The sequence below is a fragment of the Musa acuminata genome, chromosome BXJ1-8 (genome assembly GCF_036884655.1).
Source record: "Musa acuminata AAA Group cultivar baxijiao chromosome BXJ1-8, Cavendish_Baxijiao_AAA, whole genome shotgun sequence".
In the NCBI taxonomy this organism is placed as follows: Eukaryota; Viridiplantae; Streptophyta; class Magnoliopsida; order Zingiberales; family Musaceae; genus Musa; species Musa acuminata.
Window position 1 is genome coordinate 43,711,375 of NC_088334.1, and position 124,355 is coordinate 43,835,729.

General features: G+C 37.1%; 10 protein-coding genes and 2 long non-coding RNA genes across 22 annotated transcripts in view; 5 read left to right on the forward strand and 7 right to left on the reverse strand.

The window, feature by feature from the left end:
* Positions 1-459, forward strand: part of LOC135588025 (acyl carrier protein 2, mitochondrial-like) — a 4,915-nt gene extending 4,456 nt beyond the window's left edge. For 3 of the 5 annotated variants that reach the window (XM_065079948.1, XM_065079947.1, XM_065079946.1), the window contains 2 exons: positions 75-108; positions 188-459. Coding sequence is in view for 1 of the 5 variants with exons in the window: in XM_065079946.1 (XP_064936018.1) it covers positions 75-108; positions 188-369 (216 nt within the window). In the remaining 4 variants the exon portion in view is untranslated. Of the gene's footprint in view, positions 1-57; positions 109-187 lie in introns of all 5 variants that reach the window. The other 2 variants (XM_065079950.1, XM_065079949.1) reach the window with 1 other exon arrangement.
* A 3,990-nt stretch (positions 460-4,449) lies between these two features.
* LOC135588028 (BTB/POZ domain and ankyrin repeat-containing protein NPR5-like) lies at positions 4,450-6,962 on the forward strand. 2 transcript variants are annotated; one of them, XM_065079958.1, is made up of 3 exons: positions 4,450-4,579; positions 4,715-5,197; positions 5,744-6,962. In XM_065079958.1, exons 2-3 carry the CDS (start codon positions 4,775-4,777, stop codon positions 6,713-6,715), a joined length of 1,395 nt encoding a protein of 464 aa, XP_064936030.1. In that variant the 5' UTR covers positions 4,450-4,579; positions 4,715-4,774; the 3' UTR covers positions 6,716-6,962. The 2 variants fall into 2 exon arrangements, with proteins under 2 accessions (XP_064936030.1, XP_064936029.1); XM_065079957.1 differs by lacking the exon at positions 4,450-4,579 and having other exon boundaries at positions 4,590-5,197.
* Positions 6,963-14,376: 7,414 nt separating this feature from the next.
* On the forward strand, positions 14,377-15,456 carry LOC103995334 (uncharacterized protein At5g39865). The gene has a single exon (XM_009415900.3). The coding sequence runs from the start codon at positions 14,488-14,490 to the stop codon at positions 15,079-15,081; it is 594 nt and encodes a 197-aa protein (XP_009414175.1). The 5' UTR covers positions 14,377-14,487; the 3' UTR covers positions 15,082-15,456.
* A 6,724-nt stretch (positions 15,457-22,180) lies between these two features.
* LOC135588030 (protein LNK2-like) lies at positions 22,181-31,021 on the reverse strand. 3 transcript variants are annotated; one of them, XM_065079961.1, is made up of 8 exons: positions 30,828-31,021; positions 29,001-29,590; positions 28,740-28,854; positions 28,510-28,611; positions 25,329-26,138; positions 25,077-25,231; positions 22,675-22,688; positions 22,181-22,532 (listed from the first exon to the last, which is right to left on the reverse strand). In XM_065079961.1, exons 1-7 carry the CDS (start codon positions 30,855-30,857, stop codon positions 22,685-22,687), a joined length of 1,806 nt encoding a protein of 601 aa, XP_064936033.1. In that variant the 5' UTR covers positions 30,858-31,021; the 3' UTR covers positions 22,181-22,532; positions 22,675-22,684. The 3 variants fall into 3 exon arrangements, with proteins under 3 accessions (XP_064936033.1, XP_064936031.1, XP_064936032.1); XM_065079959.1 differs by lacking the exon at positions 22,675-22,688; XM_065079960.1 differs by lacking the exon at positions 22,675-22,688 and having other exon boundaries at positions 28,740-28,851; positions 30,828-31,020.
* A 342-nt stretch (positions 31,022-31,363) lies between these two features.
* On the forward strand, positions 31,364-34,162 carry LOC135589149 (uncharacterized). Of its 2 annotated transcripts, XR_010476616.1 has the most exons (4): positions 31,364-31,591; positions 31,708-32,585; positions 32,660-32,786; positions 33,741-34,162. It is a non-coding gene; the product is annotated as an uncharacterized LOC135589149 (long non-coding RNA). The 2 variants fall into 2 exon arrangements; XR_010476615.1 differs by having other exon boundaries at positions 31,708-32,786.
* Positions 34,163-37,053: 2,891 nt separating this feature from the next.
* On the reverse strand, positions 37,054-38,115 carry LOC135589151 (protein IRON-RELATED TRANSCRIPTION FACTOR 2-like). Its single transcript, XM_065081449.1, has 3 exons — positions 37,809-38,115; positions 37,362-37,718; positions 37,054-37,245 (listed from the first exon to the last, which is right to left on the reverse strand). The coding sequence occupies exons 1-3, from the start codon at positions 38,097-38,099 to the stop codon at positions 37,135-37,137; spliced, it is 759 nt and encodes a 252-aa protein (XP_064937521.1). The 5' UTR covers positions 38,100-38,115; the 3' UTR covers positions 37,054-37,134.
* A 4,341-nt stretch (positions 38,116-42,456) lies between these two features.
* On the reverse strand, positions 42,457-44,091 carry LOC135588031 (protein LATERAL ROOT PRIMORDIUM 1-like). Its single transcript, XM_065079962.1, has 2 exons — positions 43,073-44,091; positions 42,457-42,989 (listed from the first exon to the last, which is right to left on the reverse strand). Exons 1-2 carry the CDS (start codon positions 43,716-43,718, stop codon positions 42,643-42,645), a joined length of 993 nt encoding a protein of 330 aa, XP_064936034.1. The 5' UTR covers positions 43,719-44,091; the 3' UTR covers positions 42,457-42,642.
* Positions 44,092-50,334: 6,243 nt separating this feature from the next.
* LOC103995329 (hydroxyproline O-arabinosyltransferase NOD3) lies at positions 50,335-55,883 on the reverse strand. Its single transcript, XM_009415895.3, has 9 exons — positions 55,668-55,883; positions 55,126-55,586; positions 53,739-53,806; positions 53,444-53,645; positions 53,148-53,245; positions 52,982-53,051; positions 52,828-52,899; positions 52,552-52,665; positions 50,335-50,738 (listed from the first exon to the last, which is right to left on the reverse strand). The coding sequence occupies exons 2-9, from the start codon at positions 55,528-55,530 to the stop codon at positions 50,673-50,675; spliced, it is 1,095 nt and encodes a 364-aa protein (XP_009414170.1). The 5' UTR covers positions 55,531-55,586; positions 55,668-55,883; the 3' UTR covers positions 50,335-50,672.
* A 4,361-nt stretch (positions 55,884-60,244) lies between these two features.
* LOC135588032 (protein transport protein SEC31 homolog B-like) lies at positions 60,245-78,358 on the reverse strand. Its single transcript, XM_065079963.1, has 22 exons — positions 77,888-78,358; positions 77,671-77,725; positions 77,450-77,572; positions 75,638-75,734; positions 75,502-75,538; positions 75,288-75,393; positions 74,919-74,976; positions 71,205-71,302; positions 70,976-71,095; positions 68,607-68,652; positions 66,778-66,899; positions 66,583-66,710; positions 65,974-66,499; positions 65,719-65,811; positions 64,994-65,179; positions 64,711-64,921; positions 63,895-64,010; positions 63,566-63,781; positions 62,555-62,680; positions 62,197-62,482; positions 61,233-61,471; positions 60,245-60,578 (listed from the first exon to the last, which is right to left on the reverse strand). Exons 1-22 carry the CDS (start codon positions 78,205-78,207, stop codon positions 60,486-60,488), a joined length of 3,402 nt encoding a protein of 1,133 aa, XP_064936035.1. The 5' UTR covers positions 78,208-78,358; the 3' UTR covers positions 60,245-60,485.
* Positions 78,359-90,321: 11,963 nt separating this feature from the next.
* LOC135584891 (villin-2-like) lies at positions 90,322-108,927 on the reverse strand. 3 transcript variants are annotated; one of them, XM_065079966.1, is made up of 23 exons: positions 108,791-108,927; positions 105,404-105,556; positions 105,173-105,272; positions 103,962-104,030; positions 103,623-103,859; positions 103,355-103,532; positions 103,141-103,273; positions 101,185-101,344; positions 100,950-101,106; positions 100,766-100,866; positions 100,516-100,674; positions 98,687-98,755; positions 98,548-98,616; positions 98,266-98,403; positions 96,382-96,510; positions 95,504-95,651; positions 95,369-95,379; positions 95,136-95,276; positions 94,917-95,042; positions 93,963-94,028; positions 91,487-91,754; positions 90,897-91,129; positions 90,322-90,787 (listed from the first exon to the last, which is right to left on the reverse strand). In XM_065079966.1, the coding sequence occupies exons 2-23, from the start codon at positions 105,457-105,459 to the stop codon at positions 90,674-90,676; spliced, it is 2,862 nt and encodes a 953-aa protein (XP_064936038.1). In that variant the 5' UTR covers positions 105,460-105,556; positions 108,791-108,927; the 3' UTR covers positions 90,322-90,673. The 3 variants fall into 3 exon arrangements, with proteins under 3 accessions (XP_064936038.1, XP_064936036.1, XP_064936037.1); XM_065079964.1 differs by having other exon boundaries at positions 108,680-108,881; XM_065079965.1 differs by having other exon boundaries at positions 108,628-108,881.
* Positions 108,928-111,201: 2,274 nt separating this feature from the next.
* On the forward strand, positions 111,202-111,860 carry LOC135588035 (uncharacterized). Its single transcript, XR_010476052.1, has 2 exons — positions 111,202-111,392; positions 111,531-111,860. It is a non-coding gene; the product is annotated as an uncharacterized LOC135588035 (long non-coding RNA).
* A 5,307-nt stretch (positions 111,861-117,167) lies between these two features.
* LOC135588034 (probable transcription factor At5g28040) lies at positions 117,168-118,738 on the reverse strand. The gene has a single exon (XM_065079967.1). The coding sequence runs from the start codon at positions 118,618-118,620 to the stop codon at positions 117,328-117,330; it is 1,293 nt and encodes a 430-aa protein (XP_064936039.1). The 5' UTR covers positions 118,621-118,738; the 3' UTR covers positions 117,168-117,327.
* Between the last annotated feature and the right edge of the window lie 5,617 nt (positions 118,739-124,355).

The following is a 124,355-nucleotide window of genomic DNA, read 5'->3' on the forward strand; positions in this document are numbered from 1 at the left end:
TCCAATCACTGCCATTGCTGTTGTTCCAGTGAATGGGTGCATACTAAACTTGGACAGCCTTGAACTGATTGCAGTATGGAGCCACACCAGGGAGCCTCCAACCTCAAGGTACGGAAGAGTCTCCCCTTCTTGATTCCAGCTTCAGCCTACTTGCAATGCCAAGTCATTTCTGTCACTAATGCCGCAGAATGCTCGGGCCGCTGCGCCGGTCGGTGCTCCGCCACCGCCTACAAGAAGCCCTGCATGTTCTTCTGCCAGAAGTGCTGCGCCAAGTGCCTCTGCGTGCCGCCCGGGACGTATGGCAACAAGCAAGTCTGCCCCTGCTACAACAACTGGAAGACGAAGAGAGGCGGTCCCAAGTGCCCCTGAGATGACATATGCCCGAATGCTGTGCACCCACTGCTTCTGAGTCTGTATGTGCTTTGCATGCCTCCGTGGGTAATAAAGGTGGCTTTGAGACTGACGAGTGTTCATGCAACAGTACTTCAATGAGGAGACCTCCACCATGAACTTCTCATCCAGTTAATCTTGCTTATGAACTGATATTTGATCCTACTAGGAAACAAGTTTCGGAGATGTGACATGGAGGACTTGTGGTAGGTTGGATTGCATCTTTTTTAATGCCAACTAGAAAGATGGGAAGAGAATAATAACAACTAAAAATATAATATACAAATAAATGAAGTTATAGCTCAAGGAGCAAACTCGGGCATGACATTTTCGAATCATGTCATTAAAAAATAAATATGATCTTACATCACTCACAAACAATATGGAAAAAGAACTATCATTCTTATTTTATAGGCTCAAGTGTGAGAATAAAAAATATAGATCTTGTTTTATAAACTCAAGTATAAGAATAAGATGAAAAATATAAAAATAAATAAAATAAATTATAATTATATCAATCAAATACATAATTTTTTTTTAAAGGTAATATTCATCTATCTTGTTTTATAGCTCAAGTACAAGAATAAGAAGAAAATTATAGAAATAAAATAAAATTATAATTATATCAAATCAAATATATGATAATTTTTTATATTTTTAAAAAGGTAATATCTCTTATTTTCATTTTGATATCAAATCATCTTTACTCCTTTTTCTCCTTGGTAGATATTGATATATGATAATTTATTATATATTAAAAATATATTAATATTATTTAATTTTACTTAATAAATGATAGATTAATTGGCTCCACTTATCCGGAGTTCATATAATTAAGATATTGATCGACTTTGATGATAAAATATTTTGAGTAAACCAAAAACTTTGATACCAAATTAATGTAGGGGGAGAAGAAATGAATTTTTTATTTTTATTTTATGACAAAGACTAGAAAATATAAAGAAAATAATAATTAATAATAATAATAATCAAAATATAATAAAAAAAATAGAGGAATAATTATCAAATTCACTCCGACTCGAAAGTCTTATACCTTCACATATCTCCAACGATAAAATCATACTATCGAAAAATAAATATAATCTCGAATCACTCATATACAAAATGAAAAAAGAAAAAAAAAATCTAAGTTCATTGATCTATTTTTTTTATTGATGTATTGTAGTTGGAGTAACGCTACAATATGTGTGGACAGAATTAGGTAAGAATTATAATTATTAGTGCAACCATTGCCATTATTAGAGTTTTGAGTGACACCATTTGATGCCATCAGTTATCACCACAAGTATAATCACTCTGGTGAAGAAAAATCAATCTTTGATACCACCATTCCTTTAAAGTTATGTTGGAGTAAAAAACCCATAAATTCTGCATTATATTTTTGCTTGATATGGTGTCTCAAAAAGAAAAGCTGTAGGTACTATGGTGTCTCATCCATTTATTAGATGTGCAAGGTAGGTTGTGGACAACATTAATTTTAGCTATGACACCTCCTTGAATATTTTTTCTTGGACAAGACTTGTAACCCAATGGCTCATTTCTAATCATAATATTCCCTCCTCAGATTCAGCTGATGACCATTCGAAAACAACATCATTAAGACCTACTGAGATAGAAGGAGATTTGAGTGTTCTAAAGCAACAAATCATCCAAGTAAAGGTTAGGGTTTGGTGTAGTCATTTCTAATCATAATATTCCCTCTTCAGAATCAGCTGATGACCATTCCAAAACAACATCATTAAGAGCTACTGAGATAGAAGGAGATTTGAGTGTTCTAAGGCAACAAATCATTCCAGTAAAGGTTAGGGTTTGGTGTAGTGTCTACATATCCCTGAGAGAGCATGCAGTTATTGAGTTTACTCCATTTTGTCCCACTTTCTATGTATCACATTTAACTGTTACAGTGTTTGGAATAATGGAAGAAGGGACTGACTGCTTGTTTGTGCATCTTTCTCCTTTTGCTATCTACTGTATTAACTATGCAGTTTTAGTGTGCTTGCTGGATGGATGCCCACAACATATGCAATACTCTCTTCTTATGTTATGTTTCATCTGCCATCCATTAACTTGAATGATGATTGGCTGCATAGGGGACAGTTTCTTGTGCTTCAATAGTGAGAGCATGTGCTGAGATGGTTACATGAGTCTGTGCTTCTACTATACCCTTGCATAGTACATTTAATTCACAGATGATGCATGATTTCTTACCTGTCAAGTATAAATGATTGGCATTTTTCTTAGCACACAGCTTTTCTTGTCCACAGATTCAATATCAACTCCCATTTTGGCAGTCTATTTCTTTAGGTGCAGCATTAGCCCACTATACTGTGAGTAAATTATATGTCATGAATTGTTCTGAACCAAATAGAGCTTTGCATGTGTAATGATGCATAAGCAAATGGATGCATTTAAGTAGGTTTGGATCAACTTCTGGAATGTGTCAGATCAAGCAAAGCTATATTTGGATTCAGAAATAGGCCCAATATTTCTCAAAAGTAATAATAATTTGACTTGGAAAGTTTAGACACATCTTTGGGTTTCTTTTTTTTAATCTCAAACTTCCAACTTGTGAAATTTTTTGCTAATTAACTAAACTAAACTCTAAACTACTGTCACTCTGAATAATCATGTAAAAAAAATTAGAATAACTTAAAATTTATGCAATTACAAAGAATAAGCTCATGATTGGCAAGCTTTTCCTGCATGATCTACCTTTGGAACAACAGTATGCAAAGTTGATTTGGCTCTCCCAAAAAGATGTAATCATCATCAAAGTGGTCCACTCAGGGACCATCAACTACCATTAGGGAAGTCAATCAATCCCAAGTGAAGGTAAAGAGTAATGAGGATGAGAAGAAGAAAAGAGGACAGAGGAGCCCTAAAGGAAAGGAGATTGGAACAGAGATCTGTAAGGTGAGGTAAAAGCTGAGGTTTACACGTGCAGCTCTTCCCGGTCGTGGGACTCTCTCTCTCTCTCTCTCTCTCTCTCTCTCTCTCTCGATGCTAGACGAGGAGCCTTCGTACGTACGTGGTGGGCGACAGAGGAAAGAAGGTGAACGTAGCAGGAGCAGAAGCAGTGGCACGGGGGATGGAAGAGCAGCGAGATGGTGATGAGTCGAGAATGACCGGTCAAATGTCGCTTCCTCCACTCCTCCTCAAATCATAAGACTGTCAGCGATGCGTCAATCACACCCATCCTCCTCCTCTCTCTCTCTCTCTCTCTCTGTGTTTTCTGCTCGCTACCTGGCGCACGAGCTTGCTCCATGCATCATAAAGTAGTCTTCCTGCAGTCGGCACGCGCGACGCTCTTGCTTGCCTCCGGCAAGGCTTCGTTCAAGGCGTGCATGGCGTGGTTATGGCCGCTGCTGCCGCTGTCCCCGCCCTTCACGTCTCCCCATAACTCCAGTTGAAATTAAAGACCGGCCGGCCCTGACGCCAAGCACGATGCCCAGTCTTTTCATTTCCTCCTCCTCCACCTCCTCTTTCTCTCTCTACTAACCTGCCTCAGCGGCTGCTGCTGACGGAGTTCAGTGTTGAGATAAGATCAAAAGGATATAGACTGGTCTTCGGAAAGGTGTAATTTACAGACACCCAACATAGACCTTCACATGGGAGAGAGAGCGAGAGAGGAAATTTCAACGAAGGAAGGGGGCATTCCAGAGTTAGAGGTGGGGAGTCTTTGGAGCTCCCCTGAACCGTAGGTTTCATGGTCCACATGCTCGATGTGGACCTGTCAATATAAAGCTTCCCCGTCGAGCATCTGAGGATGAATCACTAACTCACTGTGGGACGCAGTTTTAGGAGATGACTGCCCCTAATCGATTTGATACATCATCCAAGTAGAGGATATGTTTGTGAGGTATGTGAGTAACATGATGCGTGGGGAGAAGATGGAATATAGTAAAATGAGATACTTTGGCAGCCATCTCATGGCGAGGAGGTGCATTTCCCTTCTGAGAACATATCTACATCCGGTTTCCTCTTCTTACCACCTCAATTATTTATATCCCCCAGCCGCCAAGCACAACCATCCAAATTGCTCTATCTTTCTGTCACACATAGACACACCACAAGTAATTCCTTCCTCTCTCTCTCACTCTCTCTCTCTCTCTCTCTCTCTCTCTCTCTCTCCAAGACAAGAACAACTCAAGCCATCACAAGCACACAGGTATGCAGATAGGAAGAACAGCTTGAGCCAGAAGTTGAAGGCGCCCTGCTTCTTTCACACCTCTTCTCTCTTCTTCCCTGACAGTATTTTCTCTGCCAGAACCATCATGGAATGTTTCTGAACCTTAATCTACAGAAAGGAGAGATCGGTAGACACCGAAGAGGAAGAGTACAGGAGGGAAGGGAGGTGGTGATCATGGAGGAGACCCTCAAGTCCCTCTCCTTAGACTACCTCAACCTCCTCATCAATGGCCAGGCCTTCAGCGACGTCACCTTCAGCGTCGAGGGCCGCCTCGTCCACGCCCACCGCTGCGTCCTCGCGGCCCGCAGCCTCTTCTTCCGCAGGTTCTTCTGTGGCTCTGACCCCTCTTCGCAGAGGAGGCCTGGCGGGGCCGCCGTCATCCCGGTGAATTCGGTCACCTACGAGGTGTTCCTGCTGATCCTGCAGTTCCTGTACAGCGGGCAGACGGCCGTGGTGCCGCAGAAGCACGAGCTCCGCCCCGGCTGCGGCGAGCGAGGCTGCTGGCACACCCACTGCACCGCCGCGGTCGACCTCGCCCTCGACACCCTGGCCGCCGCTCGCTCCTTCGGCGTGAAGCAGCTGGAGCAGATCACCGAGGTCTCCTCTCAAACACACACCTATATAGCTCGGCCAATCCTTCCTTCTCCCAATTCTTGGGGATCAGATAGATAGCTACTACTAGTGTCGTTCACAGTGAAGCAAGCGGCAATCCTTTTTGTTTGGACGTCTCTGTCTACTATTACTTCTGTTGCTCTTCTTCTTCTTCTTCTTCTTCTTCTCCTCCTCCAAAATTTCTCCTGCTTCTTTTCACTGTACGTAAGGTACCTCTACAGCAACTTCTATGAGCGGGTCTCTTTCACTAATCTGACCATCTTTCTATCACCATAGGCATCTCTAAGTTAGGCTTTTCCCTCCCTCGATAGATCCTCCTCCTCTTCATCATTCCCTATTCCTTGAACTGGGTGCGCTTTTGCTGACTCCCAACGCAATCACCAGCTGCATCGCTCCCCAAGAAGAACTCTCTGTCTTCCTCTTCCTATATTTTATGCAAGGATTCAACCGGGAAAAGTCCTTCTAGTTTGTTATCTGTAGCAAAGTCATGTCCTACTGTGTGTTGTTCATCCTTGCTGCCAATGGGTGCAGAAGCAATTAGGTAGCATGGTGGAGAAGGCGTCGATCGAGGACGTGATGAGGGTCCTGATGGCGGCGTGGGAGCAGGACATGCAGCAGCTGTGGACCACCTGCTCGCTCCTCGTCGCCAAGTCGGGCCTCCCGGCGGAGTTGCTCGCGAAGCACCTCCCGTTCGACGTGGTCGCCAGGATCGAAGAGCTTCGTCTCAGGTCCTCCCTCGCTCGCCGGCCCTCCTTCCTCGCGTGCCACCACTACACCCACCCGATCGACGTCGCCATCTCATCTGCTGACATCGAGGACCACCACCAGAAGATCCGCCGCATGCGTCGCGCGCTCGACTCCTCCGACGTCGAACTGGTCAAGCTGATGGTCATGGGGGAGGGGCTGAACCTTGACGACGCGCTCGCGCTCCACTACGCCGTCGAGAACTGCAGCCGCGAGGTCGTCAAGGCTCTACTCGAGCTCGGTGCGGCCGACGTCAATTGCCTGGCGGGTGCCGCCGGGAAGACGCCGCTCCACATCGCTGCCGAGATGGTGTGCCCCGACATGGTGGCCGTCCTTCTCGACCACCATGCCGACCCCAACATTCGCACCACGGACGGCGTCGCCCCGCTCGACATACTTCGCACCATGACCTCCAACTTCCTCTTCAAGGGTACGCTGCCGGGGCTGTCGCACGTCGAACCCAACAAACTCCGGCTGTGTCTCGAGCTAGTCCAGTCTGCTGCATTGGTCATGTCTCGCGACGACGCTAACTATGGTGCCGGAACCAACCCAAGCACGGCCATCTACCCACGGACGAACCCGGAAACAGGTGCTTGCAACGCAACTCCCTCGAGCTCGAGCATGATCAACCTCAGCCTGGATTCAAGAATGGTGTATCTGAATCTTGGCATGGCAGAGCAATTCGGATGCAAGATGGATGATAATGGTGGGGACGAAAGAAGCCCATCATCCTTGTATCCCTCCCATGGCTTCCCATGACTACAGCTATGTAAGATCTGAAAGACCACCTACTTCTCTCTGGTTACTATCGACAACACATCGGTCACATCATTCTCCAAGAGAGAGAGAGTGTGTGTGTGTGTGTCTGTGTGAGTCAGAATGCACAGAAGCAATGGAGTTCAGTAAGCGATGATACTGTTGTATCCATTTGCAAAGGCTCTTGTTGTTTTTGGAGGAATAGGAAGAAGGGACATGTGCAGCTGCATCCTCTTCACCATTGTTTCTAGTACTTTTTTGGTCTATTAGCTGATGGGGGTGCACCAGCATGTGGGGGAATGGAAGAGGGAGACAACAAGAATCTAAGTAAGCTGTGAATGGTGGAGGAGATGCAGGTCAATCTCTTTGTCTTCCTTGTTCACATATCTCATCACACCAAGAACTTGATGGAGGCCAATTCTCTTCTACACACAGTGAAGCAGTATTGCAGGATTTCTTGAAACTTTTAGCAACTGTAGCCTTCTATTATTCTAGCAGGATCAACAACACATCCCTTGTCTTGCATGAATGTGGCATTGAGCATGACAACACTACAACATTATTGATGACTGTTCTCCCATCAATTTTAGTGTAGCTAATTCCTTTTTTTTCTCTCTCTCTCTCTCTCTCTCTCTTTCTAGGTTTCTTTTTGAGTCTCAAAGCTGTCTTCTGTTGGACATGGCTTTATAAGCACTATGAGATCTTAGCCACAATAGTATACCTCTGTAGTGGTCTTTCTTTTAGCTCCATGATGCCTCCTTGTAGTTTGTCTCTTCCTATTCCTCTTCATGCTCTTCTTCTCTCTGACATACTATTCCAATGAGTATGGAGCACTATAGAGAAATCAGATATGTGAATAAAATATTAGCAATTATATTCATGATGCATGACTTGCATTGTAAGTGAGGTCTCAAACCAGAAATGATTTCCACGATGCACGACTCTCAAAATAACATATGTTGCTACAACATTTGATGACATTGAAGAAAATGCATGATCATATAAGAAACAACGCAAATTAAATGATGCATAGCATGAAATTTACACTGGCTAGAGAGGTACCAGTTTTAGACATTTTGACTATATAACAAAGCCTTTTACCACAATGCAATTATACATATTATGTTGCATCTCCTAAAGCATCAAGTCCTGACCTAGTTATCATATATGATCTTTACAAGATGTTTTATGATCTTGCTACAATGCATTTAACATGCTAGGATGAACTAATAAGATAATCCTGATAGAACTTTTGATCAAGTTAATTATAAATAGGATCATAGAAGTATGGAGAGAGAGAGAGAGAGAGAGAGAGAGAGAGAGGCTTAAGTTTAGATTTTTGCCCAATTTCTGGTTATAGAAATTATGGTGATTCACTAATGTTAGGTTTAACAGCTTAGCTAAATCGATTAAAATTGTGCACTAATTCAAATCGAAGGCATTCATACATATGAGAAATTCTTAAAATAAACTAGAAATATGAAGAAATTCTAATTAAGCATAAAGTATCAGTTCTATCTCTAGGCAAAATTGCACATATATTCCCTCCAAAGTTAGTGAAATTGGTAATCTCTATACAACTGAATTTAGATGTATATCGTTGCAAAAAAAAAAAAAAAAATGTAGTTGATACAAATCAAAGCTAAAAGTAAAAAAAATTGAGCTTTCTTGTATGGATGGATGTTTAATGAAGAGCATTAATGTTTAGAGGATGTATATGTTATATGAAAATTTATAAGATCAAATACATAAACACTCTTTGTATGTAAAAGAAAAATAAGTCCGATAGAAATTTGGAATCCGAACCTAAACATGAAACTTGCGAAAAAAAACCTCTTTATTTCCAGAATCATAATTTCCAAAGAAAGCCATTATTTCAGTCACAAAATGTTCTTTGTTAAGCTCCATCAATCTTTGGATGGTCTACCGAATTGGTTTGAAATAGTTTGTGAAAACCTGAAAATGCCTTGGCATCTATTTTGAACCTCTAATTAACCTACAATTTTATGTGGCATTGCAAACAATGAAATGATTTTAAATTCATTGAATTATTTCGATCCTTGTGAAAGAACAATGAAGTTGATGTATTTTCTTTCAAGTGTTTGTATCTATATTTTAGAAAGCTAGTACTTATATTTTATGTACAAAAGCAAGAATATTTGTCAGAAAATAACATATCAAACATGAAAGTTGCTAACCACATCAAGATTTCCATATCAACCATGTTACCAAGCAAAATTCTAGCATTTTGACCTAAGGATCGGACTCGAGTCAAAATTCGATAGCATTAGAGCTATAAAATTTGTTGCAAATATGTGATTATCTGCTTTCCTCAATAGGTATAATGGTAAGTCCAAATAAGTTGGATAAGACAAGAAAGAGATGAAAGTTTGTTTTTATTCCTATCAAATGCTTTTCCATCCTTTCCTTCCTCTTTCCTCTATCAAACTTTTTTTTGTTGGATGATACCTCATACTTCTAGAAAAGTAGGCTCTTGATAAGAGTACCTATTATCTTATGCCAAATCCATCAAGTATTTTACTTTCAATCATGAAATTAAGGGTGACCACTTCAAGTGTAGGATGAGTTACCTACATAGCATTCTCAAGATTGTATTATTCCTTAGCTATGTAGAGCCTAACAAAGAGAATATGACTTATTATGGGAGTGGCAGGCCAAGTAGGGCCCCCATCAACCCCTTAATACTTCCTATGTTAGATTCTTTATGGGACAAGATATAGTGGCTTTATGTTTGGAATCTATCTTTATTGGGTCGTTTTGTTATGACAACAAGCATCATCCAATTTGACATGGGAGAAAGGCAGCAGGAAACCTCAGACAAGGTGTGAGAAGGGGTCTTCTCTGAAATGGAGTTGAGGGACTCAGATGTCCCTCCTTTTGGTACTTCAATGCAGTCATGATTTGGATCTCATGAGGCATCTTGACAAGTCCACTTCCCTATCCCCAAATCCAAGATTCCAATTCAATGAGGTCAACTCATTTCACATCATGTTTCCTTTCATCAAAGAGCAATGACATGCATTCCATTCTCTTGTGAAGCCAAGGCAAGTGAATGCAATGTATTTGTACCCAAAATTCATCATCTAGTGTTGTATGTGCATGTCTTCTAGCAACATAAGCCCAAGAATTAGATGGTGTGATGCAAGTGATAAAAGACAGGTTGAACAAATGTGCTAAGCCTAAATATTCTTCACTACTTTTCCTTCCTTTTATGTCAAAACAAGCAAACCACATGGATTTCTCTACTAGTCCTTGCATGCAAACAAGTTCATGAATAACTTCTAGAGAGTAACTTCTATGTCATGCTTCTTTGTTCTGTGCCAACTAAGGCCTATGTGTTGTAATGATCATGAGATCTTTCATTCTAAAGAATACACTGACATTTTATCTAAAAGTTTAGGTCTATTAATAGATTCTGAAAATCCTTCGATATTTTTAGTAATTCTATTTCAAATATACCGATTGTGATGATATGGATGTTGATCTAAGTGGGATGTGAGTTTTCAATCTTTCTAAGTGTCGAAATCAATATTTCAAATGTTAATAAATTATAGTCTAATTAGGGTGCCCATTGATAAGTCAAAAGATCGACCACCGTAAAGATAATAATTACAAGTTGCTAAATTTCTTATAACAAAAAAAAGGTTAAAGCGAGATTATCGATAGACGAGGCATTTGATGGGATATGAAGTGGCACCAAATCATTTTATTTCTCAGTATTTGGATCAAACTTGATATTAAATGTGTTTGGAAAAGTCAATCTATTATGAGGATCAACTTTTATTACAAGAAAGCCTGATTAAGCATTAGTACAGATGGTTTATTATGAGCTTTGCAACTCTCATCTTACTAGAGAAAAAGAACAATCGGCATAAGCACTACAAGATTGTTTAATTCTTATAAAAGAATAAATGAAGAACCCAATATATAGAAGCTAATTAGGTAATTTATGGATTAGCTTCTTAAGCTTGTGGTGTTGGACTGTGAAGTTGATAATATATTCTTAAGATTATGGTTCGACTTTTGTGATATGCTTCACGAAACACTTCTTTGTAGTTGATTTGCAAAGATGTTTGATCCAAATCTATTGTCTCTCGAATTCGAAAGCCTTATGTTGGTGGCATAATGATTCATTGTATAAAATTGAATCACCAATAATATTATTTCATGTTATAGTTTGTGCTGACCAACATTTTTTTTTTCCACTCATTTTTGAATACCATCACATGATCCAATGCTTTTGTTAAGATTTTTCTCAAGTGTGTAGATAAAAGAAGTAGTGATTAGGATTCACAAGAACTTCTCTCCAAAACAAGTGACAACATCATCTTATTTGCATGATCAACATAAGCACAATCTTGATAGCTTCATCATATCGTTGCCACAAGGAGGAACATAGAATTGATTCCTAATTCTAGTAGGAGTAAGAGTTATTAATTGGATGTTGGGATCCACTAATGGGCTCATTCAAAATTGTTGTGCATGTTCCTATAAACATGGAGGTCCATTTGATTAGACTCTTAGATTTGGACTCTTGGATTTGAAAAATGTTTTCTAGTCTATTCCAATCTATTTATTTTCTATAAAAACTGCTGGCATATCTGGTGAAACATCTAATCGAATTAATATCTTTTTCCATAAGAGCTAAAAGAAATAGTAAAGAATTCAATTATTTAGTTTTATTTTGATGAGTGATGGCCACACATCAATTCAATAATCGTATTTAGATTAAATAAGATTAAGTACTTTAATAAGAAAATAATCCTTGATATCTTATATCAAGATCATATCAAGATTGATTGGACATTACATTTAGAGGTATATATGTGTTTGGTTTTGCTAACTCACTCCCCACTCCTATTTTGAATAATAAAGTTTTGGGGAAAAGAATAATTAGGAAATGAGAAAAAAAAAAAGGTTTTAGAATGCATTCATATGCCTTTTTTTTTTTATCAATTTAAGCTTCGACAATATTATGATAATGATTTATCTCAAATGATATATATCTTTAACTTCTCGATTTTTTGCAGGAATATACATATTGAATTTAAATTTGAAGAGTAAATAAAATAATCTCTCTCTCACACACACACATATGTGTAAATTGATAATTCATTAGGATGATAAAAAAAATTACAAATATGTTTTAGTTTTATATATCTTTAACTCGAAAAATAATTATCAGCTAGAGGTAAAATTGGTTATAGACTGAATTTTTTTTTAATGGGTATTAACAATATTAGCATATGTGTAAACCATAATATTTGAAGGGATATATATAATATAATGTAATACAATAATATCAATTAGAAAAAATAAGCACCATCAAAATCTCTCGTAATAATGGGACATAAATTAAAACATTTACCCTCTCTTTGATGAGAAGAAAAAAAAAAGAGTTAGTAGAGGCCCTTAACTTCGTGTCTCATGTCGTACCATAACTTAACTCGTCTAGTAATAGACATCATAATCGAATCAGAATTGATTAAAAAATTAAAAATTAAATCATATCTAAGAAATTAAAATAAATCGATTGACTTTGATCGATTTTTAGATAATTCACATGAATCGATTAGATTAGATATGTATAGACACTTTTGATCAACATTTTTTCCTCCGATAATCTAGCTTCTACACCTCTTCTTATCTCCTCCCAATCATCTTTTTTTTTCTATCCCTCCTCTATCTTCTTCTTCCTTAAAATGAATACAAGGATAATGAATCAAGCATTGCAACAACAAAGAAATATGTTTCCAACTTAAATATGACACCAAAAGGGGTTATGATAGAACGAATGACACTTTAATGATTAAAAATAATCGTTCTATTGGGTGAGATATACTAATTTAATAACTCTACCAAACTATGTGTAGTGGACCAACTGTCCCAATTGCTTGAAGTCTCGAAATTTCTACCTCATTAGTTGGATTAATATAATTAATTCCTTATATATTATCGAATATGATTTTATATTTATAATGTCGGTTGATATTATCATTTTTATTATATTCTATACTACTAATATATTGCTTTTATTTATCTATTATTATTTATTATATATAATTTTTAAATATTTTATATATTATAAGATATTTTTATGTAAACACACAGTCAAGTGATTTTGAATGTACAAATAAAAAAAAATCTAAATCTTGATTTAGGACGTAAGAAATTTGAGATTTACTTCAGTATCGAACGATCGAAGTTGCCCGACATCTCCTTGCACGAATCTCAACAATTACTTTTAGAGTAAGAAGACAAGTTGACTAGGCAACGTTAAATTATAATAACCTCACTTAAAAATTATATACTTCCTCTTGTTTTAGAAGTATAATTATTTATATTACTTCTTAGAATATTTTCTTTAATTTTGGAAGGATAAAATAGCATGGGGAGCTTTGTTTCTCTCTCTAAAATCACAATCTTAATTTGCTACTTGCCCCCTACTCTGACTTGTTTTCAAGATTGACTTGATATTTTTGTTTTTGGCCTCTTGGTCAAAACTCACAAAGTCACCCATCAAGGGATAAAATTTAATTACCTTTCAAATCAAGAAAGAAAATTAGATAATTCAATAATTAAATATGTCAAGATCATACATTCCTAAAACATTAATTTATTCTTAAAAAAATTATTTATATTTTTGTTTTGTAGGTTTTTAAAGGAACCATCCCAAGTGGCATATCTTCTAAGCTAAAATGTTATCACAAAATAATATTTTTTATACAAAACAATTATAAAATTAATAATAATTTCATCAAAACATAATTGATTATTTTTTACAAAACATGGGTTATGATCCGAAAATCTTACAATCACTTCTTTACCAATCAAATTAGATAATACATTATTCCCGAAATAATTAATTGATTGATGAATAATTAATGATTTTTTTTTTTTTGCTTTTACTAAACTTAGATTATCTTATCCAAGCATATAGTCTACTAAAACTCTTAAAACTCATTTTCTTCTCCATCGACATCTTTAATCAACATTTCTAGTTATTAATACATAAGTTGATATATATATATATATATATATATATATATATATATATATATATGAGTAAATTAAGGGGGAAAATATTCTTATTCTAATAGCGACCCTTTGCTTAGGTTGGGCAACAAAGAAGAAGAAGAAGCTTGCTTGTCCAAGTTTTGTTTGACCCCACAAAACCCAAGAAAGGAATAGAATGGGAAAGAAAGAATAACACGTTTGGTGACAAATAAATATCCAAACCAACCGCGTGGTCTCTCTCTATCCTTCCTCCTTCCTTCCTCAAACCCACCCTCCTCCTCAATTATTAATGTGACATAAAATTACACCCACACACACATATTTATATTTATATATATATATCCAAAATAATATATATACCTTTTTTATTTAACTTAAATTGGACATCAAATTTATCATTTGGCTTAAATTTTGTTTAGCATCAACAAATTATATATATATTTTTCCAAGAGTAAATACTGAAGATGAGATTTGATATCAGAAGCATAATTAGGAGTGAATAATTTGAGTTATTTTGGTAATCTAATCATTCGAAGGGGCATACATGTTATATTAATATTGATAAGGGCAAATGTAATAATCGTAGACTTGTGTAAGGACTGATACGTAAAACCGTGTGCTATAAACTTAGTGCGGTCATCACCACACCACGAACACCCCACGACAAGAAAGCGAGAAAAGGTAGTCACCGGAAAGCAGCTGCGACCACAACCACCACCACCGCCCGCGCCGCCCTCATGGCCGATCCCTCCGACGAAGCTCCCCCCGCCGCCAAGAAACCCTTCTCCCTCCCCCGATCCTTCACCTACCATCACCACCCGGGCCGTCCCTCGATCGCGAAGCCCCCCTCGAGCCGCTTCGCCGCCGACGGCCCGGACAAGCGCCCCAAGGTCGTCCTCTACAGTACCTCGCTCCGTGGCGTCCGTCGCACCTTCGACGATTGCCGCTCCGTCCGCGCTATCCTCCGCGGCCTTCGCGTCGCCGTCGACGAGCGCGACGTGTCCCTGGACGCCGCCTTCCGCCGCGATCTGCAGGCCGCGCTCAAGGGCCGGCCCTTTGCCCTCCCCCAGGTCTTCGTCGGCGCTCGGTGGATCGGCGGCGCCGAGGAGATCCGGCAGATGCACGAGGCCGGCGAGCTCGCGAAGATGCTCGAGGGGGTCGCCCGCCAGGACCCCGCCTTCGTCTGCCACGGATGCGGCGGGGTCCGATTCGCGCCCTGCCCGACATGTAGCGGCAGTCGGAAGGTGTTCATCGAGGAGGAGAGGAGGCTGCGGCGATGCCTGGAGTGCAACGAGAACGGATTGGTACGCTGCCCTGACTGCTGCTATTGAACTGCCCCCACAATCTTTATCTACATAAAAGACAATAACGTATCAAGAACTGATTACAAGGAAGACAGGAGAAAACAAATAGGGTTTTCTTCTGTTTTGGATTGCTCCTATATTGTTTTTCTTGATTCTGTGAAGTTGATTGCGTTGTGCTTGAGGAGGGATGCCATTTGATTGAGATGCATGTGGGATTTGTGGATTTCTCCTGTTGCTCGGTGATGGGTTTTCTTAAATGCTTTCTGTAGAAGAAAGGAAAAGAACATATGGTTCTTCTCGGAGAGTGATTATCGATCATAAAGCTTGTATGTGCATATACTAAAATAAGTTGGGTTGTTAATGTAAATATAGTGTTGATCTATCAATGTTATATTGAACGGATGTTGTGTGTTCTCACGTTTATTGAGGCATCTGGATGGATGCAACACTTTTGGTTTAGCTGTTCATTCTTTTGTCCTGTTTGGATTATTGTCTTTCAGTGCATTTGCTGTGATCCCTCTCAGCAAGATGGGTTTCTATTGATTGCAAAGTATAGATTACCTGTTGCTTGTTTTTAATCAGAAAATTGCTGACAAAAGTTTGTCTTGACTGCAGCTATGATCATGGGCCTCTGTTTTAGTGGTTTTGTTGTCTATTTGTTTCTTGTGTTGAATTTCTGAAGATATTAGAATGTTTTTGTGGTTCTGAATTTTGGAGCATCTCATTCTTTTTAATGTTAAATATAGTTGGGTTATGGATCTTGATGGAGACGATGGTAATGGTTTATGGTTTGCTGATTCTGGTATCGAGTAGGCAGATTCATACGGTAGAGAAAATATGTTCAGAGAGATGTTGAAGATAACTCTTTTGCTACGTTTGGGGTGATTCATGAAACCGATGATAAGAATGGAAGTTAAGAATATTAAGGTTGTAGAACTAAGGTAGGAACCAAAACATACTTTCCTTCCAAGAAATTGTTGGAGCTCTAGAACAAAATTAAATAATGAAGTGTCACAAAGTTTGTTTTGATGTGGTAGCTAGCGGAATAGTCTTAGCAAAACAGGTTTTATGGACAGAAAGGTTACTAAGGCGCACTAGACCATAAGAAGAAATTGGATTAGGAATTTGAGGGAGAGGTATTGTAATATTTGGTGTTCTAAAGAAGAAATTTTTGTACTGCTTTTTTAGAAGTTTTGATGGCTGATAAAGTTGTTGCTTAAAATTTATTATTTCATCTACGGGAGCATACATTATTATTGCCGATCCTTTTACTAGACATCAACAACAACAACAAAGTTGGAAGTCCCAACTATTTGGGGTCAGCTAGATGGATCTTTTGTCGTCAGTACGATATGTAAAAAGTCATATGTTTATAGATTTCACAGCGACAAAAGATTCATGTTGCCGACCTCAAATAGTTGGAACTTACGACTTTGTTCTTGTTGTTGATGCTTGGTAAGAAATCAATAATAATAATATATGCTTCCATAGATAAAACATTAAATTTTAAGTAACATTTTTACTAGACATCCTAGAGAGTTAATTTAAGTTTGTCATCATGGATGTGTAAGATCATTCTAAGATTTTCCAATGGTCAATATAAAATTTGACTCAAAATTTTTTTTTCAATGGTTATTATAAAGTGACTCATTTTTTTAATTATTAAATGAAGATTTAGTTACTTGTTACACATAATTGTTAAAATTTGATTATAAAAGAATTTGTTGCACATAGTCACAGTCATTCATTGCACATGAGCGAAACATTGAGCTTGGAAATTATTTTGGGAACTTTCTCACGTGTAATGGTTATGATTGAAAATTTTTATTTCTTTTCTTTCATTGTTCACTCTTGAAGGTTTCTTGTAGTCTTACCACAACACAACATCCGTTTCTTCCCCCTTTTTATCCAGGGTAAATAAAGGCCTATGTCTCATCACCTTCAGGCTATTTGCGTATCTTGTAAAAAGTTGTTCTGCTTTTGGTTTGTGTCCTTTTAATCTGTTGACATGTGAAAGTCTGCTTCTTTTTCTTTCACCTTTTACTTTTCAGCTTTTGGATATCAGGCTTTGAGGAACACATGATTACATTGTACTAGTCATCATCATTTTCTGCTACCCTTGGATCAATTATTACAGCAATGCTTTCAGTTCTAATCACTCTCCTCTCTGATTTATGTGACTGCCAGAAGCCTTTTCTTTTATTCTAATGCTGAATTATCTAATTAAAGCTTTATTGTTACCGAGTTTAATCGATGGTTTATTAGATATTTTGTGCATCCATCCATGCTGCAAATTCGTTTCTGAAAGAAATTTAGCCGACAAAAATATTCCTATATGTCCTCTTACTTGCGTTCTCAACACTGTTTAGTCATTTGTTATGTGTGCTTTCTTATAGCTTTGATTTATCTGATTTACTTGATCACTCACGCATCAAATACCTTTCTTGGTTCTAAAGTTAATAGATTTAAGGATTTGTTAGGGATCTATTTCTTTGTCTCAGCTTCCCAATATCTTCTTTGTATAATCAGGTGTACTTTGGAATTCTGAATAGTTAATGTAGCGACATCATTATGACACTCAATGCTCCCACCTCCACAAATCATCACTGCTGAAGTGGGTTGTCACATGATGAGTAGACTATATATCCTGCTTTACCTTTTACCTTCTTTGAGATATCTATTGCCCCATGTGATCACTGGTTAAGAAAAATTCTCTCACTAGCGTGCAGCCAAGGTGAGCTTATACTCCTATATGAATGTATAATGTGATTATTAGGTTTTTCCACACCAAAAAAGGGGGTTCAGGTTTTAGAACAAGGCAATCATTCATGAAAGATTAGGGATCAGCCTTGGATGCAACCTAGGCTTCTGCTCTAATGATCTCTTCATGCTATTTCTCTCAAAGAGCGTTGGATCAGACATTTACTTGATGAATACAACTAGCAACTAGGACTTTTGGAATGAATATTTCTTTTCCTGTAAACTTATTCAGCACCTGGGAGAAGCATATCAGTTTCTGAAGAACTATCTGCAAGAAAAAAAGAAGAAAAAGCTACAAGCAGTTGTTTATGAGCTATGATTTCAACATAGAGGTTAAACCATGTTTTGTGATACTGTCTGTGCTATGCATGCTCTTAAAAATTATATATTTGTTTGGCGTAAGTTTGTTTATATATTCTACATTTTTACTGGTTTTCATTCTCATTCTGGATCTATTTGATGAGTCTGTAAGATCTAAAAAGTCTTCCCATTGGCATGCGTGCCCCTCTTATTTTTCAATGTCATTAGAATATGAGTTAATAGTGTCATATTTGCTCATCAATGCCATTTGACAAAGAGCAAAGGGCGTTGGGCTCGTATTCAAAGTATTATCATATTAGAAAGGAAGGAAGAGAAAGAATTGTTAAGTATTTTTCGGAAGGTCAGAAACATTTGCATCATTAATCTCATCTCAACTGAGGGCTTGCATTTCATATTCAATTTCTTGGGAAGGATCACGTAAGAGGTTTTGTCAACTTCTTGCAAAGGATCATTTCACGGGATTTGTTGACGAAATATCTTTGTGATGGTAAGTCAATATGTGTTTATTGGCTTAGACGTCAAAAGTCTATAAATATTTTTTTAATAAATTCATAATTAAAATAAATCTAGATAGAGTTTGTTTTATATAATCATTCCTAATACATTTTACTTTCGTAATTATAAAGATATTAATATATATTTTTTTTATAATATATCAAAGGTGGCTAACTACAAGCGTTAATTTGTAATTAGTCATTGTACATAATATATGCACCAAAAAACATAAAATTCTACGTCGAAATAGTTCGAAATGCTGATATGCATATGTAAGAAGCATAGTAAATTCATGGGCTTCTACACCTCGTATCATAACATATATATATATTCTCACATCGCACGTCATCGTAATATATACGTGTATTCTCACATCACATGTCGTCATAATATATACGTGTACGCCCACACCACATGTCATAATATATACACGTGTACTCCCACATCGTATGTCACAATATATACGTGCACCCTCATACCATATGTCATGATGCATATATTCGCTCTTACACCGCACATTATAATATATACGTGTATTTTCACACCACATATTATAATATATACGTGTACTTTCACACTGCACGTTGTAATACATATGTGCACTCCTATATTGCATGTCATAACATATATATGTATTCTCACATCGCACATCATAATATGCACCGCATATCATAATATATGTGTATTATATGTCATAATATTTTTATGCACTATCACATGATCATATATGCATGTATATAAGATATTTTTATCGTAATTCATATATTTTTTATGTTTACAAAATATATACATTCATATTTAACTCAGAACAATCATATCACTCGTACGTCATCATATGCACGTATACAATATAGTTTTATCATAATTCATATATTTTTTTATTTATAAAATATATATATTCATATTTAACTTATGACAATCATATTATCCGTACATCATCCATCATATATGCATATAAGATATTTTTATCATAATTTATGTATTTTTATACTTAAAAAATACATATATTTAACTCATGACGATAAACCTTCTCCACTTCTTTCCCTGAGATCTCTCTCTTTCCTCCCTTTGCTCCTTTCTCTCTTCTTTTTCCTCCTCTCTATTTTTATATATCTCCTTCCTCTTTTCTTTCCCTTTCTTTCCTTTTCTCGCTTCCTTTCTTTCTTCTTCTATATTCTTCCCTTCTACCCTACAGCCTCATCCTTCTCTTTTCTTCTCTTATCCTCCTCCCCTTTTTCTCCTTTTTTTTTCTTCTTCCTCTCTTTCCTCTCCTCCTTCACTTTCTTCATTCTCTTCCTCTCTTCTTCTTTATTCTTTCCTTCTTCCCTATAGCCGCAACCCCCTTCTCTTCTCGCTCCTCTTCTCCTCCTCCCCTTACCATCGTCTCAGCCTCCCCCTTTCCACCGTTGTAGCCTCTCTCTCTTCTCTTCCTCTCCTTTGAGGTGATGGTGGGAAGAAAAGCCTTTTTTTTTTTTTTTTTTACCTTTTGTAGTTTAATACTTTAATCTATGTAATATCTATATTTATAAATAAATCTTTAAAAAGATAAAAAAATATTACCTTCTTTCTTTTAAACGAAGAGTTTAATTTTATGTATCTAATCCGGAAACTAATCACGATTGATATATCATCAATTATATATTTTAAAGCATATAAAAACTTAAAACATTATTCATCTTATCCTCGAACATAAATATTTTTACTTTACACTAAATATTAATATATCTTAATCTCATATTCAAGTTCATTAGTACACTTTAGCTTATTATGTTATACTTAATGTAGACATTAATGCTTATATATGATGAGTCAATATTTTGTAAAATATTAAAAATAATATATTTTTTAAAAAATATATATATTTTAATCTTAAGAGTGGAAGATATGAATATATTATGTATCATATTTATGGAACGTAAACATCATAAATCATATCATGAAATGAGAGTAACACACACACACACACACACATATATATATATATATATATATATATATATATATATATATATATATATATATATATATAATTTATGCTTCTATTGATATACTATTTATAATTCAATTTATATGAGACTCATGCACTATAATTCATTTCTTTCATATTTTTTAGTATTATATTTTTTTTCTATGACATAAGGGCTTTGTTATTATATGTTGGTTCATATTTGATATAGGTCGAGAAATATTATTGGTGATTTCTTGACCATCAACTAAAGGAATCATGATGACCTTAGGCCAACTATGAATGTATGGATCAATTAGTGTCAATTGCCTGCTTATTGAGTGTTGGTATTCAACTTCATGGCATAACCTATTAGGGATTAACCTTGTTTGGTCAAACAGGCAACAAGATTGATGTAGACTTGTTTGGATATTGATTGTTTAGTAGTACTGGAAAACGACACATAGGGTTATTCGGGGAGCCCCTTGATTGATTGGGTTTTTCCTTTGTTAGATCTGGTGTTTCATGTTGTTGTGAAGATGTTTTGTTTGTCCATTTCTTTTAATTGATTGTGCAAGGTTGGACTCGTATCATCGATGGAGTGCATCTCGGGTTCATGTAGTGGCAGTTGAGGCTGCGGCACCTGAGGAAACGGTTGGGTCAGTTGGTGGGATGATTGATCCATTGTCCCTTACAATACTTGAAATTGATTCTAGCTGACGAATAATGGGGATCTTTGTGTTGCTGATGAGTGGTCGGGTTGTATGCGACCCACCCACCACAAGATGCATCATTGTGGGAGAAGAAGAGGAATGATAATCCACATCGTCATCATCAAAGGCTTAAAAACCTGTCAGGCGAGACCCAGAAAGCATGTATTATAATAAGTCGAGCAGGACACTGGTCATCTGGGAATGGATGCTCCTACGAATGCCGAGGTAGTGGTCGCCCTTTGGGTCCGATGCCAATGATTGCCACCTTTGATATGGGGACAAACATGAGTTAATTTTTAGATTAATTTGATGAAATGTGATGTTATGGTCTTCCGTTGTCGACGACGCCATGAAGACTTTTTATGTACACATCACCACGAAAATATTAACACCAGAGAAACCATCAGCTATCCGCAAAATGGGATCCCGAACCGAACTAAAACATGTTCCCATGTTTGATTCCAATTGGACTGCCAGAGCTTAGCCTTTTTAGTAAACCCTGAGATGAGATTCATTTTTATTTCATGCATTATGTATTTATTTATTTCATGCATATTATATTATATTATATTATATATATTTATATATAAGAACAATAAATATGCACATTTAGCGTCTGGCTTGTATCAGACACTGTGATCTGCCATCTTATTCTTTTTAGGATCAGCAGGAAAGAGTAGCAGCAGAACCATGATAAAACTTCATATGCCGATCGGCTTTGCAGAGCCCCCAAGTAGCTAAAACTGCAAAAATATATGAAGTTTGCATAAATCTATATGGATGACTGACGTCCAATCTGCATGCTCAAGAATGAAAACTCCAAGTAGCTAAAAGTAAAACGATCTCGCTCTGCGGAGAAGAAGGATCTCAAGGTGGAAATCTTAGGAACCAGTAAAGCTAATATACATCTTACTTGACATTGGAGATTGACCGTTTCATCGAGCATGTTCCATCGATATGTTTCCACGGTACAGTAGAATGACATTTGGTAGTCTACTCAGTGGAGTTTTGTCTTAGCTTTTTTTGGGACAGCTTCTCCTTCTCTTACATGCCCTTCGAGTTAACTGTGTGTGTTAAATATTGATACAGGTGCGACAACTTACCTGGGTTAACTACAATGGATGATTAAGCAAATACATCTGATATATCAGGAAGATAACTTGGAAGGCCTGTGAAAGAGCAACTGAGCGACAATCCGGTCTACGGGGTTCGTACCGGTTTCAGAGGCAGATAAGTTTCTAGATCTGCAAAGAAAAAGTTCAAAGTTCATAAATAAGAGTTTTTTTTTTTTCTTTCAAATTCTTTGAAAAGTTATATGTAAGGATGATAACCGGAAGGTTAACAGATGAGCATGGTAGGCCATAAAATCGAGAAATTGGTACTTACATAGTACCATTCACCTGTGATCATGATTTTTCTAATTGCATCACTTGCAGAAACCCCATGCGCAAATTTTTATGAATGAGATGTTGTACATGAAATCATGCATTATAAACGGATATTAATTTCAAGAAGATATGAGTAACAAAATTGAAGTTAATTTAGCAATGCCATAAAGAAGAAGATCCACAAACTTAACATACTAGTTTGACCAACAAAAGTTGTTCCTATTAGCTTTTATATCACCTAGCATGCCATACATGTGCTTAATGACGAAAATTGCATGTGCTTTGAACTTAACAAATAATGTTAAGCAAGCAGCAGATGAGGAAGTAAAAGTCATGAAAAGTTGTTCATACAAAAATTGCACAAGGTAAAAAAAAGCAGCATCTAGCAAGCCACCAACAGCATCTTCCCAACTCTCAGGACTTACAGTCAAAATTTTAAGTATTCTTTCAGTGACCGTAATGTACTGTATTACAAGACTATCTACAACAATAAACCTTTACTTGTGTGACATCCATAAACATGCACAATTTATTAATGTGTCATCCATCACATGTGCCACTTATTTGTTCAAGTATACCACAAGTTTGTCTCGGTAAAATTGTTCCCTTATGATCTAGGTGATGAGGACTCCAGTTGCAAATACCCTTTTACTTGTATGGACAGAACTGCATAAATGCTATCTAAGATTTTCAAATGAAGGTGCGAGAACATACACCCTATTTTTGTTGCAAATACCCTTTTACTTGTATGTCCAAGTTCATACACCCTATTTTTGTCAGTGACCGAATTGTTGATAAGAGCTTTTATGGTGATTCTTACAGTAAGACCCAAGGTGCGAGAACCCCGGAACAACCCTATGGGGATTCTACGTTGGCCAACCTAGAAAAGGACATCTTCATTCGATGTTCTATTTTTCCTATTATCTTTTAATGTGCTTTCTTCTTTTTATTTTATTGCCATTTAGATCAATTTTAGAGTCTTATTATGAGTTATATTCTCCCAAGCTCTAATTTGGTAATTGAGAGGTTCAGGATCAAGGTTCTCAATATCATTATGATATTGATACTAATCATGCTTTAAACAAATGTTGTACCAATAACAACCCATATAAACACTTCATTTAGGACAAGATAGATGGTCTAACGCTATCATACAAGTTCATTAAAAAAAATTTATTGCCAATTTTATGTTTTTTAATATTTTTTAGTTTCTATAAACTATTGTCGGTAATACAATCGAATAAGTATACAAAGATGCAATTATTATCACACAAGTTCAATAATGAGGACAAGTTTAATCATACATAAATTCAATGATTGAACCTATCAAATTAATAAAAAACATGAATGGATGCATGAGACTTTTGCTGCACAATTTAGGGAGAGTCAATGCATAAAGTTTCAGTAATCACACATCACACATCATCCAATTGAATAGTATGTCCTAGTGTCCTACTGTCCTAGTACCAAAAAGAATCTCATGCTAGCTTAGGAGTTAGATGTGGCTGAAGCTCAATATGACATGCTAAGAACATATGCATGACAATGTTATTATCAATAAATTCGAAAAACTCGATTTATGCCTTTAGATGTGCCACCATCCAACATAGTGGGAAGGGAAAGGTCTACTTGTAGAGACTATCCAAATGTAGTTTCTGGATAAGCATGTGGATTAGTGTAACCAAATGAGCCAAATGACATGGACTTTACATGCATGCTGTATCACGGTGTTGGCTCATTATAACTACAATGCTCCTGTGGGTACTTCAAATCCTATAAGCAGAGTAGGATTGCAAGTGGATGTCATACTGCAGTCTGGAAAATCCATGTCAACAAGTAGATAATGACCGTGTTGAACTCTAATCGATGTTATCTGACTTAATTTTTGTGAGACTTCATCTCATTTGCTAAAAGTCATCAACGGTCTTCCACTTGCTCAAAAAAGAGTAAGACAAGGCTCTTAAATAAAATATACCATAAAATAAAAGGATAAATGTTCAATAATAAACACTGATGTGATTACTAATATGCATCCAGAACAATATCTTGTATGAAAACAAATTGAGGATAAACAAGTGTACTCTCAAATGTATTCTCAGCAAATGTATTCTCAATCATCTTATGTGATAACGAATTGAGGATAATCAGCAAATGTATTCTCAATCATGATCTAGCAAATGATAAGTCTGAAATTGATGCAACATCACATGTATCCATACACCTAGTTTTTCTGTCTCATAAATATATTATTTCTATTTTCATCCAGGAATAAAATGGTCATTTTGAGCTGTTAATATTTTGCACAAATTGATACAAATAGAAATCAATTTGATATCGTTTAACAAGTCTATAAAACAAGCAATGATGAGTACACTGTTTTTAAATTTTAGAAAAACTTACCTGCATTTATTGTCTGATTCTCCATTTGCTGCAGCATTTCTTTCCACATTATCTTTGTTTGTACCATTTCTGTCAGTAATGTTGTGCCTTTCTGTCGCACTTTTTGCTAAACGGAATATACTATCTCTGATGCAAAACTTTAACCTATTATCCAACTACAAACAGAAAAATAAAGGTTAAGCAAAAAGTTATTTCTTTGGACCAGCAAAATGCATTGAAGTTCAAATGATAAAATTCTATTAGTGGTCCTACCATTGACAGTGCGGCCTGAAGCTGACAATATATTGTTTCTGCTATAGAATTATCATCATTCACAATAGAGATCCTCGGGGCATCCACAAGCATGTTCTTCTCCATAACTGTAAGGTCATTACAAATTTCTTTAGATCCAACAATGCTTGTCATAATCTGACTGTGGCTGTTCCCTGGAGATGTTTGACAGATTGAGCTATCAGAACCAGATTTCAGATCATCATATTGTTTCCTCTTGTGTTGAACTTCAAACCTAGATTGTGTTATCTGCATCTGCTTTGGTTTCCCATTTCTCTCTTGAGGTGTTATAGAAATTGCTGGTATTTTTTGTACAGGATTTGGGTGTACTGATGGATCAGCTTTACCTCTATCACAACTAGAAATAGGTTTCTTTTGGTTTCTCTGAGCATGACGATATCCAAAAGCAGAACTTGAATGCCTCCAAGGATCTAAATGACAGAATTGACAGCTAGAAAAATATTCTTTTTTACTGTGTTCAGCACAAACATCTGAGCCTCCTTCAATGGCAGGAAAGGGATATGAAGGATATCCAGAATCACTGGATATAATGTCATTGCAGGTACCAACACAAACAACAGATTCCTCATCACTAGCTTTCCTTTGCAGGCTGCTATCTGATGACTGATAGGATTGTGGAGTAACACAAGAGGAATCATGGAATTGATGGCTTGGACTTTGTTGGTTTTTAATGTCATAAGACCAGGGACCTGTCAACTCTTGGGACATTATTTTCTTGCTCTTTTCCTCTTCCTTTTCCCAATATGTCAACAAACTTTCATGCTCATCTACCTACAAAGATAGTTAACAATAGCACTAAGTGGAATTCATTGATAAATCACCTAACAAATATCTTCCAAAGAAAGCAAGCCTCAAAAAAGGTATAAAATATCATACAGGAGTAAATCATTGTAGTGATAAATTATGCAGAGAAAAAGAATCAGGTTTACAAATGACATATGCAAGAAACTTACAGAATGTATACCATACAAAATAAGTATGATTTTATGCTGCATGCTACCCAAATATCACTGAAATATCTTCTCATTGAGCACATGTATTAAAATATTTTACCTACAATTTAAAGAGGTGCTCAAGAATACATGAAACATAGAAAGAACTGATCAAAATTGAGCAATAATCAGCACTATTCTGCTTCATCAGCTGGCGAAAAGGATTTCAGCTACTTAAATATTAAGAAGAAGATATAATGGCAACTTGTCGAGTTCTCTGGCAATTTAACTTCAACTTAATTCTATTGAGTTCTTTTTACTTATCTTTAAATAAGAATGCTGAATATTATAAAGCTCAATCAAGATAATGTTTAAGTAGAAAAATAAAATAAATTCTATCGAGTTCTTTTTACTTATCTTTAGATAAGAATGTTGAAGATTATAAAGCTCAATCAACAAAATGTTTAAGTAGAAAAATGAAATAAATTGATCTCTTAAAGTCAAGAGCATCCAGATGAAAATGTATGGAAATCCTATTCTTAAGGATGCTTGGCTGTTTGGCTACTTTACACTAGAACATATGGCTGGTCAGATTTTGGGAAAAAAAAAAACCCATAAGTGAAGATGTGGTAGGTAAAGAAAAGACGGTGAAAAAGGAGTTTTAATTGAAACCAAGAATTTTAATTCCAACCACATCAGTTGGTATGAATTGGTATTTACCAATCCGATGTCCAATTGGTATGTGGACAAGGCAAGATCCGGTTCTATACTGGCATACAGTCTAGTACAGTTACTGCACCAGGCATACCACCCACCTGATAATGTACCAGTACCGATTCGCTCTCATATCTAATCTGGATCTAAACATGGACGTAATTCAGCTTCATGTGATGTTTAAGCCATCTCAGCTAATCTCCATAAATGCATTGGTTCTACTTATGGGTTGAATTAGTGGTCTAAGGCATATGTGGGCAAGTTTCACTTAAACAACGTGTATGTTTAGCATAACCCCTACTCATGTAGATTTGGTATCAGCCTTAGTCATGAATGTACTTTTTAACACAGATTGAATATAACATCCAGTAAGTCTTGATAATAGTAATCCAGAAGATTAATTAAGTACAGATGATGCCAAATGCTAAGATAGGACTACAGAACAAGGAGTTGATATTGACACATATTACCATTGATGTGCTCTAAATTTAGTTTTGTAAAGCACATGGAAATCCAATATGCCAATGGTATACCACCTGAATGAAAATCTGTGATCCATCCATAGTTAAAGCCAATCAATAGAAGTACTTGTTATTAGAAGCAAGGTTCCTAATTTTACCCTGTCCAGTATGTGTCAGGTAGTCCAATCTGTTTCATTCTTTTGTGTTCTTTATTAGGGTTAAACAGAAATGCACCCATTCCTCTCTCGCTTGTGCACCTATCTTTGAGTGGTTCGTATAGCTAGCCATGAGATACAGGTACTCTGAATTGCTTGTCAAATACATGACAGATAATTTTTCAAAGTTTCTGATTCTTTCAATATGATAGAATACTAGGATACTCAAACGACATGTTGTTGATGCTTCTGAAGAGAATTCTATTCTTTTCTACATGTTGTTGGACTTGGTCATATGATTAGATATACTAATCTATCATTTGAATTACAATCAAGAATATTGAAATTAACATAATGATTATCATTTGCTCATGGAAACAAACTTTATACTTGAAGGGGTAAGGCCATGGATGTTGGCCTTACCCAACTCTACATTTGCAGGAGCATCGTGCACTGGACTGCCCTTTTTATCTTTAATTTTTCGAAGTTCTTGTTGTCCTCACATTCTTGTAGTACTATGTCAGAGAAACAATTTGTTTAAATGAAAGTATTTTTTCTGTTGAACATCATGTACAAATGGTGGTGTTAAAAATTTCATTGTCTGACATTTTTGTTAGAGCCTGTTTCTCAGTTCAAAGGTCTCCGGTTCAAGTCCATGTAAGAGCATCTTGTACAGAGTTTATTGTAATGAAATAATATTAATTTCAAAAGATCTTCTTACAGATGTTGTGGCATGTAACATCCACATATGGGACAGATTTAGCATACGGTTAGTCAACTTTCATGTGCTAGCTGCTGTCTGCCAAAGTAATAATGAAGAAATGTTTTCAAAAGGAACCAACAAAATACATAAAATTTCTATTCACAAATATATATCTACCTGACTTCTCTGTGAGACATTTCCTTTAGCATCACATCCTTCATCTAACCGAAGGGAGGAAAATTCTTTATCAGAAAGTTCCTCCTTGCATAATGCTGCGTCCTGTAAGTGTGAACCAAAATGCCAGTATTACTAATTTTATAAATATGTGCTTTGGATTGTATAATTGCTTATAGAAGTCTAAATGCTATGGTGATATTCTATCTCAAACTGAACCAATAAAGACTTACGGGCACTGGAACAAACTCAGTGATGCCACTGATTAGATGATCAGATGGTGAAAATAATCCATCACTAACATCCATCATGTCATCTCCAAAAAAGTGATCGATTGAGTCACTTCTGCTTTTTTCAGGTAGATGAAGTAAATATAGCAAACAATAAAAAACACTTACTATCAGATTTGCTGGTACAGCCACTCATATTCTTTGTAATATCAGAAACCAAAGTTTTTTAACAACAAAGTTCAAAACAAAGGTGCCTTAGATTACCTGAAAACTGCATCAAGATCAAAATCTTCAATACTATCCCAATCACAGTCTAGAAGGCTATCACTTGCTTTATCATCACGCTCATTAGCAGATATTTCTGGTTTAGTATCTAGCTGCACTGTGCTTCTGGTCGAGAAACTATATGATTTATGCACCATGAATGAATCTTCATTAGATATAGCATCAGAAGGAAGAAATTCCATTGTACAATCTCTCACAGCATTTAGGTTTGATGAATCTGTAAAATCATTTATCAACTCCGTCTGCAGAGAATCCTGATCACTGGCATCAATTTGCCCTCTGCTATATGATGCATAAAGTGTAGGGAAATCAGACAATACATCCAGGTCAAGATTTGAAGTGGAAATTGCCTCATCTCTACCAGAAATGGACTTGTTTTCCATATAATGACAAGTAAAATCATTCTCAGATCCAGATATTGGCCTGGAAGTCACATCAGCAGCAAGGCCTTCGTTCTTGCCTTTCATTCTGTCATCTTTAAAGGCAAACAAAGTGTTTTCTTGCACATCCGTGAGGCAAAGTGGATGGTCTTCATTATTACTGACTTCACCTGAGAATTCATGGTCTACCTGAAAAGTCAAAATACTGTTACCAAAGTAGAGGGACAGCACTGTATGCTCTAGACAATATTATTATTTTTCCAGGAAAATGGTGCATATTATGTTCTTCATATCAAATTTGACAGAGTCCAGTTTGTGAATAAAAATACAGAAATTTACTAGCATGTTAAGCATTTTAGTTCATAATTTTTAAATCAGCTACTACAGTGGTGATATTTGGTGATTAAACTTCCAAACATGGGACTGTATATCGAGTCCTTAATTGGGTAAAAAAGCCTCAATTTATATTCCATAACAGACCTCTATGGGCAGACATTCAGGATATGTAGACTGGCTCACTTTAGTCACAAGCTATGACCTTCTTATCAGGGCTGTCTAATTTGAGAAAATGCTCACACTTCAACTAGAGAATTCAGTTATTAAAGCTATTAATCTTAACAAACTTTATTAATGAAAGTGAAGATAACACCTGAGGATGAACCTTTAGGCTCTCTCTCTCTCTCTCTCTAGAAAGGAAAATTTTTCTTTTATCGTAACTAATCATTAAGTTGATATCCTCTCTTCCTATCATCATTAAGAGTCCTTTCTAGCTTAGAAAATTTCACATACAGCTTCAAGAATCATCTTTATGTTATCCTCGTCCAAGTTGTTTGTCCTGCGCTTTATTGGAGTCATACAATTTGACAGAATATGTTCCACCTCAGCCAGAGCAAGAGAAGGTGTTTTAGGCCAAAACAATTCCATGAAGTCTAGGGATGATCTGAGTCGAATTGGAAAGAAGGTAAAACATTATAATTATAAAAAGCTTCACTTCCCATTGTTTTTTTGCTGAATCTTCACAATAGTACCATCTCGAAAACATTTTATTCCATTGTTAGGGTGTGGAAACGAGATTCCACGGTTTTCTTCCAGAAAGTGTCTTGACCAAGATGACTAGAATTTCTGGATTAAAAATCTTTCAATCTCTCACAGATCTTATTTCGAACAATTTCTTTTACTTCGATTCTTTTATCAAAACCTGTATATCATCTACTGTTCTACCACGATAGACTCATCGTGATCTACGAAAATCAACTACAGTCAACCGAAAAAGAGATCAAAGAAATCCGCGTTCAGATGTGATGGCGTTAAATTATCATCACACTTCATTGTGTCAAATAGTTTCCAAAAACAATTCAAAGTGGAGCTGCTGTCAAATATCAGGGAAAGAACGAAAAAGTACGATTAGGGAAAAGAGGAGGAGAACCTGCTCCTGTTTGCCGCTCGAATCAAGCATCTCGAAAGCACAAGAGCAGTAAGTAGACGAAGCTGATTATAGATCTTCCGATCGGTTGCCGACGAATCCGACTGGAATTAGCGGCGGAGAAAACGAGAGGAGACACCGGAAGGCGGCTTGCTCTGTTGGTCGAAGCGTAGTGTTTTGGGGAGATTTGTAGAAGGCGAGCGGGGGATCGAGGAGAAGAGAGAGAGAAAGGGGCTGAGTGGAAGTTTCTGGACCTGCCACGTGGAGGCTCGTATCTGGAGACGCATTCTTGGTGGTGGGTCTATCAAATACCGGCTTCTGATTGGGCGATATTTTTAATATCTTTTCTCCGGCCAAACGACGACCACACCATTCTACACTTCCATTACCAAATCCTCCGGAGTCCACCGTAAACTTAAACGGAGCCTTTGTGGGCCCTAAGCAGCCACGTCATCTTCCCATTAACCTCGCTGGTAGAGAATACGGGTCCAGCAGGTGGGTGATAAACTATTCTATGCTTGGTCATGGTTAAGCCGCAATGTACCGTCAGCAACTGAGCAGTTTGAATGCTATTATGAGCGGATAAATCTTCTCGAAATAATCAACAGGATTACATGACAAATTGTTGCTGAGGGTTCTTCGTTGGGGGTGCGATCTTTAGGGTTTATGGCTGAGGAGCCGAGGAACTTCTGGGAATGAACGTTCCCCAAGGTGAAGAAGGGAAGAAGGCGAAGTTTAGGCTTGCGGTTGGGTCGCAGATGTTTGAGGTGATCGAGATTTTTTGCCCTAGGTCATGAGTTCGTGCTGGCGTTCCTTCGATCGGTTCATTAAGGACGCAAAGTTTGGATCTTGCTTCTCATTCGAGGGTGTATTCTTCTTGTAGGTGAAGTCCCGGTTTGATGTAACGGTGTTTCTCGTTCTCGCGATTGTAGCTATCGGACTTGGTCCTCTGATCCTCTTCCCGCTGGCGGAGAAAGATCGAAGAGCATTGATCCAAACATCCCTTAAATCTTTTCCATCTTGATGGGAAGAACCCGCGGGACTTTCAGGATTTGGGGCTCCCTTTCGAAGCTTTTCTTTTAGAGACTTTCTAAAAGGAAGGACGGCATCTTTCTCCCTGCATGACATGAATTCACTCTACCACTGTGCCTATCTTCCCACGCGTGCCTTGCTATAGCATTTTGGTCGACTGCATTGATATTTTATCAAACTTTTTTCCTTCAAAAAGAAGTGAGTATGAGTTGCTGAAACCATTATGACTGACATTCCTATTATATTCCAATGCTTTTTCAGGATTTAGATGCAGTGCCCTTATCTGTATCACATAAAGACGCCATTGTGGCTGCGTACGTGAGGTTTCTGGCTCCGAAGGAGTTGAACAGATGCAGATCATGAAGATGAATTTTTCTAGAGCACCTTTTCTTATGAGCTTCTTGATTCATTGTCATTCTTTCATGAAACCTTTCCATTAATTATTCTATGGCTGCAAGCAATTTTTCTTTGGAACTTTTTAAATATTTCATTAACTCCTCTTGACAAAAGGCTGAGGAAATCTAATGCAGTTCAGTTAGTCTATAATATATAGCATGCCAGTAATTTATAATTGATCTATTTAAATGGAAACTTTAATTTTTGTTTTTGCTGATTTTTTTCTTATTTTAGAAGGGTGTTACGGTTGTCTGTTTCTTTTTCTTTTTTGTTGGAGCAGTAATTGGTGATGAGGAAAAAGCAAAAGAAACTGTCAAAGCAGTTCATCTATTGGTATGAAATAAGACAAATTTTCTTTTGTAGTTTTCATATATTGACCTCAGTCTATAATTGTTTTGTCTTTGCAGGACAGGATCTGTCTCCAAATGATTTCATTAATATCCAAAAATTTCCTCACAGGATTAACAATGTCTCCAAATATTGGAAGAAAATCTTTATGAGTATCTTGTTACAAAAATGAATTTCTGGTTCAAGGTCTCTTTTCTAATTCCCAACTTCCCTATCTTATATTAGTCTCCAAAACTTGTGTGGTTCAGTTTTAAGTCACTTTACTTGGTCATGTCTATGCAAAATCTTCTGAGCAAGTGAACTTTTCAAAGTTTGGTTGGGAAGATGATTATTTTATCTTTCATTGTTATGTATATTAAATACGTGTACAAGTGGGTCATAATTCTTCAGTTGAAAATGATCAGTGTTCCACACTCATATCAGAGAGCCCTTAATTCTCTTAAGGGAATGATTCAAAGTATTCCATTCTTCTTTTGGTTTAGCATCCACATGAATTAGGTTTGCATAGCTGGTTATCTTGCAAACAAGTGTTCCATTGCATCCCGTATTGACTACCCTGGTAAGTCTTTAAGTAGTAGAATATGTATTGATGACTCTGTTAAGTCTTAAGTGGTAGAATATGTTTTGAAGCTATCGTTAGTCTAACAGCAAGAAAATACTTCCAGAGGTGAATGCCTCTGTTTTTGAACAAACTCTTCATGAATAGGTCGAAGAGAGACTCTTTGATGACAATGGTGTTGCAACTCAGGGAAGTATCAATGTGATAGACTGCCATTTAGAGCTTACTAAACAAGGTTTCCCAGGAGAATGCTGTTGAGTATTTATTATTGCATTAGTGTGCTTCCTGACAAGCAGGTGCTCCATCTTGTAAAAGCAGAATTTCACTGTAAATGTACATTAGTTTCCTTTGTAATGTGAAAATACTTGGTAAAGTTGCTCATGAATCTAATATTTATTATGAGTTGGGGACCACAGTCCCAGTTTTCTGAATTGGGTTGTCTCAGCTCTATGGTTGTGTTTGGGTTTGGGTTTGATTGGTCTTTGATTTGCTGATTAAATGCAGTTGGCCCATTTTAGTAGAGTTGCTGCTTGGTTTGCTTGATGCTATCAGAATTACTTATTTTCTGTGAATGCATGCAGATGGACAGCAGAAAGATGAAACTTCTGTAAAGAAAAATGAGAAGAAGAAATCTAAAGGTGTGAATGTCGATGGTGAACTCATGGCAAAGGATAAACCTCTTGAAGTTGTTGCCGATCGAAATGAGACTACTGACCCAGCAACCGAAAAGAACAAGAAACATTAGTTGGAGGAGCAAAAACAAGAAGAGGTTCTGCTTGAGCTGAATGATGATGATGCTGCAGAACAAAATAGGACGTCCAGAAAGTTAAAAGAGTTATGAAGATATATTTTGATGGGAATTTCCAAATGAGAATCTAAATAAAAAGAAAAAACAAGATGACTAGTATGTGCCATATGAATCCGACGTATTACCATGCTTTGCTGTTATACAAGTGACTTTTAGAGCCTCTCAGTTTGATAAAAGAGTGAATGATGTAGAATTGAGGAATATGTTATGAAATAGATAGAATTTTATTCATTGAGATAATGAGTATTTATACAGATTTTAAGGGAGAGATGTTTCTCAATCAATCACCCAAATTATGCAATCAGATCATCTATTCGAATTTATGATTGATCCTCAAATCATAGATTGATTGAAGATATGAGGAAGCCGGGATGTTGTTCCATATGTGTTTATATCATGATATTTTATCATGCGCTCGTAAAATTGAGCTTCTACTAAGGATGTCAATCTTGAATTAATATAATTGAAATATCTTATGAGAGAGTCCACTAGTTGATCAGAAGTATGGACATGAGATCGGTCGGGACCGCTTAGTAGAAGAGGAAATCAACAGCAAATCTGATCGATAAAAAGCAGAAGGTAGATGGTCGTTGAGGGGAAGCAGGGGAATGATTGTCGGAGTCAATAGATCAGATAAACGTTATCAAAGGACTGATCGAATCTATCGATCTAATTAAAGCAAAGGAACATTGCATTAATGATTGTAAATCTATGAGTAGCATCGATGAATGGTAGAATAGTTATCAGAGAAGAGACCGCGCTAAGGGATCTCTGTGTGTAAGCAATATTGATTGATAAAGAGAAGAGATCGGTAGATCAAGTGGGGAAAGAGATTGTTGTTGCCGCACATCAAGGAAGTCAAGGAAGGAAAAGTCTTACTCAAAAACAAGAGGAGCTTTGACACCATATAGAATTGAAAAATATATTACGAAAGGGATGAATTTTATTCATTGAGATGATGAATATCTATATAGATTTTGAGATTAAAATTTTTTTCAATCAATAATAGATTAATCCTCAAATCATAAATTGATTGAGGATATGAGAAAACAGATGTTGTTCCATGTGTATCTCCATTGAAATCTCCTATCAAATACTTTATGCAGTTGTTATTTCCCTTTCGCTACTCCTCATCTTAACGAAGGCCTTAGTTGCATGAATTTGTGATCCTTGTATCTTTGGTTTGACATGATGTGATAAAATGATCACAGCTTTTGAAGGAATATTGCTTCTGTTGCACCTGATGGGTGCTGCACTTTATCGATCAAATGACAGTGAAGCTCTCTTTTTGTGGTTCTTATATCATTGCTAGTGAAAGATACGTTGCTTTTGCCCTCAACAGTTCAGTGTAACTGTGTTTTTGGAGTTCATGCCATTTCTGGGCTGTTTCTTTGAGCTGGTTTGACAGATCCAATCTACTAATGATACTTATTATCAGTGTTTCCTTTTAGCATTTCCTGTATTCAAAGTGAGAAAAATAAACAAAAAACAAAAACATCATCATCTATCCCATGTATCTCTCCTCCACCATCAAAATTGTGTTCATCTACTTGAGGCTCAGTAGAAGCTCTTCAAGAAGGATTTCTGCTACATAGAGACATCATAGTGGCTTGAGTTCTTTTCTTCATAAAATTAATTATTGATATAATATACTTAAATTTAGTGAGCATGTTATTATAATACTAACATATGAAAGAAAGAAGAAATAAATAAAAACAAGTCATTCGTTCTTATCTTGTCCGTGTCCTTTCTTCTAGAGGGCCCATCGTCACTGCTCCGTCGCATCTCCAAGCCACTTGCTCTACTGTGTACACCAACTTGCGCATACACATCAGCAACATCGCTATCTATACACATTTTCTTACTCCCGCGACATTGTGTCACCATTTTTTCCTCACTTCTTTGACAACTTTGGTACATATATGTGTCTTGTTCCTTCGACGTTATTGGTGTCAGCACTTCAGCCACCCAATCCTTTCATCCATCTCCTGCATGTCTGGGCTCTCACGAAAACATTTCTTTTATTCAAAACAGTTTGTAGTCAACATTAAACTAAAAATAATGTGAGAACATAGATATCTTTATGATTAAATTGTCATGTTTGTTGTTATAAGATCAGATTTGACTTGTACTTTAAGAATCTAGTTTTAAAGCTTAATGTAATATATATATAAATATATATATATAATCAATCTTTGTCATTGATTGACGTGGAAATCAGATGGACGCATCATATGTGAGTGGGATGGGTGAGTTGACATCAGCCCTCCATCGACCGTTGATGCGTTCATCTTACCTCATCACGAGCAAGCCACGTGGCGCACGTGCCCATGCACGGCAAGCACGTGGAACAGCGAGCTGTTCATGCGCTGCAGCGTCGGGCATTCGTGGAAACACACGTCGGCTGCCTTGTATCACACCGAAGCCCTAATCTTAAAGTATACTATTCTTGATCAAACCAATTGAAATCGAAAGATAGACGAACCAATAAAGAACACTGGATTTATATTCATATTAAGGGGGAATATTTGGGTATAATAACTCCATGTTAATTAAAGTTGGGGTTGTTTTTTAACCGTGGATTTTAGATACATTTAGGTGAAACATTAAATTGAGACTAAAGGTTAGGTCAATGTCTGTAAGAAATTTAGCATTGTGCTAATTGATTAATGGAGTGATACTCCTAAAATAATGATAATTTTTTATGTTCCATTAATGATGATTAGATTGTTTTTTATAAGTCTCAAACTTAATTAACAGAGTTAAGTGCTTGAAATCTTGTCCGATAAATCTATGTATTCATCCAGGAAACTTTTTGAAAGATATTTATTAGCTTGACGGGTAAAAGTTGATTGTTCATGACAAGATCTTGAGATCAAAATCGGTGCCAATTGCATAGAATTTGACACCTATAAATCATCATTTTGGTTACCTTCGTTGTTTTTAATGTAAAAAAAATGAATGAGATCGACCTTTGTTTCAAGTTGAAAACAATTTTTTTCTCAAATAAGAGGAAAAGAAATAGATCAATGGTGTTTGTGACTTTGTTCTATGCAATGCTGCAGAAACAAGATTTGCAAGCAACATAGTAGAGAACTGATTTTAGCATGATTAGATGTGGTACACAAACATTTTCATATGATAATATCTTGTACGAAGAAGAACTATTACATCCACAAGCTACGAGGAAGATTGGAGCCATGTCTTGCTTGCTCTTTGACTTCTTCCATGAGATGCTCACAGAAGATTCTGCATTCCGATCTAAAGTCTTCTCTTGCCTGTCCAAGTGATAATATACATCGAGAAAGAGGAAGAAGAAGAAGAAGATACAAGAGATCATTAGCATGTCAAGCCAAAGTGATTGAACCCAATCATTGAGCAAAGTAGAAGAGACCTGAAGGTGGAGGCTGCAGACACATCTGCCGTCACAGGTGGTGTAATTTGATGAATTCATAAGATGAAGTCCCTCTCTCTCTAAAACTTTGAGGATCTTTGAGAAGGAGAAGGTGGCATCTTTGTTTACCACACATAATTGCACCATGACTTCTCTCTTACTCAAACAGGTTGCTGAAACCATGGGATACTGCACCGCACTTCGGACACACTGGCTTTGTTCTTCTGGCCTCGACAACGCGAGCAGGATCTCTTCCTTCCTCCGCGACAGCCTCTCGACTTGCCTTTGCAGCTCCGGTACGTACTTCAAGACCCGGCAAACGATCAATGGGATGCTCAGCTTCTTCTTCTTCTTCCTCTACATGACCCATCAAAGTTAACACACGTAGTTTCCAGCCAAGTACAGAGAGAGAGAGAGAGAGAGAGAGAGAGAGAGAGAGAGGCTTACAGCTTGGTCCGACTCGGGAAGGAGATCACGAAGGGAGGAGTACAAGTCGTTGAGCTTCTTCCGGCGGTCGCGCTCGTAGGCGTTGTGGCACAGCTTCTTGGTGGAGCTCGAGGAGTCGTCCTTGGCGGCGAGGACGGAGCAGTGTCGGAGGAGGTCGTCATGGCCGATCTCCAGCTCCTCCATGTAGGGGTAGCACGCGAAGGGGTCCTCGTAGTGGAGATCATGGGCCGTGATGTCTTCCGGCTGCCACCCCATGGGGAAAATGTGGTGGGGGGAATACAGGGCTACCATGATAGGGGAACTTGGAAGACGACGACCTTTGAGGTGCTTAGATTTAAGATGAGGGAGGGCGTGTGGAGAGCTGAGTCAGTTCGATATAGTCACGTTGCGAGCGTGTGCATCCCGTGGCGGGCGCGAGCAAATGGCGTGGCGGTGTGCGCTGGAGGCGTTCGCTCGTCACGTCCCATGTGAGCCGAATTCTCAACCCCACGCAGGTTGGGTTGAGATACAAACCCGACCCAAATTTCCTAATTGGATCGGGTCGGATCAAATTAATCAAACTAAGAGTGAAATAGTTGATCTATTGCCAAAAAGAGTTTTGGATAACGTCATTCATTCTTTTCCCATCTTCACTGAGGTATTAATTATCATCATCATCATCCCCAACCCCCTTTCTAGAAGTTTGACCAAATTTTGACTACAACGTTTACATTTCTCAATGTAAATACACTAATGAGAAGGCTAACAAAGTTACTTTATCAGCCATCACAAATTAGTTATTAAATCAAAACATTATATATATATATATATATATATATATATATATATATATATATGAACTTTTTTTTTCCTTTCTTTGTGGAGTTTGAGACATGAATTTTTTTGTGTAAGAATAATGATACATATGTTGATCCCTTACAATATAAGATACCAGAATAATTTAGTCGGTTTAGTAGTAAAATAAATTTGATTAGTTTAGAAAACAAATCAGATTCATTCTTAATTGAATATCACAAATATTAACTGAATATATATATATATATATATATGTTAGCAATCAATAATATCTTCTTTAAAGTAAGAATATATATCACATAATTTGATTTGATGAGAATATAATTTTTTTCTTATTTTTTATAATTTTTCTTTTTTATTCTTATAGTTATAAAAAAAAGTAGCTAGTAATGATAATTAAAAAAATAATCGATGAATTAAATGATACAAAATCACAATTATATTTCAGATGATATTATTCTATCAATGAGACATAAAAAGGTACAAATCCTATGAATTCACTCCTTGAACGAAAGTAAGACTAATAATTATCCAATATTTTTATATTAATTTTTAATTATTATCTTTCATTCCTCTCTTCTTTCTTAATTCTCACTTCTGCTCGTCCAACATCACACATCTTCGTTAGACTATGATTATATGAAGTTGGCCACCACAGTTCCTGCAATTTGCCACTTACTAAACACACCTTTTAACATAATCTTAGAACTCAGATTTATAGAGCAAGTACAGAAATAATTCAAGTGACTAGATAAATAATGATCTCACAAATGTGCTAATGTGAAACAAACAGTTGTTAGAACATATATTTTTTTTCTCGAAAATCTCTTGTTGATAGAACTAATTATAATTTTAAAAATAAAATAAATAACTCTATTTATCATTTTTATTTTTAACACATAAAATTCTAAAATAAATTTTTTATCATAAAATTATTAAAAATAATAAAAATAAAAATAATCTTTTTATTCATCTTCGTATATGTATCATATACATATATCATATCATCTTCGTATATATATCATGTATCATATATCGTATCATCTTCATACATGTATCATATATCAATACAATTAACGACGACATTAGATCAAATAAGATTATTTATTTTATTTTTAAATTTTTAAAAATTTTAATATAATTTTTTTAAAAATATAAAAACTATGATACTAATATGATTTGAATAAAATTTATAATAAACTGATGATAGGAACCTAATCTTCAACTGTTGTGAAGCATGAATGGATACCATGCACAAGAAATAGCTCAAAAGAGAGACACTAAAACAAAGACTGCAAGAAGATACAAGCAAGAGTTAGAACACCAAGAAAAGTCTTATATCATGTTATTTGGTAGGAACCCAATTTAAGCTGATGTGAACTTTGTATGGACAGCATGCACAAGAATAGCACAACACAGAAACACAGCTGTAACTTCTCATTCCACTTCCACATCAAAATTCTTGAGCAATCTAGAAAGAAGTAACATCATAAGAGAAGAAGCATCCTCTTTGTCAAAATTTCACATTTACTTGAATGATTACCCTATGACAATAGTTCATATGTTAGATGCATATAATCCACAGGCTGAAACCGCAGCATTAAGATTGATCACACATCCAACATAGTGAAAGGTATGCCATAAGGAATATGTGTTTGCATGCACATGAAATACAAAACACTTTTTGCTTACTTATTGCATCTCATAATCTCAGTGCCATATTTGATATCCTATACAGATTTATGTCAAGGAATTGAACAGTTAAGAGACAACCTTAAAAGCTTTCTGAAAATTATGTGAAGATGCTTAGGGGTATATAATCGAACGCCAAGACACTTTCAGACAGACTCATTCATATTCAAAACTAGTTCGTCGGCAAGCAAAACAATTAGTTGCTTTAGAAAACATAGACAATGAAATAAGGAAAACATGTCTCTAGCAAAGCCCTCCAAACAATTCTTAGAGAAAAAACTAATTAACCTAATAAGTTCTTCAAGGTTGGTGCTCATCTTAAAATCAGTGTAGCTCACCTTATTAGAGCATTCCATTGTATAGATGTGCATAAAAACACAACAATCCGTGGAGAAAATTTATCTTGAACTCGAAGTTCCTAATAGATTCTTCGAGGTCAGTGTTCATCTTCAAATCGAGTCAGTTTACATTGTCAGAACATTCAACTGTAGCGTGCATGATCAATATTTTACGTCTCACTTCATCAACATTTCATCACTGTAATGTCCTAAACACAGAACAATGAATCTCTCTTCTTAATGTATTTACTGTGCTTCATAAGGTTCGAGAAGCATTGATATACCCAACCTTACACCTATAAGCACAATTGCATGGACTTAAAGCATGAATGACAAATTAAGTCTCATTGAAAGCTTTAAATAGAAAGTTCATGTTCTATCAGACTTCAATTCATAAGTTATGAATCCAATCATAAACTAAAAACACCACATGATTTTTTGTTTGCATTTGAATTTTGTGTTGGGTAATCCATGCTATCAAAATCTGATATTAAATATATATCATACATGCCAGGCCCAGTGCCACAAGAAAAGAGGTTCATTTAATGATATCAAACTGATTACATATATGAATGTGCATGGCTCACATGACTGCATCAACCTCAATCATATTAGCCAACATTACAAGCTTCAAAGAGACAACCATGTTTCAAACAAACATAAACTACACTCATCGAAAGTATTCTTTGGCAATTTAACCAATCATGCTTATACTGCTTCATTAACAAATTGTCAAGATAGTAATCCACACATCTGAAAAATAAATTTCAGATAGAATAAATCTTGATTGATGTTAAGTTTAGCCTACATATGAAGAACCATTTTTCTGGTCATTCCAGTCAGTAAAATCATATCAGAGGATAATTGTCTGGAAAGAGATTAATATAGTATCCACCATACCCATTTTACATCATGAGACAAGCTAAACCAAATTTAGCTATGATCATGACCACAAATCAAGCAAAGCTCTCGAACAGGGCCTGGAATTATTAACATCAGCATGATTTCTCCCATGGTTATAAAGAACTAGTTCTTTCTGAAGGACAAGCTATAAAGACTACAGAAGTTGACAAGTATAGGTTGTCTTACTCACTCAATTTTGAGAGGTGTTGATGCACTCACATCCCTTTTACAAACAAAAAACCATTGCCATCAGAAAAAGAAAATTGTCCATCTTATTAATGACTGGTATTTCTCCACGACAGGGTATGGGCTCAAAATTGAGCATTTCAAGGACTGCAGATATCAAGAAAGGCAATAAATTCTAGGTCTATGTTGAACAGAGAAAGAAGAAAGCTTAGCTTTTCCCAGAAGCAGGAAACTGCCAGTTAAAAGAGCCAGTAAGTAGAGAGAAAGACAGAGAGAGAGTCTTACTCAATGGTTCAACCATGCTCAATACTAGCTATCATAGACAACCCTTAAAGCATCAACAACTAAACAATATGAGCACAACAACACATTCTTCATCGATGATGGGGTTGATAGGCAAGTGAACGTGCTGTCGTATCATCACTCCTAGGGAAAGAGAGGAATATTAAGCAGCCATAGGTAGCTTTACGGCCAGTTGACTAGATTCTCTACATCGTTCTCGTGAAGGAAGTGTCATTCCGATGCAAGTTCAAATGCAATGCCCTCGTAAACCACAGTTGATTCGACACACAAGAAGAAAGCATACGAAAAAGGAAGAAGGCCTAGGAGTCAAACTATTAGCCTAGCTAACCAAAAGCTCACATGAACCAAACAATCGAGTATGGGGGACGACATGATTCCCACCGAGTCCACAGTAATGCAGTGAAGAGTTGCAGCACACTGGACTTGGAGAAGAGAGAAGAGGATGCAGCGCTCATCATCTTTAGCAGGTATAGTAATTATTAGAAAGAGAAACAGTCGATTGAGATGACGCATATGACCACGACAATTGAGATCTCACACAACAATAGATAGACGATAAACGATAGAATGTAAAGGTCGGGGAGGGATTGGTTGCGGTGTGAAGACTGAAGGAGAGTTCAGCTTATTTGGTTACCGTAGTTGGCGCCTCCAATCAATCCAGCACTGCCTCCGAAGACGCCGGACTGAAGCAGAGGCGATGACGATGAACCGCCACCGTTTTGGCTCCCGAGGTGCAGCTCCGAGATGTCTGGAATGTGGTCCTTGGCCTCGTCGCCGTGGTCGCCACCGTCGTGGACGCCTTGACCGTAGAGTAAACCCTTGAAGACGCGTCCGCCGATCTTGACCACGGCGTGGTAGGCGTACTGGTCCTTGCCGTCGTGAATGGACGTCACCCGAACGCACCTGAACACTGCCTGCGCTCGAACCTGCCCCGGAAGGCTCTCCCTGATGCTGGCGTCTGAAGCTGCAGAATCGGTGGAGGGTAAAGTTGGATTCTTTTAGGTGTGGTGGGAGAAGGAGAAGCGGTCGAGTTCCTGGGGGCAATACCTTCGTGGCCGGAGGTGGCGTCGCAGCTACCGGGTGGGTTGTCGTTGGAGGTGAAGGTGTGGGACGCGGTCGCCGGCAGAGAAGCCACAAGGCGGGGCTTTTTGGAAGTGGAGGCTGAGGAGCCAGAGGCAAGGGCGGTGCGCAGGCGCTCGCGGCGACGGGCGGCGGGGACCCAGGTGCTCTTGATGTGGGTCGAGCACTCGAACCCGCGGCTCTTGCAGCACGTCCGGCACCGGCGGTGGCTGCAATCCTTCTTTGCCTGGTTGCCGCAGTCCTGGCACGTCGCAGAACTCCCGCCCACCGCCGCGCCCCCACCAGTAAGAATTCCGCCGGCGTCGAGCATGGTGAGCATGGACTTCCCGAGGTAATTCGAGAGGGTGGGATTAGGGTTAAGGTTAGGGTTAGGGTTAGCGCCATGGGTGTGCGGCAGGTAATTGTGGTGGTGGGGCGGATGGGGCAGGGCCGATTGCCAGAGCTGGATTCCCCCGTGCTTAGACCGAGCAACGTTCTCATCGTCGACGAGGCACGGCGCGGTGGCGAGGAGGGGGATGATCGGGTGCTGATCCGCAGCCGACGACGAGAGCAAGGACGCGTGGTGATGCTGCTGGTTGAAGGAGGCGGCGGAGGCCAGCAGAACCATGCCCATGTCGGCAGGTACACCATAACCGCTAGCCTGTCTCCCGCCGCCAGCGGCAGCGGCGGACGATGAGCTGGAGCCAGCCCATACTACACCGGCGGCTCCGCTGGCTCCACCACCTCCTCCTCCGCCGCCGCCGGCACCGAAGCCGAGGCAGAGGTCGTCGCCTCTGCCGGTGGCGGCCGACGACGCCACCCAGTCCGCGAAGGCGCCAGTGTCGGAAAGGAATCGCCTTCCAGAAGCCACCCCGCCTGCTCTTATATCCAGAAGGACTCCTCCCACCACTTATACTCTCTCTCCGCTCCTCTCTCTCCTATTCTCAGACCTCCCTCTGTCTCTCCCTACGCCTACGACTGACGATATCTTTCCATTATTACCTATCTCAATTCTGTCTACTGTTTCTTCAGCACTAAATAATCTGTCATAGTGGCCATTCTTCCCACTTTTATTATGTTTTCTATAGTTGTTTTCTAGTGCTGAGGTCTGTCCGTGTGGGGTTCATGATGGAGGCACAGATTGAAACCTAGAGAGAGAGAGAGAGAGAAAGACACAAACACAAAAGGGTGGGTGTGGGTGATTGAATGCGAAAGGTTCCTTTCCCCCCCCCCTCTCTCTCTCTCTCCATCCTTCTTCCTCCGTCACATGACGTATAATTGTGGACGTCCATGCTTCCATGGCAAGCTGTGCACGGGGGTCCGGGAGGATCATTGCATCCCCGACGGGTTCAACGTACCAGAAAAAGGAAGCGGAGACGTCGACTCGCAACTCCACTCCCATCAAATTCTATGCTTTTCGTAGCTATTCTCCCATTCTCAGCGAAGAATATATGCCATTGCTTTCGTTTGTTAATGTCCATTGCCAAGCACATCTTTGTTAGTATTTTAGTGACAGCGTATGATGGACTCCTCCTTAATCTCTTTCTCCACTCCATCTTTTGTCTGCACGCAAGAGTGAGCTTTAACCTATGCCGTCGTAATCATCACAGATCTCAGGCTCAGAGTTCACGGCACGTAACGCCTGGTCACCATACTCGCAGGAGAGCGACGAGCTCATTGGTGGTGGCGGAGGCGAGGGACCCGAGGAGGACGGGAGGCAAGGCCGTACGACCCGCCGATGCACGCCACAACCCCTCCGTAAATCTAGCATGGGCTGTCTCCGAGCCGCTTCGCCTTCTGGAGCACCGCGCGTGGTCCTCGTCACCGCGTTTAAAGCTCGTTCTGTGCGCTTCTGCGGGGAGACCAGCTGGGCTTCTGTCCTTTCCCTGGCAGTGCCACCCTTTTCCTTCCTCCCGTTCTCGAAAGGCTTCTTCTTCCTCTGATCACATGCGTCCAAAGCGGGAATGGGAGCTTCATATCTTGTTAGAGGGAACAGCGACAGCACCAGCAGCGGCAGGAATGATGGACTTGGATTGCTGCTGCACACAGCAACGTGCAGCATATGGATCAACAAGATTCAGATGCCATTCATGGCCAACGACTCGGAGGAGACGATGCCATGCATGAGAGAGAGAGAGAGAGAGAGAGAGAGAGATCGGTTGGATCAGAAGCTTACGGGAATGCCACTGAGATCTGAAGCCTATGTTTCAGCTGCAAGATACTGTAATCCGGGAAGGAATCATACACAATAATATATATGCATTAGGTCAATCACGTACTTTCTTTAACATATAATTTAAACACATGTACCCAATGTCATAAATGAGTGTTCATCAACTGCATGAAATTTCATGCATTCATCTGTCTGAATCATTTACACGCCTCTTAATTAATTAGCCCTAATTATAAGTTGACTTGGACTTTTTCAACAAACAAACAAAAATCAATGTTAGTGTGCAAATTTTTTTGATACACAATGTAGAATAGTGTAGCAATTAAAGGTCAATTTGTTCTAATTCCTACACCTAATCATGACTCAGATTAGAAATTAATATATTTTTTTGTTATAAGAATATATGACAAAGAAGACTCAAATAATTTGGCCCACAAATTAATAAGTTTAAATTTTTACGATTGAATTTATATCCGATATGCATTGTTGTTCGATTTTGATAATTGATCCAATCGTGTTCGTTGGCAACTCACCTCACCTTTTCCTTTCTCTATCACTTAAAACTTTAGTTTCAATTACAAGATTAATGTTCTTTGTATTATCCATAATAAGAATTAAGATTATCTTATAAGAACATCTCAAGTACATTTGTCGTGTGAGCTTTGATGTTTGCAAATATATACTAATTTAATCGTTAAAAGATTCATTTAGATAAATCTATCGTATAATTTACTACCAAAAAATAGGATATAAGATACCGACATCAATTATCTTTAAATAAAAAATGAGATAAAAATTCATATTTTTTATCTTTCAGAAAATTTATCCCTCATCTAAAGTCTCGTGCTCAATTATCTCTCTCATCTTTCAAATCAAATTAACGATGAAATTTGAGTATACCAGTAAATGAATCATTCATGTTGTTCCAAACACTCGTACTCCATCTTCTCCTTTGCACTCAGGCAATTAAATGTTGGCGAGTTTCCAAATCCAAGTGATACTAATCCTCTTCTTCACTCACATGCTATGCTATGCTATGCTATTCTATGCTATGCTTCGACGAGGGTAAACGTATCGTGTCTGGACTTCCAACTCACGATTCAAGTCACCTCTTATTCGTGAGCCAAATTGCGACGCCAAGCCGTGTTCCGGCCGTCACTTAGCGTGGTACGCCACGCCACTCTTCTCCCCTACCCCCACGTCTTTGTGAACGAGCCAAATCACGAGTTACATTGGCATGCCGAGCTCTGCTTCTCTTCTGTAAGGAGCGTGGTAAGCCTTCGTTCCATGCAAGTCATGGTCAAGATCGTACGAGATTCGTTGGTGGGGTGCTATCACACTGACCTAATTTTGTCGTTCGGCGATGACGAGGCAGAAAAGACAAAGAAGGGACAAACCGTGAAAGCTTTTCCACATCTCGTTTTAGATTCCCGAAAGTTGAATGTGGAGACTCGAATAGATATCTTACCGATAACTACGACTTAGGTTGGATGCATTTGAAATCTACGTTCAGAGCTGTGTATATTTCAAACGTTAATTAATATTTAATAATTTTGTTTAATAATATTTAATATTTAATAATTAACATTACAAATGCTCGATACCATCTTTAGATAACGATTAACATTTTAGTATTTATGATATACTAATAATTTTTTAAAATTTCTAAATGTACCCTATGAAAATTTTTAAGATCATAAAATTATTATTATAATAACATAATTTTGAAAAGAGATAATAGTTGGACACCGGATCACTTCAAGGGGGTTTGGTGAACCAACAAGTCACTCCTCTCGTTGAAGTATCGAGCTCCTTTTTTTTTTTTTCTTAATTTACATCTTCGGAATATCTTAGACGAAAATTTCGCTCTATTCTCTCAATAATCTTCGTTTTACATCACGTCGATTTTATCGTGGAATTAGACTAAGAATAATCTCAATTCTCGATAGGAGCTCGTCTCTCGTATCTTATCTTTCACATCATAAATATTGAGATATTATTGGTTTTTCTCAAAGCCTCCTGTAAAATGTAGGTTTTGCTAGAGTAGATTAGTAAGTTAAGGAAGTTCAAAAGTCAAAGGGGACAAGCAACGCAACGGAATAAATATATTTTTATTGAAGTTTGGTAGTGAAGTTAGGTAGAGCACTTATACAATATATGAGTAAGATTGAACAAGGAAGGAATTATCAAACAAACTATAACTCTTATTTCCTCTCACATTTTCTCTTGATTTTTGTTATTGTCGATTAATACATTTTATATTATAGAATAAACTTTTTTAAGATTAATTTATATGATTATATTTAATTATTTATTACATATCTAGATTTTATATTTTTTGGCATAACTTTACATTTTATTTATTTACTTATTAAATTAAATAAAAATTATATATTTTTAATAAATATTTAAAAATATTATAATGGTAAATTTATCATATAATATTTGATGAAATTTTTGAAATATAATTTTACCTAACAACACTTGCATTAATATATATTTAAAATATAATGTTTATTTATTGTTTATCAAACAGTGAAAGTATTCCATAACTACATATTTATTTAAGATTTTTTTCTTTAAACACATACTAAAAATACAAACGTATTTGAGTTTGCTTCCATGTGTACATACATCAATTAGTATCTAAAGTTTGGAGATTAATATGATTGTAGCTATTAAATTATATGAAGTTGCAATTGTTATTTGTTGCTTTTCGGTTGTTTGTGAATGCCATCAGTTTCTTATATGTTGAGAAAATATAATGAAAATGGTATTACTAGTCTTAAATGATTAAATTTATGCATAAAATAAAACATCATAGTGGATAATATAAATCTCATGATTTTTAGACCTAATAATATTTATTAAATAAATTTTACTTAAAAATACACATTGATCCATCCATCGATAAATGCCTTAAGGATTCTTTGAATTTATAGTGACAAAGGATACATTCCACTAAATAGCAATTCAAAATTAATATCTAATCGCGATGAAGATGAGTCATTCAAATAGTTTTACAATTCAAATGATTCTTTCATAAATAATAAAATTAAATTTACTTATTAAATTATTATTAAATATCATAGGAATAAAAAAATCATATGGATTCAACACTTAATTGTTGAGATTAAAAAAACCTAATAATGGCCTCGGCTCAAGTTTAAGATGACAAATGAATAGGTAGCTTAGAACAAAGACTCGTAGAAGTATTTGTGAGAATATGGTCTTCCAATACAACCAAAATTTATGACCTTCGTAACAAAGACTCGTAGAAATATTTGTGAGAATCTGTTCTTCAATGCAGCCAAAATTTATGAACTTCGTATATCTCGTATGTCTCGAGATATGGTCTTCAGAATCACATCACGTTTCTGCAATTGCATGCAGCCGTAATTGGAGACCTCAACGCAGAAAACCTGCCCTTTATATATATATATATATATATATATATATATATATATATATATATATATATATATATATATATATATATATATATATTAGCAGGAGCAGTTCTACGACATGATGCGTGTGGAGACTGCTCACTGGAAGTAGCAGACTGATCAGAAGGGGACCGGCAGCAGCGATGGAAGATCCGTATGTATGCGCAGAACGCACCGTCCTCCGCCGCTGCACCAAAGGCAGGCATGCAGCTGAGGCGACAGATGGGATATGAGCGAGTGACATAAAGGGGAGAGTGGCGGGGATAGGGATGCTGGGAAGCAGACAAGAGAAGAGGGTGGAATAGTCGATGGAGATGGGACTTGGATTGGCATTCGAGGAAGGAAAGAGTGATGTCATGTCGTGGGTCGGCGGATGGCACGCTCATCAATGCACACCGTCTTCGTGCTCTCCCCCTCTCTCTCTCTCTCTCTCTATCTCTCTCCGTGTCAAAAAGTCTCATCGAGGACGTAGCCAAAGTTTCAATCATTCAAACAGAGTTGGTGCAAGACTAAATGAAGCAAGCAATCTGGTAGATTAATGTTGCCATCAAAGCCGTGTCCCATCAATAATGACTCTCTCTTTCTTTCTCTGTCTCTCTCTCTTGCTTTCTGTGGCTTTTTTTTTTCTTTTGTTGGGAGATTCCGAGGTGATGCCTCGAGCCCTTCAAAGACGGGGAAAGGGGTCGTGGAAGAAAGCAAAAGGGCACATCTATAGCATTTATTAAGCCGAAAGCACCGATCCCAACCCTGTGTTTTTGTTGGTGCTTCCCACACTCCTACAGATTCACCTTCCTTTCTTTCTTCATGTGGCAACCATTCAAATAAGAATAGGCCTTACGTTTATCCAAAACTATATGTAACATACATACTGTTGTGTAGATTCAATACTTATAATTAATTAACTATGTATTATTCTTCTAATCAGAAGGATATCTTATCAAGGAAAGTTACATCCAGTGGTCGAGAGGTGCTGTTTCTTGAGATTACTCATGCAACCAACCATGCATGGCCTTTCTTGACCCAATAAGCAAATACGTGACGTATAAAGGATATAATGGCGACAACATTAATTCACATATTGGTCTACCATCCAGCTGTGAAAACAATGACTGGTGCAGCAAGTAGAGGGGGAGAGAACATTTCTCGAAGCAAAAGCATCCACCTCATTGTTTTCTCCAACGAACAGCCCTACTCATATCCCATGCAATCATGCATGCACGAGTGCACGGAAGGAAGATGTGGGAAGAGCAAAAGCATTCAGATCTCTGTTATGATGAATAAGCTATACGAAGAACTTTTCAGGTGGCACCAAAGACAAAGTTTCTCCAATGGCTTCGACCATCGTAAGTGGCAATCATAATTGCATCTTTAAGCAGCTTGCGCTAACTGTTGATATAGAATCTAAAGTCATAGAGTGGAACGAACATGGGCTCTTGAACCTTTGCAACTTTGATCAGTTTAAGAATGTTTTGTGACACTTCAGATGGCCTGCATGCGTTTCTTTCGTTTTCTTTGATTCAGCAACGACACTCTCTGGAAGGAAATGCATTAACATATTGATGATCTACTGAAAAATTCAGCAGCACCACTTACTTTGGCACAGCATGCATCAGTATTTTCATGGAAAATTATAAGCAACCGGAACACGTTATTAAAAAAAATCATCATAGTTCAACGATGAAAATGACAATCAATAATCGGTAAAAATTCGGAAAAGCGAGAACATGTCAAGTTGCAGCTGATGCTCCAGGCATAGAATTATGGAATATTCCTAAAGAAGAATCAAGATGCACCAGTGATTAGTATTTAGAATGGACATTGACAGAAGAATTCCTCATTTGGCACCCCCTGTCATGTTTTGTCGACAAAACTTCATTACCTGTGACCTGTATGTATTTAGCTTATCTTTCTGTACTTGTTGAAGCTAGAGGTAATTCATTTGGGTGCAATGACTTTCAAAATTTGACTATCTTCCATCATCCCAATTAGGGATGTTAGCGGTAGCCTCGTTCACCATCTTTACCAGTGTGACCTGCACCAATAATATCAAGAACATGATGGAGTCAGCAGGGATACAAGGTCAGTAGCTGTTTGATTGGTCAACCATAAGTTTTCTACTGTAAATTCACAGTCAAAAATTCCAGTAGATCAACAGATTGCTTATATGAACACATCTTATCAGCCATGTGTACGACTTAGATGTAAGGAGTAGTGGTGCCCAGTTTTAAAACCATTAGTAAGCTAATGCACGGGAGCAATGCAAAGGAATGCCACATTCAGGACCAAAAGTTCAAAAACAACAAGAACATATCCAAGATGTAGCATCACGAGAAAAGGTAGCCGGTGCCACATCTCCATGTAATTTAGCTGTGTATAGGATATTAGCTCTTATTTGTCTTATAAGCTAAGTGACAACCCCCGTCCCACCTCCTCCCCCTCTGAAAAACCGGGAGAGGCTAAAATTGGTTTAGCCAGGAGGTAATAGTAATGTATAATATAATAGCTCTTATTTTCTTTTTCTCTGTTTCTCCCATACTCTTTCCTCTGATGCACCCTCAATCAACTCTTCCTCCTCCCCACTACATCTCCATTTACTCCCCACCCCGCTGTGTATCTGCTGCCTCCTGATTTTTGTTACGGCACCGTGTTCTCCTATTGGTGCACCTCCTCCTACTTCCTCTTCAGCCACCTTGTCCATGTCCACCTTCTCCGCCTCGTCCTTCCCCCTCTTCTTCCCTCTTTTCTCTCTGGTCCAATGGTACCAATCCCTGTTGAGCATCGGTACGTTGATCTGTATCGATACCATAATAGTGTATCGCTGGGTCCATTGCTGATGGCTGAGATTTTAAACCTTTCATCTACTTGTTTTATTATATTTTGATCCAAAATAATCAGCATAGGAACAAAGTATATGCAATTATTGAAAATAGTCTGTATATGTATCAAGTTCTCTAGTAATTTTGTTTTCAAAAATCCAAATGTTGAGTCTTGAAAAGCTACTTAATAAATTATTGGTTTTTATAGGCTTACATTTAATTCTTCAAAAGATAAATTTCTAGGTTTTCATATATGTCAAAGTAACCACCTTTTGATCAAAGGTGAAGAAAACAAAATTGAAAATTGAAATATTTGGCACAAAGATCAAGCACACACTTGCATGTAAGCACATAGGCACAATTGTTATAGAAATGTAGAGTTCTTATTGCAGAACAACTGAATATACTCTCTGTTTGGATAAGTACCCAATTATAAAAGATCATTTACACTGGCTAATATCAGGTCAAGAGCACATGGCATGAAAGAAGCATTCAAGATAAATCACACTAGGCAAGAAACTCATACCACTTTGTGTTGTTAATTGACATGCATTTGTTTATCATAACACAAAATAGTTTTATTCATCAAATACAAAATAGAAGAGGATTTTTGCAGGATTTTACTTATGCTAGATTCATAGATTTCTTGACAGGCAACATCCAGAAAAGCATTATTCCTTCTCATAAAACTCTAATTAATATATTGATATTGGATTCAATGCTCAACGATAAAGAAAAGAATGCAAGTTAATTATATCTAGACACTTCTTGACTTTTTAATAATTCCATCATTCTAACTGTAACTTTTCCATGCATTTACTGTTTCCAAAATAACTTGCATGAGAACAAAGCAGATATGATAATTTACTCATTCACTACTGGTACATAAATGTCTGTATTCCAACTTTTTAGGACTTAAAAGCTTAGATAGCATTAGAAAAATATATCGTCATGCAGTATGAGGAATACTCAAAAAAATATCTTAGTAAAGTCTAAAAACTTCTAAGATGGTCTTGAAGAGATACATACCACACTTTCAGGTACTCCTGGAGGAGGTAAGGACAGGTTCCTTGGTGGCGGACCATGGAGAAAAGATCTTTTGTCAAAGCGCCATTCCCCAATTTTCCCATAAGTTAGTTCACCCTAAGATTATATGAAACAATTACCAGAGCTAACACATAAATTAAGTATATGAACAAGGAGTACCAAAAACTGGTCTGGACATTCGAGTCATTGTTAATGACTTGTTGTTGGGGAAATTGCTTCAATATAAACAGGTGAGGATGAATTGGAAGACAATGTTACCTTTAATGTGTAGTCACACCCATAAGTAAAATGAATAATAAATGTGCTGTCCAGCTTTAAGTCCCAAGGGGGCTGCAATCAAACATTTGGAAAGTATCATCACAAAATCTGAAGCCACAATAGCGATATATTTAATACAAATCATTGTGATTACCTGTATCATAAAATCTTTACGGAGAATATGTTGCACACCATGCAATGCACTTGCAATGGCATAAGCATACCTATTATAGCATCAGAGATAACAAGGCATTAGTCACCTTAATCAATTCAAAATTTATTGCTGCACTGAGATACAAATAAAGCATATTAGTTCCCACATTTCCAAAACCCATCCAAAAGCTTTGTCCGTCTCTGGATCCTCTTTCATTTTCAAAGAGATGTTCATCCAAGTAGGAGCAATCTTCTCCAGCTTGGACTGAAGTCAGACAAATACAAATAAAGATCTTGTCAGATTAAACTAGAAGCATTAGGTAAGAAAGTATTCTATAAAGCCTTAGAGATGTCAACGAAATTGAATCGAAAAATATGAACTATAAAAAGAAACATACTTTGCAACTTTGAATGTACACACATGTTGCAGAAGCCAATCAGAAATTAAAAATTCAAAATATACCTTTTTAATTATCACAGGAGAATTGCCAATGGGGTCAATATTAGTCACAGGGCCCTTCTCTTTTGGAAAGAACTTCCTTATTATCTGTGAATGTTCTGCTGGTTTGATATAGAAGAATGGAAAACCTGCAGGATAGTCATCACGAGCCAAGTTCGGTAAAGGTCTCACGAAGACGTGATCCGGTTCAGCCATTAGTATATACCTGCAGTTTTTGCCATTCAGCATAGAAAGCTTTTTCTCATACAGCACTAAAAACAAACTAAAATGATGTAATTTTTTGAAGAAAAAAACATACTCCTCCTCAATGGTTGCTTTTTCTAGCCATTGGACAAAAGCCCAAGGTCTGTTCAGGACAACATAACCCTGTCACCACATTAAGAAAGCATGTAAGACACATGTTGTTATTGACTAATCAAAGAACGGGTGGCACAGAAGATCAAGCAGACATTCAGTGCCATCATGATAACCAGGTATGCAGCATCCAGTGAGCTATAGTGACTACAAGCGTATAGTTCTATACAAAGTTTTAAAAAGTGGTCAAACCGGTTTGTACCGCCTAGGATTTTCTTATTTGACCAAGAAACAGCAACACAATTTGCTCTGGTTCAGTTCAAAATCAACTAATTTTTTATTTTTTATACAGCAACAACTCTTTTTTTACTTTACTTTTCCTCTCTCTCTCTCTCCCCTGATTCTCTCTTGTTATTGTTGCCTGCTACCGCACACTGTCTGTTGTTGCTTCTTCCTCTGTCTCCAGCACCCTGCATTTTCCTACCCCATTTCTCCTTCTCTTCCTCTTCCTCTGACTCCCTTCTCTCCTTCTTCCTTTCTCCTCCTCCTCCTCTCTCTCTCTCTCTCTTTGGTCTGTATCGACAGGTATACCAGCATATCGTGTGTCATTACCTTGATAGTTCACACATCAGTTACATACTGGTTGTTTCCGGAACTTGAATCCTTTGTTTTACAAAGGATATTGGTAGAAAAAGAACACTATGGCATAAAAAATTAACTATTTGCAATGACTACTCGTTGAACAACTTAATTTGACTCTTCAAAAGAATAATAAAGGCAATTAAATATTTTTGATACCATTGCTAGCAACTATTTTTCTGCAAAACCCTAGCAGGATTTCATTCTTTTACGACACCTGTGGAAACCAAATGTGAAGTAAACAGGAAAAAATGAAAAAAAAAAGGGTACAAACAGAACAAGAATTACTCTGCTACATCTTGCATTTGATTAGAAGCTTGTAAGGTTATTATGCATATGTTTATTTTGTTCTGCAATTCTTGCATTGGAAAAAGGATTTGTGAGGCAATAATTATGCTTATCACAGGGTTTGATCTTTGTTCTATTAACAAAATTGTAGCATTACGGCTTTTTTACTTCTCTCTTTGACAGTGACAGTACGGTTTGTTGCCTCTACCAAAGATGCATCAGTAGCATTCCATTCTCACCTTACTGAACCCCATCCACCACGCCCCCTGCCCCAAGTAAACACCGTCATGGATGTTCAACAAACACTATTATGATTCTGCAGTATGCAGGTTCGTAACGACTTATTGTCAAATTTTGCTATATCGTTGGCCACCCAAATATGGATTAAAGTATCAACAATGCTTTGTTTGCATAAAGATGTCATCATGTATGAAGGTCGACGCAAGCAAGAGATGAATTCTCACCCGATCCACGCCAGCCGGGAGGGGGTTCACCACGAAGGTCGGGATTTCGTCCATCAGGCTATCAGGCTTCCCGGAGTGCAGCACCCTAGTGAACCCTCCCATTTCCGATCCCTCCCCATCCTTCATCCGCTTGTACCAGTAGTACATTACCCGGCACTGCCACCTACTGTAGGCCGCGTCGGTGGCCGTGACAACGACGTGGAACGGCCTCCTCGATCCTTCGGCCCTCCTCAGTTCGTCGGGCATCCGGGTGACCGGATCGACGCCGGGCAGCTCCGCCCGCCGCTCCCGCCGCTGGTGGTGGATGACCAACGTGACCAGGTTGTAGGTCGCGAAGAAAACCCCTAATCCCAGCAAGACCAGGAACAGCGGCGACGCCCTGCCCATGCTCCTCCTTACGTTCATCCGGAATCCTCACCACCAACTACACCAAGCTCCCAATTCCCCAAATCAGCAGTCGCCTACAAGAACCAAAATAAAACAAGATCGAAATCGGCGGTACAGCTCAAAAGAGGAGCATAAAGAGAGATCGAGGGAGGCACCTGCGGGTGCGTGGGAGGTGGGGACTGGAAGGAGAGAGGAAAGGTGGGGTGGGGGGGGGGGCGCGAAGACTTGGGGATTACTACTAGTAAAGGGTAAGCGAAGGTGTTCGTGCAAGGAAAGAACTGACACGATCGGTAACTATTGACGAAGGAGACGATACTGCGCGCATTCGGTGGCGGGTCGAAGTGGGAAAGGGATCGATCGGGGATGGGTAAGGGGGAGTCGACGGGGGAGAGAAGGTCGACGGTGATTTGATGTGCTGGGTCGGTCACGGTTGACCCTCGTGGCCGCACCGCGGCGCGTGCAGTCGCAGACGGACACGTGTGATGGAAGGGCGGTAGATATTTGGAGTGGGACCCGTGGCAGTGACAAATAGGCGGGCTGAAGCCACGACGGTGTACAAGAACTAACAGGTGACGACGACTCAGTGCCGGCGCGAATCATAAAGCAAGTTGGGTGGGGGGAGGTGGCAATGCCTGTGATTGATTGATGATTGATTGATTGGGGAATGACTTGGCGATTACTTTATATATGTATATCCACTATGTTTGCATTGAAGTTGAGGAGGATACGTTGGATACAATTGATGAGGGATTTTGGATGAATTAAACAATGGAAAGGCAAGTGTTGCAAGTGCTTCTCAAGCACTATCATTGAAAGCTCTTTTTACTTTGCTACGAAAACCCCAAGTTGTTCATCACACTTAGATGGCTAATAAAGCTATGGCGTTTGTCCTTTGGTTACATGTTGATTGAAGTGTTCATGTGTTGCTATACTTTTATATAGTTTCAATGTGATTGGGATCGCTAGGACCATCTTCCCTTTTCGGGCAAGTGGGCATATGACTAATAGATGCCTATAATTTATATCCACGGAGGGAGGGAAGGTCTGTTTTTTTTTTTTTTTGATGTGTTGGAACCTTTGTTATCCATATTAAAGAATTTCCTACATAATTAAAATATATCATATTTTCACCATAATTTTCTTTTCAAAAGATAAATAATTATATTACTTTAAGCAAACGAGAGTATAAGAAATGCTCTCTACTAAAATTTGTTATTTGTTAACGTCCTCGAGGAATGATGATGATGATGGAGTGACAATTCACGTTTGAGATGTGAGTGGATTAAACGATATGAGATATTAAGAGGATGTCGATGAGGACTCTATCGAGAAGGGTTTGAATGTCAATTTGGATACCGACATGATATATATAGTGTTGTCTCGGTTCCTATAATAAGACCAAGATCGAGGAAGCTTGACTAGATCCCTCTGGCACTCAAGTTATAATATTGTCTGATGTGTAAAAGGATGTGGGATGCGGAAGAAAGAAAAAAGAATAAGAGACTATTTATACTAGGGTTCGTAATTATCGATGGTTAAAGTCATTAGGGCAATTATCGTGAGGGTACAACTGCTTGTTGAGATGACATATGATGTGTTTTAACTGTTATCTCAATATTAATGAGGTGACCTAACTATCACCTCAGTAGTATAATGACTTGTTAAGGTGATGTAACCATCTACTAAGATAACATAATTATCTCTCGAGGATAATTTGACGATGCAATTATTCACTGAGGTGATTTAACTATCTCTTTAGGATAAATAGGTGTCAGAATTGACTATTGAGGTGGTAATTTCAATAGATGAGAGAGGCTCGACAAATGTCGAGGTGGCAATACTGATGATCATCGAGGTATCAATGTCCATATATTGATTTTGAAAAGTCAATTTTATCCTCTATCATTAGTCCATTGATTTTTCTCTCCAAATACATGTATGATTCCTAAATTCACAAAAAAATAAATTAACAAAATATATCAATAATTATATTCTTTATGTACCATCAAGGGATCTGTACGTGTATCTGCCTTGTATTCATGCATACATCACTCCTTGTGTCATAAGAATAACTTCATTTACAAGCATCATGATTATGATGTGATGTAAGGATATACCAAAATTATGACATAATTCAAGGAATGATTTGTGATTTAATATTCAAGTGATTGAGATTTGATTGTAATTATTGGTGTAATTTACTTGAATCCTACTCCACTATACTCACCCTCAAAAGTCCAGGATTCTATATGTAAAAAAGAAAAGCTTGGCCTATGTTCTGTTCCAAAATATCCATCAAGTAATCAACATATTTAATTATGGATGACTAATCTATTTACTTTCTAGACCTGAATTGTCGATAAAAAAAAATGTTATGAGCCAAATTTATCAATAGTAAATCTACTTACCAAGATTGAGGATTCAAATCTATCTCTTAGGGGTAAGTATGTATGTGCGGGAATTGAGGAGAGAGGCACTGCAAATATTGAGATACTAATGTTCATGTATTAGCTTTGAAAAGTGAACTTTCTTCTCTATCACTAGTCAATTGCTAGATTTATTTTTCTCTCCAAATACATGAATGATTCTGAAGTTTAATATTTTTTTAAATAGCAAAACAAATCACTAATTGTATTCCAATTCCTTATGTGCCTCTAAGGTACATACATATGAATCTACCAAGTGTATTTTGGCTTGTATCCAAGAAGGCACTACTCCCTCACAAGAATAGTTTTGTTTCAGAGTATCGATAAGAATATATGAAAATTATGACATAATCAAGGAGTGATATGCAATTTAGTAATCTAGTTATTGAATTTGATTGCAATTATTGAGCAGGATTATGTAAGTGACAAAAAAAAAAAGCTTGGCCTATCTTTTCTTTCAAAATATCTAATTATGGATAATGAATTCATTTACTTTCTAAATCTGAATTATTGGTAAATAAATATTTTGAGTTTAATTTATTAATAGTAAAGGATGTGAAACATCGTAATTGACCGTTCGGGTGATGGTTTGGATAGATGAAAGAGGCTCGACAAATATTAAGATGATTGCATCATTTATCACTAACCAATTGCTAGATTGACCAGTGAAAGAGGATTCGAAATCTCCTACGGAAGATTGAGGATTCAAAACTTTGTAATTACCTCTTAGAGATAAGTAGATGTCGTAATTGACCATTGAGGTGGTAGTTTTGACGGATGAAAGAGGCTCGACAAACATTGAGGTGACGCTACTAATTGTCCAAGTGTTAATGTCCATGCATTTACTTTGAAAAGTTAATTATATCCTCTATCACTAGTCAATTGCTAAATTGGTTTTCCTCTCTAATTACATGTATGATTATAAAGTTCACAAAATTATTCAAATAACAAAATATATCACTAATTATATTCCTTATGTATCATGGAAGTACATCTGAATCTATCTATGCATGCACTGTGATGTGACCGTAAGGATATTCGAAAATTATGATTAATTTGGGGAGTGATTTGCGATTGAGTATTCTAGTTATTAAGATTTGATTACAATTATTGGTGAACTAACTAACAAAAACTTCATATTTTTCTTGTGACCTGATTTTTTGAATCCCAACCCCCTCAAAAGAGCAAGATTGTGTAAATCAAATAATTAAAAAAACACTTGGCTTATGGTTTCTTCCAAAACATTCATCAATTAATCAACATATCTACCTATGGATAATGAATCTATTTTGAGTCATACATCGTTTAACCGATTTAAAACCTAATCTGCTATATTTTTAAATATATTTTTCAATTTATTATAATCTCATTCACATAGTCCATAATCATCACGAGATGAGTCTATACTATGATATATTCATGACCCAATTATTCAATACCAATTTCATTCTCGAGCCAACTAGTTGACTCTAATACTAATAACAACGATCATTGATCCAAAAAACTTAAAACTACATTAATAATAATAAATCCTTATTATAAGGTAATCAAAATTGTTGTAAAGATCTATAAAGAGGAGAATCAAGGAATGAGTGTTATCTTGAAGAGTATAATTTAGAAATCATTAGTTTTCAGTCATTTTGGCATTCTCGAGATCAGAAACATACTTTTGGATGATGCCTTTTGGATGATGGAGAATAAATAAAGAGGAATCAGCAAAACTGTAAAACAGAAAGAAAAAAAAAGGAGAATAATTCTTTTGTGAGTAGAAAGATACTGAATCAATAATTTTGGGAAAGAATGAGTTTGTTAAGAGTACTGAACAAAGTTAAAAGAGTTAATTCCATCACCAACCACATCATATGAAAGAGGGTTGTACTCTTCTAAGGAAAAAAGATATTTCCTAGCACCTGAACAGTTTCATCAACTTGCTAACAAGAGAGCTTCGACTCCAAGGATGAAGAGAAGGCATTGACCTTTCTTTCTTATAACCTGATTACAAAGTATGCAGTTCTCACCAAAAATGCATCCACTCAAAAAATACACCAAAGGGCATTTCATATCAAAGATCCTTCTGACCTTAATAGTGTTGATAATAAGGTAGGGAATCAGCTTCCTTGTTTGGTTAAGAATAGATCGAAAATGCCTTGATAATCTGGTCTGGCGCAGCAGATGCATGAAAAGTGCAGTTTCTAGTAGATTTGTGATTTGGAAGGTGTCATCAGTCACTGATATTAAGATGAACAAACATACTCCCAAACATTCTAGATGTGTATTTAAGAAATCCACAATTGCACTGTCAAAACTATTAGAAACTGTAGAACAAATGCCATAAATATGAAAATATCCACACCATATAACATTATTGGGAACATCATCAAACCTGATTCTCGAAATATACCCTAGCCCATTTTGATGGGAGACCTTAGCTGCTGCTCTATCGAAGATGCATATGCGAAAGGTTATTGATCTACAAATAATGATGTCAACTATAAGGAAAACCAATGTACACTATAGCCCAAGAGAAAGAATGCCTCATCACGTCCCTTATAATCTAACAGTCTGCCTTGTCTTGATCATTCGCTTCAATGCAGCGAGCCAGAAATTGCACTCATCCCAATCACTTGTTGTCAACACCACCTGTCACCATGAAACAAAATACCCATGACAAAAGTGAGTTGTGTGGAGGTGCTTTAGGTATGCACTGTAGATTGCCAAAGATTCAATCAACACAAAATAGCAAGGTTAACATGATAGACTCGTCCAAAAAAAAGAACATGCAAGAGAAGCGATAACACCAAAATACTCATAATATATTTTACTAATTTCTAGTACTATTAAGGTTCACTCAAATGTCAAGTCAGCAGCTAAAATAACATTAGTAAACACCCTAAAGTCAAGCCATCATTTGTTGCAGCAGAATTTAATGAGCCAAAAGATTAGACATGCCCAACTACGAAACAAATTTGAAAGGCAAAAAACAGCAACAGAAGTTGCTAATGATCTTCTAATCTGGAGAGAGAAAACTAAAACTGCAGATAATTCTAAGTCTCTCTCTTTATTTAGAAAACATTCAAGCTTCATGTACTTCTTAAAATTGAACATCTAAACAACTGAAGCACAGCAAGGGCACTAAGTGACCAGAGATAAGAGCAAAAAACCAAAGCAAGAAGAAAATAAGTCACGATCATAGTAGATTCATTAATGCCCTCAATGGAGCTTATATACTTTTAAGATTCGAATAAAGCTGGTACTCACTATGAGAAATAACTTTTTAGCATGTAATAAGCATACCTGGATACGTAATGCACCAGCGAAGTCTCCAGCATCCAAAGCCTGGCAAAGTTGGACAAGCTTAGCAGCAGCATTTGGAGAAATGTCCCCACTGTTAAGTTTTGCAAACAAGGCCCCAATTTTCCTCGAGTTATCCTCAATTTCCCTCTTTTTAGATGGATTTGCATTAGATCCTCCAAGAGCTGCTGATGTCTCGTTATATAGTCTCGTCAAGGTAGCAATGACAAGCTTCCATTCAGCTGTCAGAAAACACAAAAAAAAAAAAGGAAAAATGTTCATTACAAAAATTTAAATCGTGCAAGCCATAGAGCTGCCCATCACTACCTATGAATGGATGTGGCCATAAATTCTTTTCTGTGAACATATGCAACCTTGTGAAGAACACAAACAAAGATCATGGATGTTAAATATCAATAAATTTGAATTAGTTGAAAATAATACTTATCCAGCAGTCATATGAACTAATAGGTTATGCAGATCAAACAAACTAAGATATTACTGTTACATGTTAAGACTCAAATGTTTAATGCATTAGAAACTATACATCATCTCAAACATATGACAATGGTCATATTTGCTGCCAAAATATCTCAACACAACATGTCCTGCTACAGAAAGGTGACTAGTTCTTTCAGCACAAACTTAAGTTGAGAGTCGCACAAGGACAACACAAGCCATAAGGTCAGAACTGTCTGGGAGAGCTGATTTGCATCAGAGCAGACTGGACAATAAGTTCAAGTTCTAGTTCATTCCTTTATCAAGTGAGTGTACCTCTTGTTGGTATGTCTTAGACATCGAGGAGATTGTGGGCATAGTCAAATGTCAAATATACTCACATGAAAGGCAAGACACAGCACCACATGACATGTTATCAATGCCTTAATTAATGTTAGCAACACAAAAGGCAAGACACAGCAGCACATGACAAAACAAAATTTTGAATTTCATCATGGAGAAGCATTACCAGGAACATTTGATGTATCAACTGTTTGCACTGTAGGCGGAGTGGTTGGAGGAACACCCACAGGCCGTGCTTCTGATGATTTTGTTGGGCTTAACGGATGCACAGGACTTATACTAGGCCTCTGAGCAAAATTTGGATTATAAACAGGCATGAAACCCCTTGGTGCTGTTGTAGTTGAGATGGGTTGTGCAAACCTTTGCCCAGTAACAAATGCTGGCTGAGATGCACCACCATCTTGTGGAGAAGGAATGGGAGGTCCATGTTGATAGAGAGGATTGGCAGCTCCCTAAGAAAAGGAGAAAAACAATTCAGATAAACAATAAATAATATGCCGATTACATGTCCAAGGAAGACAGACCGGATATAGCTGAGAACCCAAGCTGGGCTGCTGATAGCGTTCAACATTTCTGAGGGCCGCAGGAGTTGCAGGAGAAAAGGGTTTCATTGTTGGCTGTGCCATTGTAGCAGGTGAGGTGAAAGCTTGCTGTCACCAAACAAAAATGTTAACAGAGTATATTCATGGATAAAAATAGGGGTTCACTCAGAATACAAGAAAGTATAATTAACACATGCAATTAATATAGGAAACGTTAGAAAACTTGATACGTAAACTATTCCACACCAGAAAGACCCTCCAACACTACCTAAGTTGACAAATGTAAACGAACAATCAACCATATACCAAACAAGTACCCAGATTTTCTAGGCTAGAAATAAATTAAAAAATTCATTATTTCAGATTTTTTTGAAGCTGTTCATAATGTAGTTCTATCACAATGCACAAAGCTTTCAAAGAGTTGGATCTTTTGGTGTTAAAGTTAAAATTAAATCCACAAAGAAACTATATACTAATAAATTATCTGTTTTGTTCCCTGCAGATTCTTGCAAGAATAGACATGTCCCATGACCATATACTAAATGAGCCCAAGAAAAAAATGATTTGAAACAGTGTTATTGTACAAACTCCTTAGTTTAATATATGTAACTAAACATAAAAGTGCAACCAAATTGAAATAGATGATTCTTAAAAAAATTGCCCGTCAGGACTTATCTTTCAATAATCAAATAAATCTGGAATCATATAAAATAATAAATAAATTTTGCAACCTTGGAATCGAATAAAATATTAAATCTTTCAATCAAATATTAAACAACATTGGAATCAAATAAATTTTGCATAACCGATTGAAAACCAAATCAAACTGAATGACAACATTTTTTATGTTAGAGATGAAAAAAAATGTATTAGCTAATATGAGGACAGCAAAATAACAGAAGTTAATTATTGGTATAGTTCAATGATGAAGAAAGAGCAAGGAAACACAATAAGCAGCAACTGTTCATTGTCACCGAGTCATATAACAAGTACCTGCGAAATCTGGCTCGTATGTGATAGTATAAAATTTTGAGATGGCTGTGATGGATGAAATAACCTCTGGTTGCTAAAATCAGGGACCTGTGGTTTCTGTTGCACAAGTTGATTTCCCCCATAAGCAGAACCAGGAACTTGGTGAAAGCCCTCAGCACGTGAAGTGTCAGCAACATTCTGATGTAATTGGAGTAGTGGTTGGGAAAGGTTCTTATCCTAATTTGATCACCCTCAAAAAATTATTAGTCCATAAGATCAATGATCTACTCAGCAAGATATTTAACAGAATAACAAAAAAATTCAACATTGAAAATGCTGAAGAAGAAAACCTCATAATAATTCTGTGAATAATCCACTCCACCATAACCAGATTGATCTGCACCATATAAAGATTCAGTGTGTGATGCACCACTTCGATAAGGCAGACTTTTCGGCACATCCCTTTCTGACAAAGAATGTAAAAGTATGATATAATAGCATATTAAAATTTCAGATCTAGAAAAAAAATGCAGATCTAGAAATTTGGTTAATTACATGGCAGATAAGCAACTTGTAAAAAGTTTAACATTTCCGCATCCACCTAACCAGAAACAACAGGGGAAAAAAAAGAGAAAAGAACAAAAGCAATCATAGGCAGCATCTTAACAGAGGGAAGATATAGCATGAGACAAAGAAAACAGATCTCAAAGCCTCACTATCCCAAACAAAACACGTTCTGGTTTACTTGTCATACCAACTAGGTACGAAGAGAAAAAAAATTTTAGAAGGGTAAAAATTTCAGAAGCAGGACACTCTTTATTCATCTACTTCTACATGAAAATAGCCACAACGACAATACATAAAACAGGTACAAAACTTACATTCAAGGAAAAGGCCCACATAGAAATACTATAGGGTGCTTAAACAGTTGCATGCTTCAGTCAATAAACAAAGTAGAAGCATGCGATGGGGCTAAGAGCGTAAGAGTTGTATGAGAGAATCAAGATTTGTATGTCAAAATGACTTGCTCAAGTTTCTCATCACCTACAGGTTTTAATATAATCAAAATAGTGCAAGCACAGTTGTATAATCATCATCAAGCAAGATAAAGATTATTTAAGCTGATAAGATAGATCATAGTATATCTATTAACTCTTTTGGACAACCTTCAGCAGAGATAGAAATTCTCTCTCTCAATATAGCAAGCTCATTTGATGATTCTTCAGATCCCAATAGTTTTAAATACTTCATTGCAGTAGTGAGAAGCCCCTGATTAGCTAGTAGTTCAGCATAGTTCTCCACAAGCTTCGACAAAGATGCACTAAACTGCTTATGTTCCGTTGCAAGGGCGAGGACAATTGTCTTCTCCATTAAATCCTATGACAAAGAAAGGTAATCATAACCTGGTGGTTTACATAAGTAATTTAATCTTGTGACCAAAGAAGTTACCTGAAGAAGATCTATATAAGTCTTTCCTCTAGAGTCAAGCTTCAGGCTGTGTGACCATATCTCCACGGTTCTGTCCATATTTCCAGCACATATATAGCAGAGAGTTGCAGCAAGCATATTTCCGACGGCCATAAGTCTCGAAGCCAGACTGTCACATAAAACAGTCCATTCCTCTTTCTGTGCAAACTGTTACATAACGGTTGCATGAGATCAGTGACTTCTGTGATAGAAATGAAGATAGTGCCACCGCACATTAATATTTGATGCAGAATCAAACTATCAGATGATAACTGATGCAATAGAAATGAAAATAGCGCATCGCACATTAATATTTGATGCAGAATCAAATTGTCAGATGATAACTGACCTGCTAAAAATTCAGTAATAGTCAAATCCTTAATAATGTAGATTCAGGGATACAACAACAGAAAGAAGGCAGTAGAAAGATCAGAATTACATGTCATTTATGTTAATTCGTATCTATTATTCTTTGACATTTTTCATATTTTTATATTTAGGTAAAATTACACCTACAAAGAAGAAGCTATTTCCATAATTTGATGCCAGTTTAACGAGGTTGCAAAGGAGTTAACCATGAAGGCAAGGCTTTTCCTCTATAGGAGGCCGATAAAAATTAATTAAATAGATGATATTTAGAAATTAAAAGTAATAAAAAGATGACAGCAAAGTTGGTTGAATAACATACTAAAGGCAGGAGAACTTACTGTGCAAAGAAGAGCCAGAGTTTCCTTCCATGATTTCAGAGGTCTGGTATTAATCAGAGCCATAAGATCATTCCTCACCAGTGCAGATACAACCTTAAAATGGAAACATCAGAATCAGATTACTACCCTCAAGCAACTATTACAAAAGAATTTTTTGTACAAGACATCCCTAAACAGCCCACAATAATACAATGGATAAAACAAATATGTCTTTAACACACATTGCAGATTAATGATCAGATAAAAAATTAATACCTTTAAATAGGGTGCGAGACTATTCTTAAGATACTGATCTCGTGTACTCTCCCATAATGAGGAACCACCAGCATGTGCAATTACTAATGCATCGGCCATTCTGTCTGCAGTGATGCACCGTAAAACTGCTCCCTTATAGTCTCCAACAACCAAGGCATGTTGAATACTGTCATCAAATGACAGATCATAACTCCTTGAAGGTTCTTCGGGTTCTTTCTGAGCCTTCTCCACATTAGGAATGCTCTTCTCTTCATAAGCTGAACTATCCTTACTAATTTGAGGATTGTTAAAGAATTCTTCTCCATTGTCAATAGAGTATGTATTCCCATCAACTTCAACCGATGATCTTGTATCAAGACTAAGTGTGTTTTCTAGGCCTTTTCCCAAATTATCAAGGTCATTGTATATATCACTACACTCCTCTGGCACAGTGAAACCAAGATAAGAAAGCAACTTAGTCCTAGCTGTTCCCTCTTCCTCAAACATAATCTTCAAGAAGCCCCATGTTTCTCTGTCATCTTTAGATCTGTTAAGTGAAAGAAAAATGGTTACACAAAATTTATCATGTGAATAGATTATAAACTAGATACTATCATACAGATGACACACATAGAATCATGTGACTTCTGTTCGCATAAAGCACAGAGCGAAGATTTTTCCCCATTTTGTATTGCAGCTTCAAATTCAGTGGAGCGGCTAACCAAGCTATGTTCGGTGACTAAATTATGCATGTATACCTGAAAGAAAGAAAAAAGCTCAATATGAAGGTACCAAACAACAAATTGATACAAAATCTAGGTTTACCTCTGAAGCAGGTAATCGATCTTCTGGTGTTGACTGGCAAGGCTGAAATGATATAAGCTTGCCACCAAAACCAAAAGAGACACCCACTGGACGTCTAAGCCACTTTGGAGCTCTCAAACGTACTGGAAAGACAAACATAAAAGTGACGCAAAAACAAAGATTGAAGTTGATCAAGCAAAACTAATGAACCACCATAATGACATAAAAATGCAATTAGATTCCAAACTAAAGTATATACAACATAATACATATTGATCCCAACTACAGCTAACTGACAGATGAACAATCATGTTCAATCTCAACCACCTATGTAGACAAACAGTTTAAAGAAACCAGCGACTGTTAATTGAAAATTTGTAAACTCATCATCAGATACAAAAGCATGAGCCATTCCAATGGTCTGGTACCACTACTTCCTGTTCCACAGTAATTTGTGTTGCCAAGCTCTAATACATCCATGATTTCATAGATAACTTGTGCAAATCTATAACACTAAATAATGCAAAGTGTAAAGAGCTTGGGGTTTAAGATGACCTGAGGTTTGCATGGATGCCTGCCAGGGGCAAAAGATCCAATAATCATTGAAAAATTTACATGTAAATTTTGACATACAGTTTACCCTGTATAAACCCATCAACAGGATCCTACATCTATTAGAATAGTCATAAAAAATGTCCCAAATTGTCCTGATATACTAAAGACAATTATAAAAAAAGAACCAACAAAATTAAATTCTAAATTAACTCAAACTCATGAGCAATTCACATCGAATCATTTGGTGTCTTGCAGGCTGTCCAGAACTTACAGAAAGTGAAATCAGGAGGGGGGAGATTTAAGTTTTCCTAGACATTATTTTATTTGAAATATTTATATAGTTAAAAAATCAAACATTCCAATTGTAGAGCCATTAAAGAAAAGCTCAGAACAATCTCTGTTGAGACATTCAGGTTGATTGGTGTAGCATTGCACAAGTGATGGGTCTTAGATTCGAGTTCACGTGTGAACGTCATGTATGCCATTTAACATGAAGAAAATATCTTCCAATTTTTTTTAAAAAGAAAAGCTTGGAACATACAGAACCAAACAATCATAATCAAATCTAATGTATTTTGCATAGCACATGGCATAGCAAGATCAAAACAGTATATGCAATACATTAGGAAAACACAATAAGTTGTTCAATACATAATTTGATATTAATGAGTTAATAACAACACAACGTATCAGGTACATAACCCACACCTATGGCATGTATAGGCAGTTACATATTACAGGTAGTCACAATTCTATTTTCTCTCTATTAATTTCCAGCAACAACAACAAACTCTAATATTGCAACTATTCAAACAAAAAATATTTTCCTGCCACTGAGCTCTATAAAATCTTACATAAGAGACATTAAAACCTTCCAAAAGCAGAACTCAGAGAACTCTTCCAAGCTAATCTACACTTACAATAGGTATTGAAAATTTGAATGTACATATGACTCAAAGGACTCTCTAATAATAGCAACAAAAAATGATGGCAAAAACTCAGATGGAAGCTATGGAAAAGAAGAAATGATAATATAAATTATCCTGGACTAAACCTTGATACCAGCTATACTCCCAACATTCAATGGTCTCAAACCTACACTGTATCACTTACCGTAGAAAGATTGATCTACTCTTGATTAATTGACCAAATTAAACAAGTCACCCACGTTGCATAGGAATTTTTTTTTTAAATACAGTTATGAGTATACATCCAGTAGCCATCTTTTGGAAACCCTCACCAGAAGAAAATTGTCAAAATGAAGTTGTAAAACTACAACAGTAGTAAGCATATACCTGGAGTACCAAATTCACCCTCTACAGCTGCATGCTTACTGCAAACCTGCAGAAAACAGTGACTATATTTAGATTTTTTAACATGGAACAAGCTAACTAAAAGAATACTCCTTGCTCCAGAAATAAAGTGCCATTCTTTGGTGATCAAACACCTTATACAACAAGCATCCTGCTTTATCAATCTACTGTATTTTGAAGAAAAAATGCATATAAAAAATGAAATAGAAACAGTTGCTTCACCATCGCATTATTTCAAACAATAACACATCAATGTTTGGCCATTGTCACATAGAGGCAACAACAAAAAGTTGATATACACAGGAAGATGTACCTTACTTAAGGATGCTAATTCACAAATCTTGTACTTAATTACTGAAGAAATTCTGATTAGGCAAGGTCATCAACACAACATTGGACAGTAACTTCTGTTTGTAACAAACTTATCCTAGATACAAATTAACATAGTTGACGAACATGACAGGTGATTACTCATTTGACAACTATAACTTTATTCTCATATGAACTTTTAAACATAGCATATTTTTAGCACCATTTTTCCCCAAACCATAAAAATATTTACCCAAAAGTTAAATACCATATTGGAATAACTTTGATAAAAGAAACATGGTAACATAGTTACATCCAAACTTTACTATCTAATTTGTAAGTCCTATCCCACTAACAAATTGAGTTGAATAGAAGATGCTGTGATAGGCATTAAAGGTTTTCCTTTTCCTCCTTTCACCTGCTACATAATGTAAAGAAATAACTTGAAGATTACATATAGGGCTTATCATATTACAGAAGTAACATTGTGAAATAGTTTCATTCAAAAAAACCATCTAATCCTAAGTCTCATCTCACCCGTAGATGAAGCAGAATTAGATGCTGTGGCAGCATCAAAGGTTTTCCTTATTTTCCTTTCTGTTTCTAAATATTGTGAAAAATTAATAATTAGAACATAGTACATAGGGTCAACATTACAGATTAGTTTTTAAATATTGGTTAGATACAACAGTAGTTAGACATATTAAAGAAAGATATAAAAAGAAACAAAAGAAAACATAACTTAAAGGACCTGTTGGCCACAGAAAAGACTTCATTCTACCTTACATTATCAAATAAACCTTTCTGTGCCCCACACGCAGGCTACACTCTTCTAGCATGGCTAAGTGAGAAAGGAGAAAGAAAAAACAAGTTTTTGTTTTTTACTTACAAAACAGTTCCACAGTGGGAAGACAGAATCCAGTTAAAACTGATGCAAAAAGGTAGCTATCAGCTTGATAACAATTTCATGCAGAAGCCATCAATTGCAGCTTATTTTGATTCCTAAGCATTCTTCACATTTTAAGATAAGGCTGAACTGCATAAGGGGAGAAATGGAGACCTAAGCTATTTCATCTTTTCATGTTCCATGTTTATTAGTCCTAAACCAACTCCAATCCTAACTATACTTAACTCCTAGATTATACTAAATCCAACTCAAGCAACTTCGGAACTGCAATGTGACTTTCCTATTGCTTTTGTTTGTTTCTACGCCTTCCAGACGATGACGGCATTTTGCCTGTCATTCGTCTCTTCGACTAATTCTTTTCTACTTTGCAGGTCCTTCGAGACCGCAAGTGATTAAAACTTAGGCTGACCTTTATGGACAGTTGTTGCTTGGGTGTCTCACAACTTAAGCAATTATAGTTAAGTCTATGACAAGATGGACCAATGGACAAGCAAGATGGGTGCAGGGCAGTAAGCTCGATTCACAAGGCTTAACAGGTGGTAAGCCTTGTACCATAAGTGGACCTCCCAAACTTGGATGAAATGTTGAACCATGAGAGAAACTTAACCTAGAGATTTGAAAAGGCTGAAATCAACTAAAGGAAACCTTAATTTAAATGTGATGGCTCCTCCAAAAAGAAGATAAATTTACCAAAATACAGCAAAACTGAAGAAAAAATAAACTAAAACTATTATAAAGAAAAAACTCGACCATGATCTACTCAGATTGACTAAACTATACCAATGGACTGAAATTATATTCAATCCAATCCTTTAATCTCGATGAAGCTTCACCAGGATTATCGATCTTATGGGCGATCCATGAAAGTTTTGAGTTAACATTTTGTCTCTATTGAGGAATTTGCCTTCTTGAGAAACAACAATGGAAAACATACAAGGTTGTAATATATTTGTGATCCATACCACTTCAAGAATCTCTCAAATGCAACAAAATATATTTCATCTTTTCTTACTTCCTTTCAATTTACCCATCATTAAAATATAAATGAAGCTTAAAAAATCTGAATTTTCTTTCAAACAGGACCGTTGGTGGTAATGGCAACAGAAAAAACTACTAGTAACCATGAGTCAAGTACCTCTATATTGTATATTCCCACTTTGACATCAAAAGAGGATGCTGATATAACTCCTGGAATTTTAGGGTACCAATGAATATCAAAATTCCAGTTGGTGCTAGCAGGCAATTCACATACCATCTGCACAACAAACATAGTAAACATATAGAGAGAAGCTGACAATGACAGTTGATGAACATTTATGAGGTGCAAATCAGATAAGTTATTGAGGAATTGATTGCTTATGCACCTCCCCAGTAGTTGTGTCCCAGCAAATTGTCCTATTGTCCTTGGCACAGGTAAGAAGAAATGAACTGTCACAGGGACACCATGACATAGCTATCACACCTGATTAACACAATAAACTTGATGAAAGAGGAAACAAAATCAATATTTCATGAAACTTCTTGAACACATCAAGTAAGAAGTAAGACCAGAGAGAACTACAACTTATCAGCAGCTTGAATTAGTGAGGGAAAGCAGCGCCTTCAGATTTTTTTAAAAATAAAGCTCAGGGAATGTAAAATTTACTGTAGATATACAACATGCAAAAAAGGAAGGCACATGGATATGCATGTTTCAGTAAGTAGAGTTCACTTTTTGCAATATAAAAAAAAAGTGATCTAGGCATATCATATTTGTCCAAAAGAAAACATGAAACCAAGGCCATCTAAATGGTTAAAGGATCGCTAGACAATATCTAATCTGTAAGCTTTAGACAATTTTATGCATTAATATGGACTTCTATATATTCTAATGGATGGTTCAATTTTAAATACAGATGGTTGCTCTACATTTATAACAATGTCATATGCTCATCGTCAGTGCTACATATTAATGTATGATAGATTATAGTGTATATGAACAAGTTGAAATTTCATTGTAATTGTTATAGAACATAGGAAATGTAAAAAAGGAAAAAAAATGAAATAAATAAAATAATTGACAAGCAGAGACAACAAGAGAATGGTAGAAGATAGTACAGTTGTTGAAAGATCACCAAGTTTAGCAGAAATTAGATGCAATAGTTGAATGCAGGTAAACATCCTAGAAGATCACTTAGCTTACCTCAATAAACACAACCCATCTGCAAAGTATTGTTGAAACACTAGTAGACTAGGCAAACAGCGCAATCATGTAATAATGGCTAAAATAGTTCTAAACAATGCCACATAATTATTTAAACAAATAGAATTACGGAGCGATTTAATTAGTTGAAGTAGCCACGTCTTAGGTTCAATTGTCATCGGTTTTTATTTGAGACAATGAGCCTCCAAGTTTCTCACTCGTGGGCTTATGATTAGTTTTATAATTCCTCAAAGCTCAGTTGATATCGTCATTATTCTTCTGATGGTTTTGAGCAATGGTTTTAGATTTCCATTTCCAGCAAAATGCATTCATATGAGTCCTATATGGGTATAAACTACAATGAGCAGTCTTTGTCATGACAACTTAAATTCAGAAATATCTACATATCTTTTGACCTAGGACTTTGTGAAACATCAAGTTTTAGCAAGTAGAAATTCATGTATCAGTTGTATTTTGTATTAGGCAGTGAAATTGAAATATCAATTAACAAGCTGCCATTACAACAGAAAGAGAAAAGTCAGAAAATTTAAACATTTTCGACAAAATACAAGTTCCCTTTTGCTGCTGGTGTTCATATTATCTTTACATTTATCCTTTTTTATTCTTTTTATTTCTGCAATTAAACAAATACATCAGTCAGAAAAATCATCCAGATATGTTCCTCATAGTCCCTGATGTAACCTTAGTATCAAGGAGGTTTAATTAATTTTATCTAGCACTATATAACACAAGTTATACTGAGATTGATCTCATAAAGATGCATAATTAGAGGCTGAGATGCTCAACTGACTCTGAAGCATAAGAGCTTAACAATATCAATTTTGTAAAGAATATTATGATCTCTTCAGAATTGAAAAGTGGATTAAGCTAAAAAAATTCAAAAAATTATTTTTTAAAAAATATTGCAATCCTTCACAATTGAAAAGTGGATTTGGATAAAATTGTCAGAAATACACAGATAATTTAATTTTTGAAGATCCACAATGTCCAGATTTAAAAACATCTTACTAACCACGGACAAGATTTTAACTGCTAACTCCACTACACAATATATTCCAAGTCATTGCTTCGATTAAAAGTTTCTATGTTCCGCTTGCATAATTGTCAATCACGAGAATTATCAAAAAGAATGGTATATAAATGTCAAGTCGGTCTCACCAGTATAGCATTGAATTCCAATCATGGTGAGGTTCATGACAATTAGGAAATCCTTGACGCAAACCAAGGGTCAACTACTTTAAATTTAGGATGAGGAATGGTGGACATAAGTTCAATGACCAGTCTTTGCATTGTATCAATTTAATTAATATGGATTGTTGGATTACATTTCTTAATTTCTTCATGTTTTGAGTTGGTTTTGCCCTTTTTTTTTTGGACAACATGCAGCATTGGAATAAGATTCTTGCTTCGTGACCGGCATAATCAGAACATGTTGATTGACAGTTTATGATTTATCACAGTAGAAAATTATCACCAACTGCCTTGCTAACAATGCTAGAGATTCCAACATATGAATTAGACAAATTATAAATTACATTGGGCAGGGTAGGGCATGTCTGCAGTAAGAATGAGTGTCGGTGGTTCCTATTTTAGATATATAATGGGCTAAAAAATTTGAGAACATGATGTTTGGACTTTGGAAGAATATATGATTCTTCATTTTAGTGGATAATTCTCTCTCTCTCTCTCTCTCTCTCTCTCTCTCTCCTACTCATCTTTCCACTTGAATGAGCACCTAGGTCAGATCTCCTATGGGCTTCCGTACATTCATAAGATTAATTTTCAAGCTTTAATTAACAATGACAACATACAGATACTGAACATCATCAAAACTGTTACACCACAGTTGATTACAAACCTAAATCTGTCAAGATTGTCAAGACACCTTCTTCGATAACTCAAACCCTTTTACTCAAACTCCATTAATAAACTCATTGTTACTTAAATTTGCATAATCACTGATCTCATCAACTCCTCTCTAAATTGAATTTACTTAATCATTGGATATTAGGATTCTATATTGTCTTTACCTACATTGGCGTCTAAACTCTATGGTTGCAACTTGCAACTGCAACATCCAGCATATAAAAACAAAACAATGATGCATGAGACAATTCTTCACATACGCTTCATTTAACGCAAAGGCCCTTCATCTCTTGAATTATATGAACCAGCTAAATTTAGTCCAAAAGAGCAATTCAAATCCAAGTAAACACTAGCATAAGTTAGGTCCTCTACATAATCATTTATGCTAATCATAAGACTAATCAGTCTTTTCTTCATACAACTCAAATCTAGTGCATTATGAGTTGCAAAATGTCTTCAATCAAACAAGTCAATATTGAAACCAAACATCTATTTTCAAACATTCGTAAACCACATCTTTTGATGCAATCATCCACTAAAAGTTAAAAGGCTTTTGGTCAAAAGTTAGTAATTAGTTCTCCCACAGAAAAGGTATAATGAGTAGAGTGTTTCTGATTACAGATGTCCTACCTAATATTATACACATTACTACATAAAGAGTTAATTTGACACAAGTTGCAAATAAGCAATGCACCAGTACAAGCTTGCCTGATTTCTATTTACTATCACCACAATAACTTGTGGGGTACAGATAGTGATAAAATTAAATAAAACTTGTATGACTTTGGAATACAAAAGATGCAGTTTCTAATAAGCTTCAACACTAGGTGCTCATATGGAAAAAGATAAAAATTACTAACAGCAAGATAATTTCACAGATTTAAGTGGCTGAAAAACAGAAACTGTTCACAATTAGAAATTAACTTCATAAAATAATTTAAAAAATCGAGTCATAAATAAGCAAAAGAAGACAAATAGAAGATGTTTAAAAAAAGGTGTGTAATAGAACCTTTTGTGTGCCCCACAAACTCTCTTGCTGGTAATAATGATTGCCTCACATCCCAAACCTGTCAATAGGAATTGAAAATATAGCAATCAAAATACATTCAAGCTAGACAATACTTGAATTTTTAATTACTTTAAAGGGAAAATGAACAAAGTTGTATAATCTTTCTGCTACAGTTATTAATTACATATAAAACAACAGTTCTCAATTAAACAAAAGAAAAAGATCAAAATCTCTACACTAAATCAAAGAAAGTCAAATATCCAATACATTTATATCATTTCAGATTGACTTTATGTGAAGTCGGCTATTAAAACTGTTCTAAAGAATTAATATAAAAATGATCACAATCTTAATATCACGGCACATTACTCTAAGAGAAGGTGAACTATCATCATCTGAAGCAACAATCAACTCAGTTGAAACATCAGGGTTCCACTGCAAGACAGAGCACCTCCTTCTATTCGAATCCACAAAGCTGTTGGAAATACAAACATTTCAATCAGCATTGGGGTCAGATACTTAGCTGTTCAATTAGATTTGCTCAATTTTCATAGTACATCAATTTAATGAACTAGAAACTTGCTTTGTGAGGGGTTTCTGCTGCCTCAGATCCCAAACAACTGGAATAGAAAAATGTCAGATGATAAGAAAATATGCATCATTTACATCCCCAAAAAAGGTAAAAATGGATAAAAATAATAATAAAACTTTTTAAGCACCTGTTATCCCATTATAAGATGTGGATGATAATATATATTGAACCTTGGGGTTCCAAGAAACAAAGGAAACTTCAGTTTGAGCTCCAGAGCCAACACTCTGTTACAAACACATGAATATAATATCAAGGTTGATATCAAATGATGTTGATTTGTATTAACCTAATTCAGTTTAAGATTATGAATTTAAAATTTAAAAAAACCACAGAGGTCATTTCTCAAAAGAAATTGTAGATATCATTTTATTGCTTATTTCATTAAAGTTGCATAAATACAGAGATAACAATTGTTAGAGAGACAAAACCAAGGACCCAATTGGCAATAGAACAAAAGGAGATATGAAAATGCTGAAGACAATTGTTTTGACATGGTCAGAACATGGACTAAAAACTAGCCGGTATGTATCGGATGAGATGAGTCTTTACCAACCAGTAGATGGGATACGGTTCGGGCAATTTCATCAGATCCGGGTTGGAGTTAAGATTATCACCCTGTAATCCTACCGAATAGGGCTTACCATACAGTTATAAAAGTTAAAACCGGTATCGCATGGTAAGCCTACCATCCCATACCCCTATCATCTTTTTCATTTTAATTGTCTTTCCTTCATTTTTCTTTGATCTTTTCACCAGATAACCTAAATCCCTTTCTCTCTCATTCTCTCCCCCTTTCTCCTCTGCCTCTTCCTTGTCGCCTTGTCCCTGCAAATTCACCACCTCACCTTTGTCGTCCTGCTGCATCGCTGTCGGCCAGCCACTAGGTTGCTCTTCCCCCTCTGTCTTCAATGTGCCTCCTCATCCTCCTCTTCATTTCAACTTTAAATTCCCACATATTAGCCATGCACATGAAAATTTGATCTAGTTCTAGCAATAGTTATTGACAGGACCATGGTGGTTGACAAGTTCTAATTTCCACATATTAGCCATGCACATGAAAATTTGGTTTAGTTCCAGGCTTCCAGCAATAGTTCTTTTTTATTGATTTTCTTAAATACATAAGGCCTCTAGATACTCTGGGGAAGACTTCTGAATCACGCATCCTTTCATTCATCTGATTTGATGTTACCCATCCAGATTTGGTAATCCAAGATCAAAGTGTGTTTCAGTTTCCAACAAGTGTGAGCAAATTTAAATATACCTGATTTTCTCTCTGCGAGATCAGCGTAATATAGAATATTTTGCTGATAAGAAGAAAAAGATTGACCTGGGATGCTTTTTTTGTGTGTGTGTGTGTCAACATCTCATGTTTTAGCTAAAAGATCCCATTCCAATAAGGGATGACAAGCCACACCAGCAACATACTGAGTCACATTTCAGCATTAGTTTAGATTTGAAATAAACCATGCCAATCAAAACCATAGCTTTAACCTGAGTAGGCTTTTTACAAAGTAACAGACAGGTGACTATGCTTCAAAGGATCGATGCTGCTCATTGACCCACTGCTGCTTCTCAGAGGAATAGAGATCAGATGGTGTAATATCCTTCAATTTTGAATTATTTATGATATGATATGATAATTTTTATTATTTTAATATAAGAATTTATAACCAATGTAATATCTTTTATTTTTGAATTATTTATGATACGATCAATTTTTTATTATTTTAATGTGAAATTTTATTTTGATTATTTTAATTGATCATTTTTGAAGAGACACTGGATAGGAGGAGGGAGACTTCAAAGAAAGTTTAAAAGCAGGAAAAGATACCTAAAGACAATAAAGACGATGTGTAATTCTTAAGGTTAGCACATATTTACTTCCGTGCTTAGCAAAAATCATCCAACCATAAACTAAACTCTCCTGGCACATACGAACCCTAAGAGATGGGAAAAATTTTGGTTCTGAAGGCTTTGCCAGGTCCCAGATGCAAAGCTCCCCTCCATCAGCCCCAGAAGCAAGCAGATTTGGTGACAGAGTGCTGAACTCCAAACCACGAACCTGCCATAACCAACCCAATCCAACAAATGCATCAACATGAGACGACAAAATTAGAGCCTCTAAATAAAGACTCCAAACGGATATGAGACGGTAATTACCGGTCCCACATGCTTCGTAAGCTTCGCAACAGAAGAATCATTTAGATCCTCAGAACTACAAATAAAGAACAGGTTCCTCATTAGTATTCTAAAAGACGTGCAAATTTGCTGAAATGGAATCGTTATATCAACTGCCAACAATACTCTAAGCAAAGTCAAGATTTTCACAAAGATCAGGGCTTGAATTGGACAAAAGGAGAAGTAAGCCCCCAAACACCTGATGATCTTGAGGGGATTCCAGATGCCGATGCTGCCATCGGAGAGGCCGCCGGCCACAAGGCCGAGAGAGAACTCCTCGGAAGAGGATCCGGGGGGTTTTCCCCAGGAGAGGCGGTTGAAGCGCTCGTCGCTAGGGCAGGCGCCGGCGACGGGGAGGTCGTGTGCGTCGGACTGGAAGTCGAGCTTGAAGATCTCGAGGTTGGCCGTGGAGCTGAAGGAGAGGTCCACGGCGCCAGCCACGGTTCCGGCGGCGAGGTAGGGCGCGTCAGGCGCGAAGGCGACGAGCGCCGACCGCGGCGCGCTCTTGATGCAGGCCATGGGCGAGGTCGATCAGTGACCCAGGGGAGGAACGGAACCCTAAGTGGCGGTGGGTGGTGGAGACGGAAGAGGAAGCGGAGGAGAGCGACGAGATGTGCTCCGCGGGGAAGTACGGCGCTTTTTCTCCGTCTCGCCGTGTGATGTTATGATCTGATCCGATGGACCGTGATTACGACATCAAATGACGTAGCCGCGTGATGAAGAGTCTGAGGCGGTGTGTGCACCGTTAAAAGTCACGACCCAAACCTGATTCGTGAGGTTCTCGGGTCGGATTCTGATTCGGCTCGGGAAACGGTTGAGGCGGTGTGAGTGACGACCCAGACCTGATTCGTGAGCCGGTCGTTTCGGATTTTGATTCGGGTCGATAACTGCCGCCGACTCGACGAGCAAAGCAGCTTCGCCGGAGTTGGCAGTGTCGTTGCAAATCACCGAACGAGGCGGATCGAAGCTCATGGGATGGTGACTCGCACAATAACGTTGTCCAAATGCTCAAAAAGCTCACGCCGTGACGTGCGAATAAAATAATAAATATATTTAATTAAACATTGGAGAAGAAAAAAAAGATTATGACTCACGACCTATTGATAAACATAGATCTTCATAAAATTATATTATTAAAACAGATCCAATATATATTGTAATACAAACTAATCTATCCGATCACATGAATTTTTCTTTAATTCGATAAGAATACTACTCGGGGTGATCCTGAGTCACGTACTCATCAACCTCGATGCAAATATTGACATGATATTGGCTTTCATTCAACGACATGAGGTGATCCCGATTCACTTGTTCATTTTTGTCGAAGCATTCTTAAACCTCACACAACAGGTACAAATACTAATGGGTATGATGCAAGTTGTTGCTCAAGGCCCCAATCAACCCTCCTGAATATGACCAAAATTGAAGTATTTTTATAGATAAAAGAGAAGGGACTCTTAAAAGACCCTCAACCAACGAAGATTTCATTGGCAAAGAGAGATAGATTTAAGTATTATCATTTCTATTGATATTACGGTCACGACACAGAAGATTGTCATGACTTGAAAGAATTGATTGAAGAACTTATTCATTGGAGACCACTCAGGTGATTCATCCGAAAGTATCAAGAACTTTCACCTTGACCTTAGGGATAGATGGAAAGACGAATTAATGTCATCATTAGTAGACTTGTCTCGGGAGGAGTTATTTACTCGGGTTATAAAGGTTACACTAGAGTTACCATTAGAAAGCGCTCACAGATAGGGGATGACTCAGAAATCATCTTCAAAGTGGAAGAGATGGAGAACCTTGACTCGAACCATGATGATGCCTTAGTAGTCTTCGTCAGGATGATCAATGCTCGAATGAAGAGGGTCATAATTGATACAAATAGCTCTGCTGATATCATCTATTATGACACTTTCTAAAAACTCAAGCTCTTAACTAACGACCTCACCTCTATAACTTCTTCGCTTACAGGGTTCACTAACTACTTGATCTCCTCTCTCGAGGCTATAAACCTACATGTCATGTTTGGAGACGAGCCATACTCCAAAACAATAATCAAATTCATGATGGTTGATATCCCCTTGGCATATAATACAATCATAAGCCAACCCATGCTGAATAGGTTAAGAGCGGTGGTGTCGACCTACTATATAGTGATAAAGTTTACGATGAGAATTAGCATAAGAGAGTTGAGAAGCAACATAAGAGAATGACACCAATGTTACCTTATAGTAGTCTCCCTACCAAAGAAGGCATGATTCGAGGCATCGCTCGATGGATTCTCGAAGTTACTGATGAAATTACTGATCGAGACACCCTTAAACAAAGCCCATCCTCATTGAGTTGTCAAGGTCGGGGCAACACTTCCCAAGGCAAAAGGAGTGCAACTCATTAATTTCCTTAGGAGAATGTTGATGTATTCATATGGTCACCAAGAAATATGTCGAAAATCGATCCAAACGTAGCCGAACATTACCTAAACATTTCTCTTGATGCACAATTAGTGAAATAAAAGCCTCATAAATTTGCCTATAACCATTAGCAGACAATCCGCTACGATGTAGACAAGCTATTAGCAATAGAATTTATTATCAAGATACAATAACTCTAATGACTTACTAATGTTGTACTCATTAAAAAAATATAATGAGAATTGGAGGATGTATGTTGATTATGTTTTCGAAGTCAACTAAGAAAATTTTCTTGGATTCATTGTACATCGAAGGAAAATATATATAAACCCTAAAAATGTATGAGCCATACTAAAGATGCGCTCACCTCGATTAGTAAGGGAAGTCTAATAGTTAATAGGGCAAATTACAGTGCTCAACCGATTCCTATCCTAATCAGGTGATAAGTGTCTACCCTTCTTTTGGCATTAAAGAATTCAAAAGGCTTCCTATGGACCGAGAGGTGTTAGGAGGCTTTCAAAATGTCGAAGCATCACCTTGCTCAATTGTTGTAACTCTCTTTCTCTACCATGGATAAAACTCTAAGTCTTTATGTCATTGCTATCGGCTTAACTATCACCTTAGTGTTGGTTCAGGATGGCTCAGGAGTTTAGAAGCCTTTCTACTATATCAGTCATATTCTAAGTGGGTTCGAAGAATGATACCCCCATATCAAGAGGCTTGTATTTGCACTGATATTAATATTAATGAAGCTCCACCCCTATTTTCAAGTGCACGCTGTTTTGGTGATTACCAGCCAACTACTCAGAAAGGTCCTTTCTTGGTTCGATGTCTCAGGACAACTATTGAGATGGTCAATAGAACTAGGTGAGTTCGATATTCGATATGTGCCGAGGACTGCCATCAAGGTTTAAGCATTGGTCGATTTAATCTCAAAGCTAACTCTCTCATTAGAGGTCCATAGTCACAACCCCTCAACATGGACACTATTCATGGATGGCTCTACCACCTTAGAAAAAGGTGGTGTTGGAGTCATCCTGAAGGGCCCAAATAAACATGTATATGAATGAGTCTTCCGATTTGAATTCAAGATCTCCAATAATGAAGTAGAATATGAAGCACTCCTCTTGAGGCTCCGACTCACCCGGGAGCTTTAAGTCTAAGACTTGATAGTCTTTAGTGAACACAACTAGTCATTGGCTAGATTGAAAGGAGCTACGAGGCCCAAGATACAACCATGATAAAGTACCTCACCAACATGCATAAATTAGCTCACATTATCGCTCGACTCAATATGGTATAAGTCCCATACAAAGGAAACACCTAGGCTAACGCGTTAGTGAGGCTATCATCTGCTCAGATTTCGAGGTAGGGTTGGCCATTGGTCAAGACATTATTGACCCAAACCATTGAGAAGCATGATATATCCATGGTTAGAGAGGAATTGAGCTGGATGGACGGGTTCTTGTACTATAAAAGTGATGGGACACTCTCAACTAACCCCGTAGTGGCCTGAAGAGTCAAGCATTATCAAGCAGGATATTGCATAATTAACAATTACCTAGATGATAGATCCTTTAGCTAATCACCCCTCATATACTTGACACCACAAGAGGCTGAGAGAGTGCTCGCCAAGATACATGAAGATATTTATGGGGAGCATATTGGTAGATGGACCCTTACCTTTAAAGTGCTTTGACAAGGGGTCTACTAGTCGATATTGCGCAAAGATGTAATACCCTATGCCTAAAGATGCCACAGATATTAAAAGTTTACTTGGATATAACATCAACCCATAATCCCTCTAAGCTCGATCGATTGTGGATGACCCTTCGTCTAGTGGGGGATGGATCTCTTTAAACCCTTTTCACCAGCCTCGAGTAAAAAGAAGTTCCTCATCATGGGAGTATACTATTTCATTAAATGGGTAGAGGCTGACCACTAGTGTTGATCACCGAGAAGCAAGTTGATGGATTCGTATGAAAAACTATCATCACCCACTTTCAAATGCTAAGAATCCTCATCACAAACAATAGGACATAATTGAATAATACTTGATTCAAGGAGTTTTATTAATCTTATAGGATTCAACTGAGGTTTAGCTTGGTGACTCATCCTTAAACGAACACTTTTGCCAAGGTCATCGTGCGAAGATGTACAAAATATACAAAATTGAAAACCATGCATGAGATAGTTGTGTTACATAGGGAGATTGTATATCCCTGAATCCCTACAGATCTGTAGGAGAGGATGAAGGAAGTTAAGCGTCCTCTTTTGTAGCGGTGATCCACACAGTAGGGTTGCGACGATGCTCCTCAAATCTCCAGGCCTGCTATCTGAGGAGGAGAAGGGGAGGAGAATAGGAGATGACAATCCAGAGAGGCTCTAGCATATGAATCTTTGGTTCCCTCCTATTTATAGAGGCCTCATGTCAACTGAACCCTAATGGATCATACCATATTGGGTATTGAATTTTCAACCAACTACTCAAGCCTCTTAAATTAGTGGATCTCTATACAATAATCTCTCACTGGCTCTTATTAGATCTCATATATATGATCTAATAATTCAGGGCTTATTGGATATCCAATAAGATAGGGGCTTCGACGGATATCTCATATTCGAACCTCTACTTGTCGTAATGCCTACCATATGTATGTGACCTTCTAGGCCTAATATCAAGCTGGTCATAAGTCATATCTGTCAGAACTCCTTCTGACTTAGTGAACTATTATCTCCATAAAAATTCACTCGACTCATCGACTGTAGACGTACTAGGCCACTACGTTGTAATTCCCAGACGATATGGGGGAATGTAATTCATTAGACCTGTCTATTCTCAATTATTGTGTACTGATAGTCCCTCATCCATCTAATATCCCAAGGATCATATACCGGGCATGGTGATGTTAGACTCATATGGTTTCTACTCGAGTTTCGCTCTAATTGGAGTCTCCCGGAGAACTCATTCTCTCTCAATCTGAATGACCCTAGCTAGGGATTTGTTTGAGCAAGAATACATGAGATATTCCTCTCATGATACCGAGAGTAGATGATCCTCAATCGACACTCAATAGTCCTTATAAGATTAGCTACCACTCTCGATGACCGATTGTGCTAGATCTGAAACTTCCAGACCAATAAGTCCGGTATCAAAGAGTGGAGTACTCATACATGACATCCATGATGTCTTAAATCTAAGGACCACGTACACCATTATGACAACGGAATCATTGTCTGACAATGAGGTATCATTAATTATCTAGCATTCCGTGAGCGGATCAATCAGTAAAATTATTCTCAAATGAGCATCTGTACTTTATCCCTAGTGTCCCAACATGAGCAGCTATAAGACCAACTACATCCATCATATGAACGGGTATACAACACACTAGTCTGTCTGATTATCTTAATGTCCCTCTCGAGTAACCTATGACCAGGATTATTTATGGTATATGTTTAAAAGTGAATCAGTCTCATTATCATGATCTCATCATGATCCGATTTCCATTGCACAGATCCATTAACATCACTATATATATATATATATATATATATATATATATATATATATATATATATATATATATATATATATATATATATATATATATATATATATATAATATAATATAAAATGATAAAATACTAAAATATACTAAGCAAAAAGACTGTGTGTCAAGTCATACGTGTCATCACTCACGTGATTGGCTTGCAAGGCACCTATGACTAGCACATTCAACTTAGCCTTTGGCATCAAGATTATTTAGCCACCCGAGATAGTCTTCTCGATACTTCGAGTTGAGAATTTTGATAAGAAAACTTTTGAAGGACTTTGAGATGGACTTGACCTGATTAGTGAAGTTAGAGCAGAAGCATATCTACAAGCACTAAGATATAAAAAGGCAATGGCTAAAGTGTATAACCAAAGTGTCCACCATTGAAGAGTTGGATTAAGGGACCTTGTGCTCCACAAAACTAAGGTCAACGACTTGACTAGGTCTTGGGAAAAGTTGGCATCGAACTGGGAAGGGTTATATCAAATCATTGAGGTCAACTGAGATAGAACGTATCACCTCAAGACAATAGAAGTTGTGGCGTTATTAATAACATGTCACATTGTAAACTTGAAGAAGTTTTACCCCTAAAACCTCTTACAGGATCAGGTCAGGGAAAACTATACCCCAACAACAGATGTTGACCTATAAAGCCGAGGGCATCAATTATTAAGTGTGTCTTTAAGATAACATTAATGCAAATTAAGAAAAAAAAACTTTATTACTTAAAAAAAATTATATCAACTTGGCCATATATCTACATTCAAAATGAAACCTTGACCAATCAAAATAAAGGATTAATAGGGCAGACACACCCGACATAAGGAACAAGTCAGGTAAATTGACTCGATAAATCTAAAATAAAATACTAGCACAATGAAATATGATAGCTTAGGCAGCAGGTCAAGACTATCATCAAAAGGCACCTCGACCATCACTGGGATATTTTGAACCTTGGGGTAATTAGTAAATGAGTTCTCCTCGAGCTCCAGCTCAAGATACCTTGCCTTAAAAGGAGCTAAGGCGATTTGGTACCCAAATTGGTATGAGATGACTCTCCTCCTCTCTAGACCTCTTTTAAACCTTGTAGATGCCTTGTAATCAATGATTATCTCCTTCTGATATTTTAGTATCATTCGTTGCTCGGCCTCCAACATATCCTTTAGTCCTCGAATTTGCTCATTGGCCACCACAACTTACTCGCTAAGCTCCGAGTTATGCACCCTCATCGAATCTAACTCCTGGATGAGCTATAGTAAATCATCCTCCATAGCCCAGTTAGTGCTTCGAACTTCCTTCAGTTGCTTGGCTAGATCAGCAAGGCATAGTTTGGCTTATTCAAGTTGTTACACTAGCTTATCCCCTCGAGCTTCCGCCTCAGCAATAATAGCAAGAGCTCCTCCATCCTTCTTCAGCCCCTCGATTTCTTATTAAAGATTGTCAATTATGAGGGCCTGTTGGTGGATGACAGGACCAGCATCATGAATACGGTCGATAAGGGCCATTACATAGTGATGGTGTTGCAAATAAAAAATAAACAGATGAGCAAAGCGAATCCAAAAGGAACTAGCCATGACCTAACTTACAAGCACTTCATTGTGGAAGTAGATGTCGATCAAAAACTCTGAAGGGGAATGATAGATCTGCTTTGCTGCCCCCAAATATAAGGATATGTAACAATACCGTTTTGAGGCTGCACCATCACCCTATACCTTTTGCTCCTTATGCAAACCCTCCTATCTTGGCTACAACGATACTCCCGAGGCTGTGTCTGGCAGGATGGCTTTATGTATAGCCATGAAGAGCAGGGGTTTACCCTTGCATAAGTCGAATATCAACCTTAGTTTATCCTCGCTTTTTCCCGAAAAGGATCAAGAACTTCGATGACCCTCTAAAAGTGTTAGTACTACGTAGGTAGGAATCTCCTCATCAAGAATTGGCTCCTCAGGTTCCCACCCCTTCAAGGGTGAGGCACCTTCATCACAATAATCTTATATTTTTTTCTCGGCTTGTCGGTGCTAGCATGGTGGCTAGATCGAGTCGGGCCCAACGTCTCGACCGATGTCTCACAGATAATAGCTAGAGCGAAAGAGGCCACTATTATGCTCGAAGAGAAGACAAATACCTTCCTCTTTAAGGAATACAGATTCATGCCCATAAAGGATCACATTCACAAGACTACAAAGGGTTAAAAAGAGGGATGAGGTGAAGTGATGGGAGATTCGGGTCATACCTGTGGAGTCGAGTTGAGACTTGCATTGATTAGTCAATCCTCATCCATCTTCTAGATAGCCTCAAAGGAAGGAAGTATATCCCTCAACCGAAGCACTTAACCTGCCTTCTCGTCCGATAAGAAAAAGGGGTGTTATCTATGTAGTGCGATCAAGTAAGATCAAACAGCCAATCTTGACTTGAACCTATGAAAATAAAGTGCTCCATCCAACCCTTACAGTTGGAAGGGGCTTTACTAACTTTAAATCCCCCTGAGTAGCCAAGTAATAGCCACTTTTTCCCTTGCATAGTTAACAATAAGCTATAAAGAGTTTATGAGTCAGACTAATGTCGACATGCCTACATTCTTCAATTAATACTAATATATAGCACCACGAGTTGGACGCTATATGAGAATGTGATATTTGTCACTATTGTAGGCAAGACATTATCACTAGGTGAAGGAAAAGATGAGGTTCCACCTCGAGGACAACATGGGACAACCAAAGAGACAATGGGGCGAGGTCAAATGTGTTGGGAAATCATTAAGGAGCATCACATATAGAGTGAAAAAATAAAACAAAACCATTTCTCGAATAAGGAGCATTGGATCATCGGGTGATGATGGTGAGCGTAAAACTCAAAATCACAAAACAATAAATCTTGATCCAACGAATGAAGGAGTTCTCGTGAACTCCTCTTTAGTAATGATCCACACGATGAATGGTAGCGGTGCGCACCTCTTCCTCACTGTGGGTTCTCTCATCATGATAGCGCACCACCACACAACAGCAGTAAGCAAGAAGGGGCCGACCCTCTTATTGTCCTCTCACATTAGGGAGGGGGCTCACGACAAGGGAAAGATGAGAGAAAGAGATGAGGAGGCCGATGGTTCTAGGGGTCTAGCCTATAATCATTTGAGCCTCACTCCTATTTATAAAGAGCCCCTTCATAAAAGCCCTAATGGATCTTTCTTAATGGGTATTGGATTTTCATCCAATAACCACTAGCTTAATGGGTATTAGATCCCCATCAATAACCCCTCTAGGTTCCATGCTCTATTGGGTCTCACCTAATGGATTCATTAAAATAGGGGTAAAGGAGGCTTATTGGATATCTCATATCTAATCCTCTATTCATCAAGTCATCCAACATATATGTATGACTTTCTAAGCCCAATACCGAGCTGGCCGTGAGTTACACATGTCAGAACCCCTTATGACTCAAAACTCATTCTGAGTCAATGAATTATTATTCTCATAATAATTCACTTAACTCATTGACTATAAATGTACTATGCTACTACACCATAGCCCTCATACGGTATCAGAGGATTTAATCTATTGGACCTATCTGCCATCAGTTATCATGTATCTATAATCTCTCATCGATCTAATATCCTAGAGACCATATACATGGTATGGTATTGTTAGGCCCATACGAAATCCATCTGAGTCTCATGCTTATTGGATTCTCTTAGAGAATTCCTTCTCTCTTAATCCGAGTGACCCTGGCTAGAGATTTGCTTGGGTGAGAACATATTAGATATTCTTCTCATGATACCGAGAGTGGATGATCTTTTATTGACATCTAATTACCTTCGTAATGTTAGTTGTCATTCCCATTGATTATATATAAGGCATTATAAATACTATGTTTAGTATCAAAGAACGAAGTAATCAAATAAGGCATTATTAGTATCTCAAGTCTACGGATCATATACACAATTGAGACTATAAAATTGCTATCTAATGATGAAGCATCATTAACCATATAATTTTTCGTAAGTGGATCATTCAGTAAACTCATTTTCCAATGAGCACATGCATTATATTCCTGATATCCCCATATAAGCAGCTATGAGACCAACTGCTTTCATTATATAGATGAGTATATAGTATACTAGTTTGTCTAATTATCTCGATGTCCTTCTTGAATAACTTATGATCATGAATATTTATTATGTGTTTAAAGGCGAATTGGTCTCATTATCATGACCCAATTCCCATTGTATAGATTTAACGATATCACAATATATTCATCATATAATATAAAGTGAGAAAATATTATTATTAATATTAACCAAAAAATATTATGCAATGAATTAGATACGCTATTACTTACGTGATTGGCTTGCAGAGCACCTGTAACTAACAGAATGGATGTTGACTAAGTCTAGAGACTTTCAAGTCAAACTTGATTGAGATTGAATACTTAACTTGTAGGTAATTAAGAAATGGTGCACTCACTACTAAATCATAGTCATGTGAGTCTTTTATAGACTCAAAGTCTCGAAGAACTTTTGGGTTCACGAGAACTACCTCCCTCGATAAAGAGGAGGTCAGAACTTTCTCTACCCTTGGGCTATTCAAAGACAAAATATTGACCTTGATCATCTGATGGCCAGTAGATTAAGAAGAACTTATATGAGAAAGGAGAGACGTCTCGACCTAATGGGATGGAGGAGCAGAATGGTAAAAGATTGATCTATTGTTGAATCGATGCTAGGACTATAAGAGACTCAAGGATCAACTCGCCATATAGGGTGAGGACCAACTCACCTAATGAAGCAAAGAAGATTTCTAAGGAGGCTTTGGAGGTTCAAATAGAGGAATGAACCTCACACATAAGGTGAAGAGAGATTTATATGGAGGGAGCCAACCTCTCTCCTCCTAGAATTGAGACAAGTGTTCCTTCGAGATACTTCCAAAGAAACACCAGTGAATTAAGGACTCGAAAAGTGTTAGATAAATGATTTAAAACATGCCAAATAATGGATTCAAAATACACTAGATGAAGGACTTGGCTCACATGAAAAGAAATCTACCATGATGGAGGCACAAAAGTAAAATATGCTCGAGATGCTTGCATCGGAAAACCTGACTCACATGAAGAGAAATCTATCATAGTGGAAGCACAAAGTAAAATGTGTCCAAGGTATGTGTATTGGGAAAACCTAACTCGCATGAAGAGAAATCTATTATAACAGAGGCACAAGATAAAAAATGCTCAAAATACACTAGATGAAGGACTTGGCTCACATGAAAAGAAATCTACCATGATGGAGGCACAAAAGTAAAATATGCTCGAGATGCTTGCATCGGAAAACCTGACTCACATGAAGAGAAATCTATCATAGTGGAAGCACAAAGTAAAATGTGTCCAAGGTACGTGTATTGGGAAAACCTAACTCGCATGAAGAGAAATCTATTATAACAGAGGCACAAGATAAAAAATGCTCAAAATGCATGCATCAGGAGAACTTGACCGCCTGAAGAGAAATCTATCACAACAAAAGCACAAGTAAAATGTACCCGAGATGCATGCATTGTAAAAACCCGATCCACATGAATGGAAATCTGTCATGGTAGAGGCACAAAATAAAATATGTCTGAGACACATGAATTGGGAAAACCTAATCCGCGTGAAGAGAAATTTAACATGGTGGAGGCACAAGGTACAATGTGCTTGAGATGCGTGTGTTAATAAAATTCGGTCAATGTGAAAAGAAATCTATCATGGTGGAGGCACAAGGTAAAATATGTCTGAGATATACACATCGAAAAAACCCAACATGCATGAAGAGAAATCTACTATGACGAAAGCACAAGGTAAAATATATCCGAGGTGCGTAAGTCGAGAAAACTCAATCCCCATGAAGAGAAATCTACTATAACGGAGATGCAATATCAAATGTGCCTAAAACACGTGAGTTGGGACAATCTTACTCGTGTGAAAAGAAATTTGCCATAGCAAAAACGTAAGACAAAATATACTCAGGGCATGCGAATTGGGAAAACCCAACCCACGAGAGAAAATCTTAAACACTCTATGTCGGATGAACTAAATATATTGTTGGCTAATCATCTGACATATCACCACAATGTGATACTTATAAAGGGAGAAGACAAAGCTTTCTTTTTGTCATTTATAACTCGAAAAACAATCACAAGCTTCATTCTTACTATTTATGATAAGAAAACTAATCATAAGTTTCTTTCTTATTTTTCATAACCAAATATAAAGTTTCACCTTTAACATAGAAAAAAGAGACACTAGGAATTACTTGTGCCGGCACTCATATATCTCAAGTTATAAATTTAGACATTGAAAAGATCGAATTAGAAAACCTTTCTCGATCTTAGTCTTCATGCAAGTGACATTCTAAACTAATCAAGACATCAATAATATTTTTTCGTGTTAGCCTTAGTTTTTGATTTCTCAGAATAGTCACTATGAGTTGATGGTGAGGAGAGGTAAGACGAGAAGAGAAAGATAGATAGACGGAGCGGAAGAGAAAGAGATGAGCAGAGGAATCAGAACTGCAAAACGAGAAAGGTGAAAGAGGAAGAAGAAAACGATGGTAGAAGCGTTAGGAAACCTACACATAAACAAATTTTAATTAATGCACATATATAGTCCATTTGCCAATGCCAAAAATATAAACATTAAAAAGAGTCTTGTTATAATAGTGTGCTTGAGAGTCTTAATACAGAGTCCATATTTATCAGGCACAAAATAAGTACATATGGACCTTTACAGGAACAAACAAATTATATATTTGAGCAGCCAAACTTGGATGGTTGCTACGAATAAAAGAATGCCTACTGACCTTTAAACTTACCCCAAAACAAATGCATTGCTCGTCAACAAATAGCAAACTGTAACATTCATGAAGTGACTACGAAACAACAGAGAACCAAATGCCGGAGAAGAACAGAGCAAGCGGATAACTAAGCATAGTATGAAAGTAGAACGAATGGGATAGGTTCTGTGACTCCAGACTTCAAAAGCTTAGAAGAGATCCACCTTTCTTTTCTGCATGTCCTGCTTCCACTTGGGTTGTTGATAAAATGTCTCCCTAGTCATGCCCAGGACTGTCTGGAATTCGGCATCCGATAAGTAGGCCTGCAAAACGCAAAAGGTTACAACAGCTGAATAGAATCTATGGTTACCTCTACATCTTTCTTCAGCAAAGAACCACCAGGAAGGAAAAAATATTTGATTTATGATGTACCTCTCTTCGTTTGTAATCGATTCCTGTGACAGGATTGCTGGACTTGACTTTCAAGCACTCATAACTGAATGTACTTTCAACCCCATTTTCATCTATCTTTGGTTCCTCTGTCACCTCAGAATCTTCATCATTGCTTTCTGACGCAGATCCATCTCCTTCTATGGCTTCCTTCTCTGCTAAAAGCTCAAGAGGTTGCTCAGATTCTGAGCTTGCACTTTCAGTCTTGGTGGAATCTGCAATAGATAATCATAATCAGAAAAATTCTCATTACAAATGCTAAACTTTATATATCTTTTGTGTCTTGTAGGTCTTTGATCTCGTGTAAAATTATCATTGGTTTTTGATTAATGACTCAATGGAGACAGCAAACTGGAAAGTTTGCTAAGGCAGTGACTGTACTTTATTTATTTCCTTGTATGAAACATTTGGTGTCTCGAAAATATTTATTTCTGAAAATGAAACTCAATGGACACTTTTAGAAGAAGATTTATCTTTGTGAACTTGTTCTAATACATGGTATGTACTGTAGGGCAGCTACATTTAGCATAGAGAAACATGAGAAATAACCTGGGATGGATGATAGACATTACCATTAACAGTCACACGTGGACCAGGGGAAGGGCTTCTGCTGAATCTTGTTGTAGAGGTTTCTGATTCTCCCCTTTTTTGCTCAGCAGTTAAAACTGAAGATAGTGCAGCAACTGCAGCTGCTCGCTGTGACCCTTGGCCTGATCGTGAAGGCCTCGGTGCTGTAGCTTTGGCATTTGAAGATGGATTAAATGCAGATGAAAGTGCTGCAAGGGCTGATGCCCTTTGAGTGGGTCCATCATGATCCGCACTGACAGATTTATCTTTAGACTGAAGCAAATCATAGGCATGGATAGTAAGTGAAAATGAATCATCAAATGTTTTCCTCTCTGAGATGCCAGAAATTTAATTATTTATATGCATCAAACTATACATTGTCAAACATATTCTACCCCCAATTAAAACCCCGAAGCTAATATGCTCAACTAACATACAAAAAGTTGCCAAATGTAATTTGAAAGCTAATGTGACCAGGAAAACATAACAAGTTTAATGTTGAAAATGGAAAGGTTAACATGCTTTGCAAGAAAGAAAGATGCACTTTGGCTTCTTATTTGTTTCAAGCAGTCACAAAGGTTAAGAGGATGAACTATGAAGACCAGTAGCACTGGGAATGACCAGGAAAAAAACAATTCCTTCGTAGTTTGATTATTTGCACTTGCTATTGCTGATTTGGCATTTGCGACATTTGGTCCTCAGTTGCCCTAATGAAGTGCGTTGTGTGTGCAAGAGAGAGAGAGAGAGAGAGAGAGAGAGAGAGAAGAGAATAGGGTGAGACATAGAAAGAATAGAGAAATGTAGAAGGAAGGGTAAGTAAGGATAAATCCAATAAATAATATTGATTAGAATCCCCATTTTCTTGCACCTCAACTATTTATAGATATAAACCAAACCCATAAGCTATAGGGCCCACCCTCCAACTACAAACATAAACTAGTCAACCAATGTTAAATCTAAGGGTTGTCATATTGAGGCATACCGCTCAGTATGGGCGGTACATACTAGTCCAACAGAGAACTGATACGGGCAATACATTGGTATGTCCCATCATACCGTGTGTCAGTATACTCAGTACGGTTCGATACATACTGTACTGATAGCTGGTCGGTACACTAATATGGATCGATAAGACGAACTATGACTGAATCCATTAATTAATTAGAGAGAACCCTAACCCAACCATGGATGGTACACGGGAAGGAGTGAGCAAATCTAACAACCGTAAATCAAATAGTTATATTATTAAGTTTTCCAAATAATTTCTTCAATGAATCTTATACATGTATCATAAAATTTATAAAAATAACATATATAATATTTTCTTTTTATTCTTTTGGTTACAAAATCAATGTTTTTAAGCAATCCTAATCTGATAAGTGATTCTAAGAACAATACTTATCCTGTGAATCAAGGTTCAACTGAACTTCTCATACCATAATTCCCCTCATTTTTGACAACTTAATGGAGTCAATGATGGACTTAGGTATTGTGATAAGAAAAGGTCATATTTCTTCTATTTCTACATTTTCTTCTCTTCATCTGCTTTGTTCCCCTTCCACTCCTCTACTAGCAGAGCTGAAACACCTATGCCTTTATCATGGATAAAAAGGAAAAATGAAAAATAACTTCTTGCACTATGACACAGAAGATGGCAATGAATCAATCCACTTTGTCCTTTCTAGTTTCTAATATAATTGAGTAACAGATGATAAAAAGTTTAAAAGATATATTCCTAACCTAAAGGTGCTAATGACATTTTTGAGCTCTTAGCTAATTTGGTGTCATCCAGGACTGCTGATGAAAGTTAGTCTGACCATCTTAAGATATGAAGCCTCTTTTACCATTATTAAAAGATGAAGTCAATATGTTTTGTGGAAAACTTCGTAATAATAGAAAAAAGGAACATACAATGATGAGTATCAACTATCAGTAGCACAAGAGAAGGCCAGGTGTCAACATGAGAAGTCATGTTTATTTGTTGAGTAATCAAGGATCAGCATATAGTCAGCAACCATAAAGTCTTGGTAAACTTCAGATAATATTTTCACAGAACATGGCTGGTTCAACATGGTTACTGAACTAGTGAACAGTAGATATTTGAAGGTTAGTACTAGCAAACTAAGAAGTTTCACAAACAATGCTAAATATTTCAGATTTAAGAAGAAAACCCACTAATTACAGATTAAACACACATGAAATTATACCAAAAAAGTTTTAAACAAATTTGCAACCCTTTTCTAGTTTTCTTGTTGGAGAAGGACAACATAAAACTTGATCCTTTAGAACTACATAATTAGGATCCAAAGACAGGATTCAAATATTACCATTTTTCTCTCTTTTCTTTTTCTGGTTGCTGATGTTAGCTTGACAGTTAATTTTACTAAATGCAACTATATCAGTTAAAATCCTAATCCTAATGATAGAGCACTTATAGCTTTACCAGGACTTTAACTATGTAAATTTGGCTTAAATATTTACCTCTGAAGCAAGCATGGCAGCCCCAAATAGGTACGATAGTTTCTTCTGGAAAGAATTTCCTTGAACCTGCATGATATGGAGAAGCAGTTTGTCATTTTTGCCAATATGAAGTTTATGAAGTACATACCAGAAAGCAGAATAAGTTACTCTCCTTTGCACAACAAGGATTTATATCAAAATAAGCAAGTGGCGCAAATCAATGACTTAGCTTGATGCCAAGAAAATACATTTTTTTTACATGTACTTGTTGTGCAGTATAATTATACATAGCATTTGGGAGACCACGGATGCATAATAAAAGAGAACATGATGGCTTCGACAATACATATACCTTTCTCATTGACTGAGTAAAAATTAGATCTAAATCCACCGTAGAATTTTTTCCCCAAGTCCAAAGGAAAACAACAACTATAGCAAGATGGATAACCAGTAAAAAGGATGGCATTCTAGGTCTACACAAGGATCGAAGTCGCCTCAATCAGATCCAAGACCGAGGATGAGTCTACTCACAGAGGAAACAAAAGATGTTATTTAACTTTGGTTAAATCAAATTGTTGCTCAGTATAGTCTGTCATCATAAGTTACTTTACATAAGGATCTCCTATTTATCATATATAATCACATGATTTTGGTCACAATGTATGTTACTAGGGAAGCATAAGGTTACTTTCTGTAAGGAACCTTTAAGCAGGGATATTGGTCCAACTTATTCAAAGGTCTTTGTTAAACCTCTACTTTAGAAGCTTAAATCACCTGTTCCCTCTTTATTTTGGTTCCTTGTAAATTTCTCAAACATTATGTACATCTTTCAACGCATGACATCTAACGTTTCCAAACTTAGTTGAATAATTTATCCCACCAATATGAGCTTATTCAATTAAATTGAGATTGAAGAGACAAAAACAAATTCTCCAAAAAAGGGGCAAAGTAAAGCACAGGAGACACCAGACATACCACAGCCTTTGCACTGTCCCAAGAGAAATATGTTGTAAAGAAACATGGTTCATTACCCTCCGTGATTCTATAAAGTGGTACATTTGGGGATAAACCTTCTAGCAGCACTGCAAGCTCTATGTATTTCTAGGAAAAGAAAAGTTTGGTAGATTAGAGTAATGCAATAGCAAACACTAGTAATACTATAGTACAAATAAAAAGAAGGATAACTGTTTATACCTGTCCTATATCAAATGCCTTTTGCTTCTCGTTGGGATCCACAGAATGTCCAATCCATATGAAGACCTCAGCATGGCTGTCAAGTAGCAACATGTCTTCAGTTAACATATCGTCTTGAGAATAATTGAACACTTCAAACACCTGCAACAAGGGGGAAATATACAAGCAAGATGTGTAAAGGCACTGGGTATGAGTTTCTCCATCAAATGTTACACTTGGGAGCAGTCACATACCTCTATCTTTCCTGGAGAAGCATTGTTTGACAACAAATGAACATAAAATTTGAGATTATTAGATTATGAAAAAGGATCAAAATATGTCAAGACTTGGAAATTGTTCCAAATTTATATTTCTGGAATCAATCCAACCTTTCTTAAGTGAAAATGTATACAAGTGAGGATCTCTAACAACATCTTGCGTGATCTTTTTGCTGGTAAAACTTTGCTTCCCACCAAGAGCAAACCAGAAAGCAGAGCTTTCTGTTCCCTCCTTGACATACTTCAGTGTGACACCTGGCTGCAGAATAAAGAATAATCTTATTGATTTGTGATGTTGGAAAAAACATGTATATGTATATATGTATATGTATACAAGCATATATATAGATACAGTAACATAGCAAAGTACCACAGAAAAGTAAAGAGATACTGTCTGCAATTGCAGAAGTCCTTGAAAAGCTTCCCAAGCCAGACTCTGGTGTCATTGCTAACCAATTCACAAACAGGGCAAAGAAAAAGTGGTTTAAATAATAAGCCAAAATCTAAACCGGGCAACCCTTCTCATTTCTTGTTTGTTGACATTAGAAGATCATTCTTTCATACCTAAATCCTACACATAGATGTCAAATGTAGTGTGGTTATGCAAAGACCCAAAACAGTAACCACTGGTGGACAGACACAAAATGGGTTTGAGCAATAATATACCAGAACTAATTCCCAACAATCTGCACCAAAATCTATCAAACTTGAACCATGCCACAATGAGAGGCAGCCAAAATACAAACTTCAATCGAACTATGTGGACATATTAACTGGAAAGGCAGCCAAGTACCAACTACAACCCAGAAATTTTGCAAAGATGGATTAGTTCAACCTCAAAGTAATCTATGTGTGCTACATACTATTTCCACTTTCCATTGACCGATGACAAAACTGTCAAATGAAAGAGAGTATCGCATGTTGGCTTCACATGGGATAAAAAGGATAACAATGAACCAAGAGATCATACATTATTTGCATACTTTTACCTTTAAAAATTCTGCAATTTTTGCAGCCCAATGTTGATGTTCATGTGTACTTGAACTTCCATTCCATATGAATAGTGAATTCCCAGATTGCAAAATAAAACAATCAGTGGAACATAATGATGTTGCCACCTAAAAACAAAAAAGATTATATGTCAGTGTAATTGTAGTGCTTAGTTATCTAATGTATATTCGAATACATGCAAGTATCAAGACTATTCCAATGAAATCTCAAGCCAAATGAGAATGATGCTTTTGTTAAATAAAAATGAAGATTAACAGGTTCTCTTGTGCTCATCTGCCAAGACAGCTTAATGTGTGGCTGGACCACCTTAAAAAGGCATTGATGCAGCCGATTATTAACCGAAACCTTTGAGGAGCGTCAGGTGTCAGGTTATATATTTTTGTGCTTCTCCTTGGTGAACTAACCTTCTATTATGCATTCAACCATAGCTCCAAAATGTCCTACTTTTGGAAATTTATATATTGCTTCTCCAGAATATTGCTTTGGACAATCAGCCAGTAACAATGTATCTGATAACTTCATTTACAAATTTTAGGTGCCCTCTGACATAATGCTATTGTCTCAGGTAAATGTGTGTTCACGAAGCCTAAGATGTTTTGTATGTAACTGCTCTTCTTAGATAACAGAATTGGAGGACATTTTTGATTAAATGAATAGGTACATGTATAAAACCGTGAACTACTCCAAAACATTTGGTTCAACTTTTCATCCACTAAGCCGAAACATTTAGTTATTATTCCAGTTGGCTACTGGCTTAAGTTGTGACAAGTGAGACTTGATGGATAAATTAATTAGCATAGGAACTTGAAAACACTGTGACTTAGAAAGCTAAAAGGATTCTATGTCCAACAGACAGGATAGATGTAAAGTTTTTCCTTGTACCATATAAACCAGAGATAGGCAAAAGGGGAAAATAATTGGGCTCAGACAACAATAATAATTTTGTCACTTGCCCCTCTAATTAGTTAGTCATAATTCAGCAACTTAATTTTAAAATTCACAAAGTCACTTTTCTTTCATAAACTTGCTACTCATTAGTTCTTGTTTCAAGCTATTTCAAATAGACAAACTAGGTTAAAATATAGCAAGTAATATATTAAAGGCACTTTCATGATTTTGATAATTTCGATTAGGAAAATGAAGCTACCCGCCCATATCAGATATGGTTCCTGTGCTAGAGAGGTTCTTGGGAGCTCAAAACTTTGTTCATCCACAAAGGCTTAACATTAAATTTGACTCAAGAAGCTTCCTATAGACTTAACCAGACAGGTAAGAGAATAATGGAAGCTGCTCCATTTAAATTCAGTGATAAAACAATCATTGATTATGTTTAAATTTAACACGATCATTATTCATCTCCTATCATTTTAGTTTTTTCTTTTTCAACTGCAATTACTCTATGGGTTTCATTATTAGTTTAAGAATATTATGCTAAACTTTATCTTTTATAGTTTATGCAGAATACCAGTTTGAGCAATTAAAGTGTAGATATTTACTCTGGCCAACACAGAATGGTACATGCTGAACTGTGCCAAGCAATGCCAATTACACCAACAAATGGTCGGGCTAATTTTTCCATGTGCTGGTCAACAAAGACAGCATGTTGACTGGTGACATGGTACATGCAGTGTCACATTAGCATCATCATATTTACTCTTACCACAAAACCAACAACCTCTTGTCTCATACATAATGATATAATTCTGATAATCAATTATTTGTTTTCTGCTTCCGACAGCCGCAGATGACAACTTACGCATAAACCAAGTTTTTGTTACATTATTTTATTTGTGTCATAATTGAGGATGCAGAAGGTTCAAATTGATAAAATATACTAATGTATAAGATTCACAAGATCATACCGCATCAACTTGAACTGCTTTATTGTTGTGGACTGATGTACCAGATACTTGGATTAGTGCAATGCCATCAGAAGTATAAGTTTCATCATTCTGATTCTTCTCTGCAATGAACGTCTTATAACCGGAACTAATTCCACCCTATGCAAGAAAGAAAAAACATTAAGTGAAATAAAATAAGTAAATAACCCCTCTCTTTATGCGATAAAAGGATGACACTAACAGGTCTGAAAAGCGTCATATGAATTCCCTACATACCAGATAGAAATGATATAAGTAACATACCTTCAAGAGAACCAGAGGCTGAAAGAGTGCAACAAATTGTGGTGGTTCCTTCCCTTGAAAAATGCGACCCTGCAAGAGGCATACTCAATAAACTTGCTTCTGCTTCTCATCTTCTGAATAAAATATCAATAACAAAAACCTGCACTGGTCTTCCTTTTAGGGAAGTCCACATAGTAGTAGCCAACTGAGTAGCCATAATTTGATCATCCTGAAAAGAAACAATATCATGTTATTTGCACCAAGTGAACCAAGCCTAATTAACAAGTTAAGTGAACTGTTCATGCAATATTAGTTATGAAACTCTTGGACCTAGACATGCAACTATGTTGGGAGTAAGATCTTGCACTTAAACCTGGAATGTCAATTAAGTTTGTGTCGATGATTAAGAGAAACAATTCAGGATATCCTGAGGCTTGCTGAGATTCATAAAAGAATATGAAAAATTCATAATGACTGAGATGATAAATTAGGAGGACACTCATAAAAAAGTGTCATTTGTAGCAACCCACTAATCCCTGCATCTTTTCCACGTGTGGCAACTGCCTTTCTCGTGTGCACTCCCTGTTTGTAAAAGCTATCCTATAGGATGAGAGAGTCTTGGTTCGAGTAAGGAAGAAAGGTTTCCAATCCTATCAAGGCCACATCAGGTTTTTTATCCTTGGGCACACAGATCCCATCATCCAACAAACAACCAGGTGGGGTCCAAAATCGAGAACCAACCAAAAGAACATATGAGAAGGGTAGAAGCAATCTCAGGGGCATTTTGAAGAATTTAACTTTTATCTAGTCTAGATAGAGTATACAAGTTAAAAGTACAAACGAGGGAACCCTGTAATCCCCTAAGAACATAGAGGTACCATCATCCTTTTTATTTTTCCCAATAAATTTTACAGCATTTTTTAGCAATTAAATAATTTAGTTTTCTACATGTTAGATTTTTTAGGAGTATAATTTTCTGATATTAACTCCCAATAATTTGGTACCAAAATGACACTAAGCAAGCAATCCTATGAGGTCCTACACCATTGACCACACTGAAGAATCCTCCATTAATGTCAAATAGATTGGAGAAGAAGCCTTGTTTTAACACCTCGTCAAAACCATGTTCAGCCAATTACAACTAAATTTTTTTATATTAACTTTGAGGATGCACCATCACAAGATAAACAATGAGGTGCACAATGCAAAGACATGCCACATCTATGCATGATCCAATTGGCAATAGTATCATGCCCCAAGGTCCAACAAGGCATGCCATGCCACTAATATAACAAAGTGTTATATTCAATACTTATGTCACTTTAGGCAAGAAAATATTGGATGCAATGGCATAAACTCCCGAGCAACAGGTGTAGAGGAAGGTCATTTAGCCAGCACTTTAGATTTACCTATAGTAGTTTCTCTTGTGAGAGGATTAACTGATAAAAGCTAATTTGTGCCATAGCAAGCATCAATTAATATGACTATAATTATAAATTTCTAATCATGCTTCTGATCAAGATTACAGATTTCAACAAAACAGATTGGGTATGAATTGGTATTTATTGTTCTGACAGCCGATTGGTACATGGACTAGACAATTTTTCATGTGGTCTGAGACTCTGAAATAAAGCTTACCATCCGGTAAGTTCACTGTATCAAGTATATTGGACGGTAAGTTGATCATTATGAAGCTTTGCCAGACAATAAGCCTACCATTTGGCAATAGCATTAACCCTTTATTCATGATCTTGGACCATGTTGGACAAAGCCTAGGGTGGTAATACTTAAGCTGTCAATCGCTACAAAAGCAGAAGACAAAGGGTCATGAGAAAAAGTTTATCATAAAATTGGATATACATCTAACAGTAACACAGATAAATTATGTCTTGAAGGGTAAAGATCCATATAAGAGTTAATTACATAATGACTTCAATGGAAGAAAATTTCTTTTCTTTCCTTCAAAGATATTTGCTCATTGCTACTTACCTGAATGCTATCCTTTCCCATCCAAGAGGTTAAGAAGTAGTCCTCTTTCCTCTCACCAGAATGATATGTATAGAGCACAATATAACAATCTCCGCTATAGAATTTACCAATCTCTTCTTTTGGAACTTGATTCTTGGCACCATCATCAATGCGCCATACCTGCAAGTGATTTCATAACTTAAAAATTCAAAGAACAAGCACCATCTAACTTCATATGCAAGAATCTACAGGCAAAAGATATAAAAAGAACCTCAAGTTTTCCACTGCCTTCAAGCAAGGGAGGAACTTCTTCATTTTGCGGAGAGCCTTTTGTGATTCCCTTGAAATCAACACCTTTCTGCTTTATCAAAGCTACCCAAACACAACATAATACATAATTATCAAGAATGGACAATATATTTAGTCAGTGCCTTTACAGAAGATTTTACTCTTACCTGCAACTTTTCCTCGTCCTTCCTCTCCACCTGAATTTCCTGTCACTGTACTAGCAGGCCATGATTCAAAGTTGGATTTAAATGCATGTGTTTCATAACCTTGAATAACTTGAGTAACATGCGTTGTTTTGGGTCTGTTTTGACTGATGATGAAGTCCTAAAAGGAAAGGCCATTACGGGCACCAATTTGAAAGCACAAAAGATCAGAATTAGAAAATTAACAGAAAAATAATACCTCAGCAGCTTTACTGGCAGCTTTTCTCTCTTCAATTTGTGTAACACGGCCAACCCAAATAAATATCTCAGCCCCACAATCCAGCAAATAGCATTTATTGTTCTCCAAAGTTGCTTTAGAGAGTGTGTTCTCTTCCAACTTCAACTGACCATCATTGATACTACAGAAGTACTTGTATATTACAACTTGATAGCATAATTAACTTTATATTTGTACTAAAACTTGAAATTAGCCTAGATGAAATCTACATTCACAATGGGATAGCACCAAAAGAACTAAGACCTAGACTAATGCATGATACTGTTTTCTTTTTACTGAAATCAATGGTTAATAGAAGAATCTGGCATCAAGAATCCCATTCAGTGTATTGTTGATAAATGTCTAGCATGCAGTCTTTCAATTACAAGGATATGAAAGAACAGATCCATCATTGTCTAGAATATTTGATATGCAATATTAACACACGACAATTCTCATTTCTGATGTAAGAAAAACTACAAGGTAAAACATAATTTAAGTCTTGGAATGGTCAAAAACATGTGTAGCTGGAGAATGAGACTACAAAATTAATTTGTGCTGAAAGTAAATGAGAATCATGGTCCCCAATGCTTTGTGGATCATTTTTCACCAAAGACAAGGGAACCACCTCTCTTTCCTTCTTGTTTTTCCTGCCAAGACTTATTTTGAGTTACAATGAACCTCTTTCTACCTTAACAGCATTTACACAACAAAGGTGATCAATGAGCCACCAGCTGCCTAAAGCATAAGAAAACTCTCCAAAGAGATAATCATAACAAATCCTCTTCCAACAGATCACTTTAAAGATCAGAAAAAATGTTGGTCACCTGTTCCTGCCACTGCCTGTTTGGTCATATGCAGGTCTTTCAATGGTACAGATCCATTAGATTTCTTTATCTTCCTGATCAGATCAGAAATTCTTTTTTTTTATGTTGGCTTCAAATAAGACTCATTTTACCTACACTTATGTCAACAACTGTTCTTAGCATTCATATAACATGTGTTACCTTACTTGACAACGGATTGATCCATTTGCAATAAGATCACAGATTGGAGATCATATATATCTCTATCGGAATTTCAAGTTATCTGATTTCACATGTATTTCGAAAAGGCTACTTTAGAGGTCCACCATGCATTATAAGGATTCACCTTCTACATCGCAAGATTGCCCCCCCTCTAAACCTAACACATCACCACAAACAGGAAACACTACAGCTATTTAAGTTTGGTGGTTACCAATTCAATGATAATGATAGAAAGAAATACAGGATTCTCAAATAACAACAAAAAAGTAAAGATTCCCAATCTTATTGGAATAGTCAATTTCATTAAAACCCAAAAATTTCTTTTCCCTAGCATGAGCTTTTCATAACTGAAGTTTCTAAATAAACACATGGATGAGAAAGAGTATATACACAAACAGAGTGATGACAAAAGCTTATAAGTAAAATAAAAAGATACATGAACAAATAGATTCCCATAAGCTAATTAATTATCGACAGATTATGGCTCATGAACAAAAGTTATGTACTTGAGGAAGGTAAGTTATTTGAATCATCTTTGCAAAAGAGTTATTCTAAAGAGCAGCCCAACCCACAAGGCTCCTAACGATATAGGATCTGGGAAGGGCCAACATATGCAAGCTTACCCCTACATAAAGAAGTCATTTCACTGAAAAAAACTTAGCATATAAAGCAACTTGGGAAAAATTAAATGATTCAATGCTAGGATAAAAATCGCTTTCATATATGCTCACCAATTCCCACTGAAAACCATTTTTGTATAGGAGGCACAGATAGTAGCTAAAGATCTAGTCAAGCAGCAACTATTGAAATTATTGAAGCTAGAGTTTTGTATGACAGCATAAATGCTCAGCATATAGTAGGGAACTCGAACAAGCACCATGCATAAAGAGTTAAAATATATAAATAATACCTGTAAAATTTTGCAGGAGCCATTTCTAAGACAACATCATCTTCATTGACTACCTTTTTGCCAATTGGTGCAAAGCCACCAAAAAGGACCCAGAATTCACCGGAGTCTGACTCAGCTTGGAGCTTCCCATCATCTTACAATGCAAAGTTGTAATTAAAACGAAGAAATATGCATAAATGTAACATATATTGTCCATAAGATATAGGTCTCTTACCAATAATTGCAACATCACATGTTCCTTCATGGTACTTGTCCTTCAAATATTGTACTACTTCTAAAGCTTTAGCTCTTTCTTGGATATTGGAGTTAGCACCATTGAATTGATATATTTTCATCTCAGTATCCAAGATAAACACATCATCATGATTCAGTGATGACCGAGCAAATGGAACCTTTGAAGACAACTTTGGAAATCACCACATGCATGCAACACAATTTTGCACATCAAAACTAAATAAAAGCTACAGGAAAAGATTCAGCACCTGCTTCATTCTAACAACACGTTTTCCTCTACAAACATATAGCCGTGTTTCAAAAACTTCCTCTTCGGGCTTTTTGAATCCAGAAGCAAATCCTCCTTCCAAAGGTATAATGCAAGGCTTGAAGTATGACAAAAACTTATCAGATTCATAGCCTTGAAGTTCCCTGTGCTGGACAGCACGACCTCCAAGAACTGCATCAAGTTCAACTGTCTTGATTGCAGCAGTCCCAGCTTCATCCTGTGAGAATTCACAAACTTAATAATGTATCTGAACATATATCTTGTTTTCAAAATAAAAACATATATTTTTCTTCCATATCACTAGGCTTAAATAGCATACTTGGGTTGACTCTCTTCCAATCCAGAAGTGAATGTCATGAAGGTAAGCACCACCTTTGCCAGAAGTCGTCTGCAACAAGGGACACATCACATAAAAACAAGTATACTTTAGAGATTATAGCTAAACCAAGTGTACTTTTGTAACAAAGCCAAGTTTACTTCTGTAATAAAGCCAAGTTTCCAATGTGCAGCAGGTTTAAATTTATTCCTAACATTGAGTCACACTCCCATGAGTAAGAATATCTTTGGTGCAGTTGCAGAGAAAATATTGAATATCAAATGAATCCTCAGTTATGATTTAGGTTAAAAAGCCCCAAACAATGCAGTGAGATGGAAAATTCGTGAAAAGAAAGAGAACAAGTATCTCATGAACTCATCAACCTACTCATCTATTAACTTGGTGGAATGGACCCTAACCACATGCCTCTAAATGCTTAAGCCCAAGTCATTAATAGTAGCAGCCTCATTTAGTTGTACACACAACAATGTAAAACAGCAACATTACACCATTCAGGTCTTATTAGGTTTGACATCCTCATTAGCATATTTCATGCCTACATGGTTTTAGCAAGTGAGGGACTGAAACTTGAAACCTTACTCGCAGATGTGGTTGCACATCCTCCAAGTGTCTAATCAGTAAGATTATCTCACTTGCAAAGAGATAAAAAAAAGATGAACCAAAATTTGACCTCAATCTCCAAGATGAGAATGCGATTGAAGAGGAAAATATCAGCTTTCGAGATCTAGATGAGGCTCTTGTCCTCCAAAGCAATCTAGATATTGCCCATGAAAAAGAAGATGAATGGCTACATAACAAGAATTTTCACACTCGATGCACCTTATTGGATACTCACTCACATTATGCTAAGCTAGACTACCACACTCCAGACAGCAAAATATGTTGCATATCACCTGATCCAATAATAAACTTTATCCAAATAAAAAGATAAAAGAACCAGAATATTTTATTCGATCAAGTAATCTTTGTTCAGGATAGTTTTCCAGTTGATAGATGAACAAATATATTAACTATAAACCTAGTATACATTGTTTTACAGACTACAAGCATAATCTGGTAGTGAGAGCTAAAAAAAGGCACTACTAATCTTGCATCTCCCAATAGTTTTAATTTCATTGCTCATGTGAAGGGACAAACGCACTGATCTTCAGACAAAAGTTTAAAAAATAGAGAAAGAAGCAGAAAAAAGGTACCTGTAAGATTATGTATGAATCTCCAGAGTAGAATTTACCATAATCAGTCTTCGGTAAAGGCACTGGTTGGAAGTTCTCAATCCGCCAGATCTCTGTTCCTCTATGTGTTGTTAAGCAATTGCTATGGCGGTAAACACTTTAAATGGAAAAAGGACACAGAAACTTTATGAAGTTAATGCTGAAACTAACTTGCTTTTTTCGTGTATTTTACAGTACTTATTAAAAGGATACACTTTTTGTCCAACTCCCTGGAATGCGGGATCAACATATTTTGTAGAACTAGACATTGTGCATTTGAAAGGCCTTCTATAATAAACACAAAGAAATTATGCCTTCACAATATCAAAATGTGCTTGGAACAGTCAATTATGCAACAAAGACACTCTGCAGAGAAAATTAACATAGTCATTAGTCAAGAACTAATATGTTCTGTGGAGAACTCTTCCACATCTTGTAACATGCAACTTCAACTACAGATTCAGCATTAAAGTGACAGACAACATGAGTCAAACGGTTGTGAAATGAGTAGACGATTGCAATTGCCAAGTGAGGTAAAATAGTTAATTTTCACTGATTCATTCATATAGTCTGGTTCACAAGAGTCCTGAAAAAACACAGAAGCTTCTAGATTTAGTACTAGTGGTTTGGTCCATTGCCAATTTATATAGGACAAGGGAAATTCTAGGATCAGCATTGATAAATACTTTGGAGTGAGATTTATTTTCCTTTAGTGAAAGTCTACCACTTTATATTCCCTAACTTTTGTTATTCATTTAAATTCATAATGTTATCCCTATACCTGATAAAAGCATATATAACCTTCTCCTGAACTTTATGAATACTTCACTAAGCAAGGAAATTGAGCAAGAAAGAAGATGAATGAAGATTCCATCAGGCAGACAGAGCACAGATTATATAATGGAAGGTTCTAGAGTCATGTCTAGAATCCAGTGCATCAGGTAAATCCACTAGAGAATCTTCAGTTCTGAATTCTCTGGGTTGATGATTCTTCTAAAGAAATACCTATAGTTGTGTCAGAGAAGGTTCAAATGTCAGCAAGCTACAATCTTATGATCGAAAAACTAATAGATAAATGGAACAATCAAAGCAACCAAAGAATACATAACTCAAAATGGCAGTTAATTATTGTAATATTCCTATATGACAACCCACAATTAGCACCAAGGTCTGTGATACTGTCCAGTACAGTTCAGTACAGGCAGTGTTTGTCAGTCCAATAACCTTCCGATATGCGGACTAAGGTATTATTCATGCCCAGTAGAAGGCATAGCATCCAGTATGGGCTTGTATTGCCCTGTACAGGCCTCATACCAAATAGCAACTTTTTATTTAATTTTTCAGCCTTTTTTTCATGGTTTTTCCGAAACTTGGTATGTACGAGTTTATGGACATAGGACACATTGGTACCAAATGGGTTTGATATCCAAAATTCAAAACACAGCTTAGCACATCATCTGCCAATTGTTTTTCTCACCTGTGTAGAACTAATAACAATGAACTGACTGCACTAGAGAAAACATCACATGGCCTGAGCACGAGGCAGTCAGCTTATGGTCTTACACCAATAGTCATCTGCAATCCAATGACATACAAACATTTTGATGGCAAATGGCAAATCTTAACGTCAAGATCAGTGAGAGAAGCAGTTTAAGTGGGTAGTTTTTGGTTTGTCGCAAGGTTCACGATTTCGTATACTCATACTGTATCGGTCAGGGCTCAGACCAGTACAGAACCAGTCTGTACTGGTGTATCAACACTCAGGAAACTGATATGTACTGCATATCATCCGGTCCGTATATTGGTGACATGTCAGACCAATAAATACCACTTGTAACGAACTGTATTAGGCAGTATTCAAACCTTGGTTTATAGTATCAGTAATTTTACTCAAGTACTTCAATTTATTTAAAGACGTACAGAAAGAACTTGGAAGAAGATTGTTTTAGACAACGCCAACCACATTGGCTTCTGTAGGGTCCATCAATTAGGATAAAGTAAATCTTAACTCAAAGAAGGTAATCCTATGATTTTTTATATTAATTGGCTGTATTTTGGTGTCAATAATTTAGCATTAAACATGTTAATATGAAATCACAACACTGATTGTGATGCTTGAGTATTTACTAAATAAAATTTCTTATAAAGAATTTTCCTCCTTGCCTTTCTTCTTTTTTAAATAAAAAAATATCGCTTTGGGTTTTACCCTTGGATAATTTTTTGTAAAGAAAGTGAAAAAATAATAAAATCAAATCTGATCAAAGAGAAACAAAAAAATATGGTAAAAAAGGTGTACAATGACAAAGAAAATTTAAATCAAATGTTGACAAGAAATTGTAGAGCTTCAACTTAAATGATTCTGAACTCTGAAATAGGCTAACTTTACAATTTCGCATTTGTAAAGACAAAACTGAGAAATTATAAATGGTCTTACTATATCAATCATAGCCAGCATTCATATCTTCTGTCTACATCAAATTTCTGTAAAATCACTGTATGAAACTCCAACATTGTCTATCATTTCCAATGGAAGATGGATAATAAGCAAGAAAACAAGAATTCAAAGGATACTCAAATTATTAGATCAATAATTTGAAAGAATAGTTTATTGCAGTCTTGAACTTTCACAAATTTAATCAAAGTATGACTATGATTAAAGCATGATAAAGACAAAGAAGCAATCATTAAAATGCCAATTGCTTTTAGTAAATGATGGCTGACAAAGTAATCCTAATGCAAGAATCCTTTTGGCATAGAGTTCATCACATCAACATTTATCACATATTGATAACAGGGATAATCCTAGTAGATAAGTAAGTTAGTTTGTTAATTAACTAAGTATGTCATCTTAGATTTGTGAATGATGAATCTTCTGTTTTCATCGAAGTTGTTCCTGACACACTGCAATTATGCCTACAAATGCCTCCACATCAGATATCTTACAAGTTCAGAAACAAAATAAAACAAAATGCCACATCTGAGTAGCCTCAAGGACAAAGACACGCTCATCTTTGGGTAGTCCAAACAGTTGGGGTTAGGCACTTGAAAAAAGGACCGGATAAATAGCAAACCATGAACAGCTAGCCGTATTGTGACATGTTTTGGAGCCACGTTATATAGGCTGTATCACAGGGAAAGCTAAGCAACATATGCAGACTATCGAACTAAAGTAATCAGGCAAATTAGGAACGTAACTCGAATCTTTCACTCTTCATTAGTGAATCACGCTCAAGACATTCGCTCTTCATTACCAAATCAATGGTCCTAATAGCTGAACTCAGCTATACCAAAAAGGTCAACAATCATCAGTGCGTGATCCCATCAAGAAATAAGGATCCAACCAAATGGAACCAAAAATTCCATACATCCACCGCAGTTACATGCTACAATCAAGAGAATGCTAGAAATAATAATCGTCGATCAAATTCAGAGCTCACGATGAGAAGGTTAAGATTGCCCCAAGGGAAAGAAGAAGAGCGAGAGACTTGCGTGCGGAGAGGAGCGACGGAGCGCCTGACGCCAACGGCGACGAGATCGATCCACCCGAGGTGGAATCGAGATATAAGAGCGGAGAGGGGAGTGGCGGAAAGATCGGCTAACCTGAGAAGATCCGTGAGAGGTGGGGAAGCAATGGGCAACGACGAGAGAGGGAGAGAGAGAGGAGGAGGAGGAAGTTGCAAATGTGTGCCGTAGCTTCAAGAAAAGCGAACGAGTAGCGTCCCCCGTTCGCGCTTTCGGCCCCCCACCCCCAACTCCTCCACACGTCTCGATTTTAGTGGTCGTTATGCTATTATTATTATTGTTGTTGTTATCATCATCATTATTAACTCAATCGAACGAGTTAACTTGATGACATGAATTAATATTTTTTTATTTTTTTTTAGTAATTTACTAAAAAATACTCCTTGTTTTAAGTTTACGAGAGTGCATTTCGTTATCCATAAAGTATTATTTTTCTAACATGCTTTAGTGATCCCAAGTTTACGTTTCAGTTAAGGAAAAAAGTGACCCTTTTGTTTGCTTTCAAAAATTTATTTGGATGAGAAAGGTGGCATCTAACGACCACAACAATAACAAACTATAATTATTTCAAGTCGGTTACATATATTAGAGCTATCGTAAGTGACGCAATATATATATATATATATATATATATATATATATATATATATATATATATATATATATATATATTATGTATATATATGTATATGTATATGTATGTATATGTATATATATACATTATATAATTCTAGCAAAAGTGAGAATTATAATAACTAATATTGAGATAACCACGTGACTATCACCTCATCACCATATAACCAATATATTAGTATCATTCAATCGACATCTTATCCATATGCGATCGATATTATGTTAATATCAAGTAGATCAGGTGCTATCACATGTCAAATTTAACTATGTCAAATTTAACTAGTGTTTGATGTTGGAATGATACTATTAAGAACTTACTATAAAATTACTCCTTAGTTGCGTTTTGGGAGAGATCTCTCTCTCTCTCTCTCTCTCTCTTAAAAATATAAGTAGAATCCTCACTGACTTAAGCATTAAAGGATACTGTTGAGAGTTCTCATGACATGATTTTGCATGGTTCGATGAAGTTGAACAAGAACAGTGTCGATTAAAATTACCTTTAGACAAATGTGAAAATAGGATCTTGATTATTTTCGAATTAGCATGATTCGAACAATCAAAAATTGACATAACCATAGCAAAGATGGAATAGTGGATGTAGGTAGTTATTAGTTGGATGTTTTAAAGTAGACAATAATCTTCTCATGACCATAGTATTTGATTTTAGATTTGCAAAAATATAATTATATTAGTATTTTATAATATGAAAAGATTAGGGGGTAGAATTTATTCTTCTATTAACATATTAATATTTCAAGAATCATACAACATCATCATGTTGCTTTAGATTAGGTCATGGTTAATGTTGAAAATAGTTTCCCAAGCCGTTAGACCATTATTAAACCATGAGATTATACATTGAATCTCATCGAAGTTCAGATTTTTGGACAATGACTTATCTAGACATTAACATTTCCAATTATTATTTTAATCGAAATGAGTTTTGTTATTAACATACAGTCAACATCCCTATCGACACTATGTCATTCAACTTAAGGGATAAAATTTTATTATATTTTTATTACATAAGGATCTAGGATTATTTCTCGTCTAAAACTTGTACGAATATAATTATGAAATTTTTAAAGTATAATTAATTATTTTTCTTAATCAAATATGTTATAATTCTCTTTTACTCTGGTAGTGAGATGTGTTGAATATTGTAGTTCTCTTTTACTCTGATAGTGAGTTGTGTTGAGGATGATAGTGGAATGGAATGTGTACTGATGGGATGAGCGGATAGAATAGCATCTTTCTTAGTTGAGTGATGGAAGAAGTAGCATAATTTTTGGGCATACTAACTTGGATGGGGGAATGTAAGGTGGGTGGCGGATGACAAGCATATCACTTAGCATATGATTAGGACATTATAATGGAATATGGTAGCCTTTATTGTTTTCTTACTCCAGTCTTTTTGATAGACAAAGAAAAAGAATGCAATGGTGGAAACACTCTTGTGTTTGTGGATAATAACATAAATGAGGAAAAATATTTATACATTTTAATAAAAATATTTTATAGTTTTATAATTTTTAAATGTTTTTTTAATTTAAACTAGTAATTAGCAGCTGAATTTTCTTTTAAATGTTGACAGGATGGGTACATGTGAACTAGACAGACACATTAATTTGTATTTGGTTTTTATCATAATTATTAGGAGGTGATGATGAGAAGATAAAAAAATAAAAAAAAACATTCAAGCAAAGAAAAAAACAAAAATATATAGAAAATGATATCACTAAATCCTTTCATTATTGCCCATTGTCATCCATCGCACACGTCAAGCACGTGTCATTGCATCTATAAGTAACTCGTTCTTACCCACCTTTGCCATCAAGAATACGTGTGTCAAAGGTCTTAAGCTTTTCTTCCTCGTCTCTCTTCTGCAGAAGAACATGAAAGGAGAAGATCTGCTTCTTTCTAGCTAGATTTAGATATATCTGTGTAACTTGAGATCTGAACCAAAATGGGGACAGCTACTTGCTTGGATTTACTGGTTGCCATAATTCTTCCTCCTCTTGGTGTCTTCCTCAAGTTTGGCTGCAAGGTAACACCAAACTCCTCTTTCTCTTTCTTCCCATCTCTTAAGTTTGTCTTTGCTCTTTCAATTGCCGTCGTATGAATGATTAATGAGAGGGAACTTATTTTTACTTTCTTCTGTGTTGCCCTCTTTGGTGTGGAGCAGGTGGAGTTTTGGCTCTGCCTTTTGCTGACCATCCTCGGCTACATCCCCGGGATCATCTATGCCGTCTATGCCATCACCAAATAATTCATTTCTCGATGGGGAAAAGAAGGAAGAAATATGTACTAGATGAAGATGTTCCCTTTACTGGTGGTAGAAGTGAGGTTTTAACTGATGTTAATTGACGGAGCAGCGGTGGAGATGGAGCAGAGTGACATTTGAAATGTGTTTCTGTACTCTCCTCTTCTCTGCTGTATGATGGTGCTGCAATTGTTCGTTTATAGTAAAGAAAGCACAAAGTTTGGGAAAGAGAAAGTAAAAGCGTTCTCGGTCTGTAAGGCTCCTCTCCCACAATTTGTTGTTGAGCTACTCTCTCTCTCTCTCTCTCTCTCTCTCTGAAGCTTCAAAAAAGTAGACCACAGTTTTTGGCTTTAAAATCTAACCATGGTCCTCCGAGAGCATCCACGGAGGACCTTCTGCTCTCCTTCCTAGATGCAGACTTATATTTTGTTTCATCTTAGCTCTAAGCACAGAGTTCCACAACAGTGGGGTGAGAACATACAAACGAAGGTGCATTAGAAGTGGCACAAGTGCATCCTCACTTACTCGTGAGCTTGGAATGATGCCATATCATTAGATGGCCTCGACTTGTCGAGGATGGACCACATAACTCGAACATCCTCGTACGTGCAAGCCATCACTTCCCCATGAAGCTTCACGATGCTGCTGCGATCATGTCCTGAAGGCAACAAAGTTGCCTATCATATATCTGATGGCTGTACAACACTAAGCATAAAGCTAAGTAAGCATGCAAGTGCACACATGAACCTGTGGGGGTCTTCTTCTCTCTAGGTGAGGAGTTGAAGATGGTGCAAGCTTTTCTGAGAGGAGATGTGATGCTGCGAAACCAAGAACCCATGTGTTCTTTTCTCAGAATCACTTTCCATCATATGATCCAGCTTGGTTTATATATAGGGGAAAAGATATGAACAGTGGGGGGGCAAGATCCACCAGACGAGGTAGCTACAATAGATTTGCTTGCATGGGCACATGCAATGCTTCTTCTTGTTTACTGAACTCATCATATGGAGTAGCACAAGAGGATCAATATATGAGTAGATCAGTAGAGCTGGTAGTTTGCTTCAAATTCAAGGGTAGATGTCAGAAACATGTAAACTATAGCCTTGTGATGCATCAAAGGATATATTAAAAGCATTATCTAATTCATGCAGAGAACTTGACTTGAAGCAACATCAATAGTGTATCATTGAAGAAGATGAACTGCTCTTTATCTGGTCTACTGATTGCTAATTTCTTAAGGCAATCGATCATTATTTTTCTTCTCGAGATTGCCACTAATTTATTGTTCTTCAAATGTGATTGGGTCCAATAACTTGGGGGTTTGCAAACATATGTACTCTGTCAGGAGTCCAACATAAGTTACATATTATCTTAGCAACATCAAAGATGAACAACAATTGCTTTCTCATGTAAGGAATCAATCATTATTTTTCTTCCAATGATTGGCATTAGTTTATTCTTCAACAAGAGATGGCTTCCCCCATGTGACATGTTTTTGTCACATCAACAGATTCCTGGCATGTGGTACGCAGGACATCCAAAGAAAGTTAGGGTTCCACCAAATGCTTATGTTCCTCTCAATGAAGAAAACAAGTTGCTGCAGTAGTGCATTGAAGAATATAAAACCTTTTATTGCCATTGTGGACGCACAGAAGCCACGACAGGAGTGTGAGGAATTAAGTAATGGGAACAATAGAGGGCTCATCTAAGGGTATAATTCAATTTTCTACTTCAACATGATAGTTGTGAAACTAAAAAAAAAATTTTATTAGATAGTTGTGAAACTAACAATGCTTAATGGATCTGAGTGTTGGACAGTTAAGAAATAACATGTGCAAAAAATTGTGTTGTTGATACGAGAGTATAGAGCTACTAGGAAAGACAAGAAAAAAAATATTCTTGTCGTGAACAACTAGATATCGTTTCGATAGAGAATAAGATGAGAAAATCATTTAAGATAGTATGCTCATGTGTTTAGGGTACCTCGGATACGGTAACCAGAAGAGGTGAAATGATTAATATTAGTGATACAAGAAGAGATAGAGAAAGATCTAAAAAGACTTTAGCAAAAACTATAAATAAAAATTAAAATACTCTAAACTTAACTAAACATGTGATTTTTACAAATTTTAATGACGACGTAAAAAGTCCATGTAGTCAACCCCAGATAGTTGGATTTACCATTAAGGGTCAAATCAAACGAAACTGAAAAAACGATTTGGTTTGATTAAAGCAAGATAATCTGAACCAGAACCATGTCGGACCTACCTAACCAAACCAATTCAAAACCAATTAACTGATTTTCAATTTTAAGTAATTTAATATATATATATATATATATATATATATATATATATATATATATATATATTTCAAATGAACTGGTTCGGTTCGATCAAAAAACGATTTGGTTCGGTTAAAGCAATGTACTCCGAACCGGAACCATTTCAGACCTGCCTAACCGAACTGGTTAAAAACCGATTAACTGATTTTTAATTTTAAGTAATTTAATATATATATATATATATATACATATATATATATACATATACATATATATATACATATACATATACATATATATATACATATACATATATACATATATATATACATATACATATATACATATATATATATATATATATATATATATATATATATATATATATATATATATATATATATATATATCAAATAAACTAGTTCGGTTCGGTGAATCAATTGAGTTTAATCGAACCAAATCAAAATTTTGATCCAATTGGACCTACATTCTTAAAAAGTTTATATCATAAATTTCATTCTAAACAATTGCACCTATGTGCAAGTGGTTTTTTATTTTTTATTGAAAGATGCCCCCAAAGGAATAACGACTTCACACGAAGTCTTTTTTTCTTGATGATGAGGATATGCAATGATACGGACAAATCAACAGAGGAATTTATACAAATCAATAAAGGGATTGTTAACGAAGAAGGATGACAAACATATAGGGTTCATACATGAGACGAGAGAGCTAGGCCAAGAAGGGGACGATGAGGAAGAGTCGTAGAGATGAAGGAAGAGCAGTGAACTTATAGAGTTTGGGAAGGGATTTTAGGGTTTTTAGGGCCTTTGGGTTGAGTTGATATTTTTTTAATTAAAATCAGTTCAAAATCGGATCATTTATAGACTTCAAAATCGGATTATTGATAAAGCAATCGATTTAAAAATGGTTCGATTCAGGTTTGGTTCAATTTTTCGATTCGATTTGAACACCCATCAATCCAATAATGACTTCATATCAACTAATAGTAATGCATCTATCATACTCTTATCAAACTCATATCAGTGAATCTAAGTCTTTATTCACTTTCCATGTGAAAATAAACCCCTCCCTCTTGCCACTGCCTGTTACCGCCTTAGCAGCCACAACTGGTCTAGCCAGGAGACCTCATTACATTGGTTCTGCTGTTGCAGTGGCTAATGTCATATAATGCAATCTCCCAAGTTTGTCCATCATGTTGCAGTAAGATTTATATAGAGGGCACAAGGAATTAGATTCCCCATCCACTTGGCTGGCGCTCTCATTGCCTTGCATACTTTGGAAGGATGTGGCATTTGAGAATATTGTTGATGGATTAAGTCACAAAAATTATGTTCATCCAAAAACAATTGAGGTGTCTAGATTTCCTATCCCAGAATAAAGATGAATTAAGACCACAGAATGAATTGGTTGCATGGATGTAGACAAACAGAATATGTAGGTTGCTGACTATATCTGTGTCCTAAAAATGCTAGCTTATCATATATTCATATGCTATTTCATCGAAGCATTCAGATAAATTATGTACATGAGAAGACAAGCTTCCAATTGACTGCTGTAGGTAACAAAGATGTCAAGCTGTGAACTATAACCAGAAGAAAGAACGAATCTTTTTGAAGCTGCCTATGTAGGACATTTAAAGAATGAATAGTGAAAGTAATTAAGAAATTGAAAGTAGTCCACAGAAAGATTGGACTGTAAATGTATATAACATGCATGCACTCATAAGGAAAGCTAGGAACAATTTAAAGAATGAATGGTACCTCCAAAACCCTTTCTTATGGCCCATCATAGTTGTCCTTCAGTCAGCTGTGACCACCAGCAGTTCTCCTTGTCCATGATTAAGAGTCACAATTTAGTCACAGAGAATACTAGTCATCCTTATCTGGCTAAATTTGCAAAATTAAGCTAAATCTTTTAGCAATAGTAGTTGAGAAAGTTACACAGGCATGAGTTGAAATGAAGCAGAGAAATGAGCAGCAACATCTGAAAAATGTTGGTCTTGAACCAGTAGAAATAGATTAGTAGATAGTCTGAAGAGGGATAATACCACAATGAGGATGATGGTAAAACAGAAAATGAGACTGTTTATTAAACTAGAAAGTGGTAGGTCAAAAATTAGAGGAACACATTTTTGGGGTGAAGCTGCAAATAAAAAACATCATACCAGTAACAAATGTGATTTTCCATTCCATTTCTGCTAATCTATTTCTTCAATAATTCTTATGCAAATACAAATCCATACAGTAAAGGGATGTAAAAAAATCACATTCATAATGGAAAATTGAGTGATTTCATCTGCATGATAAGATGTAAAAGAAGAAAGTTGAAACTTGAATTTGACACTGTAAACAAAGATGATCTGGACTGGGTTTACCTTACAGGCTAAATATACAGCAATTCTCTTTCATATTATTGCTTCCTATATTTGATATGCCACCACAGACCACCTGCCAAAATAATTTTCTGCATACAGAAGGAAATCTATCAAATTGATTTGCAAAATTTTAAAACTCAAATCCCTTCCAACAAGCAGGAGAAGTCAAGGACTGGAATAGATCTGGTCTTTCTGGAATTATTTCTCAATGTTTTTGGTACATGACTAATCCTGCTTTTTGTTGCAATCCTACATCAGTACTCCCAAAATATTGTCTTTCCATAACCTAAACACTTGATATAATGATGATTTCCAACTCTTATGGACCTTCACCTTCAAAAAGAGTTATTTTTCATCCTCACATAACAAATCCATGCAAAACAAATTTGTAGCTTGATAACTCGAGAAAATCCAACAACATTCATATGAGTATACATCTTTCACAGTATTCATAATACCATCACAGACAATGTCAAGACAAGAGTTTGCTCTTTAGAAGACAAAGGAAAACATGCATTAACAAAAATGGTGCCATGAAAGAGCTAACAAAATTTCAAAAATGTAAATGAAATATATATGTTGCCAATTATAAGCACATCTGTGTAAAGCCGTAATAGCTATTCCTAAATATCATGACATATGTATCAATTTCCAAAAGGAACAAGCAGTCCTGTCCAATCAGAAAGGGAAATGAAGCAGTATCAAAATCTAGGATGCTAACATATCCAAATATAGAAATTGAAAGCATTTGCACAAATCAGTAAGTCAAAATCATAAGCAGCATGCAGATAAGATAAATACAAGTAAAAAATTGCTGGCTTGCCTTTCCTCCTACGCTCTTTCCTCATCAAGCACAGAGGGTGGAGGATAAAAAAGATTGAAAGGAACTAAGACTAGATAGAGATTAATACAAGGAAGAAAAGCAGTGTTACCTTAGCAGTTTGCTATATCTAGTACTATCCAAATAAACAAGAATCACAAATCAAAGCACAAGGATCCAACGATTAGAATTACATCTTTTCTAGCAGAACCTCTAATCAGCTCCTTGCAGACTTGAGCTCCTCCAAGGTCGAATTGATGTGTTCCCTTACAAGCTCTATCCGCTTCAAGTAAACCTCCAGTTCCAGAATCTGTTGCTTTCTCCACTTGTCATCCACAGCAATCCCTGGTGCTGCCGAGGAACCACCCCCAAGGCTCAGTGGCAGAAGGCTCAATGGCGATGCCCCACTATTGAGTCCTGGACCAAGCATCCCGCCAGCTGCAGAATTGATGAGCTCCTTGAATAGTGGTGAGAGGCAGTTCTTCACTGTCTCCTTGATGATGTCTGGTATCCCAGATTCCAAAGCTAGAGGCGTGTGCAACACCGTGGAGGAATTATCTACAACTACTCCCCCAACTGCCGCCGCAGCATCTGTTGCAGCAGCCTCTTCAGCCATTCTTCTTCTCAAGCGCCTTCTCGATCTTGACATCTTTCTGTCACAACTTAAAGAACCATCGTTGATCGGAACCGTAATGATCTCGTTGGAAATGGTGTTGCTTGGAGTATTAAGGTCCTCATCATCACTCTCATAGTCCCGCTTTGTGCTGGCGCTCCAGATCTTGCGAGCGATATCGTAGATGGCCCGCTCGTGTGCGCTCTTAAAGGCGAAATCTTTCCCCACGGACCGCATCCTGCCGACGCAGTTCCGATACTTCTTCTTAAGACGACGGAGCTTCTCGATTAGCTGGTTCTTGGTGAACTCGAACTGGAACTGCTTCTTGATCTCCTCGTAGAAGGGGCCGGTGTCGTACTGGTGAGAGGCGAAAGTGGTGCCGCGTCTCGAGGTGAACTCAAAGAACTCCTGCAGGATCTTGATCTCCTCCTCGTCGGTCCATAGCCGCTGGAAGAGCCGACGGGAGTCGTCGAAGGCGACGACGGAGAGGGACCTCCTCTCCTCGGAGGCCGAGAACACAGGGGCAGGGACGTGGATTGAGGTGGAAGAGGGGGTGAAGAGGGCGGCGTCGAAGGAGGGAGCGGAAGCGGGCGCGACGGGAAGCACCTGGACCGGGATCGCACCGTTCTGGGGTGGAGCGCAGGCGGAAGCATCGGAAAAGGTAGGGCTGGGGTTGGGATTAGGGTTAGGGTTTGCAGCGTCATGGGAAGGGGCGGAGGGGTTCAGATCGCTGACCGCCTCCGAAAACACTGCCGTTGGTGCCGCCTGGGGTTGCAGAGACGGTGGCGGTGCCGTCGCCTCGCCTTCGTCGTCGTCGCTGTCGTCGCTGTCGGAGGAAACGTCGTCCTCGTCATCGAAGACAGCGCGCTCCTGCTCTGCTTCTTCTGCGGTCGGCATCCCTTCCTCTCCTTGTTCTTCTTTCCTCTCTCTCTCTCTCTCTCTCTTCGGCGAATGGATCGATCGGCGGCGAGAACGGGGTTTGGGGTTGGAAATGGTATTCTGCGAGCGGATAGCTACGACCCTCTCTTACACGGCAGATTTGGTGTATTAGCACTCGATCGTCAACATCCACCGCACGATTCCGTTCGTATGGCCGAGATGGGATTCGGTAGAACTATGGATTCGAAAAGGACGCTACGGTTGAACAAGTCTGCTACAAGGAGCGATCTCAGATACGACCAGAATAACGGCTTGCGAAGCACCCGTTCGGGATACAGACACAGACATGGCCACTGTTTCCTGTGGGCTGAAGTCATCATCTGCAAGCTCGATCACAACCGTTCGTTGCTCAAGTGAAATGGCGCAAGATTCCATCATACGACGGTCGAGATGGGTGGAACCGCCGATCTGATATCATGTGACGGCCGCTGAGTTAAGGGATATGACCGTAGCTGATCCATTCGAAAGTTAACGGGTCTCGGTCTCGGCCTTCTGCGAACCGGCAGGTGCAAGATTCCATCATACGACGGTCGAGATGGGTGGAACCACCGATCTGATATCATGTGACGGCCGCCGAGTTAGGGAATATGGCCGTAGCTGATCCATTCGAAAGTCAACGGGTCTCGGTCTCGGGCTTCTGCGAACCGGCAGGTGCGATCGCCAAAAAAACACAAAGTTAAGGTTCTTAATGAAAATATTTTGATTAGTTTGAGGACAGAAACTGTAGTATTTTGTAATTTAATTTATATATAAAGGGTCACAAAATAAATGATGCATAATCATACAGAAAAATAATATGTTATATTTATGATAAGAAAAAAGTTATTGATATTCTGATTAGTTTGACATGATCCAAACCTAAATATGTAGAGTTATCCGAGATATATTTAAGATGAAAACACTAAGCTTCCGAGGTGTCACCTATATGTATATTGAGATTTTTTAATATTGTCTCTCTGATATTCAAGTTAGTAACTCGAGGTATATGAGTATAAATATGAATGATAAAAAAAGTAAATATTTTTTTTATTGTGTTGACAACACTCTTTTTATTATCTCGAGAGGATAGGTTTCATTTCAAACAACCTCAATGTCTTAGTTCGGTGCTAACTTAACTCGATATCTAATTGAGTTACTAACTTTAACTTTCTGAAACACAAGATCCCCTAGTCCAACTCCTCGAGGGTGAACACTTTGATTATATAGTTTGATAATTATTTTTTTTGTTCTCAGTGCTATTAGGTGTGCTTTTGCTTTAGCCTCGTTGATTATGTTAAATCTGACTCAAAGTTCTTCTTCAGAGATTTTATCATCAAAATTCTCAACCTGAGGTATTGGAAAGACTATCTTCGGTGGTAGGATAACTTTAGTGTTGAATGCTAAACTAAACGATGATTCTCCTAGACAACTTCAATGCTAAAGGACATCTTAGGTATTATCCAAGAGGCCCACAAGATACTTAGTAGCCTGTCTACCTATGTATCTTTTGTTCTAACGATTTACTTCTTTAATCCTTCAAGAATAACTCAATTGGTAACCTCAGAGAAACCATTGGTTTGAGAATGAGTTATCTAGCTGAATCTTAATTGAACTTCGTAGGATTGATAGAACTACTTTGCATTGTTGAATCGAGTTCCTTTAGCGGTGATGATGGCTCTAAAAATTCTCAAGCGGGTGATGGTATTCTTTTAGATGAATCCCTCAACTTACTTCTCAGTGATCGATGTTAATAGCTCAGCCTTCACCCATTTTATAAAATAGTCAATTCTAACAATGAGAAACCTCTATTGGCTCGAGGCTGGCAAAAAGGGTCTGAGGATGTCCATACCCCATTAGGTGAATGATCATCCATAATTGATCGGACTCAAAGGAACTATCAATTGATGATATATCCATGCAAACCTCTAGCACCTAAGACATCTTTGGGTATAGGCTATTATATCCTTATGCAATATCAGTCAGTAAAACCCTTATCGAAATACTTTGAAGGCAAGGCTTCATCCACTAATATGTTCCCCGTAGATACCCTCATGCACGTGATAAGCACCCTCTTAGCCTCTTGGGGTGTCAGGCCATACGAGGAATAATTAGTTAAAAGACCTATGATATAAGAAATTGTTAATTATGTAATACTATGCTCGATGATGCTTGACTTTTCAAGATGATGCAGTAGGGAACATTCCATCATTGTTTTAGCGCAAGATCTTGTTCATCTAGTTTGGCTCTTTCCTAATTATAGTCATATTATACTTATTAATAATTTGGGTTAGAAACGTCTCGATAATGACTAGCACTCCTACAGGGCTCTGGTCAATGCTAATATAGCAAGCGTGTCAACTTGGGCATTCTCTTCACGAGGGACTTGTAATGCATTTAGTTGAAAGAAGTTGTGGGTTAATCTTTGCACCTTAATGATGCACTTTGTCATAGTTGCATCTCGAGCTTTATAATTCTCTTTTACCTAGTTCCTAATTAATTATGGTTTACCAAACACTATCAAGTCCTAGACTTGAAGCTCCCGAGCAAGCTAGAGCCTTGAGAGAAGTGTCTCATACTCGACTTCATTGTTGGAGATTTTGACCCTAAATAGGAGAGCTTACTCGTACACTTGTTTGTTTGGAAATTTCAGGATGAGTTCGACATCACCCCCATCCAAGGTAGTGGAACCATCCACGAATAGCAACCATGCTGGTGGGGTGTGGTTGTCTGCCTCGGGCAAAGGATAAGTTAGTTCTAATATAAAGTCTGTAAATATCTATACTTTTATGACAATCCTCAGAATATATCATATGTCCAACACATCCAGCTCTACTAACTACCTCAGCAGTTGACCTGAGATAATGAACTGAGAGAGGATCACTTACACAGCATATGGTTGAAAATAGAGTCGAAGCTTCCTTGCCGCCAATACTAGTGCAAATGCGAGCCTCTCGGTATAAGGGTATCATTCGTCGAGCTCACTTAGAATGTGAATGATATAGTAAATAGACTTTTGAACTCCCAACTCATCTCGTACCATCACTAAGCTGAGAGCTAGGTCGGGGGCAACGAGGTAGAGGCTTGGAGTTTTACCTGAGATAGAGGAGGTAAGTTGCGACAATTGGGCGAGGTGATACTTTAGCCTTTTGAAAGTCTCTTGACACTCTTCTATCCATAAGAAGCCCTTTGGGTTCTTTAATGCTTGAAAAAAGGGCAAATACCTATCACCCGATTAAGATAAGAATCGATTGAGCGTTGTTATTCACCTTGTTAATTATTGGACTTCTCTTACCAGTCGAGGTGGGCACATCTCTAAAATAGCTCATATATTCTCGGGGTTTGTATATATTCTCCTATGGTGCATAATAAATCCAAGAAACTTTTTCAAGTTGACTCCGAAGGTATACTTGGTTGGATTAAGGTACATGTTGAACTTCTTTAAAGCTTAAAATGTCTCGACCAAGTTTGTCAAATGCAAGTCAATTGTCCTGCTCTTCACTATCATGTCATCTATATACATTTTAATATTTCTCCTAATTTGGTGCTTGAATATCTTGTTCATCATTCTTTGGTACATTATCCTAACATTTTTCAACCCGAATGGTATGACTCGGTAGCAATATGTAACTCAACCGATGATAAAGAAAGTGTGTTCCCAATCCTTTAGTGTCATTCTGATTTGTTATACCTTGATAATGCATTTATAATTGTGAAAAGCTCATGACCTAAGGTAGCATCAACTAATTGATCAATCTGAGAAAAAAAATAGCTATCCTTTTGGACATGCCTTGTTGAGATCAATATAGTCAACACACATCCTTCAATTTTTATTAGACTTCTTAATAAGTATAAAGTTGGTGAGCCAATGACGTACTGCACCTCAATAATAAATTCTGCTCCTAATAACTTATTTATCTCATCACTAATTATCTACTAGTAGTTAGGAGCAAACTTGTGAGGCCTTTATTTATTGGTTATGTCTCATAAGAAATCTTCAAGTGATGCTGAGCTACATTAGGGTCGATTCTCGATATATCTCTCGACGACCACATAAACACCTTGGCATTCTCCTGAAGGAAGTTGATGAGTTACACTTGTCTCTCTTCGAGAACTAACACCCCGACAACTCGATCGGGTTGAGTCTTGTCTAGGGGCATTGCAATCAATGGCTCCACTGGCTCAGGATGTGGGATAAACTTGTAGTTTGGAGGGTCCATAGGTAGCGTCTCAGATCGGGTCTTCTATGCTAGTTCTCGTCAGAAAGTTCATTATCAGATTATCGTCGAGTAACATTGGCACAACTCCCTTAGTTACTTATTAGCTCTCCAATGCTAGTTCTTGTCGGAAAGTTCATTATCATATGGTACATTGATACCACCACTCTTAACCTATTTAGTATGTGTTGTCCTATACTTACATTATATATCGAGGGGGTATCTACCATCATGAATCTAGTTAGTATTGTTTTGGAACAAGGTTCATTTTCGAATATGATGTGTAAGTTCACTATCACAGGAGGCGAGACAAAGTCGTTAGCGAACCTCGTCAATGAAGAAGTCATAGGGGTAAGGTCATCAGTCGAGAGCCCGAGTTTTAGGAAAGCATCGAGTAGAGAATACCAATAGAGTTACCTATGTTAATCATGTCCCTCTTCACCTGAGTATTGATAATCCTTATAGAAACTATTAAGGCATTAGTGTGATTCGGGTCGAGGTACACTGTCTCTTTCACCATGAATGTTATCTTTAGGTCGCCCTTTGTTCTTGGGCACTTTTCAATGATAGCTCGGGTATAAGCTTTATGACTCAAAGAGCTGTCTCCACTCGAGGCAGGTCCACCAATGACAATGTCGATCTACTTCTCCATCGACCCCTAAAATTGGGTTGAGGGTTCCCGATGCTTTCGGATGAATCGCACAAGGTGTCCCCAATGTATGAGATTGTCAATCTACTCTTTTAAGTTATGATAATCCTTTGCATCATAGTTGTAATCCTGATGGAACAAGTAATGCTTGGACCCATCTCTTTTTATCAATGAAGTCTTCATCAGGTGAGGGTCTTTTAAGAGCCTCTTCTCTTTTATTTGTAGAAAAACTTCAGAACTAAACATATTCAAGGGGGTCAGCACAAACCTTGGGTAAGGTAACTCGAGTAGTTCGTTTCCCCTTCACCATGATGACCTCGAGTCGAGGTGGATTGGAGTCATTTTGCTTCAATCTCTTGCATGACTCATGCTTACCAAAAATCATTAACTCGGTAGTAATATATTTATTAACCCTTTGAAGTACTTTTGGTACCATTACCAGTGGTCTTTCCACCAACATCCAAAAGAAATAAAAGGGCTTGAGCTTCATCATAAATTTTTGCATTATGAGTGATAGATGGGCATCTACCATACCTCAGATTTCATTGGTGAACCGAGTGACGAAGTCTATAAACGTTTTCTCCTCCGCTTACTTAAGTTCAAGAACCATTGCTACCGATGGTCTTAGAGACACATTCCCAAGAACACCTCAGCGGGGATGAGCAATTAGTTCGAGGTCATCCCTGAGGGTGAGAGGCTCGGGTCATTAAATAGACGTCAATACTACACCAAGGTGGATGTGTTCATGTGCAAAAAGGGTGGTCGCTGCCCCTTAAGTGAAAGTACTGTGACTTAGAGGCAAAGTCTCTTTGCTCAAGTGTTCATTGAGAGGATCACCGAGTTGGTGCTTC

Excerpts from the sequence above, each read along its gene's own strand:
- LOC135588030 (XM_065079959.1), bottom strand. The coding sequence starts at position 30,857 with ATGCTTGATTCGAGCGGCAAACAGGAGCAG. Across the intron at positions 28,612-28,739 it reads CTGAGTTTGTTCCAGTGCCC|GACGCAGCATTATGCAAGGA; the intron begins GTAAGTCTTTAT and ends TCACACTTACAG. Across the intron at positions 26,139-28,509 it reads ATGTCTCACAGAGAAGTCAG|GTAGATGAGCATGAAAGTTT; the intron begins GTAGATATATAT and ends CTATCTTTGTAG.
- LOC103995334 (XM_009415900.3), top strand. The coding sequence starts at position 14,488 with ATGGCCGATCCCTCCGACGAAGCTCCCCCCGCCGCCAAGAAACCCTTC.
- LOC135589151 (XM_065081449.1), bottom strand. The coding sequence starts at position 38,099 with ATGGTAGCCCTGTATTCCCCCCACCACATTTTCCCCATGGGGTGGCAG. Across the intron at positions 37,719-37,808 it reads TTCCCGAGTCGGACCAAGCT|AGGAAGAAGAAGAAGAAGCT; the intron begins GTAAGCCTCTCT and ends TGGGTCATGTAG. Across the intron at positions 37,246-37,361 it reads TCTGCAGCCTCCACCTTCAG|GCAAGAGAAGACTTTAGATC; the intron begins GTCTCTTCTACT and ends TCACTTGGACAG.
- LOC103995329 (XM_009415895.3), bottom strand. The coding sequence starts at position 55,530 with ATGAACGTAAGGAGGAGCATGGGCAGGGCGTCGCCGCTGTTCCTGGTC. Across the intron at positions 53,246-53,443 it reads CTCCTGTGATAATTAAAAAG|TCCAAGCTGGAGAAGATTGC; the intron begins GTATATTTTGAA and ends GTCTGACTTCAG. Across the intron at positions 53,052-53,147 it reads TTTGGATGGGTTTTGGAAAT|GTATGCTTATGCCATTGCAA; the intron begins GTGGGAACTAAT and ends ATGCTATAATAG.
- LOC135588031 (XM_065079962.1), bottom strand. The coding sequence starts at position 43,718 with ATGGGCATGGTTCTGCTGGCCTCCGCCGCCTCCTTCAACCAGCAGCAT. Across the intron at positions 42,990-43,072 it reads CGCCACCTCCGGCCACGAAG|CTTCAGACGCCAGCATCAGG; the intron begins GTATTGCCCCCA and ends CCGATTCTGCAG.
- LOC135588034 (XM_065079967.1), bottom strand. The coding sequence starts at position 118,620 with ATGCCGACCGCAGAAGAAGCAGAGCAGGAGCGCGCTGTCTTCGATGAC.
- LOC135588032 (XM_065079963.1), bottom strand. The coding sequence starts at position 78,207 with ATGGCCTGCATCAAGAGCGCGCCGCGGTCGGCGCTCGTCGCCTTCGCG. Across the intron at positions 65,812-65,973 it reads GTCTCGCACCCTATTTAAAG|GTTGTATCTGCACTGGTGAG; the intron begins GTATTAATTTTT and ends TTCCATTTTAAG. Across the intron at positions 62,681-63,565 it reads ATACGAGCCAGATTTCGCAG|CAAGCTTTCACCTCACCTGC; the intron begins GTACTTGTTATA and ends GTTTGGTGACAG.
- LOC135584891 (XM_065079966.1), bottom strand. The coding sequence starts at position 105,459 with ATGTCTAGTTCTACAAAATATGTTGATCCCGCATTCCAGGGAGTTGGA. Across the intron at positions 98,404-98,547 it reads AGCCTCTGGTTCTCTTGAAG|GGTGGAATTAGTTCCGGTTA; the intron begins GTATGTTACTTA and ends TTTCTTGCATAG. Across the intron at positions 91,755-93,962 it reads CTGCCATGCTTGCTTCAGAG|TCTAAAGATAAATCTGTCAG; the intron begins GTAAATATTTAA and ends GATTTGCTTCAG.
- LOC135588028 (XM_065079957.1), top strand. The coding sequence starts at position 4,691 with ATGTTTCTGAACCTTAATCTACAGAAAGGAGAGATCGGTAGACACCGA. Across the intron at positions 5,198-5,743 it reads AGCTGGAGCAGATCACCGAG|AAGCAATTAGGTAGCATGGT; the intron begins GTCTCCTCTCAA and ends CAATGGGTGCAG.